General features: G+C 51.5%; 1 protein-coding gene and 1 long non-coding RNA gene across 3 annotated transcripts; both read left to right on the plus strand.

The window, feature by feature from the left end:
• Positions 1-30,930: 30,930 nt before the first annotated feature.
• NUP210 (nucleoporin 210) lies at positions 30,931-121,042 on the plus strand. 2 transcript variants are annotated; one of them, XR_014823869.1, is made up of 40 exons: positions 30,931-31,172; positions 45,533-45,669; positions 47,692-47,823; positions 53,818-53,914; positions 55,571-55,721; positions 56,830-56,962; positions 62,502-62,660; positions 63,196-63,264; positions 64,731-64,837; positions 65,824-65,964; positions 66,839-66,976; positions 67,889-68,044; positions 69,666-69,864; positions 74,488-74,633; positions 78,465-78,686; positions 80,526-80,699; positions 84,122-84,314; positions 84,798-84,904; positions 86,416-86,520; positions 86,608-86,709; positions 93,694-93,822; positions 95,013-95,140; positions 95,240-95,375; positions 96,736-96,781; positions 96,945-97,124; positions 99,443-99,523; positions 100,418-100,549; positions 101,757-101,915; positions 104,448-104,539; positions 106,142-106,316; positions 107,943-108,118; positions 109,970-110,190; positions 111,349-111,485; positions 113,866-113,989; positions 114,874-115,020; positions 116,436-116,686; positions 117,552-117,768; positions 119,360-119,455; positions 119,538-119,621; positions 119,736-121,042. XR_014823869.1 is itself a non-coding variant. In XM_021069388.2 (40 exons), exons 1-40 carry the CDS (start codon positions 31,000-31,002, stop codon positions 119,837-119,839), a joined length of 5,673 nt encoding a protein of 1,890 aa, XP_020925047.2. In that variant the 5' UTR covers positions 30,931-30,999; the 3' UTR covers positions 119,840-121,042. The 2 variants fall into 2 exon arrangements, 1 of the variants encoding a protein (XP_020925047.2); XM_021069388.2 differs by having other exon boundaries at positions 96,719-96,781.
• On the plus strand, positions 31,376-37,622 carry LOC146397444 (uncharacterized). The gene is made up of 2 exons (XR_014823877.1): positions 31,376-34,843; positions 35,208-37,622. It is a non-coding gene; the product is annotated as an uncharacterized LOC146397444 (long non-coding RNA).
• Positions 121,043-141,634: the final 20,592 nt, after the last annotated feature.

Here is a 141,634-nt window from a genome sequence, read left to right on the forward strand (position 1 = left end):
AAAGTCATACCTGGGATTAATTCCAGAAAGAGCCAGAATAATTCCTTGGAAAAACTGGGCTTTCGAATTCTTGTTTGGGAAGGGATTCTGACTAATACCAGGGGATCAAATTAATCAATTTTAGCGGAATATTTCCCATCTTTCCTTTGGGCCTTGATGTGCCTCTGCTACTAGGGACAGCAGACTGGAATCCCAACTTTCCAGAAGCCTAGACTGGAAGGGTGGGTGTCAGTGGAATTGCCTGCCAGCACTCCTTTTGTTAAAAGGACCCATCTCAGCCACCCAGAGTATGGGAGAAAATATTTGCAAATTATGTATTGGTAAGAGATTCCTATCTAGAATGTACAAAGAACTCTTACAACCCAACAGCACAAAAACAACCCTATTCAAAATTGGGCAAAGGGAATTCCCATTGTGGCTCAGCGGCAGGGCTCACCATAGCCAAGTGGTGGAAGTCATTCAAATGTGCAATGATGGGTGAATGGATAGATAAAATGTGGCCCCATCCATGCAATGGAAAGTTAATCAACCGTAAAATGGAAGGAAATTCTGACTTATGCTACAACATGGACGAAACTTGAAGTCATTGTAATTAAGTGAAATAAACCAGACACAAAAGGGCCAATAATGAATGATCCCACCTGTATGGAGATAGTAGTGATGGTTGCATAGCAATGTAAATATTCTCTCTTTTTTTTTTATTTTTAGGGTTGCACCCACCACATATGGAAGTTCCCAGGCTAGGGGTCAAATCAGAGCTACAGCTGCCAGACACAGCCACAGCCACAGACACTGCCACACCTTACTGAGTGAGGCCAGGGGTCGAACCTGCATCCTCATGGATACTCGTCAGATTTGTTCCCGCTGCACCACAAAGGGAACTTCTGTAAATATTCTTAATATCACCAAGTTGTATACTTTAAAATGGTTACAATGATAATTCTTTTTTTTTTTTTTTTTTTTTTTTTACGCCATTGCTTCGTTGCTGTAGTCACTGCTACGGGGTCACTCTGGACACCAGTCCAGTCCAGTCTCGCTTTCTGCCTCACTGGTTCTCTCCTGGTCCAGACATCTGAGCAGCTCTGTAAAGACAAGTCTGCGGGTGGCACCAAGGGCAGAAAGTGGGCACACAGAGGTCACTCCTGCTAGTTGTGATGGGCACTGTGCTGACGTGTGGTCACTTTGTCCTGTAGGTGTCCAGTTACAGGAGCTTAGGGTCTGGGTTTTGTTTGGAAGTAAGAGAAGTTGCTTTTTAGAAGTTGTGTTATACTTCTTTGTCTAGATAAACTCAAAAAGTCACTTTAGGAGTTCCCATTGTGGCTCAGTAGGTTAAGAACCCAATAGTACCAGTGAGGATGTGGGTTCGATCCCTGGCCTCACTCAGGGGGTTAAGGATCTGGCTTTGCCCCGAGCTGTGGTTTAGGTCACAGACACAGCTTAGATCTAGTGTTGCTGTGGCTGTGTCGTAGGCTGGCAGCTACAGCTCTGATTTGACCCCTAGCCTGGGAACCTCCATGTACTGGGGGTTCGGCCCTAAAAAGATCAAAGACAAAAAAAATTAAAAAAAAAAATCATTTTACAGCAAACTGTTGTTACTTAGAGAAGAATTATAAGTGGCTCCTTTTGTTTTACCTAAGTTAGTTCACTTAACTAAGCTACTGCCTTAGTTTCCCTCCAAAGCAACTGCGGAGGGCACCCAGTGCCATGGGAGGGAGCGGATGACAATGGGCTCTGCTCGCTGTCAAAGCAGGTGACTGGGGAAGAGTTGAGAAATTTGCACTGGGACCGCATTACCTCCTGGGCACAAAGTAATAAAATCCCAGCCTGTTCTCATTTGGGATTCCACTAGAGTAAACCTGTCTGACGTCTGACAGAAGGGGTGCTCCTGACTGAAGGCCCCCTCAATGGTGTACACGCAGAGCCACCAGCAGAGAAGTCATCTCCTCCGGGGCACACTGGGGCTCCATGCCAGGCCTAGCTGCGTGGGGGAGGGCAGCGGGTATTGTAGCAAAACTAGGGACCCCAGCATGAGGGGCACAGTGTGGGGACAATGGCTGAACTCGAGACAATGAGCCCAAGCCTCAAACAGTGGGGGGAAGCTCTGTGGCCAGAACCGGTTCTCCATAGGAAGATCAAAGAGCTGGGATAGGGGTGACCCCAGATCATCCCCTGCGATAGGCTGGGTCCACTTCTCCTTTCAAGAGTTCCTTTGGGAGTTCCCGCTGTGGCACAATGGGATTGGCAGCTTCTCTGGAGCATTGAGGTGCAGGTTTGATTCCAGCCCCACACAGTGGGTTAAGGATCCATTGTCCACAACTGGGGTTCGGATCTGATCCCTGGCCCCATGGCCAAAAAAGGGGAAAGCAAAAGAGTTCCTTTGAATTGCTGGACTAATTCCTCAAAGTTTTCCAAAAATTCAGGAAGAGAAACAACTTACCTAGTAAGTGCACACTCAGGTCTGTTTTAATGTGAAAACTTAAGAGGTAAAATTTACTTGTATTCCCAAGTTGCTAAATAAAGCACAAAGTTACCCTTAATGTTGTGGTTAGATTGTCTATTCAATGGATTTTCCCTCTCTAGTCACACTTCCTACCTGAGGCTTCTTTTTTACTTTCCTGGTTTGCTTCTAGGTCTGCAGCTGTGACTGCAAAATCACAGGCTTGATTACAGGGATGAGGCTTAATTACCTCCCACTTAAAATGGAAAGGGGAAACTAGGCCAGGTGCATCTAAGATAATCCATTCCAATCTGTTTCCCAGCCTCAGCATCCAGCCAGGCCCTCCACGAGGATCGCTTCGTCAATACTTCTGAATTCCTTCTAATCAGGGACCAGTGTCCCAGGAAGCCTTGGTTGTGCTGAAACTTTGGACAGGGCTGGGGGTGGGAACCAGGGCGCTTAAGGCTCCATCAGTGGACCCTGGGATTGCTTTCCACCTTTTGGCTTTTGTAAACAGTGCTGTGAACATGAGCATACAAGTAGCTCTTCAAGACACTATTTTCAGTTGTTTTCTGTATATACCTACAAGTGAAATTGCTGGATCGTGTGTTAACTCTATGTTTAACTTTTTTTTTTTCCAGCCGCACCTGCAACATGCAAAACTTCCCAGGACAGGGATCGAGCCCCTGCCACAGCAGTGACAATGCTGCTGCAGTGACGATGCCAGATGCTTAACCCACTGCACCACAAGAGGACTCCCTATGTTGAACCTCTTGAGGAACCTCTCACTCTGCTGTCCTCAGCAGCTGTACCATTTTACATTCCCACCAACACCCACACATGTTCTCATGTCTCCACATTCTGGCCAACCTTTGTTGCTTTCTGTCGTTTTGATTGCAGCCATGGGTGTGAGGTGGTACCCTGCTATGGTTTTGATGTGTATTTCTCGAACATCCCTGCCTTTTGCAGGGTGACCCAGCAGATCTTCCCACCCAAAGGCAGAGTCTGGGGTTTACACCTTGCTTTGGTTGCTGCAAGGCCACTGGAGGGAGGCAGTGCTAGCAGCAAAAAGCCTTGGCCCAAGGACACCCCAGCCCCACCCCAGCTTCCCCTCTCTCATTGGAAGGTGCCATGTGAACAAGCCCAGGCTGCTCTGCTGGAGCATGACAGACACCCGGCCAGTGACTCCTATCACCCCAGCCAACAGCCAGCCAGCTGCCAGGCACATATTAGAGGCCATATTATATCTGCCAGCCTGGCTGAGCTGCCTGTGGACTGCAGCTTGGATCCATGCCAGGCCTGGTGCAGATCAGAAGCTCCCTACTGACCCCCACAATCAGAGGCAATAGTGACTGTTTTTTGAACCAGGAAGTTTGGGGATGGCTAGTGATCAAACAGCTGCTCGCCAGCACCCAGACCCTACTCCTGCCTAAGGGTTTCACCCCACAACGTGCCATGGACACCTCTGTTCCAGGCAGAGCAGGTGAAAATTCTCCCCTAATTCCTGGAAGAAAGCAGACCAACTCTTATCTGGCATCCAGGACACAGCTGTAGAATGACTCTCTTAGAAACCCAATCTTTTTTCCTCCAGTTTTACTGCAGCATTGATAAGTTTCAGGTCTGATTTACATGTATTGTGACATGATCACCAAAACCAATATGTTTAGCTAACATCCATCATCTCATACAAATACAAGAAAGAATTTCCCTGTGACCTATAGCATGGTACAGATACAACAAAAAGAGGAGTTCCCTGGTGGCTCAATGGGTTAAGAATCAGGCATTGTCACACCTGTGGTTTGGGTTTAATTCCTGGCCTGGTAACTTTCACATGCTATGAGTGCAGTCAAAAAGAAAAAAAAAAAAGGAAATGGATAAAAAATTTTCCTTATAATAAGAACCTTTAGGATTTACTCTTGTAATACCTTTCCTATATACCACACAGCCCTGGTGACTGCAGTAGTCATGCCATGTGTCACATCCTAGTACCTATCTATCTTATAACTGGAAGTTTGTACCTTTATCACCTTCCTCCAATTTCACCCCCCCCCCAACCTGTGGTACCCACAATCTCATCTCTTCTTCTATAAGTTTTGTTTTGTTTTGTTTTGTTGTAGATTTTGTTTTGTTGTAGATATGTGGATATAAGTGAGATCATATGGTATTTGTCTTTCTCTGATTATTTCACTTAGCACAACACCCTCGAGGTCCATCCATGTTGTCCATCCAAATGGCAGGATTTCCTCTATGTCATTACATTATTCATCTTTTTTATGGATGAATAATTAAATATCTCACATCTTTATCCATGCATCCATTAATGGACACAGGTGGCTTCCATATCTTGGTTATTGCAAATAATGCTGCTATGAATGTGGGGGTGCAGGTATATTTTCAAGTCAGTGTTTTGCTTTCCTTTGGACATGTTTGCAGAAGTGGAGTTACTGGATCACAGTTCCGTTTTTATTTTTTTTTAATCTCCACGCTGTTTTTCATAGTGGCTGTAGCAGTTTACACTCCCACCAGCACACAAGTGTCCCCTTTTCTCCACATCCTCTACAGTGCGTCTTTTTTTTTTTTTTTTTTTTTTTTTTTTTTGTCTTTTTGCCTTTTCTAGGGCCACTCCTGCGGCATATGGAGGTTTCCAGGCTAGGGGTCGAATCGGAGCTGTAGCCGCCGGCCTACACCAGAGCTGTAGCAACGCAGGATCCAAGCCACGTCTGCGACCTACACCACAGCTTACAGCAATGCCAGATCCTTAACCCACTGGGCAAGGCCAGGGATTGAACCCACAACCTCATGGTTCTTAGTCGGATTCATTAACCACTGAGCCACGACAGGAACTCCATACAGTGCTTCTTGTTTCTTTTTGACAATGGTCATTCTGACAGGTATGAGGTATATCTCCCTGGGCTTTTGATTTGCACTTCCCTCATGACTAGTAATGTTAAGCATTTTTCATATACCTGTTGGCCATTCGTATATTTTCTTTGGAAAAATATCTATTCAGGCCCTTTGCCTATTTTATTTTATTTTATTTTTTTATTTTTTTATTTTTTGTCTTTTTGTCTTTTTTGTTGTTGTTGCTATTTCTTGGGCCGCTCCCGCGGCATATGGAGGTTCCCAGGCTAGGGGTCAAATCGGAGCTGCAGCCACCGGCCTACGCCAGAGCCACAGCAACGTGGGATCCGAGCCGTGTCTGCAACCTACACCACAGCTCCCGGCAACGCTGGATCCTTAACCCACTGAGCAAGGGCAGGGACCGAACCCGCAACCTCATGGTTCCTAGTCGGATTCGTTAACCACTGAGCCACGACGGGAACTCCTGCCTATTTTATTTTATTCTACTCATATATTTAGGCCACACCTTTGGCATGTGGAAGTTCCCAGGTTAGGGATCGAACCTGTGCCACAACAGTGACCCCAGCCACTGCAGTGACAACACTGATTGTTATCTCACTGCGCCACAAGAGAATTCCCCCTTTGCCCCTTTTTAAATTCAATTATTTGGGCTTGGCTTTTTTTTTTTTTTTTTTTTTTTTGGTATTGAGTTGTGAGTTCTTTATATATTTTGGTATTGAGTGTGAGTTCTTTATAAATTAACTCCTTATATATATGGTGATTGTTTCTTTTGCTGTGCAGAGGCTTTTTAGTTTGATCTCGCTTCCCCGTGTTTTATTGTTTTATTTCGTTGGGGATTGGAGGCTGAAGGCTTAAGCAGGTCAGACATGTGTTTAGGCAGGACCCCCTCCCCCGCCCCGGGGCCCACCTGTTTGCTGGATTTAACAGGGTCGCTCCATCTCGCCCCACCCCTTCATCATCTTCCCGATGGACCAGGTCTTGGCCCTGATCATCCCTCACAGGCTCTTGGCAGGCTCTGCCAAGCACCCACTCATGCCACTTCCCCCACCAGCCTGAAGGCTCTGGGAGGGTTCCCAGCAGCCAGAAAAGACCTTGACCAGGCAGCACAGTGACAGAAAGTATAACCCTTGCCAGACTTCAGGGTTCAGTGCCTTCACCTGCCTTCCCACCTTGTATACCTTGGACAAACTGTTGGTCCATCTGTTCTGCATTTGTGTTTTCTCACTGGTGAAGTGGGACCAGTTCCAGCAGCTGCTTCGTCAGGACCAGGTGTTGAGGGGGTCCAGTGGTGACCACTTACAGGAAAGTTAGCTGGAGCACACCGGGCGTCCATGTGCGTTTAACTGATTCACTATTACAATAAAGTGTGAAATGTGAAAAGCTGTATTTTAATTTAGGTATAATACTAAGGTTTTAAGTACAGACACTTGTACAGTGGGGACCCGCCCCTGCCCCCACATCCCTTCAGAGATGGGTGATTTTCAGTTCACTCCCCTTCCCACTAGAGGCCGCCACTGCTCTAACTTCTAACTATGGAATCATTGCTGTTCTTGAACTTCACTCCAGTGGATGCCTGGTTTTTGTGTTTGGCTTCACTCACTTAATCTTATGCCCACAGGCTTTGTTTGCATCTTCATGCTTGGCGGTAGTTTGTCCTGCTTTCCCGATGACTGGTATCCACTTTGTGAATACACCACCGTTTCTTCATGCACCCTCCTTGTTGGGGGGCAGTTAGGTTCCTTCCAGCGTGGAGCTGTGACGAGCATGGCTCCTATGAACATTTGTGTTTAAGGATTTTGTGTGGACATATCACTTTCCTTGGGTAGACACTTCGCTGGAATTTCTGGAGCATAAAGTTTAGTTGCATAAGAAACCACCAAACAGCCCTCGGAAGCCACTGTACCAGCCACATATGGGAGTTCCCATTGATCCCCAGCCTTGGGAACATCTGGGATTGTCATTCTCTCTTGTCACAGCTCTTCCAGTGGGTGGGAAGTGATGTCTCATTGTGGTGTTACCTTGTCTTTCTCTGATGACTCATGATGGTGGGCACTTTTTCATGTACTTATTGGCCATTGTGTATGTTTTATGAAATAGCTGTTCATTTTTACCTACTTCTTTTTATTGGACTTTAGTATTTATTGCCCTTTTAGTATTACTTTGTCAAACTGTTTCTTGTAGTCTGGAAATTCTGAAAACCTTTCCCTTGTCAGATATAAGTATTCTGCATAATTTCTCTCAGTTCATGTCTTACTGAATTTTTTTTCACTTTTAGAAACAGCTTTGGGGGAGTTCCTATTGTGGCTCAGTGGGTTATGAACCCATCTAGTATCCATGAGTTTGCAGGTTTGATACCTGGCCTTGCTCTGTGGATTAAGGATCTGGCATTGCTGCAAGGTGCTGTGTAGGTCACTGATGCGGCTCAGATCTCTGGTGTTGCTGTGGCTGTGGTGTAGGTTGACAGCTACAGCTCTGATTAGACCCCTATTCTGGAAACTTCCATATGCCACAAGTTCAGCCCTAGAAAAACAAAGAAAGACCCCACAGCTTTGGGGTGTAGTTGACGTACTATAAACTGCACATATTTAAAGGGTATAATTTAATAAACTTTGACATACATACACCATGAAGATAATCCAGTACATCACAATCAAGGGACTCAAAGTTTCCTGGTGCACCTTTGTGATTCCTGCCCACCCCACCCGCAACCCCTGGCGGTCTCCTGTCACACCCCCTCAGGCAGCAGCTGAGCGGCCTCCTGTTACTGCAGTTTGAGTTTGCATTGTCTAGATTTCTATATGCACTTGGAATCATTCAGTGTTACTCCTTTTGTTTAGCTTCTTTCACTCAGCACAGTTATTTTTAAATTCAGCTGTGTTTCAGTAGGCATCAACACCTGATTCACAGCCTGTCCTTGTATGGAGAGACTGTAGTTTGTTTATCCACCCCTCTGCTGATGGATGTTTGGGTTGTTTTCAATTTTGGACTAAAGCAACCAAAGCCACCATGAACATTCATATTCAAGCCTTTGTGAGATATATGCTTTCATTCCTGGGTAAATACCTAGCAGTGGGATTGCCAGCTCATAGAGTGGTATATGTTTAACTTTTTAACAAATTGCCAAGCTGATTTCCAAAGTTGGAAAAAAGTGATTGTAGGATTTTACATTCCCACCAGTGGAGGATGAGGATTCCAATTCCAGCACATCCTCCTCAGCATTTGCTTTGATCTGCTTTTTTCCTTCTAGCCATTCTAATAGGTATGTAAGGTAATTCATTGTGTTTTAATTTGCATTTCTTTTCTTTTCTTTTTTGTCTTTTCACCTTTTCTAGGGCCAGAGCCACAGCAATGCGGGATCCGAGCCGCATCTGCAACCTACACCACAGCTCACAGCAACGCCGGATCCTTAACCCACTGATCGAGGCCAGGGATCGAACTTGCATCCTCATAGTTCCTAGTCGGATTTGTTAACCACTGAACCACGACGGGAACTCCTGCATTTCTTTAATGACTAAAGATGCCGCGTATTTCTTCCTCTACTTGTTTGTCATCCTTATCTCTTTGGTGGAGTGTTTACGCAAATCTGCCATGTGCGTTTTTTTATTGGATTGTTTGTTTTCATATTTAGTTTTGAGTTCTCTCTTATTCTGAGTGCAAGCCCCTTATCAGATAAATGATTTGCAAATATTTTCTGAGTCTGTGGCTTGCTTTTTTTTTTTTTTCTCTTACCAGTGTCTTCAAATAGCAGAAATTTAAAATTTTGAAGAAATCTAGTTGATCCATTTTTTCTTGTATGGTTTTGCTAAGTAGAAATCTCTGCCTAGATAGATTTGGAGTAGAAAATGTTATTAATGAAATGACTGAATTCAGTAGTTTAATGTTTAAGAAAAATGTATTTTTAAATGCAATCTCCTTTCATTACTGATAAATATCCATTTGGTAGCACATGAATATTTTGATCTGAAATTAGCTTTTATAAAATTCCACATTGTAAGTCAAAATCTCTGGGACTTCCTTGATAAATCACTTTCATCTCTGGAAAATCAATACCTGCTTGCAATTCCTAGTGGGTGGCTGCTCAATTTACCAACTCCAAATATATGAGTCCAAGATCATAACTTTGTCCTTTATTTTGTATTTCCCACCAGTGCCCCTAGTGCTATTATTAGTAATAAAGTAGTTTTAAACAGAAAAAGAAAAAAAAAAAAAGAAATCTCTGCCTGCCCCTAGGTCCCAAAGGTATTCACTTGTGTTTTCTTCTAGATTTATAGTTCCAGCTAGGCAATCTCTCAAAAAAAATTTTTTTAATGTTTTTATGCACCATTAACTAAAAAGCATACATTTCCCATTTGAATTACTTTATCATCTTTTCAAGATTTCAGTTGGCTGTGCATGTGAAGGTCTATTTCTGACTCTGTTTTGTTCCATAAATCTTCTTAAACACTTTTTAATTTCATGATTCACAGTAAAGTAAGCTTTTATGGTATTGACATAAGAGTAAAGCCAGAAGTTCCCCGGTAGCTGGTGGGCTATAGATTCAACGTTGTTGCTGCTGTGGCGTGGGTTTGATCCCTGGCCCAGGAAATTCTGCATGCCTTAGGCACCCCCCCCCCAAAGTGTAAGTCCTCCAAATTTGTTCTTTTTCAGAATCATTTTGGCTCTTCTTTTCATACAAAGTTTAGGATCCACTTATCAATTTCTACTAAACAGACTGCCGGTTTTTTTCCTTGGATTCGAGTTATAATTATAGGTGAATTAGGGGACAACGGACATCTTACAATTTTTTTAATTTGTTAATCCTCCAATCCATGAACATAGTGCATCTGTCCACTTATTTAAATCTTTTACAATTCTCTTTACATTGTTTTATAGTTTTCAGTGTAGAGATCATACATTTATTTCATTAAACTCATTTCTAAATATTTGATGTTGGAGTTCTCTTGTGCACAGTTGGTTAAGGGTCCAGTATTGTTACTTCGTAGCTCAGGTCACTGCTGTGGTATGATTTCATTCCCTGGTTCAGAAACTTCTGCATGCCACACACACAGCCAAAAAAAATTAAAAAAAATTGATGGTTTCGATGGTACTATAAATAATGTTACATCACCCACCCCAATTTCTTATTGCTAGTATATGTGAACACAAGTTTTGTATACCGATCTTATATCCTGTATAAAGGAGCAAAATTTGCCAACGCAAAATCTATCTCTTTGGCATGCAAATTATTTCAAGTTGAAAATAATCAAAGCTGCAAAAACTCTGGAAGAAATTTTGACATGCTCCCTAACTGCCTAAAAGAATGTAGATGGAAGAGTTCCCAGTGTGGCACAGTGGAAACTAATCAGACAAGTATCCCTGAGGACCAGGGTTCAATCCCTGGCTTCGCTCAGTGGGTTAAGGATCCAGTATTGCCGTGAGCTGTGGTGTATCGGTCACAGGTGTGGCTCAGATCTGGCGTTGCTGTGGTTGTGGCTGTGGCCGGCAGCTGTGGCTCTGATTTGACCCCTAGCCTGGAAACCTCCATATGCCGCAGGTGTGGCCCTAAAAAGCAAAAAAAAAAAAAAAAAAAAAAAAAAGGATGGAAGTTCTGCTCTAGGAAGTGGGCTGTCACCACAGATAACTCTGGACAATAGGAACGAGGCATGTACACAGGGAGGAACCCAGCAGAGTCTGTGGGTTAAAGTTCTTCCCTGTGTCTCTGCCTGGCCTAGTAATCACTTGTTTACCAAGTATTTACTTGTCCGTCTTTCTGTGAATTGCCCTCCCCCGCCTTTGAGGTCCTAAACCACCCCTCCCCCAACATCCTCTTTGTCTTTAGCTGAAGAGGGTGTTTAAGGTGAAGGCTTCAGCCATTTTATTGAGTTACTCCGTTTTCCTGGATCTCTCTCATGTATCATGTTATTAAACTTTTGTTTGGCTTTCTCCTGCTCATCTGTCTCATGTCAATTTAATGCTTAGGTCAGCCAGAAGGACCTAGAGAGGCAGAGGAAAATTTCTTTCTCCCCAACCACTGTTTAATTCACTTACTAGTTTTTGTATTTTGTTTTTGTTTTTTAAGATTCTTTGGGTTTTCTATAGACAGGATCGGGCTGCCTGCAAATAGAAACAGCTTTAGTTTCTCCAATATGTGTTCTTTTTTCTTTTCTTTTTCCCTCACCTTGCTACATTGGCTAGAACTTCCAATATCACCTTGTATAGAGGTTAGACACCCTTGATTTGCTGCTGTTGTGAAGGAATGCTTTCCATGTTTCACTATTAAGCAGGTTGTTAACTTTGCATTTCAGAGGTGCACTTTATTTGTAGTCTTCCTACTTTATTGAAAACTGTCGTCAATAGTGGTTGCTACATGTTCTCAAATGCTTTTCTGTCTTTTTAAAAAAATCATTAAACTGTTTTTTTGTTTTTGTTTTTGCTTTTGGTCTTTTTAGGGCCACACCCACAGCATATGGAGGTTCCCAGGCTAGGGGTTGAATCAGAGCTGTAGATGCTGGCCTACACCACAGCCACAGCAATGTTATATCCAAGCTGTGTCTTCGACCTACACCACAACTCACAGCCACACCGAATCCTTAACCCATTGAATGAGGCTGGGGATCAAACCTACGTCCTCACGGATGCTGGTCAGATTCGTTTCTGCTGAGCCATGATGGGAACTTACTTTTCTGTCTTAAGGAGATGGTCATGTGATCTTACCCTTTTATATCCTTAATATTATGATAATGCTAATTAAGCTTTGAGCTTATTCCTCAGATAACCCCTCCTTGGTCTCAATGTATTATATTTTTATATATCCCTGGATTCTCTTTTCTAATACTTTATGAACAGGTATTTTGTTTAAGAGGGGTGTTGATCTGTAATTTCCTCTGCTTGTTACCTCTTTCTCAGAGTTTGGTATGAGGGTTATGTTGGCCCATGAAAAAGAGTAGGGAAACACCTTTACCTCCTCTGTGTTCTGGAGGAGTTGGTATAAATTAGTATTACTTTTTCCGGAAAAGTTTGCTAGAATGTCCCCAGAGAAGCCATCTTAGCCTGGATTTTCCTTCGTGAAGAAGTTTTGTATTATGAATTTAATTTTTTTAACAGTCAAAGGAGCATTCAGAGTATTTATTTCCTTTTGTGTCTGTTTCAGTAAGTTGTGATTTTCAAGGAATTTGTTAGTTTCATCTAGGTTGTCAAATTTATTAGCATAAAGTTGTTCATAATATTGAATATTTTAACACCTCCTTTCAGCAGACAAAAAAGTAAATGAAATATCAGTAAGGATATAGAATATTTAAACAGCATTATCAACAAACTGTCCTAGTTGATGTTTATAGACTATTACACTGAACCCTTTCAGAATACAGTCTTTACAAGTAGTCACGAAATATTCACTGCATATGATTCATATGCTTACTATAAAATAACTCTAAAAAATCGTATTAAATTAGATATTAATAAGTATAAGCTTTTTTCCATATCCATTAGGATGGATGCCCTTTTTTTTTTTTTTTTTTTGTCTTTTTGCTATTTCTTGGGCCGCTCCTGCGGCATATGGAGGTTCCTAGGCTAGGGGTCGAATCGGAGCTGTAGCCACCAGCCTACGCCAGAGCCACAGCAACTCGGGATCCGAGCCGCGTCTGCAACCTACACCACAGCTCACGGCAACACCGGATCATTAACCCCCTGAGCAAAGGCAGGGACCGAACCCGCAACCTCATGGTTCCTTGTTGGATTCGTTAACCACTGCGCCACGATGGGAACTCCCCATTTTTTTTTTTTTTTTTTTTTGGCTATACCTGCAGCATGTGAAAGTTCCCAGGCAAGGGATCAAACCTAGGCCACAGTAGTGACCCCAGCCACTGCAGTGACAGTGCTGGGTCCTTAACCCACTGAACCACAAGGGAACTCCACAGAATGGATACTTTTTTTTTTTTTTTTGGCTTTTTACGGCTGCACCTGAGGCATATGGAGGTTCCCAGGCTAGGGGTCTAATTGCAGCTACAGCTGCTGGCCTACACCATCACAACAGCAATGCTCTGAATACCGAGTGTTGCCAAGGATGTAGAGAAATTGGAACCCATGTGCTCTGTTGGTGGGAATGTAAAATGGTGCAGCTGTTGTGATGGTTCCTCAAAAAATTAAACATGGAATCACCATGTGATCCAACAGTTTCATTTCTGGGTATACACCTAAATCATGAAAGCAGGGCCTCAAAGAGATATTTTTACACCTATGTGCACAGTAGTACTATTCACAATAGCCAAAAGGTGGAAGCAACCTGGGCATCCAGGAATAGATGATGGATAAACCAAGTGTAGTCTCTACAGGCAAACAATATTGTTCAGCCTCAAAAAGCATAGATATTCTTGAAGTTCTCTTGTGGAGCAGCAGGTTAAGGATCCAGTGTCGTCACTGCAAAGGCTTGGGCAGCTCCTGTGGCATGAGTTCAATCCCTGGCCCAGGAACATCCATGTGCTCAGGGTGCAGCCAAAAAAAAGAAAAAAAAACATAGAAGTTCTGATGCCTGCTGCCACCCGGATGAACCTTGAGGACACTGTGCTCAGTGAAATGAGCCAGTGACAAAAAGACGATTATTGTATAATTCCATCTAAATGAGGTCCCTAGAACCATCAAATTCATAGAGACAGGAAGTGGAAAACTGGGTGCAGGGGCTAGGGAGGAAAGAATGAGAAGTTAGTGTTTAAAGGGGACAGAGTTTCTGTTGGGCAAGATGGAAGTTGCTGGGGATGGATGGTGGTGGTGGTTGCACAATGTGAGTGTGCTTAATCCCACTGACCTGAACACTTAAAGATGCTTAAGAAGATAAAATTTGTTATGTGTACTTACCACAATTAAAAATAAGGAGTTCCCTGGTGGCTCTGTGGGTTAAGGATCTTGCATTGCTATAGCTCAGGTTCTGTCCCTCGCCCAGGAACTTGTACAAGCCACAGGTGTGGCCAAAAATATTAAATTAAAAAGCTATCCACAAAATTTCAAAAATATTTGAAAAGCAGGGTTCCATTGTGGAGCAGCAGAAACAAATCCAACTAGGAACCATGAGGTTGTGGGTTCGATCCCCGGCCTCACTCAGTGGGTTAAGGATCTGGCGTTGCCATGAGCTATAGTGTAGGTTGAAGGCATGGCTCAGATCCCACGTTGCTGTGGCTGTGGCTGCAAGTGTGGCCCTAAAAAGAAAAAAAAAGAATATATATATATGAAACACAAACCCCCTACTTTGTTTTTTTTTTTAAAACAAGTGGCCGCACCTGCAGCATATGGAAGTTCCCAGGCCAGGGGTCGAGCCACAGCCACTGTAAAAGCAACGCCGAGTAGTTACGTTGTGAGCCACACAGGAAGTCCAAACCCCCCACTTTGAAATGAGCAATGAATTAAAAGCAAAGTAATAAGGGAAGTTTGAAAATATTTTGAACTAAATGAGAACGAAAACTCTCCTGATTCATGGGAAGCCTGGAAATTGGTGCTTGGAGGAAATTAGCAGCTTTGTTTTCATTTTGTTTTGTTTTTTCCCTTTTTTAGGTCTGCACCCATGGCATAGGGAAGTTCCCAGGCTAGGGGTCGAATCAGAGCTGCAGCTGAGGCCTACACCACAGCCACAGCAACATGAGATCCAAGCTGTATCTGTGATTTACACCACAGGTCATGGCAACACTGGATTCTTAATCCATGGATCGAGGCCAGGGATTGAACTCGCATCCTCATAGATACTAGTCGGGTTCTTAACCCACTGAGCCACAGTGGAAACTCTAGAAATTAGTAGATTTTATGATGGTTCATTTGTGTGTGTCAAATAGTATTCTGGGTGTGTCTGTGAGGGTGTCTGTGGACAAGATGAATGTTTGAATCAGTAGACTTGCCCTCCCTGGTGCGGTCCAGTCAACTGAAGACCTGGAGTTCCCTGGTGGTGCAGCAGATTAAGGATCCAGTATTGTCATTGCAGTGGCCTGGGTTGCTGTTCTGGTGCAAGTTCAATCGCTGGCCCAGGAACTTTCACGTGCTGCAGGTACAGCAAAGAGAGAGAGACCTGAATAGAACAAACAGGCTGAGTTGGAGGGAGCTGTCTGCCTGAGTGCTGACCTGAGACTGGGATCCTCTCTTGCTCTTGGATTGGACCTTACATCAGTTCTCCTTGTTCACAGGCCTTTGAACTTGGACTGATTCACAGCCTTGGCTCTCCTGGGCCTTTGGCCTGCAGACCACAGATGCTGGGATTTGCAAGCCCCCTAACCGTGTGAGTCATTCCTCATGCCAAAGCTCTTGATATGGCCGAGCACATGTACACACATGCCGGTCCTATTGGTTCTGTTTCTCTAAAGAGCCCTGACTAATACAACCCTAAACAGTTGTGTCAGAAAAGAATAAAGGTGTGTAATGAGCTCTCTCAGGACAGGAAGGAAGCTGAGGTTACTTGGTCAGCAGTCAAAGGGCCAGGACTTGCACAGATGGCAGGCCGGGAGCCTGGGCTTTGCACTAAGCTAAGCTGTGTCCTGGCCCCTCCTCCTAGTGGGTGGGAGTCCGGCTCCAAGAGGACAAACAGTGAGGAGAGGGCAGTGGTCAGGCTGACCCTGAGTGGTGCTCCTGAGGGAGGATTTAGGCCAGTGGATAGAGAGAAGCAGTGAGACAGCAGATTCTGGATTGACGTGGGCAGAAGGAGTGAGCAGCTGGCTTCTATGGTGATGACCCCTTCACCCCAGAGGTGTCCAGGGACAAAGTCAGACCACAGCTGTTCCCCCCCCCCACACACAAGACGTACCCGTTCTGTTTAAGGGACCTTGTTCAAGAAGCTCTCATGTTCTGCCTAATCTTTCATGTTTCTTTAAAAACTGATTATTATTCACAAATTTCTGGTCATTGGTCTAAAGATCACGAAGATATTTTAAACAGGAACGTGATCCATTTTCCTGTCTGAAAAGATATAATTACTATATATGAAACAGATAATAATGTCGTACTGTAGAGCACAGGGAACTATATTCAATATCTTGTAATAAACTATAATGGAAAAGAATCTGAAAAAGAGTATATATATGTGTGTGTGTGTGTGTGTGTGTATATATATATATATATATATATATATATATATATATATATATACACATATGTATACATACATAAAACTGAAACACTTGGTTATATACCTGAAACTGTAAATCAACTATAATTCAATAACAAATAACAGTATGGAGTTCCCATTGTGGCTCAGTAGTAACGAACCCAACTAGTATCCATGAGGATGCGGGTTCATTACCTGGCCTCACTCAGTGGGTTAAGGATCTGGTGTTCCCATGAGCTGTGATGTAGGCTGGCAGCTGTAGCTCCAATTCGACCCCTAGCCCGGGAAGTTCCATTTGCCGCAGGTGCAGCCATAAAAAGACACACATACACAAGTAATAATAATAATAAAATAACAATAGATAAATAAGTACCATCAGATAAAAAAATAAATACATAATTAAACCATCAAACAAAACACTCTTGTCCTCTGCGTATGGAGAGAGGGTTCTAACCTCACCTTGACTCCAGCCCCCCAGTACAGGAACATGCACTGGGGCCAAGTTCTGGGTGAGGTGTTTCTGAATCACCAGCAAATTACTCTACTCTGGTCTCAGTGTCCTTGTCTGTAAGATAGGAATGATAATAAAAGTGCATTTTCTTAGTCCCTTGAAAACACTTTCCCAGTTGCTCTGTCTTGTGCTTTAATTTGCAGTGAGATTAGAAAAATCACAGATGTACCTGTGATTAAATGCTGAGGTGCACACGGGGTGAACACACAGGCAACCATCTCGTACCTCCCACCTCAGGGATCAGAGATTGACATTGGGAACCACAGAACCCTTCACAGCAGCTCCCGGACCAGCTTTTTAATTTTTGTGAATGACTAAGATCCTTGTGTCTGTGTGTCCCTGAGATGACCTGAGCAAAATCAAACTGAGATTAATTAGTGTTGAAGAGACAACACAGATGGGTCCAGTTCCTGTTTTCATGGACGTCTCACACTCAAAATGAGAATGAAAACAGGAAAAGAATTCTGATTTAGAAAATATGTCATTGGAAATATCCTTAGCCATGGCCTGGATGTCAGGAGAACTGGGTTTTAATTCTTATTCTGCCATCCAAGTGGTCTTGTGACCTTTTAGATGTCACTTGCCTCGCTCAGTTTCCAGGTCTGTAAAATGAGGTTGGTTTTATTTACCTACTGTGGAAACAATAGAAAATGTCTGGATTGGTCTCTGCCCCCAGTCCCTGGCACAGAACACATATGAAGTTCCAGGTTCAGGGATTGAATTGGAGCTGCAGCTGCAACTCGAGCCGCTGCAGTTGTATCTTAACCCACTGTGCCACAGCAGGAACTCCCTTTTTTAATTTTCTAAGTGATAAAAGTACTAGGAGCATTTTTTGTTCTAATATTTGGTCCTTGATCCCAGATCCTTACAAAGAGCTTATAAATCCCTTGGACTTTCCTAGGTGATAGGAGTGTGTTTTGTTCTCATGAGGGGATGCTTGGTGGGCTCCTGGATGGCTTAAGGATGTAGGCTGGTCACCAGAAAGCTGAGACGCTTGGAACTTTCAGTCCCACTCCCTAACCTCTAGGAAGGGAGACGGGCTGGAAATTGAGTTAATGGTCAATCATGCCTACATAAAAATCCCCCAAACACTGCGACACAGGGAAGCACTCTTGTTTCCCAACCTCGAAGCTCTCCAAACCTCCTCCTTTTGGGTTTCCTTGGCGGCCTCATTGCACAGCTGATTGATTATATCACCGGCCATTGGTGATTGATTCTACCTCCGGGGAGAGGGACAGCAATTTCCACCCCTCCGTCCATCGTTGGTTCCCCTGGCAACCAGCCCCATCCTGGGATGCTTTCCCAAGTCATCTCATCAGCATAAACCCAGTCATGGTCTAAGGGGGCTTGTCATGAATCACAAAACGTTCCTTTCACATTTAAGGCTCTGCAGTTGAGGACTAGAGACCAAGGGTTTGGGGATCTGTGAACCAGGAGCTGTGCACAAAGACCAATTGTACATGAAAAGTATATATTTGTTTATCTGAATGACCAAACATGTATATTTCTCATATACTGTAAACATCTTGAGGCATCATTTTACCCACCTCTGTGTTCCCAATTCATCTACTGGAGGGATGGTATTGTGTGCCACAGCTCTCGATAAATATCCACTGAATGAATAAGCAATCCACTGACTTTGCATTATTTTCATTTTCTTTTTTTTTTTCATATATGAATATGAATTTTTAAAAAAACTTACTGTATATTTCTTTTTTTTTTTAATTTTCCCACTGTACAGCAAGGGGGTCAGGTTATCCTTACATGTATACATTACAATTACAGTTTTCCCCCACCCTTTGTTCTGTTGCAACATGAGTATCTAGACATAGTTCTCAATGCTATTCAGCAGGATCTCCTTGTAAATCTATTCTAAGTTGTGTCTGATAAGCCCAAGCTCCCGATCCCTCCCACTCCCTCCCCCTCCCATCAGGCAGCCACAAGTCTCTTCTCCAAGTCCATGATTTTCTTTTCTGAGGAGATGTTCGTTTGTGCTGGATATTAGATTCCAGTTATAAGTGATATCATATGGTATTTGTCTTTGTCTTTCTGGCTCATTTCACTCAGGATGAGATTCTCTAGTTCCATCCATGTTGCTGCAAATGGCATTATGTCATCCTTTTTTATGGCTGAGTAGTATTCCATTGTTATTTTCATTTTCTTGTTAAAATGTGCTGTCTGCACCAACAGGTATCTAAAGCTAAACTTTCATATAGTTATAAGAGCTCAAAATGATTTTCTTGATGTGGGATTTCTTCCAAACTACTGGACTTATGTAAAATGAGACAAAATACCCAGAGCACTGCTACTATAAAGTTTCACTAAAAGTTAACACAAGTATCAAATAATATTTGGAAAATTTAAGACAAAAAGTAAAGATGCAGACGCTGACCACCCTAACACAAAAATCATTAGTATTTTGGCATATTCTCCTTTTCAGTGAGTTCTGTTTCCATTGACTTTTTAGAATTTACTCTTAGGTTTTTAGAATTTATTAGATGTTTAGAATTTAAGGAGCTATAGAAAAAGACATAACAATAAAAAAGTACCTATTGTCCCCAAACTCAGAATCAACATTCACATTATACTTTCTTTGACTTTTTAAAGTAAAGAGATGCACTATTATAAAGTTGGCTCTAATCACTTGGGTGACTTGCATGTGAATTCCTGCCATACAAACACTAAATAAATATACTCTCTTTATTTTTATTATTATTATTATTATTTGCTTTTTAGGGCTACACCTGAGGCATATGGAAATTCCCAGGCTAGAGGTTGAATTGGAGCTGCAGCAGCCAGCCTACACCATAGCCATAGCAATGTGGGATCCAAGCCACATCTGTGACCTACACCAGAGCTCATGGCAATGTGAGAGACTTAACCCAATGAGTGAGGCCAGGGATTGAACCCACATCCTCATAGATACTAGTTGGGTTTGTTTCCACTGAGCCACAACAGGAACTCTAACACTAAATGCATTCTATTAGCCCTGTCCCTGCCCTTCCCTGCTTTCTGCTCTATCACATGGGGCTAGAAGCTTCCAAACTATCTGCCTGACTCCCTTTCCTGCTGGATGTGCGGAGACACTAGTGGGAGATTGTAAGATGGGAGAAAGAAACTTTCTGTGCTCTGCATCATCTCTGGCACGTTGGAGGAACTTTCAGCAGAGGTAGGAGCAGGAGCTTATGCTCCTGAGTTCATGGTCAGGGACAGGGTCTCTGGCAGGTCCGCAATACTTGGGAGCTCCTGGCTGGTCCAAGAGGAGACGCAGCCTCCTGGTGTCTGAATTCTATTTCCTTTTTCCTCCCATTCATCCCCTTCAACACATGTGAAAACACTTATTTGCATGAAATAACTTTCTGCTCAAAATAGCTAGAATGACTTCTATCTTCCTGACCCACATGGACACATGCAGTATTGCTGACTGGCATATTCCTAAAATTTACACAAATAGCACAAAACTGGACAGAACATTGTGCATTTCCTTTTTTATTAATTTTTTTTCTTTTTTCACCTCCCCACAGCATATGGAGTTCCTTGGCCAGGGATGAGATCTGAGCTGCAGTTTCCACCTACACCACAGCTGTGGCAATGCCAGATCCTTAACCCACTGTGCCAGGACGGGGATCAAACCTGCATCCCAGGAGTTCCCGTCATAGCTCAGTGGTTAACGAATCCGACTAGGAACCATGAGGTTTTAGGTTTGATCCCTGGGCTCACTCAGTGGGTCAAGGATCCAGCGTTGCCGTGAGCTGTGGTGTAGGTTGCAGACTTGGCTTGGATCCCAAGTTGCTGTGGCTGTGGCTGTGGCCGGCAACTACAGCTCTGATTAGACCTCTAGCTTGGGAACCTCCATATGCCACGGGTGTGGCCCTAGAAAAGACAAAAAAAAAAACAAAACAAAAACCAAAAAACACCTGCATCCCAGTGCTCCAGAGACATGCTGATCCATTGTGCCGTGGCTGATCCTTTTTTTTTTTTTTTTTTTTTTTTTTTTTTTGTCTTTTTGCTATTTCTTTGGGCTGCTCCCGTGGCATGTGGAGGTTCCCAGGCTAGGGGTCCAATCGGAGCTGTAGCCACCAGCCTACGCCAGAGCCACAGCAACTCGGGATCCAAGCCGCATCTGCGACCTATGCCACAGCTCATGGCAATGCCGGATCGTTAACCCACTGAGCAATGGCAGGGACCGAACCCGAAACCTCATGGTTCCTAGTTGGATTCGTTAACCACTGTGCCATGACGGGAACTCCTTTTTTTTTTTTTAATTTAAATTAATTATAAATTATACAGATACAGAAAAGTGTTCATTTTCACGAAAGGTTGTAAAATGAACACTGAGGGGGGACCGGCTCTCTGGTTAAGATAAAGAACATTCCTGACATCAGAAATCCCCAGTATTCCCTGATGACGTGGCTGCTTCTCCCAACACTGTGATTTGGTGACCTAACGGTGACAGTCTGTAGGTCTGGATCCTCCTTTTTAGCTGTTGTATAGAGTTTCATCCCACAATGATACCATAGTTTACCATCCATTCTCTCACTTCTTTATGTCTCCTTGTATACATGTGAGATTTTCTCACAGCCAGCATGTCAGACTGTGGGTCATAACCTATTAGAGGGTTGAGAAATCAACATAAGGGGTTTCAACTAAACTTTAATCAAGATAGATTTTGTATATCGTAAAACCCATGGATTTAAAATTCAGGGTTTTGTGCTGTTTCACAGAGTTGTGCAACCATTGTCCCTCTCTAATTTTAAAACATTCTAATAGCCCCCAAAACAAACCTTAGGACCACTATCATTGCTCCCCATTCCTGCTCTTCACCCCCCACCCCCAGTGCCAAGCTACTACCGATCTATTTTTCTGCTTCTATGGATTCTGGGCATTTATTTCACATAAATGGAATCATACAATATGTGGTATTTTGTGATAGGCTTCTTTCACTCAGCACAATGCTTTCAAGGTGTACCCATGTTGTAGCATGTGTCAGCACTTCCTTTTTTTGTCAAATCATATTCCATTGTATGGATCGATCACACTTGTTTGTCCACTCATCAGCTGATGGACAGTTGGGTTTTTCCCAGTTTTTGGTTATTGTGAATAAGTTTATGAACATTTGCATACGAATGTTTGTGGAGAGGTATGGTTCCATTTCTTGGGGGATATATATGGACGAGCAGATTTGTTGGATCATAGGGCAGCTCGATGTTTAACTTTTGCGGAGCTACCAGACTGTTGTCCAAAGCACCTGCACCATTTTACATCCTCATCAGCACTGTGTGAGGGTCCTGTGGGAGCCCACTTAGACCTCCAGGGTTGATATGAAGATTATTTTACACCAGAGACATTTGGGATTCACAGCTGCAGAAAGAGACTTTTTAGAACTTCCTTTATTTTATTAAAGATGGAAAGTTGTAGAAGTGAGACTGCCATAAATATCTTCTCTAGGAGATTTTTACTGGCCAGAAAGAAGAGAACAAGATCCCCTTGTATCTGCTTAAAACCTAAACTCTGTTGAGAGTCTTTCCTAAATACCCAAAGCCTAAGTCTTATTGTCGCCTTAATTCCTCACAAATGTGTTCTTGGTCTAAAAAATGTAAAATCTGCTCTCTTTGGCCATTTCTATGGGACTTCCATGCGCAGGAGTTGAAATTTGTTTCTTTTTCTTCTGTTAATGTATCTTGTGTCGATTTCATTAGGAACTCAAGGGCTGGGGGCAGGGTGGGGTGGGGTAGAGGGGAAATTCCCCTCCAGACTCTGCCTTTCTCAATCCTGGCAAGAAGAATCCAGCCCCTGGCAACTGTAGGGGATGAAAAATTCTCTACCCTTCTAGGTTCTTTTGGCTGTCTGTTAATTAAATTGATGCATGACAGATGAACAGGAGAAAAACAAATTTATTTCCATACTTATGGAAGCGTCACACAGACATGAGGGTTTCCAGGGCAGATGGGCAGCTGAGGCTGTGTGCCCTCTGAGCTCAGGAGAAGGCTCTGGGACTCCCAGGGAGAAAGCTGGGAAGAACGAATGTCTGTCATACCTGCAGGACGATGGTTGAGGAGGCAACTTGGACCACCAGGTCCTGTCGACCCTCCTCCCCTCCCCCATTCACCAGGCCAACTCACATTCCGTGCTTATCTCTGAAGGCTGCTCTCTAAATTCTTATAGGCAGCTATGGGGGAAGGTAAACAGCTCTTCCTGAGTCTTTGGACCCTGAGGATCTTCAGCTCAATATAATCCACATGCCAGAATGGCACATTTTGGGGTGGCATCCTCTGCCCCTCATCACAGCCACCATCTGACTCCCTGCTCTATGAATCTAATCTCTCAGGCCCTCAAATAGGTGGATTCTTATGCTCTTTGTCCTTTTCTGTCTGGCTAATTTCACTGAGCACAACATCCTCAAGTTTCATCTGTGTCCTCTATTATGTCATGTGTCAGTACTTCCTTCTTCATCTTCTTTTTTTTTTTTGTCTTTTTAGGGCTGCACCTGAGGCATATGGAAGTTCCAGCAATGCCAGATTAGATCCAGCTGTGTCTGCAACCTACGCCCCAGCTCATAGCAAGGCTGGATCCTTAACCCACTGAGTGAGGCCAGGGATCAAACCCGCATCCTCATGGATACTAGTTGGGTTTGCTACCACTGAGCCACAATGGGAACTCCCAGTACTTCCTTCTTTAAGGCTGAATGACATTCTGTTGTATGGATGGACCACATTTTGCTTATCCATTCATCTGCTGATGGACACTTGGGTAGCTTCCATCTTCTGGCTGTAGTTAAAAGAGCTGCTTTGAACCTGGGTGTGCAAATCTGTCTTTGAGACTCTGCTTTCATTTGTTGGAGTATCATAAGTGGAATTGCTGGACCATCTGATAATTACATATTTATTTTTTTGAGGAATCTCCATACTCTTTTCCATAATGGCTGTACCATTACATTCCCACCAAAAAAAAAAAAGTGTTCTAATTTCTGCACATTTTCATCAACATGTTATCAGGTTTTTCTTTTTTTTCTTTTTGTCTTTTTTAGGGCTGCACCCTCAGCATATGGAGGTTCCCAGGCTAGGGGGTCCAATCAGAACTATAGCTGCCAGCCTACACCACAGTCACAGCACAGGATCCAAGCCATGTCTGTGACCTACACCACAGCCCCATGGCACACCGGATCCCTAACCCATTGAGCGAGGCCAGGGATCAAACCCACATCCTCATGGATGCTATTTGGGTTCATTAACCACTGAGCCATGACAGGAACACCAGGTTTTTCTTTTTTAAATAGTAGCCATCATCATGGGTATGAAGTGACTCATACCTGTCACCTCATACTTTTGGCATACTTGTTGGCCATTTGTGTATCTTCTTTGGAGAAATGTCTATTCAATTCCTTTGTCCATTATGTTGTTGTAGAGTTGTAGGAGTTCTTTCTATATTCTGAATATTAGCCCCTTATCAGATATGCCACCTGCAAATGTTTTCTTGAATCCCATAGATGGCCTTCTAATTCTATTGATGTATCCTTTGAGGCAAAGACATTTTAAAGCTTTTGTTTTGTTTTGTTTCATGGCATGTGAAAGTTCCCAGGCCAGGGATCAAAACCTCACCACAGCAGTGACAATGTCAGATCCTCAAGTGCTAGGCCTCCAGGGAACTCCAAATTTATTTTTTACTTTTGTTGCCTGTGCACTGTTGAATTTTAATAACATACAAGTGTTAAAATAACACACTTTTAAAATACATGCTCTAATACACAATGTATTATACATGGGTGTTAATTCTGAAAACACCTATTTACAAGGTCTGTCCACCCAAACATATGGATTTAGCTCATGTGTTTGTTTCTAGGGTAAGTCTGTAACTTTTGAAATCCTGTGAATTTGCTTCAGACACAGTTCTTGTCTCCAAATCCCACAGCTGTATACACTTCTGTGCCTAAATAGTAGACTTGAAATCATCAATGATGGCACCATGATTGTAAAGACAAAGAAAACAATTTGAGTTATTCCTATTCAGCTATCTTACACGCCTACTTACGATTCTTACTTGGCTTAAATTTTAGAACAGTGAAAGAGTAATGTTTTTGTTTGGCTAAGTAACTCTTACCTTATACTTGGACATTTTTTTCTGAATTTTCATATTAGGTTAGAAACAAATTTCTTTTTTTTTTTTTTTTTGTCTTTTTGCTATTTCTTGGGCCGTCCCTGCGGCATATAGAGGTTCCCAGGCTAGGGGTCGAATCGGAGCTGTAGCCACCGGCCTACGCCAGAGCCACAGCAACTCGGGATCCAAGCCGCGTCTGTAACCTATACCACAGCTCACGGCAACGCCGGATCGTCAACCCACTGAGCAAGGGCAGGGATCGAACCCGCAACCTCATGGTTCCTAGTCGGATTCGTTAACCACTGCGCCACAATGGGAACTCCCAAATTTCTTTTTTATCTCTATTCTTCTTTATTAAATGGACCAGTACACTCTCAAGTTCTTTATTATTGCAACAGACCAATATGTAAATATAAATTTTTAAAAAATACATTAATGCAATTAATATTATTAATCCATTAGTCTTCCATTTTTGGCTGTAATTATTTTTTAATTAAAAACTTGTTTTGCTGGCTTCCTTGTGCATACAAAGCTTAAGTTTTAAAAAGTTGTTTTTTGGGCATTCCTCGTAGCTCAACGGAAACAAATCTGACCAGGAACAATGAAATTTCAGGTTCAATCCCGGGCCTCGATCAGTGGGTTAAGGATCTGGCATTGCTGAGAGCTGTGGTTTAGGTCACAGATGTGGCTTGGATCTCTCATTGCTGTGGCTGTGGTGTAGGCCAGCAGCTGTAGCTCCAATTAGAACCTCCACATGCCATGGGTGCGGCCCTGAAAAGAAAAAAAAAAGTTATTTTTTCCCAGCCATTCTTAGGTTGCATTTATTTTATTTATTTTTTAATTTTTTGGTCTTTTCTAGGGCCGCACCCGTGGCATATGGAGGTTCCCAGGCTAGGGGTCTAATCAGAGCTGTAGCCACCAGCCTACACCACAGCCACAGCAAGGTGGGATTGGAGCTGTCTGCGACCTACACCACAGCTCACGGCAACCCTGGATCCCCAACCCACTGAGCGAGGCCAGGGATTGAACCCACAACCTCATGGTTCCTTGTCAGATTCGTTAACCACTGAGTCATGACAGAAACTCCCTTATGTTGCATTTAAGGTTTATTATGGAAAATAATTTTATCTTATAAGGAGTATTTTTTATTTATTTTTATTTTTAAATTTTTTTTATTTTTATTTTTTGTCTTTTTGCTATTTCTTGGGCCGCTCCCACGGCATATGGAGTTTCCCAGGCTAGGGATCTAATCAGAGCTGTAGCTGCCAGCCTATGCCAGAGCCACAGCAACTTGGGATCCTAGCCGCGTCTGCAACCTACACCACAGCTCACGGCAACGCCGGATCCTTAACCCACTGAGCAAGGGCAGGGATCGAACCCGCAACCTCATGGTTCCTAGTCGGATTCGTTAACCACTGCGCCACGACGGGAACTCCAGGAGTATTTTTTAAAGAGTCTTCTACCCCCGCCCCCAGGGGGTTCGGTGTGTTAGGAGTGCTCCTTCAGGTATGGAATACTCAGGTGTATCCAGACTGGGGAAGAGGGTCTGGGAGGCAGAAGGGAGAGGGACAAACAGGAAGGGCCTGAGGACCGTGGCAAGGAGTCTGGAGTCTTCTTTTCTGGGGAGGGTCGGGGGTGGGGGTAGGGGTCACTGTTCCTACGGCAGGCAGAAATTCCCAGGTCAGATATCGAATCCACGTCACAGCAACAACAAACAACGCTGAATTCTCCACCTGATAGGCCACCAGGGAACTTCCCGGACTCTTCTGTCAACAGCACCTGGGAGGCTCTGGAGGGCTGGCCAGGCAGCCATGTGCTGTGATCTGTGCAGGCTACTCTGGCACCAATGTGAGCTGCCTGGTAGGCGGGCCCATTCTGGGAAGCAGGGAGCAGTGATAGGGATGGAGTAGGCACAGGTAGTTGTAAAAGTTCGAATAAAGGACCATATTTAGAGGGGGAAACTTAGGGGACATTGGGAGACCATCCATAAGTTAATAAATTCCTCAAGAAAACCACCAGCTCAAGGCAGACTTGCTTCATTAGTGGAGCCTTGAGAATTGCCATTGGGTGGAGGTTGGGATGAGGCCTGCATTCATATTCAGACCAAGGGCAGGAGGAGTTTGAGGACCACCCTTCTGGGGATTTGAATACACACCTTACTGGACACTAAGGAGGAATTACTACTCCCAGAAAGGAAGAGGCAGGCTTTTCCAACCCTGACTCCCCTTGGAGGATAAAACTGTAGCCCACCAATCCTCAGGGCAGAGCTTCTGTGCCTGCCTGCTTGCATCTCTCACAAGCGTTCTATCTTAATAAATCTATTTTATCTCTCACTGAATTCCTTCTGCGCGGAGATATGAAGAACCTGAACCTCAGTAAGTCCAGACACAGGGTGAGTGATTCGAATGTAAAACCGTGGGTTTAAGTTGCAATCTGGGTTTAGGCCAGGTTCGAGTCCCAGAACGTGGGTTCAAGTCCCAATCTGTGTTCTGACTAGGTTCAGGCCGTTATTGCTGTCAGTTTCAGCAGAACATACCTGCCTCCATTGTCAGTGGCCTGGCGATGTCTGTGCACTTCCTGTGTTTCCCTCAAGGGGTGACAGTGTCAGGCTAAGATGGCTGGGACAATACATGGGCTAGATCTTCTGAGGGGCCTGATGATGTAAAGCTCCAACTGACTTACTCTGCAGCCACTGGCCCATATCGATGCCTTTAGGGACAAAGGGAGTGGGCGCTGAGGATGAGAGGTTTAGAGCCCCCAGGGGGCAGGGGATGGGGGCAGTGAGCATTCACTCACCCTGGCAGAGACCAACATTGGGCTAGCATGAGAAAACCATCTGGAATGAGAGTTAATGTACAAATAGAAACTAGATCTTGTGGGCAGTCTGCATATCTGGGCTTTGATAAAAAGCAGCAATATCTGTAATTACGTGGCACCATTATCTTACACAGGATGGAGTTTTGGAAAGCATTTTGCAAAGGCTGAAGCTGCTCCAATGCTCTTACTCTTTCTATTATTTTTTATTTCCCCAAAAGTTGCATTTTCCAGCTCAGAGATTGTGCTGAAGGCCCACGTTGGGTACCTCATTCCTCAGTCCCCAGGGATCATGACCAGAAGGCGGCTGCAGATTCACACATCAGGGAACTATGCAGCTGCGCTAGGTCTGCAAGTGTTTAGGATGGGGGCAGGTGTGTCATGAAGATGCCCTAAGGAAAACTTTTACTCTAAGAGAAAGGGCAACACAGACAATGCCAGGATTGAAAGTGAGCAGGAGAGGGGGACCTATGGATTAAAAGCTCATTTCAACCCATTGCAATGGGTGAATCTTACCTGGACCCTATTTCTGAAGACACAAACTGCAGGGGGGAAAAAAGCTATGACATTTATGAGTCAGTTGGGGGTTCGAACTCTGGATATCTTACGGCTGAGGAATTATTACTCTTTTTTTGTGTGTGATAATAGTATTGTGGTTATAGTGTACATATAAGGTCCTTATCTTTTAGAGGTACACACACTGAGATGCAGAGGAAATGATAGGATGTCTTGGATTTTTTTAAATGATGGTGGGGGCTGGGACGGGGCTGGCTGTAGAAGGAGAGGGACTGGCCTTGGACTGTGGTCACAGGACTGGATGGTCATGCCTGGGGCTTCATTAGACTATTCTATCAACTACTGCGAATGAGCTTCTTCATTGTAAAATTTAAAAAATACACTTGTTAAAAAAAAAAAAAGGTAGATAGGTTCTAACATGATAACAAGCCACTGGGAAAGAGTTCTTTACCTTGAAAAGTCTCTCTCAACCCTCATTTGCTCACCAAGAAAGGCCCAGACTGTCCTATGCTTTGTCCTCTCCCACCAAACTGTGAGAGCAGCTTTGGGCTCTGAGCCTTTGGCAGGAAACAGTGTCTCCTTGTAACCTAAGGGCATCCCTTTGTTTCATTGTATTTATTTTATGGCTACTTCTATTCTGGCAACTGATTGTGGTTTTCTATTTACAGAAGTGACAAAGTTTCCTTCTTAAATATATGTCAACACTTTGATTTAAAGAGAAATAGGAAATAACAGTACAAGTGGTACTCAGATACTGTAAGGTTTTTCAGGGTGGTAGGAAATAACAAGGTTGGAAGACATTGATAGTCGTTTTCCTGTTTCTGTTATCAGATAGACAAATCTGGGGTTCCTCCCATTCCAGAGGGTCTCTGCCTGGGGCAGCATGGTCTGCTTGGGCCATCACCTTCTATCTCCCTGAATCTCAGATAAAGAACTTGATACCCAGAGAAGGGGCCCAAAGGCAGAGAGTGAAAACAGAACTCACAGAGAAGGCAGGTCCACTGCATAGACCATGGAGCCCAGACAGTGCCACTTACCAGGTTCATGGGCTCCTGAAAACAGGAGAGGGGGACAGGATTAAGGACAATATAAAGGGAAACAGCTCAAATGGGAAATTGTTCTATCTATCATTTTGTTTCCTCCAGTTGGTTGGTTGTTTTCTGCTGGGGAAATTTCCTGACTGCTTTAAATTAAGCATATAGGTGGTCAGCAAGCTGTGTCCACCCAGATTATTCTGTTAGGTCTGTTTGTATGTTTGCTTTTTTGTTTGTGTAATTAAACATTTTTTCTTTTCAGATAATCACAGGTTCACCTGCAGTTTTAAGAAATAATATAGAGAGCCCACTGGCCCTCTTCACAGTTCCTCCCAGTGGTGACTTCTTGCTGGATGGGATCCATAAGCCTAGTGACCCCTAGGGGCAGGCTCAGACCATCTGGGCCTCTCTGAAGCCCAATGAGGCCTCTATGCCCAGCCCAGGGGCCATTCCTCTAAGAAGCCTTTCCCAGCCTGGTTGAAATTCAGCTTCTCCCTCCCTGGCTGCAATTCAGGGCACACTTCCTGGACCCTTCAGAGGGGCTGGGCCTGTGTGCACTTGCCCCGCCTTTTTCCTGACATCCCACTAGGATGGGCCCTCCCCTAAGCAGATTCACTTCACATCTTAAGGGCACTGGTGCTCAGGGTACCCGCTGAGCACATTCCCTCCTCTAACTCAACTGCGAAGAGCACAGCCAGCAGATTGAATTAAAGATCTAAGATTTGAGCCCGCAGAATTCAGTGGTTCAGAGTGGTTCTCTCTGTCTCTCTCTCTTGCTGGGTAGGGTGTGCTCTGGCAGTAGTTGTGCCCGAAATCTGCCCTTTGGGTAACCTCCACATGGCTTCCGGAAGACAGCGGGTGCAACGCAGAGAGCAAGGGCCTTGGGATCTGAGAGCCTCAGCATTGCGCTTCCTGGCTGAATGGTCTTCAGGCCACTTAGCCCTTCTCCTGGAGAAGTGGAGGGTCATTACGGCTCCAGGACAACGCTGGGAGGAGGAAGGGGAAGGGAGGACCCATAGGGTCCTCAGGGTTTTAGCAGGTTGCTTGCCCTCGCAGAACCGGGGCCCCTCTTCTGGAAAGTCTGGGCATTACAGATATCCTGGGGGCCTGTCCCTTTGGGAGTGGTCGGTTTTCCCCGACTGAACTCCAGGTTTCGGAAGCCTGGCTGACTTGTTCGGTGGGCCCTGGACAGGGCTAAATGAATGACTAGAATGAATGGCTGCGGGTGGCCGAGAGGCTCCAGATCGGCGTGCAGCACCGCCTGAGAGTTTGAAACCACGAATTCGAATGTGGAGGCCAGAAAAGAGTCCGGCACTTCCCGCGTGGTTAAAGGGTGCCCTGCGGACGAGCGCCCCATCCCTTCTCGTCCGCCCACCGTGGCTCGGGCGCGCGCCCCTTCGCACCCACACCCGCGTGGCCCCGGGCGCGCTCCCCAGCCCCTCCCCCCACCCCGCGGGGCCCGGGGTGGGGGTGGGGTCGCTGCGAGCCCGGCCCCCTCATTTCCCGCGCTCGGCCCCTCCGGGTCCCAGGAAGTAGCCCGAGGCCTCGGCCCTCGCCCCGCCCCCTCCCTCCCGCGCTTATCACCTGCTGGCCCGGCGCGCGCGGGCGGGGACGGAGGGCTCGCGGGGAGCGCGCGGGCGGCCGGGTGCCGGGTCGCGGGAGGTGAAGCTCGGCGAGGATGGCGGCGCGAGCCCGGGGGCTGTGGCCGCTGCTGCTCGTGCTCTCGGGGCTGCTGGCGCTGGGCCCCAGCGTGCCGGCGGCCAAGCTCAACATCCCCAAGGTGCTGCTGCCCTTCACGCGGGCCACGCGCGTGAACTTCACGCTGGAGGCCTCGGAGGGCTGCTACCGCTGGTGAGGCGCGGCCCGGCGCGGGGCGGGGGCGGGAGGCGGGCCTCGGGCGTGGGCGGCTAGCCGGGCATGCTGCAGGTGCGCGGGCACGGTGAAGAGGCCGCGGCCCCGAGCGACTCCGGCGGGGCCCGCGGCGCGCGGCCTAGTGGCCCGGCGGCCGCCCCCACCAGGCCCGCGCGGCAGGTGCGCCGACGCGCGCTCCCGGGCGCCGGGTTGGCTGCCGGCCGGCCGCCGGCCCGGCGGCTGGTCGCGCGTGACCCGGCGGCGTGCGCTCAGGTCGCCGCCGCCACTGCGCATGGCGCCTCCCCGGCCTCTGCATGTTCCGGCGGGAGGGAGGTTGTGGAGAGTTGGCGGGTGGGTGTGCGGACCGGGGCCTAGCGGTGGCTGGACTTGGTATAGGGGGCAGAGGGGAGGGCGCGGAGGAAGGCCGTGTTCGGGCCTGGGGCTTCGGGAGGGACCTTATGCTCGAGGGAGAGGGTCGCGCCAGAGCCGCCCGGCCGGGGCTGCGCGTCCACGTGGTCTCACTACTGTCTAGGCAGGGAGAGGTGGTCAGGGCTCTGCAGAACCTGGTCTGGGGACGCAGCTTTCTGGAGTTTGGTGACAGCGACTCATCCTTGGCGCCGGACTGGTCGTGGGAATTGGCTTGTGGCGAAATGGAGAAGGTGTGTGTGGGAGTTGAATCCTGGCGTTCCGCCTCTTTGGAAGGAACGTCAACCTTTGATGAAAGATTTCTCAAAGGAAGCCCGAGGTTTTTACAGATGAGAGAGGCAAGGGAATGGTTTGTGATTCAGCCCAAGTTGCCTAGAGAGCAGGGCCGGTCTAGATCCCTAACCTCATGGGGGAACTCGGGAGTTCTCCACCCATCTCGGAGGATGTGATCTGGGAACCCCAGGAACTAAGGAAACCAGAGGTCCTCCACGTTCCCCACCCTCCAAGGTAGCCGGGCAGGGTGATGTGCCGTCCTTCATACCAAGAGGAAAGGGCCTAAAGTGGCCTCCAGGCTTCCATCCCGGTAGGCTCACTCCTAGCAGGGCAGACGACGGCCTGGGTGTCATGAGGCCCTACCCTACCTCACAGGCCACCTTGCTTGAGATGGAAAGGAGGGTCCCCGTGCCCCTACCCGCGTGCCACACTCTTGCTTGTTTCAAGGCTAGTCCCTGTTTAACAAGGTGTGCTTACATCAGCAAGATGAATTGCATTGTCTGTTGGGATAGTAGTCTGTGCACATCCGCAAGCCTGGTGGTGCCCAGAGCTGACAGCCTTCTTTCATACTTGCATTGCTAGTACCTATTTGTTTTCTGATCATGAGCCTCCTGAAATAAGGACAGTCCATGTCAGCCAGATGCTTTGGGTTTAGTGCCTTGTGCACCTGGAGGGTCCTATTTCTGGCTTGATATCACAAGCTGATCTCCTCTTTAAGTTTTCTGTATCCATGTACTGGGTCCTGTCTGGTCCATACTTTGCAGGGGATGGATGTGCTCATTCTCTGGTGGACATTATCTATTTTCTTGATATGGGGGCAAGAAAAAGGAAGCTGGCTATTAAAAACAGCTGGCTTCAATTGTATCCTTTGGATGGATTTGTATGCTACTTCCTCTAAGATTCTGTAGTGGTATTTTCTTTTTTTTCCTAACCGCATTTTCTTTTCTCAAAAGAGCTGATGGATGTTAATTTACTTGTATAGATTCTTAGGAGGAAGGGAAAAAAAAATTTCAATCTCTGATGCATCAGAGGAGTGCTCAGTACCTTATAATTTGTCTTGAATCAGATCCATGGTTTTCATTGCAAATGTGTGACTGCTTCTCTTAAGTGTCTCTCCAAGGTGTTTAGTGGTTGTGATTTCCCCCCTTAACTTCACAGGAAAATCTTTTGTCGATCAAGCATCGAAAATATTTTCTTTATTTTTAGCATGCTCTTCCTAGTTCAGTTCCTGCATTTTTTAGTTTTTGAAGAGTCTCTGGAGGTTTGAAGAGTGGGCTTGCAGACAAGCCCTGGCTCCACACTCATGGACACCTGGGAGGAAAATAGCCTCTTCACCCAAGCAGTTCATTGTTGAGTCTGTGAGTAGGAGAACAGAGAAAATTAAAACCCTCCTGGACCTTGGAGAATTCTTGCTCATCCTTTGAATTTATAGCCACACTCTCATTTATTGGAATCACTGTGTGCCTGAGCCAGTGGCTTTAGGTTTACTTTTCCTGTTTCTTGATTTTATAGCATCAACTAATCAGGCAGTTTTAAGGCCCTGAGCCCCAGAAAGGGAAGTGCTCGAGTTGAGCAAGAACCCTGGGAGGGGGCGTGCCCCCTGTCCTCCTCCTTTCAGGGACTTGCAGCCTCCCTTCCATCACACCCAGCATCGCTGGTTAGGGGACACGTTCCTGATTCTTTTTTGATATTTTGTGTTATTGAAAGTAGTCCAAAGTATGTTTTTAGCTTCTTTTTAAGGTATCCTTTTCACACGGAATGACACAATAGAGAAAGTTGGAAAAAGGGAAGGGAGAAACAGAGAAGTAGACCTTAATCCTTTGTAACCCAGTCACCCTTTTGTTTTCCTTTCGGTCACTTATTTTTCCCCTCAGAGCTCAAATTTGGTGTTCAGGCCACTGGGGAACCCCTTCTCTGCCATCACCAGTGACCGTTAAAGCCCAACTGTTTTCCTATGCTGCTTCATGATCTTAGGTTTTCAGTGTCTGAGCACTGTTATCAGCTTTGGTTGAGGCCCAGGGTGTTGTGGATTCTGCAGGGGGCTGCCCTGCCCTGGAGAGAGTCAGACAGGCCTTGCCTTATGGAGAGGGTGGTCTGCTGGGAGGTGAGAAAGGAGAGGAGAGGGAGCAAGGATGTGGTCACAGAGAAAGTCCAGCCCTGGGCTGATTCTGCTGGTTGGCCTTCCCTGGTTCAAGTCCGAGACCCAGCTTTTGAATTTTTTCCCCCATTGTCACTCAGCCACTGGCTAGCCCCCTGTTGATGGAGTGGGGTGGGGGGGGGCGGCAAATGCAACCCCCCAGCCTCTGGGTGAAGCACCCCTGTTGGCCAAGGGTGTTTGCCTGAATAAAGTTATAGGTGTAAACTTTGAGCTGCAACCCCAGCTGGGGTGGGGGTGGGCAGACCTGCCTGGTGAAGAGCCTCTGGCAGGGCACAGGCAGCCAGAGCCCACTGTATTGAACTCTGCCCAGATGCCTCATACTGCTCTCCTGGGCCTGAAAATCTCCCCTGGGTACCCTGCAGCTGTCTGATACGTCAGCCAGGCTTGTTCTGAAGCCAGGGTGCCTGCTCTCACCATGAACTGGGTGCTTGTAGGGGTATAAGGGCCCTCCCTGCTGCCTGGGCCCCACATAGAGGGACTCCTCCATGGAGCAGGCCATGTGCTGGGCAGCTCAGGGCACCTTCGGAGAGTCAGTGGGCAGTGAGATCCCACAGTCCCTCTGTCCCTGCTGACACATAACTGCGGGAGACCTAAGGCCAAGAGTGTCCCAGGACCCCCTTCCTGACCCCAGCCAGGGAAGCTGGGAGAAGAGGTGAGGCGAAGGGTTTCCTCTGGGGCCTCTTTAAAGCCCTCTGCACCTGGCCCGGTGCGCTATCCAGCCCAGCTGCTTTCTGCTCAGAGCCTGCAGGGTAGAAGTGGGTGAGCGGGTCCTGGGCAGGGAAGGCAGTCGGAGCTGAGGGAGGCTGGAGAAGCAGTTCTTTTTTTTTTTTTTTTTTTTTTTTTTTTTTTTTTTTTTTTAAAGATTTTGTTTTTTTTTTTTTTTTTTGTCTTTTGTCTTTGTTGTTGTTGTGGTTGTTGTTATTGTTGCTATTTCTTGGGCCGCTCCCGCGGCATATGGAGGTTCCCAGGCTAGGGGTCTAATTGGAGCTGTAGCCACCGGCCTACGCCAGAGCCACAGCAACGCGGGATCCGAGCCATGTCTGCAACCTACACCACAGCTCACGGCAACGCCGGATCGTTAACCCACTGAGCAAGGGCAGGGACCGAACCCGCAACCTCATGGTTCCTAGTCGGATTCATTAACCACTGCGCCACGACGGGAACTCCTGGAGAAGCAGTTCTGAATGAAAATGAAAAGTTTGCGATGTGGGAGCACAACAAAAAGGGCTTCAGTGCAACCAGAGGCCTAGTGTTCTGCACCCCATTCATTTGGCCTGTCTGCCCCAAACCAGTTCTTCTGCCCCCCAGTCTAGAGCATCTGTCTTTGACAGCCCATTTGGGGGCTCCATGTGTCTTAACACAGCAGGATCAAACCTCTCCTTGCTTGGCCAGGGGCCTCAGGTCAGGTGGAGGTCCTATTTGGCATCATTTCTGGCAGTTAGAGGTTTGGACAGAGACACCAAAGCCCCTGCAGTGCTCACTGTGAAGGGCTGTCCTGCCAGTGCCTGGGGATAAGCCCTGACCTACAGGGATGTCACAGGCAAGGACTGGGGCTCACCACTAGGCGTGGAATATTTGTGACTTTTCCGATGAGCCAGCTCATGGGGCTTGGGGTGGTCAGCAGGCAGGGAAGGCCCTGCTTTCATGGAACTTGTAGTGGATTGTGGGAGTAAACGGTAAGCCACAATGAAATGCCTGCATTTCCTGTGATAGGATTCTGTGAAAGCAGCATGCTGTGATAAGGACTGCAGGGGGCGTGCCTTTTTGGAAAAGGTGACAGGAAGGAGGTAGCCTGGGCCTGGCTCTCCCCTCTGCACAGGCCTTGCATGGTTGGTGGGGCCTCGCCCCTGCCTACCCACCCCCTCCATCTGCAGAGGGAGGTGACAGGAAGTGTGTGTTGACTGAGTGGTTTTCTTTGCTTCCTTTGAGGGGGTGGGAGCGAGGTGGGGGGTAATGCTCTGGCCCTGGAGGAGGTTCCACCCCATGGGCCCTGCCTCTGCCCCCTGGGCTGGACCATAGGTGGGGGAGGGAGGCTGCATCTTCCTCTGCCCCACCCACCCCTTCTTCGCTCAGCTGTCACTTCTCCTTTTTCCTCTGTCACCTTCTGGCCTGACCCTCCAGGTCCTTGGGCTCCCCTGTTCCCATTTGAAAACAATGGGGAGCAACTCCCCCGAAGCAGTGCCTCCCAGAGCACAGACTGTGTGTCCACTGGAATTTCAAAATTCAGTCTGCCCATTAGAGACTTTTAGGATAAAAGGTCATCTCTGGGGCCCATATGTTGTTTACATTTTATTTTAAATGGTGGTAAAATGTACGTATTATAAAATTAACTACCATAAGCATTTGAAGTGTCTACTTCAGTGTCATTAAGTCGATTCACGCTGTCTTACAATCATCACCACTGTCTATCACATAATTTTTTCATCTTTCCAATAACCACTAACCCCTCTCCCCTCCCCCAGCCCCTAAACCCACATTCTGCTTTCCTTATGCTCTGTAATATCTGCCAGTTTCTGTTGCAGGCAACACTGTCCCCCTTACCCCCAGAATCTGGTAACACTGTTTCGATCCATGTTTGTTTTGTGGTTACCTTGGATGAGAGGTTTTCTAGTTACACTAGTGTTAGAAGCTTTCCTTTAAAAATACTTTTTCAATAAAGAAGAATCAATTTAAAAAGCAGAAGTAGAACCTCCATATGCCATGGGCACAGCCCTAAAGAGACGAAAAAGACAACAACAACAACAACAAATAAATAAAAAGCAAAAGTAAGAATAAGATACAAAGGTTACTTGGATATAACCCGTGGGGAAGGCCTGGTGGACATGCAAGTGTCTAGGCAGCTGTCCCAGTGGGAAGGTGGGACTGGTGGCCAGAGCTGCAAATCCGGAGATGGGGACTTTGAATATTGCAGGTGGGGGTGGAGGGAACCAAATAGCAGAACCAGTTTTTCTGCTAATTCCTTTGCATATTTTGCATGCTTTCCCCCCAACTCAATCCTAAAAGCAAAACAAAACACCTTTTCACCTGGAGCTTCCAAGCTGAGTAGTGGCAGAGCCCTATTCAAAACCAGGTGGCAGACTAGAGCCAGCTCAGACTGAGACACACAGAGGAATGTGGTAGCCCTGCACATTGCGGCTGCCTCACCCAGCTTCCTTCAGTAGGTTTAGGGAAGTCAGCGGCAGTTAAGAAGCAGCATTAAGGGTGCATGTGGGGCAGGGGGTGATGAAAGAGGAGATGAGCCATCTTTCGTGGCGGGGGGCAGGGGCGGGGGGGAGGCGGAGGTTAGGTTTGGCAGCCTGGACCTTGCTCTCCTATGGGCACCCCCGGGTAGGGGGAGGCTGCTGGCTCTGTTTTCAACAATCTGGGTGCATGGGGGGCAGTGTCTGGACCAGGGGTCTAGAGCCAGGCCTGGCTGAAGTGTTTTCCAGGACTGTAACCTTGGGCTGGTTACTTCATATCCAAGCAAGGGTTTCCTCATGTATCAGATGGGGGCTTCAATGGGATTGCGGGGAGGTGCATGGAATACTTGTGATGTGTTTTGTTCTGTGCCTGACACATAATAAGCACATAATAAATGACAGATTGTTGTTGTTTGTTTATGTGTCTTTATTTATTTCTTTATTTTTTAATTTTTTTTTTTTTTTGCTTTTTAGGACCGCACCCGTAACACATGGAAGTTCCCAGGCTAGGGGTTGAATCAGAACTACAGCTGCTGGCCTTCACCACAGCCACAGCAACATGGGATCCGAGCTGCATCTGCAACTTACACCACAGCTCACCCCAGCAATGCCTGATCCTTAACCCACGGAGCAGGGCCAGGATCAAACCTGTGTCCTCATGGATACTAGTTGGGTTTGTTACCATTGAGCCACAATGGGAGCTCCAGTTTATGTGTTTTTAAATATAGTACCAGTAGTTTGAATGAAATAAGGCAGCAAGTCTCGAAGGATTCAGTCAGCAGGTTTCACCTGTCCAGACTCTCCTGACACATGGACAGGGCCTTGGATCCACGGGTTGGGTGGTGCCCTGACAACAGGGCTGAGGTCAGGCTTCACACAGGGAAGGGGTGGACAGGTCAAGCATAAATGATCACAATCTAGAGGGACTCAGGATTTCTTCCTTTCTTTAAAAAGCACAGTTCTTGGAGTTCCCATTGTGGCACCGTGGAAACGAATCCGACTAGGAACCATGAGGTTTCGGGTTCAATCCCTGGCCTCGCTAAGTGGGTTAAGGATCCGGCATTGCTGTGAGCTGTGGTGTAGGTCGCAGACGCTGCTCAGAACTGGTGTTGTTGTGGCTGCGGTGTAGGCTGGTGGCTACAGCTCTGATTAGACCACTAGCCTGGGAACCTCCATATTTCGCAGGTGTGGCCCTAAAAAGACAAAAAATAAAATAAATAAAATAAAAAGCACAGTTCTGGAGTTCCCGTCATGGCTCAGTGGTTAACGAATCTGACTAGGAACCATGAGGTTGCGGGTTCGATCCCTGCCCTTGCTCAGTGGGTTAACGATCCGGCGTTGCCATGAGCTGTGGTGTAGGTCGCAGACGCGGCTCGGATCCCGCGTTGCTGTGGCTCTGGTGTAGGCCAGTGGCTACAGCTCCGATTGGACCCCTAGCCTGGGAATCTCCACATGCCGCAGGAGCGGCCTAAGAAATAGCAAAAAGACAAATAAATAAATAAATAAATAAAAAGCACAGTTCTTGTGGTCAGGATCTTGCCAAGCACCTCAAGGCCAGAAGCCCTTCCTCTGGACCCCTCCTCCTGGTCCCGAACTTGAGGGCTTACTGTGTGTGAGTCCCTGATTAGAACTTTATGTTTGTCATCTATCCGATCTACCCAGCCCTTTGTAGCAAGCACCATTTTTCTTCCCATTGAGCAGATAAGAAAACAGAGACCCGGGGGGGTGAAGTTGTTTGCTCAAGGTCGTACAGCCGGTGAGTGCCCAGTGACTTTGCCATCTTGGGCTGTCACCTTCCAGCAGACATGAGCCATGTCAAGACCTTGTCGCCCTCACCCGGTGTGCCAGGGGCCTGGGGAAGCCCTGAAGCCCCTCCTCTGGGCCTTGGGGCAGACAGGCAGAGTGCTGACTGCCAGTTGAGATGCAGGGAATAGCTAGCATGCATCCTTTCTGTGGGGTGGCAGTTCATTTAAATGGGACAGAGGGAGGTGTCACTGCTCTCTGCTGTTGTGTGTTCTGTATCCTGGGGAAAACACTCATGTGGTGGGAGGAGTCACACAGACCTGGCTGTGAGCACTGGCCCTGCCACTTACAGCTATGTGGCTTTGGGGAAGTTACTCAACCTCTTAGAGCCTGTTTGGTTTTCCAATGTAGGCCATATGTGTGTGTACCTACCCCCCATATATGTGTATATATAGATGGAGGGGGAGAGAAGTATATTACAAAGAATCGTGTCACGTGATCATGGAGGCTGGCAAGTCCTGAGATCTGCATCGTGAGTGGGCCAGCTGGAGACGCACAGGCTGGCAGGCTCAAGACCCAGGATGCAGTGATGTTTCAGTTCAGGTTTGAAGGCTGTCAGGCAGGAGGGACTCTCACTGGCAGATGGGGCAGCCTTTTTGTTCTATTCAGGCCTCAGCTGATTGTGTGAGGCCCAGCACATTGGGGGGCAGTCTGCTTTACTCAGTCTGCTGTTTTAAATACTGTCAAGCCCAAACACCCTCAGACACATGCAGAGTAACATTTGACCAAGTAGCTGGGCTCCTTGGCCCAGCCAGGTTGACACACAAAAATCAACCATTATGGAGTTCCTGCTGTGGCACAATGGGATTGGCAGTGTCTTGGGAGCACTGGGATGCAGGTTCAATCCCTGACCTGGCACAGTGGGTTAAGGATCCAGCATTGCCATAGCTGTGGCTTAGGTCAAAACTATGACTAGGATCTGATCCCTGGCCTGGGAACTCCCTGGCCAAAAAAGAATGATAACAAATTATTCATCACACTCGCCCAGCACCCTTCTGTCTTGTAGTTGTGGTCTCTGGGTCTTTCCATGTTTGCCAGGCATGAGGTGCTGCTGCCTGTCAGCCCCTCTTATCTCCTCCCTGCCCTCCATCTGGGTCTGCCTGATGTGGGCCTGTGGGGTGGATAACCATCATGTCTGTGAAGAGTGACCCATCCTCCCTCAGTGGAGAAGGTGATACTCCTCTTGCTGGATGCTGCAGCAGAAACCTTCCAGAACTGCACATGGAGGCCAGCTCCCCCCAACCCCCGCCCCCCGCCACCAGGAGAGCTGCCTCAGACCCTGGGCCAGTACTTGCAGTTTCAGAGCTGTGAGGTGCAGCCTCAGTGCTTCTGCAGGGCCAAGAAGTGGTTTGAAAAGTAGGAAATGTTGAGGTTGGGCTTGGGACACCTGTGTCCTGACTCTGGCCCTCAGAGTGGCCCTAAACCATCCCTTTCTTCCTTTTGAGCCTCAGTTTACTTACCTGTGAAATGAGGGCACAGCTGTCCTCTAAGTTACATCCAGTGTTAGAGGGAAGTCTTTTATTCAGAAGTTAGAGTAATACAGACAAGGCAGAGTATAGTGAATACCTGCATTCCCACCATCAAAATTAGCTGTTGTCGGAGTTCCCGTCGTGGCACAGTGGAAACGAATCCAACTAGGAACCACGAGGTTACAGGTTCAATCCCTGGCCTTGCTCAGTGGGTTACAGATCCGGCGTTGCCGTGAGCTGTGGTGTGGGTCACAGATGAGGCTCGGATCCTGCGTTGCTGGTGCTGTGGTGTAGGCGGGCAGCTGTAGCTCCAATTAGACCCCTAGCATGGGAACCTCTGTATGCCATGGATGCAGCTCTTAAAAAAAAAAAAAAAAAAGAATTAGCCGTTGTTAATGTGCTGTTTCCAACCTGGCTTTTTGGGGGTAAGAAATAAAAATTAAGGGTAAAGCTTCAGCCCCTTTGCTGCCCCGCCCAGTTCTCCCTGCCCCACCCTCCGCAGTCTCTATTCTGAGTTTGAGAAAGTATTTACTTTCCCATTATAATCCCTGACAAACACCTTCGGATGTGCTTTTTCACCCAGTGTTTTCTGAACTGTACCATGACAGGGACACCAGACACCGCCCAAGGGCAGGTGACTGCTGCTCTTAAAGGCACAGCCAAAGCACACAGGGCCTCAGAGTGTCCCAGATGGAGTCAGATGACTGAAAATAACCCTCTGCTGGTAATGGAAACACCACCCCAGACTGTCTTAAAGCCTTTGGAGACAGTTGCTATGAGCCCTCCCTATCAAGCGCGGGTCCTAGTGAGAGGGGTAGTGGGGGGAACGCCCCATGGTCTGCCCAGTCCTGGCCCTCAGCCTCATCTGCTGCCGCCCTCAGCACTTTAGCCTTTCTTCCGAAGCTTTCCAGTTTTCCCAGCTGCCCATGACGGTGGAGCCTGGCTCCCTTGCACGGTGCTTAACTGAGGTGAGCAGGTGCAGGCATCTAGGCCATGCTGGAGCAGAAGCCGTGTCCCCTCGGGGGGCCCCGTTTTCTGGCTGGATCTTGCTGCAGGCCCAGGGGCGTGGGTCCCAGGCTGCCGCCTTGGCTGCTCTGTCTTATCTTCACACTGCACTTAGTGCCCTTGCATCTGCCCTCAGTGTGAAGAGCAGCGACTTTCTTAAGAGCTGCTGAGAGCACTCAGGCCCTGGCAGCAATTAAAGTCACCCCAAGGAGGAGAACTGGGAGGGCTGCTTGCCCACCTGGCTGTCCACCTGCAGGCCCAACCCGTGGCCACTCACCGCATGGAACTCAGTGGCCGAGCTGCAGCTGGGGCAATGTGTCTGAAAGATGATGTTTGGGCTGCACTGGGCTAGGTAAATAAGTGGAATTAAAATTAGCTTCACCTGGTACTTTTCTGCAATGTGAACTTAAGGATGCCTCAAGTAGTTCCTGTTGTGGCTCAGTGGGTTAAGAACCTGACTAGTATCCATGAGGATGTGGGTTCAATCCCTGGCCTTGCTTAGTGGGTTAAGGATCTGGTGTTGCCATGGCTGTGGTGTAGGCCGGCAGCTGCAGCTCCAATTAGACCCCTAGCCCGGGAACCTCTGTATGCCTCTAGCCCTGGAAGTTCCATATGCTGCAGATGTGGCCATAAAAAGCAAAAAAAAAAAAAAAAAAAAAAAAAAAAAAAGTGTCTCAGCAGAGCACAGAGGGTTCTTAGGGCAGTGACAGTACTTGGGGTGACATTGATGGTGGACATGTGTCATTATACTTTTGTCCAAACCAGTGGAATGTGCAGCCCCAAGAGTGAGCCCTCGTGTGAACTGTGGACTCTGGTGGTGACAGTTCAGTGTGGGTTCATGAGTTGTGACAATGCACCATATGATGGGGGATATGGATACTTCATGTTGGGGTGGTAGAGGGTGTATGGGAACTCTCTGCCCTTTCCACTCAGTTTTGCTGAGAGCCTAAAACCGCTCTAAAAAATAAAGTCTTTTCATTACACTTGTTACTTTTTTTGGCCATGCCCTCGGCATGAGGAAATTCCCAGGCCAGGGTTTGAACCTACACCACAGCTGTACCAGAGCTGAGTCCTTAACATGCTGGGCTGGGAGGGAACTCCTCACCTGATACTTTTTAATAAGGCAGTTAGGAAATTTTATTTTATTTTTTTCGTCCTTGCCGCACCCAGGGAATCTGGCGGTTCCTAGTTTAGGGGTCCAATCAGAACTATAGCTGCCGGCCTCCACCACAGCCACAGCAACATGGGATCCAAGCTGTGTCTTTGACCTATATCACAGCCCACAGCAACGTTGGATCTTTAACCCACTGAGCGAGGCCAGGGATCGAACCCGAATCCTCATGGATGCTGGTCGGGTTCATTAATTGCTGGGCCACGAGGGGAACTCCTGCAATTAGGAAACTTTAAATGTCACCCACCATGTGTTTCTATCAGACAGGGCAGCTTAGGGCCATAACCTTGCAGCCCCAGAGGTGCCAAGTGAGGGGTGCTGTGCTTCCTGCCAGGATGCAAGGGCTACAGGTGTCTCGGGCAGCTCAAGGAAGGCCTGGGCATGGCAGGGGGACTTCAGGCTTCTCTGACTTGAACTAGGACAGTCTGCTCTTATCTGCATTGATTTCTTTATTGGGATTCTGTCCAAGATTAATTCACTGCCCTGAAGGAGTGAGAAAAGAGCTTGTCATCAGTGTTCTATTCTTGAGGAAACTGAGATTCAGTGGGGGTGGAATTTAGGGCCCAGACTGGGTGCTCAGGTCCCTGGCTCCCAGGGGCCACTGAACAAGACACTGTTTCTCAAAAGTAGAAGCAGGAAATGATGACGTGTCTTATTTTTTTAAGATGGTCTTTATTTTTAGGCAGTTTTAGATTTATTAAAAAATTGAGCCAAGTTACAGCAATTTCCACTATTGTACCCTACCTGCCCTGGCATTCCCCACCTTCAGCATCCCCCACCTCCGCAGATGGTGTATTTGTTAAAAAACAGTGAACCTACACCGACATATTGTTATCATCCAGGGTCCACACTATTCATAGTTGGTATCAGTCTTCCAATGTAGACACGTGTAATAAGTTGTAACATTGTTAGGGTATCATACAGCATAGTTTCAAAGCCCTAAAAATCCTTTGCTTGGCTTCACTCATCACTCCCCTGTCATTTAAACATTTTTTAAAAATTGGGAATGATTTTAGATTTATAGGAAGGTTGCAAAGATAATCCAGAGAGTTCCTTTATACCCTTCACTCAGCTTGCCCTCAAGTTGACATCCTTCAAAACCAGGAAGGTTGTGAAAAGGAAAAAATGAGCACTGGTACATGACTTACCTAAACCCGGGACCACTTGGATTGTCAGTTAATCCACCGAGCTTCCTTTTCTGTTCCTGTATCCAAGCCAGGGTCCTCTACCGTGTTCATCTCTTTAGTCTGATCTGTGTGTTTTCTATTTTTGCCCTCGTTTACATGTTGGCTCTGTTGTGTGTGTGCACGCGCGTGCACACATGGGGAGCTCTGACCCCCTTGGAAGTGACCAAGCTGTGACAGCTGCATGGCCGGGTGAGAGGTGCCCAGGGGGCTGCCTCACCTCCCTGTTTGGATGCCCGTTCCTGCCCTGTGTGGCCTCCTGTGGTCTCTGAAATGCTCTTTCCTTGAGGAGGGGCGGTCCCTCCGTTGGGGAACCACACGTGCATTTCCCTGGGGGCTTACATTTCTCTCCTCAGCCATGGGTGAGGTTTATTTCCAGGGTAGAGGTGTGTACCCTTGGGTTTGTGCCATCCCAGTGTCCTTGGTGAGCTGGCAGAGCCCGCTGTGCCTGCCTGGCCTTGGGGACAGTCAGCGTTGACTTGGAGATGTCTCTTTGGCTGTTTCACACCAACTGCTTTTTAGCACCAGGCCATTTTTACACGTTTTCTTCTGAATAACCCAGAACGTTAATGTTCTCGTGAGTTGAAAAGGGAGGGGGCGGCAGCCCTGCCTCCCTAGAGCCTGCCCCAGGCTGGACACTGGCTGAGTGCAGCCCTGGGAGCTTGGGTGCTCTCCTGGGGACCTCCCCACCCAGAACTCACTGATGTCAGCACCGCTTCTGCTCTGTCAAGTGGGCATCGGGTTAGATTGTTTACCAGCTCCATGGCCCAGGAGCTGGTCGTTGCCCTCGGATTAAGTCCTAAGCTCCTTACTGTGGCTTTCCAGTGCCTCCCCAACCACAGCACCCATCTCCTTGACCTCAGCACCCCATCTCCTTGGGTCCCAGGGCACAGATGACCCTACCTCTGTTCTTGGAGCCCACCGGTAGCTCCCCACCCAGGGCCCCCCGCAGCACCGATCTTTGTGTGGTGGTACCTGGAGTCTGCCCTGGGAGAGGTACTGTCTGCAGTGATGCTGGTGGCCTCTGCTCACCCAGCGCTTCAGGGCAGTGGCCGCTTTGTTGGTCCCCACTCATCCATCTCACTGTGCCAGGCGCTATTATCATCTTGTGTGTAGATGAGAAGCCGTGGCCCTGACCCACATGCCTCCTGTCACACCGTCCCTTGTCCCTTCGTCTGGTTATTCCAAGGCCGGGTCCCCTTGGGAAGTCATCTCATGGATGTGCAGATCCATCTGCCCTCCACCCACTTTCCCAATGACAGCTGTCCCTGTGCACTGGGCCACATGGCTGTTGTTGCTGTCCCGTTGGTGAGCTCTGGGCTTTGTCGAGCCTGTTGGGGACAGATGCTTAATGCCCACAGGCTGCCGTGTTCCAGGTCTGCCTAGCAGTCAGCAGGTACATGGCCTCTCCTCCCTGGAACCACAGGCAGGCTTCTCCCATCGTTATTTCCAGTTCTGTAGAATAGTCTTGGAAGTTACTGTTGATCATGGTGTTGTTTCCATGTCCAGGCTCCTGTTTGAAGTGCTGAACAGGGCTGTGTGCAAGGAGGGCCTGGGCCCGGCCGTCTCTGCTGGGCTTGAAGCTGATGGAGTCAGCCCCCTCCATCCTGCGTCTGGGGCAACTGTGCTTCTGATCCCAGCCCCGCCTCTCTGGGCGGCTCCAGAGAATAAATTCTTGTCCTCTCTCCACAGGTCATCGACCCGGCCGGAGGTGGCCGGCATCGAGCCGCTGGGCCTGGAGGAGCAGCAGTGCTCCCAGAAGGCAGTGGTGCAGGCCCGCCTGTCCCAGCCTGCCCGCCTGACCAGTATCATCTTCGCGGAGGACATCAGTAAGGGCCCTCTGGTCCCTGGCAGGGACAGGGTGGGGAATGAGGAACAGCCCACTGAGGCCTCGGGCCTGGGGCCTGCAGAGCCCATGGCCACGTCCATAGGAGGGGCCACCACACAAGCAGCGCAGCCTGGTTCCTCCTGCGAGCACCTCTTGCTGCTCCTCCATTGAGTGGAGGCTGGCTTTCATTTCCAAGTTATTACTTGTTACACAGACAACTCTTGACAGGCATTGCTTCAAAATAAAGAAAGTGATGCAGTCTTCCACTTGCCATATTTCATTGACCATATTATGTCATAAATGCTTAGAAAAACAATTGGTCTTCTATCATGATTTCCTGCTACCTCACATGATCTGAAAGATTTCCCATTTCGTTAAGAATTATTATTATTATTTTGGTCTTTTTGTCTTTTTAGGGCTGCACTCACAGCATATGGAGATTCCTGGGCTAGGGTCTAATCAGAGCTACAGCTGCCGGCCTATGCATGGGATCCGAGCTGTGTCTGTGACCTACATCTCAGCTCACGGAAACCTCAGATCCCTAATCCACTTAGCGAGGCCAGGGATTGAACCCACATCCTCATGGATGCTAGTAGGGTTCGCTAACCACTGAGCCATGACGGGAATTCCATTATAGAATTATTTTTAATGGCCAAATAATATTCTTTTTTTTTTTTTTTTTTTTTTGCTTTTTAGGGCCATGCCCACAGCATATGGAGGTTCCCAGGCTAGGGGTCCAATCAGAGCTACAGCTGCCAGCCTACCACAGCCACAGCAACACTAGATCTGAGCCGTGTCTGTGACCTACACCACAGAACTCATGGCAACACCAAATCCTTAACCCACTGAGCGAGGCCAGAGATTGAACCTGCAACCTCACGGTTCCTAGTCAGATATGTTTCCGCTGTGCCACGACAGGAACTCCCTGCATAATATTTTTAACAAGAGATCGTGCTATAAGCATTCCCTTATATTGGACATTCAGATTGTTTTCAAATGTTTGTTTCTATATAGGAAAATAAATACTTTTATATAGAGAACAATTTTGGGTTCTTTTAGGTTATTTCCTGCCAAAGAAAGATTTTCAGCTTGACTGCATATGAATTTTTTTTTCTTTCTTTTTGGCTATACCCACGGCATTTGGAAGTTCTCGGGCCAGGGATCCAATCTGAGCTGCAGCTGTGATGAACACCCTAGCTCCAGCAATGAGAACCGCTGTATTATACGCTCCTGAATAATTTTAAGGCTTTTGCTTAATGGGGCTGAATTGCTCTCACAAAGTTACGGGTATGTGGGGTTTTATGTGATGCTTGGAGAAAGGTCAGAATGAGTCTTTGTCACATGTGGTTATCATTATACTAGATGATTCTCCAGGTAATGCCATTTGTATATCTTGATGGAGCAAGTAAAAATCTGTGTGTGTGTGCACACACTCTTTTATGCTATATCACAGTTGATAGTTTTATAAGAAACAGTTTAGGAGTTCCCGTCATGGTGCAGCAGAAACAAAACTGACGAGGAACCAGGAGGTTGTGGGTTCGATCCCTGGCCTCGCTCAGTGGGTTAAGGATCCGGCATTGCTGTGAGCTGTGGTGTAGGCTGGCAGCCATAGCTCCAATTAGACTCCTAGCCTGGGAACCTCCATATGCCACTAGTGTGGCCCTAAAAAGCAAAAAAGAAATAAAGAAACAGTATAAACACACACACGCACCCTGGGTGTATTTCCTAATCTCAGTGCAGGGACCAGCCTTGAGAACAGTGCTGTCCTTTTGGAAGCTGACGCTTCTTGCCAGAGTCCTTGTCTTTTGGCTCAGTGGTTACACCCTGGGCAAATCCAGGGATTCCCGGAGGAGTGTTGCACATAGCTTTAGATGCTGGGGATGGGCCATGCGAGTGCCATGAAGCCTTGCTTTCTGGACATGTGCTGACTCCCAGACCGTGTGTGGCTCAGGCTGGGCTCCCCAGGGTTGAGGTGCTGGAGCTGGGGCCTGCCCTCCTACTGACCCCGTCCCTCCCCCTCTAGCCACTGGCCAGGTCCTGCGCTGCGACGCCATCGTTGACCTCATCCATGGCATCCAGATCGTCTCTACCACCCGTGAGCTCTACCTGGAGGACTCGCCACTGGAACTGAAGGTCCAGGCCCTGGACTCTGAAGGTCAGGCTGCCTGCTTGGCAGGCTCGCTTCCCTCCCCTGGGGGCTGCTCCAGCCAGGAGGGCCTCGTGGAAGAGGTCTGGACTACCTCTGAGTGGATGTCAGGCCCCGGTGGCAGCCAGGCCAAGGCCACTTTTGTGTGCACTGGCTTGGCCACACATGGGGCCTGGAGGCCGTGCTTGTGCAGGGGGCTCACTGGGAAGAGCACGTCTTTGGGAAGCCAACGGGGTGTCTGGGCACCATGGGAGCTGGGAGGCCTCACTGGGTCACTGTGCTGAGACAGCAGAAGTCCGAGGGCTGGGGTTGGCTTCTGGCCCAGAATATGTGTGTGTGTGTGTGTACATGGAGTGGGGGCACCATCCTTTACTTCCTAACAGAGCAGCGTCTGCCCTGGGCTGGGGGGTCTTCTTGGAAGGTCTGTTTAGCAGGTGGGCACACTGCTTTGACTGTAGCCTGACCTCTCGGTGGAAGAACAGAGGGAAGATGTGGAGGTTAAGGTTCTGTGGAAGAAGGTGGGTTAGACAAGAGACATCTTTCAGATGAAGGTTCTCCCCAAGCTCTGAGCTAATGGGAGCTTACTGCTAGAGTTTTGCACTGTTCTTGGAACCAAAGTTTCACGTTCGAGGCCATACTGTGCTAGGCACTGTCTGAGCACCTCACACGTCCTGACGCATTTCATGTGCAGGTGGGGAATACACACACACACACACACAGATACACACATACACTCAGATAACATACACACATGTGCAGATATACATACATGAATACACACATACATGCACATAGATACACGCACACACAGATACACACTCAGATATATACCTAGACACATACATGCATATGCGCAGGTACACACAGACACACAGATATACACACACACAGACACACGCTTGGTACACAGCAGAGCCAGACCTGAGCTCCAGGCTAGGTCACGTCCCAGAGTTCACTATTGGCCAGACATCTGCATATGTTTTCTGCAATGGGCAGGGTCCTCACTGTTTTAGGTGTTGCTGGCCAGACTGTCTCTCTGGCAGCTACTCAGCTGTGTCAGTGTGGCTCTAAGCAGTTGCCTCAAGAGTGGGCGTGGCTGTGTCCTCACAAAACTTTATTCCCAGGGACTGGTGCGGCACTAGGTTTGGCCCAGGGGCCACAGTTTGCCAGCCCTGCTCTTGATCACTCTGTTCTATTCACTGTCTTGGGTCACTTTTTAAAAAGTTTTATTTTTATTGAGATTTGTATGCCATGAAATTCACCTTTCTAAAGCGTACGCATCAGTGGTGTTGTTGTTTTTTCTTTTTTTGGCTGCCCCTCGACGTATGGAGTCCCCAGGCCAGGGATCAGATCCGAGCCACAGTTGTGACCTGTGCTGCAGCTTGCAGCAATGCTGGATCCTTAACCCACTGTGTGGGGCTGGGGATTGAACCTGTGTCCTAGTGTTCCAGACACTGCTGATCCATTACACCATGATGGAAACCCCTCAGTGGTTTTTTTTTTTTTTTTTAGAGCCGCATCCATGGCATATGGAGGTTCCCAGATTAGGGGTCCAATCAGCTACAGCTGCCAGCCTACACCACAGCCACAGCAACATCAGATCCAAGCTGCGTCTGTCACCTACACCACAGCTCACGGCAACGCCAGATCCTTAACTCACTGATCGAGGCCAGGGATCGAACCCTCAACTCATAATTCCTAGTTGTATTTGTTTATGCTGTGCCACGGCAGGAACTCCTGTTCAGACTTGTCTGTGCTGGGCATTTGTATATGTGGAATAATACAACATGCGACTTTCTGTATCTGCCATCTTTCACTGGACACATGCTGTAGCCTCTGTCAGTGCTCCATTCCTTTTTGTGGCCAAATGATCTTCCACTGTAGGGCTGGGCCACATTTGTTTATCCACCCATCCACTGATGGACCACTGGGTTGCTTCCAGCTTTTGGCTGTTGTGCATAGTGCTGCTGTGAACATGGGTTCGAGTCTCTGTGTGACACAGGCTTTCACTTTCTTTGAGTCTACACCCAGAGGTGGAGTTGCTAGGTCAAATGGGGACTCTATATGTACCTTTTTTTTTTTTTTTTTTAACGGCTGTACCCAGGGCATATGAAAGTTCCCAGGCTAGGGGTCCTGTCAGAGCTACAACTGCCAGCTTACACCACCGCTGCAGCAATGCAGGATCCGAGCCACATCTGTGACCTAAACCACAGCTCACAGCAACGCCAGATCCTTAACAGTGAGCGAGGCCAGGGACTGATCCTGCATCCTCATGGATGCTAATCGGGTTCATAACCCGCTGAGCCATGATAGGAAGGCCACACTATATGTACCTTTTTTGAGGAGCAGCCAGCGTGTGTTTCTATAGCTGCTGTACCATTTTCACATCCCCACCATTGAGGCACGAGGGTTCCCGTTTCCCCATATCCTCGCCAACACCTGTTACCGTCTGTCATTTTTGTTATTGTTCAGTCATTTTCGGTCACATTCATTTTCCTTGGCCTGCGTCCTTTTCCCTCGGGCAGTTGGTGGACGTGTCAGGAGCAGGAAGGTGGCTGCCCTGGCATTCCTGTGCGGAACAGGTGCCCAGCGACCCTCGGGGATGACCCTTCCCACCCTTAGGTCTCGGTGGCACATGTGACCATTTGCAGGGTGGAAGCCAGGCTCACCTGCACACACTGGCCTTTCAGGAAGAGCCCTGATCGAGGGCCCTCCCTTTGTAGCTCCAGGTGGCTCACTCCCCGGCCAGAAGTGCTTAGACTAATACCTTAGAAATTCCTGCTTTCTCTGTCCCAAGCCTGTGTCAGTCTCTTCTGTAAAGATGAACTTGACCTTTGTAACCTTGGACGACCCTGTCGTCTCAGGAGATGTACCTTATCTAGGTTATTGGCTGTTTGTCAGAGTCCCTGCTTGTGGCTCAGCAAACCTCATTAGGTGCCCTGCATGCTTGGCACTCTCTGCCCAGTACAAGTGCAGTCTTCTACCCTGTGAGCGTGGATGGTAATAACACATTAGCGCATTGTGCAGACAAGGGTGCCGAAGCCCAGAGAGCTCCAGCCTCTCACCCAGGGTCACACAGCTTGTGGGCGGCAGAGCATGGGCTGGAAGTCGGGGCGGCTGCTGTCTGAGTCCATTGCCTGAGCTCTTGTCCCCAAGGCCACACTAACTCTCTCCCGCTTCTGTGATTTCCTGGGCAGGGGGGTCTGCTCAAGGGGCTGGGCTGTACTGTTTTGATCTGAGGTCGTCAGTGGGGTGCCTGCTTGAGTTCATGTTGTCAGAGTCCTTCCGATCCCATGGGACCTCACGCAACCCTCGGTGGGCTCTGGTCTCTCAGGTGTCCCTCCTCCCTGTCCTGATGCCAGGTCTTGGTCAGGGCACCTTTCAGACCCTCCCGTTCTTTGCTTTCAGAAGCTTGGCCTTCTGGGCAGCCCTTCACATAGTCTCCTCCAGGGTGCTCCCCACTGGCCTGAGGTGACGTTTGTCCCCTGCTCCTGAAATCCCTCAGTGGTCCACTGGCCCTGCCTCGAGGTGCGGGGCACTTTCTACTCTGCATTGTCATGCTCTGTGCTTGGGCAGAATTGGGATCACCTCGTTCTTTGCTTGATGCTGGACTTTGGGCCCAGTGGGCACCCAGTAAATATTTGTTAAGTTGAATTGCTTAATATTTTCCCACTGGCCTCCTGGGGCCAGGGCAGAGGTGCAGCCTCCGGAGGCTGGACCCTGGGTTTTCCTTGCTAATATGAGCACCTGGCACACAGTAGGTCTAACAGCTGCTTTTCCAATGGGTCGGGCAGCAGCTCCTGAAACCTAACTCTAACTCTCCCCCAAGTCTGCAAATTCCTGCTGAATGTATGGGTCTTGGAGTCTGTTGCTGGGAGGGGCTCCCACTCACCATCTGCTCTGAGAAGCTACAGTGAGGGGCTGCGTGCATCTCCTGTGGTTTTATTCTGTCACCCGGAAATCAGGGCCCCCTTCATGCAGGGCCTCACACTCCAAAGCACCCCACGCTTGGTTTAACACTTTGCTGCTGCTGTCTTAAAATTTTCATCACCTCATCTTTGGACTTAGGTCCCATGGGAGTCCTAGCACGTGCTGGGGATTTAGAGCCTCAGTGATTTGAGATCCTGCTTCCCTGCCACCTCCCTGCCTCCTGGGATGGGTTCTTGGCCACCCATGCCCTGTCCCCACACGTTCTGGGTCCTGCCTGGCTTCTCCTTCCCTGTCCTTGCCCCGTGACTATGGCCACCTTCCATCCCCAGTGGGGGCCTGTGATGGGTGCATGCACCCCAGGATGTGCTGGGGTGAAGCGTGGTGGTAGCCACCCCTGTCCCAGGGTACGTCTGGTCCAGAGGCTCCATTTGGCCAGAGGGAGCCTCTTATCCTAATCTGGCCTCCTAGCACATTCTGCGTGCAGGCTTCCAGAGGCTTAGTGTGGGGGCCAGCGGAGTGTGTGGGGGGGAGAGAGCTGCCTGACTCGGTTTTCCCAGATCCTGCTTCAGCTGGGGTGCACACGGTGTGTCAGTCCAGTGGCCAGCAGGAGGGGACCCCAGTAACTGGCAGGCCCTATTTGTAGGGCAGGTCCTCCAGGGGTCTCTAAGGGTCTGCACTCAGCCTGGAGCATCCCTACCCCCCCGTCTCTGGGGCTGCCTCTGTCTCCTTCCAGCTGTCTCACCTGACATGCCTTCTTCTGGAATTTCCTTGCCTTGGGAATGAGGGGCCCCCAGTTTTCCTTTGCATGGAGTCCTGCAAATCCTGCAGCTAGTTCTACATGTGCAGTTGCCCACGTAGGTGAAACTTCTGGAAGCCCAAGGATGCTTTCTGGTCTGGGCACGATGCCACGTTTGTCTCTCCCTTCACGTCTGAACAAGGCAGACGTGCAGAAGTTATGAGCTGGGGGCAGCAGCAAAGATCCCAAAACATAGCTACAATTGTAGCCCCTGAAATTTGTGAAAACAGGATTTCTTGTTGCCTTTCCCAGGTTTGGAGACCCAGGCAGGCCTCCCCTGGCCTCAGTCTCCTTGTCCTCAGAAGGCCATGGTGAACTGCTTTTGCCCCTGGGCTGGCCGGCACCCCTGGGCACCTCACTGGGGGCACTTTCTCTGTTTAATCTTCTCAACAACACTGAGCCCTGAAAGGTGGGGTTGGACAGGATCCCAGTCCTGCTGACTCTAAATGCCTTGCCCTTTGCCCTGTGAAAGAGTTTTTCTAGGCTTCATCTTGATGCTCTGTTTTGGGGGCTGGCCAGGCAGGGAAGATGATGGATAGCCGTGGAGTGGGTGTGGGGTGATAGAATGTGGCAAAATGCCTGGAGAGGCTGAGCCAGCAGCCCTCACCAGAGGGAAGAGGGACCAGGCAGCTGGATCTTTGGACTTTTGAACTTGAAGTTGGATTTGTATATTGCATTTCTTAATTTGAAACTATGGGGATCAGCTAAAAACTGTAAAATCAATATCTGGGTAAAAAGCAAACTGTAGTTCCTGGCAGATCAGGCCTTTGAGCCCCCAGTTTCCATCTCCTGCCCTGTTTCAGGGTGTGCACGTGGAACTGGGCATCACACTCGCCCCGAGAAGGTGTTAATGGAGGGTTTCAGACCCAGCCCGAGTCCTGTCACCTGCTGGGCTCTGCCTGTGCTGATATCTGGTCCAAGGCTTGCAGAGGGCCCGCCAGGGCTTCCTCTACCCTGGACCCCGGCTCCCAGCATCTTGGGGAAGAGACCAGGGTGGGCGTGTGAAACCAGACAGGGAGGTGGAAGGGGGCGTGAGGGACTCAGCCTCAGGAGGCCTGTCTAACCTGTAAAGGATTCACCCACATGAGGGGTGGTGGGTGCGCACAGACAGGAGGGCAGTGGGAAGGGTACAGCGGGCACCTGGGAGGCCCCTTGTGGTCACCTGACCCTGGTCCTTTCCACTTTGGTTCCCCTGCTTTGCAGGGGGTGGTGCAGAGTGCACGTCCCAGCCTGAGGCCCTGGGGAGTTAACCCCCCATCCCCGCTCTGCTCCCACAGGAAACACGTTCAGCACCCTGGCTGGGCTGGTCTTTGACTGGACGATCGTGAAGGACACAGAGGCCGACGGGTACTCAGACACCCACAATGCACTTCGGTAAGGAGTGCCTGCCTTTGAAGGGAGGCGGGCAGGGGTGGCACTGGGCTCCACGTGGGCCCAGGGCTTCCAGCACCATCCTCACCATCATCTTCTCTGCCAGCAAGGAGCCCAGCCGATTCCTGGGTGCCAGCTGACGTTCCCTGGGATGAAAAGCCTTTGGCTCGTGGTGTGCAGGCATCTTGCCACCTGTGCAGCCCACCAGGGGTCTTCCGCGGGACATTATCAAAGAAGCTGGGCTGCCCCGCTGTGGAAGAGAAGTCTCGTCCCAGAAAACGAGCTGTCACGGGTGGCGGTTGGGGGTGTGGGGGGTTTGGGGGGTGGTCCTGACCCCTCCCATTGGGGTGAGTTAATGGGGTGACCCTTGGGACTGGGAGAGCTTCTAGCTGTGACAGTCCTCCAGGCACAGGAGGCTGCCTTCCCCAGCACAGGGTGTATGTGTATATGTGTGTGTGTGTTGATGCCCTCATGCCCTGGCTGTGTGCAGGCTGGGATGCCCTCATGCCCACAGCTTTTCTGGGGGCTGTGCTGTCAGCTTCTACCTCCTGGGTGGGTTCTGGGATCTCTGGTGTCTCAGGAAGCCGGGAGTACAGGCTTCAGGTGAGAGACCTGGATTCTGGCCCTGGTCGTTATCATGTCCTGCCTGTGCCTGTCCTCAAGAACTGTCATCACCTCTGAGGGCGGTGGGGCGAGCAGGCGTGTTGATGAGGGTGAGAGCCTCTCTCTGGATATTTAGGGGATGTTGGAGCCTGCACCCTGCACACAGCCAGGCCTGTTTCCTGCTGTGACATCCCCCTGATTGTCCAGGCACCAGCATGTGAGCTGAATGCTGACCGCCAAGGTCTGTGCTGAGACGTGCTGGAACCAAGGGCCTGAGTTTTCATTAAATTCAGCATGTCACACCTTGTAAAACTGGGCATGGAAACAGATTACGGTGTGATATAGTGCCTGGCAGTTCTTAGGGAGAGTGAAAGCATATCCAGCTGATGGCTCTTGCTCAGGTGGGATGGGGGGCCTATTTGTGAATCGCGGGCTGCCAGAGAAGTACTGAATCTAAAGAGTCCCTCAAGCTGGCCGTGTTCACTGGCCTGTGCTCTGGTGAGGGCCCACCCCGAGTTCTCCCTCCCTTCTCCCCACAGCCCAACCCCAGGGAAGGTAGGATGTGATGTGATCCCCTATTCCTTGTGGGGTGGTCACTGAGCTGTTTGCTAGACGCCGAGCTGGCTAGGGAGGGGGCTGGACTAGCAGGTGCCCTGGGGAGCCCAGCTGGGCCTGAGATCCTGGGCCTGCTTGCAACTTCCACGAGCCTCACCTTTGGCATCTGTGAGACCAAAGCATTTCCACTAAGGGGTAGTCCTCAAATTTCAGTGCCTGCCTTATATCCTCATCACATTTGGATTTTTATAAATGCAGATCCCCAGGCTTCATGCAGACCCAGGGCTGGCCAGGGGCCAAGAATCTGCATGTTCCGCAGGGCTGTGGGCAGTTCTGGCAGCTCTGATATAGGAAGTTTTGGGGCCAGGTTTCTAAGCAGCACTGGTGGGGAGCATGACTTATTAATTTGGCATCTGGCAGCCCTCAGAGGAGCTGCACTGTGTGAATGCGTGTGGTTCCTGGGCTCCACGCATCAGGTCTGACCTCATGTTCCTTTTCCAGAATCCTGCCTTTCTTGGAGTCCACCTACATACCTCCTTCCTACATCTCCGAGATGGAGAAGGCGGCCAAGCAAGGGGATACCATCCTGGTGTCTGGGATGAAGACGGGGAGCTCCAAGCTCAAGGCACGCATCCAGGAGGCTGTCTACAAGGTGGGTATGCGGCGGGACGACTGGGCTCTGGGCAGATCTGGATTGACGGGTCCACTCACACATTTTGTAGTGGAGAGATGCCCTCCTACGGTGAGCATTTCTCTTTCATGCAGCGGGACCTCCAGAGTGTGATGCTGCATGTTTATCTGCTTGGCGTGAGCTCTGGCTTCAGGAGAGGTGGCCTAGTGAGAGGTGACCGGGGCTCCCCAGCTGTCTTCTGCAGTCACAAGCATTCTCTCCCTTGTCAGTTGCCAGGGAGGTCCTGGAGCAGTGGGTCTGGTGTTAATGACTAAGCTTGTTTTCAGCGAGCACCCTGTCCTGGTATAGGGGCACATCGAGCATTTGGGGCGCCCAGTGTCCCCCAGCCACCTTACCCTGTGCCTGTCTGAGCCCTGACACTGGTTGCCTGGTACCACATGTGGAGGGCTAGGGCTCCCACCCCCACGTCACCCAACCTCAGCAGCACCTGCTTCTCCATCAGACCCCCACTTTGGCAGAGGGCAGGACAGGACAGCGAGGAGTGGGTTTCGCCAAGGCTCTGGAAGGTACAGGCCCCTGTGGAGTGTGATGGTGGGGGGTGCCCTGGCCAGCACCCCCATGTCAGAATCCCTCAGGGAACACCCTGAGGGAGGTCTCGGTGGGGGTGGGTGTTGGGGTGGGACGTGGGCAGGGCAGGCCGAGCAGCAGGCGCTGAGGCTCACCTGCAGTGTGGGCCTCTCCTCTGTTTCACGTGTGCCTATGGGTTCCCCACCTCCTCAGCCTTTGGGACTTTTGTGGGTGGAGCCTCCAAGCCCTTGGCAGCTTCTCTACCCATCACTGTCACCCTGGCTCTGTGCTTTCCTTCCTGCTCACTTAGTATTATTTTAACTTGAGCAGCCCCCTACGTCTTGTACAGTGATGTGCTGGGTACAGTTGGGCCGTGACCCTGAGTGCCCGCCGGCCGTACCACAAGGCTTCCCTGGGCTTCAGGGTGTCCAGAGGTGGTTTTCACCCTAACTTCTCTGGGCCCTTGTGAATGGACTGAAAAGTTGTAAAGATCTTTTTGTTGCCCACCCTGACCCCCATGCCTGACTGCACTCACCTTTCCTTTTCTCTTCCTTATGCTCAGAACGTACCGCCCGCGGAGGTGAGGCTGCTGATTCTAGAGAACATCCTTCTGAACCCCGCTTACGACGTCTACCTCATGGTGGGGACATCCATCCGCTACAAGGTGCAGAAGATCAGGCAAGGGAAGATTGCAGGTGGGTCCCAGCTCAGCTCTGTGCTCGTGGCAAGGCTCCCCTTTTTATTGGGGGAAATCGGCATAACGTAAAGGTGACCATTTCAGCTCTTTTTAGGTACTGATTTTTAGTGATGTTGATTACATTTACATCGTTGTGCAACCACCGCCACCATCTGTCTCCAGAACTTTCTCATCTTCCTCAACTGAAACCCAGTCCCCATTAATCACTAACTCCCCCACCACCACCCACCACCCCGGCTCCTGGCCCCACCCTCTACTTTCTTTCCTACAAATCTGACTTCTCTCGGACCTCATAGAAGTGGAATCAGTTTGTCCTTTTGTATCTGGTTTCTTTCGCTGAGCACAGTGTCCTCAAGGTTTGCCCCATATTGCAGCAGGTGTCCCAGTGTCCTCCCTTTTTCAGGCTGAGTGATGTTCCAGTGTCTGAATAGACCACATTTTGTGCACTATGCATCAATGAGTTGGGTTGCTTCCACCTCGTGACCACTGTAAATAGTGCTCCCGTGAGCCTAGGTGTACATATATCTCTTTAAGGCCCTGCTTTCAATCCTTTTGGGTCTGCATCCCTTTGTTTTAAGAGTATCAGCAAGCTGTGAGCTTCACGTGGGACTGGGATTTCCTCGGTAGCCTTGGCAGCCACTGCTGCCACCCCTGGAGCTTGGTTTTTCTGTCGTGCTGAGGGCAGGTTGAGTTAATGGGTTTGGACTTGTTCTGGAAGCTCTGAAGTGCTGTGCATGCTGGAGTGTTCTCTATGGTGAGTGTTCTTTGTAGAGCAGCACCAGGCCTCCTGAGGGGCAGCAGCAGCAGCGTTTTATTTAGCTCAGGGTTTCATGGTCGGGAGCAGGGCAGCAAGGTTTCGAGTCGCCCTCAAGGCCAGAGGACTTGGATACAGGCCTAGGCAGGTGCCCCCAGGTCATAGGCCATTCCGCCTGTGATGCTGGACGTCAGCTTAAGAGTGTGAAGAGGAGTTGCTGTTGTGGCGCAGTGGTTAAGGAATCTGACTAGGAACCATGAGGTTGCGGGTTCGATCCCTGGTCTTGCTCAGTGGGTTAAGGACCCGGCGTTGCCATGAGTGTGGTGTAGGTTGCAGACGCAGCTCGGATCCTGCATTGCTGGGGCTCTGGCGTAGGCCGGTGTCTACAGCTCCGATTCAGCCCCTAGCCTGAGAAACTCCATATGCCGCGGGAGCGGCCCTCAAAAAGGCAAAAAGACCAAAAAAAAAAAAAAAAAAGTGTGAAGATGCCTCAGCCTCTGGGTGGCTTGGGGTTGCTCCATAGATGGGCTTGAGCTTCTGCAGGCAGTGGTTCTGGTCAGTCACTACGTGTGGCAGTGCTGTGTCTTGGGCAGGCCTCAGAAGGCCCCTTCTGCCTGGGGGCTCAGCTCTCCCACATGGGGTGTCCTGCTGCCGAGCAGCAGGAGGATCCCGAGCATCCTTTTTTACTGGGAGCAGTGTCCAGCTCTTCTGCACATGTCATCATGCAGGCGGGGTGTGTTCGAAGCCAAGCTGAGGGTCCTGTCCAGAGCCTGGCATGTAGCCCAGACTTTAGGGAAGCAGGTTCTAGAAGCACAGGGATGGATGGGTGGGGCTTTCCCAGACTCTTAAAGGGGACCCGGCTCCGAGGTGGAGCTCTCTGGACCCTGGCCCAGTGCCCTCGGGGGAGTGCAGTGGGTACAGTGGAAAGGCCAGCGGGTGCTCACAGGGGCTGCCAGGAAATGCCATCTCACACCTGAGCACCATCGCCAGGCACGTTCTGACCTGAGGATGGTCTGGAAACATCTGACTGTGATGAGTGTTTTCTAGGTGGGATGACCCAACAGCCCTGGGAGGTGGATCTCATGAATACCCCGTTTACAGATGAGAAAACTGAGGCACAGAACGCCCGACAGCACAGAGCTGACAGGTCCTTGGCCTTAATCACTCCTGTGGGATTAAGCAGTCCTGTGCCCCAAAGGAGCACAAGAACCACCTTCCATTTTCCCAGGGCAGCTTGGGGCCCCTTGGTGTAGGGGCTTATGAGGGTGGAGAGCTGTGCCCAGACTAGGGAGGTTAGGGGGGATTAATAGGGCCTAAGGGCTTACCCTAAATCAGTTTGGTGTCGCGGACCATAGGAACAGTGCACCCCAAGACAGGCAGAGAACTTTTGGGTTTGTCATTGACTGATGGAGAAGTCAAAGAATGGAGCACAGGAAAGGTACCCTGGACAGGAAATAGGGAAGCTGCCTCCCTGGCATCTGTAGGTACTGAGATGGAAAATTCCTCCAAAAATAAGCACACCTGTGTGGTGGATGGGTGGTATCAGTGCTGCGGGGCTGGAGTGGATTCCAGACAGATGCTTTGGGAGAACAGGTGGGAGGAGCCAGTGAAGATCCAGCATGAACAAGACTTCCAGGTGGACACTCACTGTCCATTTTTGTAGATGGGTTATTAAAAATTGGGATATAATTCATATCATGATCACTTTCAACAGGCCACTGGAGAGAAAAGTCAGGGGAGTGGTGTCTTTAACAAGGGGTGTGAATTTCCCAAGCCTGTCTTGCATGGCGTCCTAGAGGCAGTTCTTTTTTTTTTTTTTTTTTTTGTCTTTTTGCTATTTCTTTGGGCCACTCCCGCGGCATATGGAGGTTCCCAGGCTAGGGGTCCAATCAGAGCTGTAGCCACCGGCCTACGCCAGAGCCACAGCAACACAGGATCCAAGCTGCGTCTACAACCTACACCACAGCTCAAGGCAATGCCGGATCGTCAACCCACTGAGCAAGCGCAGGGACTGAACCTGCAACCTCATGGTTCCTAGTCGGATTCGTTAACCACTGCGCCTAGAGGCAGTTCTCAGAGTCACAGGTCAGCAGGCGGTTACCCCAAATTAGTTCTCCGGTTTCCCTTCAGTCTTTCTTCCTTCTTCTTTCCCTTTGTGCTTTTGCTTCCTGGCATTTGCCTTCCTTCCTTGGAGTGGTGGCTTGCTTTCTCACAAGCCCGTTGACGGCGCCCCTGCTGTGCTGCGGCCGCTGCTGGGGTACAGAGGTCAGGAGGTTTTCCAGTCCCTGCCCGCCTGGAGCTCACAGCCCAGTGGGTGGGGGAACTGTGGGTCTCGCAATGGCCCTGCAGACACCCCTGGGTGGGGCAGGTGAGGGTGGAGGGGAGCTTTACAGAGGGGCATCTGTGATGCCATGGGGCACGGTTCCTGGAGGGGGCACAGGCCTCTCCCCTCAGTCCTCAGCCCGCTTTGCTGGGGTTACAGACATGCCTGGCACAGAAACCAAATTACTAGAATGAGATGTGGGAAGAACACGCTGGCTGAGGAAGTTGGTGTCTGAAAAGCAGAGTGATGGGAGTGCTGGGGATTCCTGGGTTGAATTACCCTGAGGTTTACAAAACCAGCTGCAGGGATGGTGTTGGACAGAGGTTCCTGTGTCAGACTCAGGTGTCGAAGGACTAGGGACCCAGCGCAGCTCTGAGCCATGTCTTCTTGGAGCCAGTGCATGCAGGGCTGCCTGCTGGGCTGGGTCACAGGCTGGGGAGTAGTGGGCTCCTTGTCATCTGGCCTCAGACCCACCTCCCCAGGAGCTCCGTGGTCAGATGGTTCTGACAATCAGAGGTACATCTGGAGGGTCAGAGACTGAGTCTTTTAGAACTGAAGGGCGGCCATGGGGATGGCCCTTTAATCCTCACTCAGCAGGTGGTCCCAGGGCTGGTCTGGGACCCAGACTGAGCAGCCTCAGCTCTGTGGACTGACAGCAATCATTAACATGTTAATGATCCATAAAGCCTTCTGTATTCAGTGCCTCTTACAAGTAGTGAGTTCTGCAAAATGAGAGGTGATTCAGGAGATTAAGGTGATTAAGGAGCCATCAGATATGCCTCTGGTTTTCATTGTCTTAGGGTTTTGTGAATAGGGTTACATCTGTGTTGTGCAGGCTCTTTTGAGAGTCAGTGTATTTATTTCCCCAAAGGGCATTCTTTGTTCAGAGAACGTTCAGCAAGGGAGGAAGCCAGTGCGTGGTGCAGCAGCCGCAGGAATCCCTCGCTCTGGAACTGGAGCGTTACGCTATCATTTTACTGTGACGTGTATCCTCCATGCACCTGAGCACTGGGCACATCACATGCAAGGGTTTCAGCCCAGCTCTGCTGGGCTTCCCCGTCTACACAGGAAGTGGGCTTCCTTGAGTGGGCTTCCTGATTCCAGCATGCACGTGGCACGGGATCTCCTGCAGGCCTGTGCAAAAGAATTGTGCTGGGTGCTCCCACCAGGCCCCATCTGTTTGATTCAGCAGGTCTGGGAGGGGCCAGTTACTGGCAGTTTCCCAGGTCATGCTGATGGTCCAGGGACCTGGAGAACCCTCTGCTCCAGGTCAAATTCTTGAGGACCTAAAGGAACACACAACAGATACCCCCAGACAGGAAATAGGCAGGTTGCCTCCCTTTTAGCATTCCTGGGAGTTCCAAGGATGCTCTGGCTGAAACTCCTCCGGAATCCATGTCCTGGGCACTTCCCGTGGCAGTCCCTGCCTGGGCCCCAGGTGCGAGTGGGGGAAGCTGTCTATAGTCCTAGCATTCTGTCCATCCTTCATGCAACAGGGATGGGATAGGGCCACCCCCATAGGCCCAGTGACAGGGTCATTTGATAGGAAATCCTGCAGATTGGGGAGGGGGTATGTCCACACAGTTCTGCTCTGTTTCCTCTGAATCCCGGCTCTGCTTTGCACTGCTGCAGGGCCTGAGCAGTGGGAACTCTGGTCTTAGTTCCCACAGTTCCCTCATCTCTTGGGAGGGAGCATCATTGGTGCCTGTTTGAAGGGTTGCTGTTGGTAAAACAGGTGAAGTGCATCAGAAACACGTCGCACAGTCCTGCCACATCTTGGTTTCTCGTTTTAATTCTCAGTGCTGCTGGGCTTTAGGGAACAGGGTGCAGACAGATGCAGAGGCAGTGGGTTTGGAGAACCCATTATTCCCCAGGGGAAATGGTTTTCCATCCTACCCCAGACTGGGCAAGGTCTCTTCCTCAGTGGGACACAGAGCAGGGAAGCACCCATAGGTGGTAAGGACAGCAACAGAGAGGATTCTTTGCAGATTGTAGACCCAGCTCTCAAAATCCAATGGGAGGCCACAGACCAGTGCCTTTTTGGAAGCCCCCAGAGGATGCACAGGTCCAGGGAGCCCCACCTGGACCCCTCAGGATGGAAGTAGAGCTCACTTCTGTGGTGAGCAGAAAAAAGTCTGATGCTGGTATCCTGCCAACAGCTGGTGGTTTGAGTCAGAGGCTGTGCTTAATTTAAAAAGAAAAAAAAAAGCCGCTCATGGCATCCACAAAATAACTGATTTTGCCTCTGAAAATGCATGCAGAGTGGCAGCTTGTCCACAGGCATGGAAGATAATATTAAAATTGAAAATGTCGGGAAGAAATTAAGCAAAAAATAAAAAAATCAAGCAGCTGTACTGACAGCAGGGTCCAGGGTTGGAGGGAGGAAGGTGACACTGGCTTCTCACATTTCCTGCTTTTCTGTCTCTCCCCACCTCATTCCTCCTGTTTTTGGGCGGCCAGAGCTCTCAATGCCTTCCGACCAGTATGAGCTGCAGCTTCAGGACAACGTCTGGGGCCCTGAGGGAGACCCGGGCCGGCCCGTGGCCGTCTTGGCCCAGGACACGTCGACGGTCACGGCAGTGCAGCTGGGACAGAGCAGCCTGGTCCTCGGCCACAAGAATATCCTTTTCAGGCAACGTGCTGGCTTGTGTGCATCCTGCACAGGAGAGCAGCTCATTGGAATCCAATCACCATTCTCCCTGAAAGCTTAGTGAAGCTGAAAATAGCTCTCTTTTCCCTGAAGGTCTGAAAATCAGAAAGAACCAAAATAGCACCATGGCTGGGCGGAATCGCTCACCTCTGTGGGTGACTCACTGGAGAGGCTCCGAGGTGGGAGGCAGTGGCCCCATCCCCGCTTCCAGGACCTTCTCTGGTCTCAGCTGGGCAGCCTGGCCAAGGCTGTTTCCACACCAATGTGTGGATCATCCTGTTCCAGGCCTGTGCACGTGTCCCCCAGTGGTCTTTAGTGTCCCCTTGTGAGTGGAGGCAGTACCCTGTGGCCTGTGATTCTGCATGAGGGCTGTGCTCCACATGGCCTCAGGCATGGGCCTGCCTACCCCCTCTAGTACTGCAGTGATGTCACCCTCAGTGAGGCTGAGGGCTGCCAGCCAGGTCACCTGCTGCCTTGTGTTGCGCTCCTTAATGAAGATGTCAGGTATCCGCATGCAGGGAGCTTCCCGGTTACCCAACAGTACTGTCTACGTGGTTGAACCTGGATACCTGGGTGAGTGTGGGCATCCTGGGTCCTTTGTGATTATAGGAGTCCAAAAAGTAAAATCAAAGCAGCAGCCTCCCAGTAAATGCTTCGTTCTTGCCAGCTCTGCCAGCTGGGGGGCCTGGGCCACCAGCACACAGCCCGCCCTTTGGGGGGCTGCGCCCCCACCCTTGCCCTGTCCAGGCCTAGAACAGCAGAAGATAGATGGAGGTCAGGTGGGTGGCCAGCTCTGCAGGGAGAGAAACGAGACAAGGTGGGGGGAGGGCTTTGTCTCCTGGTTTTACACGGGGCCCTGCCCAGACCTGACCAAGGCTGTGGACGTTTGGTAGACGTCTCTGTGGGGAAGGTGGGGGAGGGGAGGCTTTAGGCTGATCGAGAAGGGCGAAGTCCACAGCCCTGGCAGACACAGAGCGGCACAGCCAGGGCCGGGAGCTTCTGGAGGAAGGACCTCTGGAAAGATGCCTGGACACACAAGTCACCTGGGCCACAGAAGCCAGACCTCCTTTGGTCTGAGCTGACTCACCTATTGAGGACACTGAGGTGGTTCAGGTGAGGGGGTTTGGCTGATGTCTGGCAGCCCCAGGTCCTCTTGTCAGCTGCCCTGTGAAGCTGCTGCTGGGTGGGACCCACAATGACAATGTAGTGTCCCTAAGCAGGTGGCCCCATGGCTCTCAGCTCCATCTACTCAGAGTCCTTGGTACCTTCCATCTGTCTGGCCTGTGCTGGGCACTGGGGTCTGGAGGAGGGAAGCAGGCTCGTGGTACTTAGTTTGTGGGGAGAGGCCAGTGCAAACACGAGGTGACAGGACAGTGGTAGAGTCAGCAAGGGAAGAGCTTCTGGGAGGTGGTATTTGAGAAGGGGTTTTCTCAGCCCCTCTTTTGTGGGGCTGTCATCCTGGCGATGATGTGGAGGTGAGAAGCACATGGCATCGCCAGGGTCAGCAAGCAGCTGGGTGACATGTATGGAAACAGAGCCAGAGGTCTGGGACGGCAGGGCCAGCTCATAGGGAGAGGGCTCAGAGTGTAGACCTACTATGGGTTCAGGGTGTAGACCTTCTGTGGGTTCAGAGTATAGACTCATGGTGAATTCAGGGTGTAGACCTACTGTTGATTCAGGATATAGACCTACTGTAGGTTCAGAGTGTAGACCTACTATAGATTCAATGTAGACCTCCTATGAGCTCAGAGTGTTGACTCACTATGGGGCAGAGCTAGACCCACTCTGAACAGGATCAGGTTCAAATGTCCTGGAGCAGTCACAGGGGCATGTGTCAAGCTTCATCCTGGGGCACCTGAGGGCTCAGAGCTGATGTGGGTTTTAGATCTCACCATCCTTGGTGGCTGGTCCTTTCCCCTGGATGAGTGCAAGTGAGTGCTGCAGGGCCCAGGGTACTGATGGTGCCTGGGCCCATCCTCTTCCTCGGCTGCAGGCCCCTATAGCCTCAGTGTGAGGTTTTGCACCTGCCTGTTTTGTAGGTTTCACTGTCCAGCCTGGTGGCAGGTGGGTGCTGGAGACTGGTCGCCTGTATGAAGTCACTGTCGAAGTGCTAGACAAATCTGGCAACAAGATCTACCTGTCGGACGTGAGTGCCCCTTGGGCCTGGGGGGTAGATTGGGTGCCTCTCGTGGAGCAGCTGCCTAATGAGCAGCCCTCGAAGCACAGACCTCTCCCTGACCCTGTGCAGGCAGACTGAGTTTGGGTGCTTCCTAGAGGCGCTGCTGGGTCTCCAGGAGAGAGTTGTAGGGTCCCTTGGGCATCCCAGGACCCTGGCAGCCTGTGAGTCTGCACCCCAGGCACTGGTCCCTTCAGGACTGGCATGGGGAGGGGAGGCAGGGCTCACGGAGGCGGTGATGGGGGAGGTGGCGCCTGCCAGCTGCCCTCCTATTCACTCATGAGCACAGGGTCCTCATGGCACTGAGAATCCCTGCTCTTCTGCCCTGCAGGGCAATGGGGCCAGGAGTCCCTGCACCCTGTCCAGACTGAGGCCCGGCTCAGGGGGCTCCCAGTCCTGGGAAGAGCATCCCACAAATGGGAGATAGAATGGAGTCCCTGCCATGTCTGGTCCTTTGTGAGAATTCTCAGGTTCATCAGAACATCCAAGACCTTCCTTGTGGGGGTCTCAGGCTTTAAGGAGGAGGCAAGGTTTCCCTAAGGCTCTTCACAGAAGTCACTGTTTTCCTTGTAGCACTGAACAGAGATACAGTCGATCACTATTTTGGGGGGAAATTAGCGCTAAGGATTTTTGATGTTCTTCTTTTGTATTTGGTGGTTTCCTCGTTGGGACTCAGGGTCCAAGCAAGCTGATGGTAGGCTTTGCGTTCCCCTGGGCACTGGGTCATTGGATGATGCAGGGAGGGTGGCCTGGGAGGGGTCAGGGGTCAGAGCAGTCAGAGCTCATTTCCAGGCCTTTGTGTGGCTTCTTTGCCAGCTTTTAGAGGCTGCCGAGCCTCACAGGCCCCTGGACTTGGCTTGGCTTCTGATTCAGAGTCACACTGCTTTTTTTCCAAGTTCTTACTGCCCTGTGTTGTCCCAGATGCTCACCTCTCACCTTCCTACCCTGCCTTCCAGAACATCCGCATCGAAACCACCCTTCCTGCAGAATTCTTCGAGGTGCTGGCTTCTTCCCAGAATGGGTCACACCATCATGTCAGGGCGACCAAGAAGGGACAGACAGCCATCGAGGCAGCCCTCACCTCCGTGGTGGACCAGGCAAGTTGGTACCACCTTTTCCACCCTGGGGCTGCTGTGGTAGAAATGTCCACCCAGGTTGGACATGAGCCCATGGGAGTCAGCGGCCACTGACTGCTGCTGTGGTGGGTACAGGGGGTCCCTCCTACTCTGGGCTCACAGTGGTTTCTGGGATGGGGTTTTCCACCTTCCCTGACCCTGTCCCTGTCCCTGTGCTGGTCCAGAGTCCCCCTTGCTCTGCCCTCTGCTGGCCACTGTAATGGTGAGCCAGCGCCCACCGGGACTAAGGCAGGAACTCCTCACTAGGGAACAGTGTTGGGCCCGTGTGTCCAGTGGTGCACTGACCAGGACCATCATGCATCTCTTTGGCTGTTTTGGCTGCTCAAATCCATCAGCGTTTTTCAATTTTCCCTCATATTTAAAAGGCCAGTCAGTTTCGGTGGGAGTAGATTTTGCTGATTGGGAGCGTGGCGTGGATGTTCTTACATTCCCACCCCATGCAAACCTCTCCCAGGCCTGCCTGAGGAAGAAATGCCCCGGGGACTAGGTGGCAGTTCCCACCACAGTTACCACTTTCACTCTGGGGGCTTCAGGCGAGTCACTTACATGCCCCACGCCTCAGTTTCCCTGTCGGTAAAGTGGGGATAAGCACGCACATCCTGTCAGGGGTGCCGTGAGGATGCAGTCAAGTAGCGTTTACTTGAGTGGCAGTTACAGAGCCACAAAAAGCCGTTCCCATGGAGATGGAGAAGGCCCCAGGGAACCTGGCAACTTCCTTCTTACTCCCCCACACTCGCAAAATCTGCCCTTGGTACCTGATCCCCAGGGAGGGTGGGGGCTGGTTGGGTGCTGACCTCATTGTCATGGTGGCATGTGGCACCCTCACCCCTCGCAGGATGGAGGGGTCCACACGCTACGAGTGCCCATGTGGAATCAGCAGGAGGTGGAAATCCACGTCCCCATCACCCTGTATCCCAGCATCTTGACGTTTCCATGGCAACCAAAGACAGGCGCCTATCAGTACACAATAAAGGTAACCATGAGACCCCCATCTGGGTGCATTCCTTTGGGTGTTTCCATGGGGTTGGGGCTTTTTGTCCATTCTGTTTCTGTCACTATTACCTTTTAGTGGCTGGAGAGAATTTTAAATCAGTGTCTTTTAAGCATTCAGTCTTTTCTGAGGTTTCTATCACAGCAATGTATTTTGGTAATTAGGGAAAAACCCTGACAAATAGGAAAGAAAACATGATAAAGAAAGCCTGGGACATGGATTTAACTGCCACACGTTTGTTTTTGTAAAAAACTATTTCTGAAAGCACGTAAGTATCTTTAAAGAAAAATTTGAAATTCGAGGGGAAGAGATCCCCCACGCTGCCCCATGTCACATGTTCTTGGTCTCCACTTGCCCACCTGGTGTTAGTTGTCAGGGTGTGGTGCCTGTGTGGCCCACCCAGTCCCATCAGTCCCTGTCACTGTCCCCCAGCAGCAGTTGTACACTGAGACCTGCTGCCCCTTCACTCAAGTGTGTCACCTTCCTGGCCCCTCTAGGGTTCTGGGGTGGTGGCCTCTGATCTGAGGCTGCTGGGCTGTCCTTTACTTCATGGCAGATGACTCAGATCTAGCAGGGGTCTGTACTGAGAGTGGGCAGGGAGGCCACGTCCTGCACCCAGCTCCATGGCGAGGGTCTTCCCACTCTAGCCTGAGTTTGGGAGGTGCTCCTGGGTCCTGGGGCCAACGTTGTGGGCACTGCATATGTACATATCTGCCACAAGGTCTGCAGAACTTGAGGACCAGAAAGGGACAGTGGGAGAGAGCGAAGGCAGAGGCAGCACTGGCCAGATGTTGGCTGATGCTACATTTCTCCACATGGTTGCATGATGCCAAGGGTATGGAAGAGAAAGGGACAGGTGGGCAGGTGGACTGACCTGATGCCTTCCCTCCCCAGGCCCATGGTGGGAGTGGAAACTTTACCTGGTCTTCCTCGAGCTCCATGGTGGCCACGGTCACCGTCAAGGGCGTGATGACCACTGGCAGTGACATTGGACTCAGTGTGATCCAGGCCCATGATGTGCAGAACCCACTACATTTCGGTGAGATGAAGGTGAGCACCAGCCTCAGGCTTACTTCAGAAACAGCATTTAGCCTTCAGTCTTGTACTTGGTGTTGGTGGCGGCCAGTGTGTTGGGTGTCGGGCCCAGCCCTGCCCTTGAGAAGCTTGTGGCCAGGTCAGGGAGGTGGCCTTGCCACCCAAAACCAGGCATGGGATGGGGCCAGAAGGGTTTCCAGAAGGGAGACCAGAGGACACAGAAGCACAAGAGACTCACGGGAGTCATTCCAGAAGATTCCCCATCCTGAAAGCTATGATTCTCCAGGTCCGAAGGGCCCCTGGGGGTGGGGCTGCAAATTTATTGTGAAAGGAGAGCTACAAACCTCACCAGGCTGGCTACTCCTTTCCTGACTTCTGTTCAGATCTGCATACGGGCCCTATACCTGGCGTTTGTCCCAAGTGACGTGGGACTAATGTACTAGCAAAGGCCAGAGGTGGGGTGGCCTCCTGCAGGTGAGCCTCCGCCAGCCCCACCTGGTGCCTCCTGACCCCAGCTCTCTCCTACCCTCCCAACCCTGAGCTCATCCCCTTCCATTACCTCATTTAGGACAGAAATCGAACCTCCATATATAGCGCATCCGATCCCAACCTGCTCTGACGCTGTTTGGGATGCTGACGGACAACTCGTTCTAGGCTTTTTATTTTGATCCCCACACACCTGCTGAAAGAGCAGTCTGCTTGGCTGTGAGGAGGCTTGTAACGCAGCGCACTCAGCTGCCGCCTAGTCATCAAGTATTTGGATAAATTGTGACCAGCTTGGCCTGCCCCTCCCTCAGCCATCTTCATCTCAGTAAATGTGACCTTGCACCTGGTAGCTCAGCCAAAGCCTGAGGACAGTTCCTCAGTGTGTGACAGTCAGAGCCTGGCTCCCAGGGCCAGTCTGCCTGGCTCCCATGCCACTGTGCTTCAGCTGGGCAATTTCTGAACCTCCTGTACCTGGTTCCTGACAGGTAAAAGGTTGGTGATAGAACCTTCTTACCAAGGAGGCTCAAAACAGAGCCTGGTGTTGGGGATTTGTTGGTGTAAGTCCTGGCTGTGGATGGTGCTGCTATACTTCTCACTCTGCACACTCACCTTCTTCTTTTTTTTGGTCTTTTTTAGGGCCACAGCTGCAGCACATGGAGGTTCCCAGACTAGGGGTCGAATCAGAGCTGTAGGGGCTGGCCTAAACCATAGCCACAGCAACACAGGATCTGAGTGGCGTCTGTGACCTACACCACAGCTCACGGCAAAGCCAGTTCCTTACCCACTGAGCAAGGCCAGGGATCCAACCTGTGTCCTCATGGATGCTAGTCAGATTGGTTTCCACAGAGCCACAACGAGAACTCCATACTTGCCTTCTTTATGTTCTTCTTCGAGCTGAGCTGGATGTGCCTCAGGACCTTTGCATAGACCGTCTCCTCTTCCCAGAGTGCTTTCCTCCAGACCTTCATCTGGCTGCCTCTGACATGGCCCCCAGATCTCAGCTCCTCTGTCACCTCCTCAGAGGCCTTCCCCGAAGGCTGTCCCCCAGCCCCCAGCATACCCCTCATGCCCCAGAGAGCAGGCTTCTCCCTGACACATGCTCAGTGTCCACACGCAGCAGCCCTTCTGACCATGCATGCCCCGCCCTCAGGTATATGTGATCGAGCCCAGCGGCATGGAGTTCGCCCCCTGCCCCGTGGAGGCCCGCGTGGGCCAGACCCTGGAGCTGCCCCTGAGGATCAGTGGCCTCATGCCTGGCGGGGCCGACGAGGTGGTCACCCTGAGTGACTGCTCCCACTTCGACTTGGCAGTTGAGGTGGAGAACCAGGGCGTGTTCCAGCCACTCCCGGGTAAGCCAGCGCCGTGAGCCTGGGCTCTCAGCGTGAACCACCCCAGGTTCCTAAATGGGGGCTTGGGCAGTCATAGGGTGAGCAGTGGCATTTGTTTGCTTGTCCACCATCAGCAATGGTTTGGATCTTACTACTGGGTGGCTGCCTTGTCACTTGGCTTTCTGAATCTGTTTTCACATCTCTAGAATGGGTGTCTTCCTAGAGTCAAATGTCACTGCGCTTGTTGCAGGGCTTGGAACGCAGTAGGTCCTCAGAATACACCATTCGTAGGAGGTATGAGTGACAGGATTGTAACAACTTTGTGCCTACATGGTCCTCCCCTCCAGGGCCATCAATGCCGGGCACCCCTTCAGGGCTGGGCAGTGATGTTGATGGCAGAGCTGCTTGTCACCCTGCCAGATGTGGTGTGTGCACTTGGTGCGTGGCCTCACCAGGCTTTATGTCTGCTGTGGGAGGAGGGACTGTGGTCAGTCCCCATGTCGGACAAAGGGACCAAAGCTGCATGGCTGCTCAAGGGCCCACAAGGGTCCAGGTGGGGTAGGATATAGAGCCAGCTGTGTCTGACCCTGACCCCAGGTCTTAGTCCCTGGGAAATGGGGCCTCCCTGGGGGGTGGGCCTGGAGAGTCCCCTCCAGGTGCAGATGACAAAAACCACAGGCTGATGATGGATGAGCCTCAGGCAGGGTCAGAGGAAACAGAGAAGAGCGTTCACAGGCACGGGTGCATGCACGGGGTGTGCACGGGTGTGTGCGTGCACGGTGACCTGGGGTGGAAGAACCTGTCAAATCCTTGGGGGAGCGTGGACCTCAGGATCCAGAGTGGGGGCCACCAGTGGTTTTTGAGCAGAGGAGTGACCACTTAGCCCTGGCAGAGTTTAGGAAGTTTGACGGGCAGAGGTGTCTGTAGGCTCGCCTGAGGGGCCAAGCAGCTTTCCATGCCACTGCTGTGGTTGTGGTCCCTCATGGACCTGTTTGAACATGAAGCTTCTTGGAGCATCACAGAACATCACCAAACATCATCAAGTTCACATCCTCCCCCAGAGGTGCTGCTGCAGCCCCACTGATCATCTAGGAGAAACCAGACTTTATGGTGGAAAACATCAGCCTGAAAAAGGGAAGCGCACTGATGGCAGGAGAAGAGCCGCTGCCTGCACCGCCCTCATGTGCCTCCTGGATGTGGCTGCAGCCAGGCGGCCCCAGGAGAGGACGGAATTCGACTTCCACAGTCCTGGGTCCCAGCACTCCGTTGGCTGGAACTCACAGCCGGACCCGCTCCATATCTGTGTGTTTCACTGTATGTAAATCTGCCCTTGAGAAGAAAACAGCCCTAAAGGAAAGTTGCCTGTAGGTAATCACGTGTGTACTAGAGCATCTAGGATGAAGTGTACCAAGACCTGCGGCTTCCTTTTGGATTCACCGAAGCATAAGATGGACTGATGGGTGGGAAAGGGCGTGCGTGGGTGTGGGCAGGTGTGCAGCAGAGAAACAGCCACATGTTAGCTGTAGGATCCCAGGGACAAAGAAAACTATAAAATGCCACCAGAATGGCTTTTTTAAATGTGGAAAATGCCAAGTATGGGCAGGACCTAACACAGTGCCTGGTAGCAGTGTGACTTGATGCAGCTGTTTAGGGAAAGATAGCTAATAAAAATGACCAAAGGGGAACAAAAGCTGAACATGAGCACTCCAAGGAGGTGAGGGCCAGAGGGGATATCCCTTCCTCCTGGGACTGACCCGACGGTCCCCCAGAGGAAATGCTGCACGAGCCCCAAGCAGCACAAGGCAGCCATCCTGGCTCCATACCACCAGCAGCCCAGAGGTTCATACACAGCTGCGTGGGCCTCTGTCTGGTCACATGCCCCATGAGCTGCAGAGCCACCAGCACAGAGCAGGTGGCCGCTATGTGAGGCCACTAAACTCTGGGCCTGAGTACCTAGCAGTGGTTACCAAATGGCCTGTGTACTGCATACCTGCACACTTTACACTGAAGCAGCTGCAAAGTCGGTGTGTCTCTGAACATGTGTGTGCATTTTTCCTTGTGTGTGTGTATCTGCACAACAGAAAAGAGACTCTAAAGAAATGTGAAGCGTGAACAGCGATCGTGTGAAGGGACTATGGGGGTTTCTGGGTGTCCTTCAGGGATCAGTCACATCACAGAGAAAAGTAGGGGCCCCCAAACCAGAGCAGCTGGGTGTGAGTTCCACCTCTGCTGCTTCCTAGCTGTGGCAACTTAGGTCAATGACTCAACCTCTCTGAGTCTTGGTTTTCATGTCTGTAAAGTGGGAATAACAAGACCCTCCTCCTAGGACTATTGCAGAATTCATAGGTGGAGTCCCTCGTGTGCAGTCAGTACTCAGCATTACCTGTCACTGCTTTCTCTGCCCAAGCTTTTCACCGTAAACCCACATGACTTTTATAATTAGACAATTTATATGTGCATTTTCAGGAACAGAGGAAAGGGCGCTAACTGCTTAGCTCTTTGCCTCTGTGGTAGGGATTTAGGTAACACTATTCATCAGACACACACTGTGCACCAAGTACTGTTATATATATTATGACCACCACTTTCCACATGAGGAAAATGCAAACCAGAGAGGGTAAGTCATTTTTTGGGTTTTTTTTTTTCTTTGGCTTTTTAGGGCCACGCTAGCGGCATATGGAGGTTCCCAGACTAGGGGTTGAATCGGAGCTGCAGCTGCCGCCCTACACCACAGCACCTGCAACGCAGGATTCAAGCCACATCTGACCTACACCAAAACTCATGGTAACGTGGGATCCTTAACCCACTGGGCGAGGCCAGGGATCGAACCTGCCACCTCGGGGTTACCAGTCAGATTTGTTTCTTCTGTGCCACAGTGGGAACTCCTGAGGGTAAGTGATTTGCCTGAGGACACAGCACCGCCTGTGGCTGGTAGAGCTAAGGTGCAGGGGAGCAGGCCCCCTGGGGCAGCCTGTGCATGGTCCATAGGACAGAGTGGGGTGAGATGAGTGGGGCACCACCTCTAACAGCCTGCTTGTCCACAGTGTTATCCAATGGGACACTTACTCTACAAGGACTTGAGAAAGCATCTTTATTTGTGTGTCCTTGGGACTCTCTCGGGATCTAAGAGGGACATAGCAGGTCTGGAGGGTTTACTTCTCTGACCAACATCCACGTCCCTGTTGTTCTGACATCCTTCGTGAAGTCTGAGTCCCACCCCCGTTTGGCTACAGGAGACGATTTTCTGCATTGCCTTGGAATGGCGAGTCCCCAGAAGCTGGTAGTGAAATTCACAGATACGTTATTTCTGTCTCCTGTGTTGGATAGAAAACTGACTGCAGCCTTATGCGGTCCAAGGACCTGAGCCTGGCTTAATGGGGAAGAGGTGGCCGGGGCCCCACCAGCCGAGGCCTGGAGCTCACAGAAGGACAGCCCTGTGAGCAGAGGGTCCTGCGTCAGAGCTGACGCTTCCAGGCCCTGACGGGGTGTTTCAGTGGAGACACAGAGCACTGTGCTTGGGGGCGTGGTCCTGGAAATGTCCTGTCATTTCTGTCCTATGTGTGCCCGACACCCCTGATCCATTCTGCCCAGATACCTGCTCTCCATTTCCTTCCTGGACAGGGAAAGGGGACCACCCCCCACTCCCGTGTGATAGTCAGGGAACTTGGCTGCACAGGAAGTGACCCTAAGCCTCCCTGGGGGACCACCCCCTCTCCTCTGACCCCTCCCCCCCAATAGGCTGCCTTGTGGGGCTTTGCTATTCTGTTGTGGACTCTTGGGCATCATTAACATAGGCCGAAGGACACCTGTTCCCCTCGGCCCCTCATGACCTTGGGGACCATGAGTGTGGGCAGGCAGTGCCCAGGGTCTGCACGTCTGTCCTGAGTGTGGCTCAGCCTTTTCCCTTCAGAACCACACATGGGGCTGTTGGGAGGTACTGGGACAGTTCGTCATTCTGTTCAGTTCTGGTGACTCCAAGTACCATGTCCCCGTGCTTCTCACACATCCTCCTGTGTGTGGACGATGCAGGACAGAGCTTCTGGGTGCAGCTTTCTGGAGCACCAAGTTCATGTCAAGGTTCTTCGTCAAGGTTTGGAAGAACCAAGTACTTGCGGGGAACCGTCCCCTCCCCCACACAGAAGAAGAGCAGTTGGGGGAGGTGCCCCTGGAGGCCCAAGGGCTGGACCCACAGCCAGGGCAGCATCTCCTCTCGTTCCCCAGGTGGTTCCAGGCTGTCCGCTGCTCACCAGGCTGCTGGATATGATGCTTTCTGAATTCCATGCAGAGAACACTCCCTGTTTCCACTGGGCCAAGTCCCCTTCCCCGGGTTTCCCTGTGTACACAGTGTGGCCTTCCTGCACTGCTCTCACCCAGAAGGGTCCACAGGAGATGGGGGGCAGTGTCAGGTGGTGTAGGTCATACTGTTTCTCAATCCCCATCCTGGATACAGGGTGTGTTCAGTCTGTGGGGGAAAATCATCGTGAATTGTCTGTGCTTTTTGGTATGAGAATTATGCTTAAAAATAGTGAAAAACATTCAATTTTGTTTCACGCCCAGAATGAAAGAGGGCTGTCAGCCTGTCCCCTCTTTGCTGGCAGAGGCAAGTTTCTGTTCCGTTCATGGCACCTGGTGGCTCTCTTGCAGGGAGGCTGCGGCCGGGGCCTGAGCACTGCAGTGGCGTCACCGTGAGGGCGGAGGCCCAAGGCCACACCACGCTCCTTGTGACCTACAAGCACGGCCACATCCACCTGAGCGCCCGCATCACCATTGCTGCCTACCTGCCCCTCAAGGTGAGCCCCCAGCCTCGCCCCTCCTTCCCTGCCCAAATTTCTCATTTGCTCTGGTGAGTCTGTGTTAAAACGTGTTCAGAATAGCTTTTGGAACAGCTCCCCCGTCCATGGGATTTTTGAGCTGAAATCAGGAAGTTGTAGAAGGAGCTGGGCCACCTTGATGACAAATGTGAGTGATAAAAGGGGCCTCCTGGTCCACTCCGGAGTTACCCGGCGGGGTCTCCACAGAACCCTGGGGGAGTAGCGGCCCCCGAGTGTGGTACAGATCCTGGACCAAGGCACATGGATCCCACCTAGGAACAGAGAGTGCCAGTGCTCAGGCCTCTTGACCAGACTTGCCCTCCTGTTGTGCAAACCAGGAAACAGCCCCCAAGAGGAGAAGGACTGGTCTGCGACTCGGGGCCCCTCCTCTCCCTCCTCCAGCATCTGTGCTTTGACACCCTGAGGAGCTGTACGATTTACGATTTACGAGCGTCCTTCATTAGCTGTGTTGATTGTTAACCTGTCTCTCTGGCACAGGATGCGGTGACACTTTTATGCCTGAATGAGAAGAGAATTACGCGGGAAGGTGATAATTGATCATGCTCCAGCTTTAATTATGAGAAATGCAGTGCTTTTGCATAGTCTTTCCTGTCGGGGTGGTGGTGAAAAAAAAAAAATCCTCCAACAAGGTTTACCATGTCCTGCTATGTCCGTAGCAGAGTTTTTCTGGTTGTGCAATGAGACACAGCTAAGCCCTGGGCACACCAGCTGGGTGGACTCAGACAGGTTGCCTGTCCTGCTGGATTCATGCTTTCCCTCTGTAACTTGGGGATGACAGTTGACGATAATGACAGTTAACAATGGTGGGGCCATTTATTTACTGAGCATTGGTAGGCCTGTGTTCTTGGCTTCTATTCACATTCCCTTGAATCTGTATGGTAACCCAGTGAGCTAGGGGTTCTCAGTGGATCCATTTTACAGGGTGGGGACACTGAGTCTTATAGAGGTTTAACCTACTTAAGGTCATGCAGCCGCATGACAGCTCCGTTCTAGTTGTGGGGGCAGAGAAGCAAATACATTTATGAACATACAGAAAGTGACAGCAAGTGGTGAGAAGGGTGGTCCATCTACAAAGGGCGGTAGCAGGTGATGGGAGGTCCTGCCTTGGACAGGGGATCCCAGAAGACTTCCCTGAGGAGGTTTGCGCTGGGTCCCCAGTGAAGCACAGGAGCAGGTCATGTGACTGTCTTGAGGAGGGAAGGGAGGTCCAGGGAGGAAGGGCCTAAGGCCCTGATCACATGCAGAAAAGGGCCCTTTTGATGGCTTCTCTGGTGGGCATGGAGCAAGACAGGGTCTGCAGATGGGCTCCCTCAGAATTGTGTGTGCATACACACCTGTGCACATCTGGACAAGGCAGGGTTCCTGGAGAGCTGGTAATGGGTAGCATATTCAGAAAAGTGTTCAAAGTGCAAAAAAAAAAAAAAAGTCTGTGACTGGGTCACCTTGCTGTGCAGTAGAAAATTGACAGAACACTGTAAACCATCTGTAATGGAAAAAAAAATAAAAATCATTAAAGAAACTTCAAAAAAAAAAATCAAAAGAACAGAATTCTCATTGACAAGTGATGCCCTTTCTTTGCTAAGGGTTTGGTGTAAGCATCCAACCAAGGGATCCTGAGCCCCACAGCAGATCATCCTCCTGCCCCCACCCACCTCCCTCCTCAAGGGTTCATGCCTCTCACAGCTGTCACTTGGTGAGATCCCCCTCCGTATTGAGGTGCCGCTTGCTGGGGCACTGCCCCAGGCCCAGGATTGCAGGGCAGGCTGAGTGGTTATCAGTCTGTACTTGTGAGGGCATCAGGCTATTCCAGTTGGGGAATTAGGATGCAGCCCCTTGGGGTGAGGGCACAGAGGATGCTGAGTGGAGAGTCAGGGGCTCTGGTGGGCAGGTCAGCAGAGATGACCATAGCAGCAGGCTGGCATACCCACTGGACCAAAATGGAGGAAGCAGAGGAGACTAGCACTGGCTGGGCGAGGGATGCTGTGGTTCACCCCAGGCTCATGACATCACAGAGGGTCTCTGCTGCAGAGGGTCTGAGATGGGACATTTTGCATGAGCAGCATGAGCACTTATGGCTTTAAGGGTCCAGGTAAGTAGGGCTCGGGGCAGAACTGTCAAGTACTCTGTCCCAGTGCTAAGCTGTCAAAGACTCACTCGATGTGTTCCTAGTAGCCTCCTTGTGCATAGCACACCAGCTCTTCTGAATCAGAAGTTGCCCTGCCTTTGTGGACTCTGGTCTGATGCAGTTAGGCACCTGCTTGTACCCAGCCGTGTGCACTGCAGACATTGCTAATTGTTTCTGGCTGCTTTTATGCCAAGTGCTTATTCAGACAGGACACTGCAGACATGGCTAATCAATCCTGTCTGTCTTTATTGCCAAGCGCTGATTCAGGCATAAGCACACATCCCACCCCCCTTTAGCTGATACCAGGCAGAGTTAGTGCTTTGAGCTTACAGGTGTTTGCACCTCTTGGCGTAGAAGATATTGGGAAGCAGAGGTTAAGGAATCAATTAATCCAAGAAGAGGGGCCGGGCGTGGGCTTGGTCTTCCCAGCACTGACGTCAACATTCTGTCACAGAATCACTTGTTTCCATCTCTTCTCAGTCTTAGGATTTGCTTTTTTAAACTTTATTCTGTGTATGTGTATGTTGTTTATATGGCTCCAAAGTTAAACCTACACTGAAAGTAGACCCAGAAGTCTCTCTTCATTCCCTTCCCTGCTTCTTATCAAGAACCATTTTGATTAATTTCTGATTTATTTTTTGTGTCTCTTTTTGCACCAACACTTCCATTTGCAAGAACGCTTCCATTTTCTTGGGCGCTGCCTGTTCCTCTCTCACTCCAAAGGTGGTGTGCTGTATATGCTGTTCTGCATGTTGCTTCTTTACTTGGAAAATAAAGGAAATATCCTGAAAGTCTCTCCACGTCCACATGGGAAGATCTTGGATTGATATTCCGTTGTGTGGACAGATCACAGTTTACCTAACCAGTCCCTCGTGGATGGGTATTTTCCCAAGCTTTTGCTCTTGAAAATAATCCTGCAATGCATAGCTCTGTGCCTCTGTTTTATATATGCGTGGACACATGTCTTCTAGTGTCCATTCCTAGAAGGACTATTGCTTGGACAAGGGATGAATCAGCCTGTAATTTTAGTAAGTATTACCAAATTCCCCTGCATTGGAGTTGCACCATTTTTCTGTCTTCCCAGCAGGATATGAGAACATATTTCTCAACTGTGCTGTATTGCATATTTGAAAATTCTCATCACAAGAGCAAAAAATTGTAACACTGCGTGGTGGTAGATGTTAACTAGACTTACTGTGGTGATCATTTTGCAGTACATACTAATATCAAATCATTATGTTGTACTAATGAAACCAATGTGTTATTTCTCAATTATATCTTAGAAAAACAAGTTAATTAATTTTGTAACAGAGTTTTCCCTCATACTCACCAGCAGTGTATATGCTCAATTTTGGCTTTTTGCTAAGTGGATGGCTGAGAAATAGGATCACAGGGTAGCTGTAATTTCCTCTTTTTAGAATATTTTTATTTTATCATATGGTTTTGTTTCTCATGAGGCTGAGATCACACTGCGGGTGCAGGAGGAGAGAGGCACGCCCTTTTAATGAGCCTGCAGGCCCATCAGGGAGACAGGCACCCAGATAGGTCATTTCCTGGCAGGACAGTGGGCACCAAGTAACATGAGAACCGGAGAGGGAGCCCCACCGCCCCAGCAGGCCCGCTCCTCCCAGCGACCCTGACTCTTCGTCTCTCTTCCCCTACAGGCTGTGGACCCCTCCGCTGTTGCCTTGGTGACCCTCGGTTCCTCAAAGGAGATGCTGTTCGAGGGGGGACCCAGGCCCTGGGTCTTGGAACCTTCTAAGTTCTTCCGCAATGTCACCTCTGAGGACAAGGAGAGCATCAGTCTGGCTCTCTTTGGGCCACCTGCCTCCCGGAATTACCAGCAGCACTGGATCCTGGTGACCTGCCAGGTCTTAGGCGAGCAGGTGAGGGGCTGGCCACCCCCAGACCCACTTTACCTAGAAAGAGGGGCAGAAGGTCAGGTTCATGAGTATCCTGCTGTGCCTCATAGCATTGTTTTACCTAATCCTCAAGGGGGCCGTGAGACACAGCGTCGGCTTTTGTACCCATTTCACAGACAGGCAGCCTTAGGATGGGGGTGGTGGGAGGACTGAGAGAGCAGCAGGTGGGTTGAGCGGGGTGCCTCAGTTAGGAGGCCCACAGAGCTGGCTGCTCCCAGCTCCCTTTCCACAGTGGGGTGACCTCCTCTGGCTGCAGGTGTCAAGTTGGGTGTGGGACAAGGTGGGGATGGCAGACAGGTGCCTCCAGAGTCACACAGGGGTGGTAAGTAAGGGAGATTGCAGGTCTAGGATGGGCAGATCTTTTTTTTGTGTGTTTCAGAATAAACTGAGAATCCCCAAATCTTTTTTTTAAATTCAAGTATAGTTGATTTACAATATTATATTAATTTCAGGTATCTAAAATATCTTTTTCTTTTTTTTTTTTTTTTTAATGCTGAAAAAAAAAAAAAGCCTGGTCGGACTAAGCACAGTATGTCTGTGACCTAGATCACTGCAGGACTGGTGTCGGCTGGTCCCCGGGCCCAGCAAACCCAGGCCCAGGGCTGCACACTTGCATAGCAGTAGGGGTGAAACCCTCCATTCTGGGGGTGCCAAGGCACAAAAAGCAAAGGGGCGGGGCCAGCACGAACCAAGAAGGATAGGAGGACGCCTTTTCTTGGTGGAAATGAAGACCTTGTGTGTTTATTTAATAATTAGTGCAAAGCACATCAGTTGATGTTAAACACAAGCCCGCCAGGGGCCCTTACGAAGCCGGCCACACTGAGACTGGCCTGATGTGAGCAGAAAATATGCACAGTGAGAAGCCCACTTTCCACTGGCTTTGTTTTTTTCTTAAAACAAGAATTAAAGAATAAGAAAAATAAGTACGTAATAATAATAATGCCACAAGAAGTAAACTTAGTCAAAAATCAAGTTAGGGATGTTTCTTATCCCTGACTTAGCTCAGTCAACTGTGTCCCTCCCACCCGAGCTGGAGGAGTTGGGCCCCCAGCGGGGTCCCCCCCTGGGCACCTCCTACCTGATGCTCTGTGATCACTTCCTGGGGTGTCAGGGGTTAGCAAGGAAACTGCCCTCTGTCCTACCCTGTGGTCAGGCAGGGTTAGGGGCTCCTGGGCCAGACCATTCTGTCCTACAGAGTGAGTGTCATTGAAGGGCCAGGCCCCCCAACCCCATGTGGGGCTACAAACTGTGCTGCTTGTACAGTGAGGCTGGACTGGGATTTCTGAGGTCCCAGCTCTGAGCACAGACAGACCTCCATCTCTGCAGCCTGGACCTCAGCTTCTCCACCCTCTGCTGTAGCACCTGCCCACTGCCCCACCCTCCATGCCCCTGGGCTGGCCCCGCCGCGGGCCTGGGTCCATGGAGTACCCTCTCCCACACCTGCACCTCTTTGGGATAGTCCTCAAGGCAGCATGGGTTCCTCATTCAACCCCCAAACTCATCGATTTGCTAGTCAGCCTTGGGGTTTTCACAGGCTCCTGTGAGGCCACAGGTGTCCCCCCGATCCCCTTACCCCAGGCCCAGGGCAGGCAGTCATTCCCTTCTGTTTGTAGAGGACTCCAGGGCCCTGTCAAAGTTCCCTTGCCTGTCCCAGGAGCCCTCTTTCCTGTGATCCTCCCTGGACCGTTCCAGCCCCTGGGATGGTGGGACACCACCATCCCTTTTCCACAGAAGGACTCGCCACTTCCCAGAGGCCCTCGGGACTCAAACGTGGGGTGTACGACAGCTACTTCTCTCTGCCAGGTCATCGCGCTCACGGTGGGGAACAAGCCCAGCATCACGAACCCCTTCCCTGCACTGGAGCCCGCCGTGGTGAAGTTCGTGTGTGCGCCACCCTCCAGGCTGACGCTCACACCCGTCTACGCCAGCCCCCAGCTGGACCTGTCATGCCCGCTGCTGCAGCAGAACAAGCAAGTGGTGAGTGGTCTTCATGGGGGGAAGGTAGGAGCATGCGTCCCCTCCCCACACTTGCCCTGCACATGGAGGGGGCACCTGGAAGGAGAGGGGGCTCCTGGAGTCATGGCAGCTGGTGACAGTGCTGGGCAAAAGTGGGCCTCCTGAACCCAGATTGAGCCACCTCTCTGCGTGGCACTTGACAGTTTGCAAAAATCTCATTCTTGTTCTCTGTGGCATGAGGGTGGTGGGCAGGGCTCTTGTGTGGGCAGGGCTTGTGTTCAGAGCAGAGGCTGCCAGGGAGGTGACCGGCCGCTGCCTGCTCCCCAGCCTGGAGGCCGTAGGCTGTTTTCAGTGTCACCATGGGGAGAGGGAAGGATGTCCCTGGGGAGATGACACCAAGTCCAGCCTCACCCCTGAGACCCTCGAGACCAGACGGACGTGGAGAATTTAGAGGCCTCAGATCAGGCTCAGGTGTGCACAAGCCCTGCTGGCCAGCTCCACTCCCGCCCCTCTCAGAGGGTGGCCAGGCTTTTTCCCCCTCTCCCTCCACATACATTTGCTGGACCCTCACTCCTGGTGCCAGGCACAGTTGGGTTCTGGAACATAGAGTACCCAGCAGGGCAAGGCTCCTGGCCTGGAGCTGACAGGAGGCCCCCAGCAGACACAATGGATGGACATTGGATGGACAGAGCAGGTGTGAGGCAGCAGAGGCCACTTCAGATGGAGTGGAGAGGCCTCTGAGGAGGGCATACCAGTCCAGGCCCATGGTCAGGGTGCCAGCCAAGAGGGGCCAAGCTAAGGGTGGGTAGAAGCAAGTGCAAAGGCCCCAGGGCCAGCCTGGGGTCTCTGCGAGCCTGTAGCCCCCACAGTGATCAGAATCATTGTGTGTGCCCTGTTCCATGTCCCTGGGGCCAGGCCCACAGACAGAAACCATGTCTGTCCAGCTCCAAGGTCAGGGGCCCCACTGCTTCTCTTCTCTCAGTCCCAGCCTGTGGTCAGGCTCAAAGTGTGTCCACCTGCGTCTGTCCGGCCGCCCCAGGTGCTTGTGTCTCTTGGAGCCACGTCTCTGATCCCTCCTCCTGCAGCTCAGTGTGGAGCCTCCAGGCAGCTGAGGGAACCTTCCTACAGCCTCTCCCACCCACTACTCTTGGGTCAAAACGCATCCCTTTGAAGCCCTGGGATGGCACTAGACTCCAGTGTCTGAGACTAGGAAACAATGTGGGAGTCTGGGCCACCTGTCCTGGGTGGTCTAGTTCAACTTTTCCTCCTGCTGCTCTGGGAATCTACAGTGAGCTTCACTGCTGCTCACCCAATAAGGCAGGTCTGGCGATCTGTTGGTTGTGACCTCAGGGTCAGCCCAGGGTTGTCACTTAGCAGAAAGATGGCAGCTCTGAATTGGCTCTCGTGTTGTAGGTCTTGCTGGAACATGGCATTACCTCGTGATCCATCAGCCCTGGGATTCCACAGCTGTGATCCAGTCAGGCACGGCCCGTGTGATTTAGGGTGTCCCTGGGGTCCTTGAGGAAGACATTTTCCTGCCATGCATCCTGGTGCAGCATCAATTTCCCTTCATACCTCTTCAGAGCCAGAGGCCACCCAGGATGTGTTTGCAGAGTAAATTACTGGCGAGGCCAGACAGGGCTGACCTGTTGGAGTGACAGAGTGGGACTGCACTCCAGCCTGACCCTGGTCCTCCGAGCTGGTCACCCAGCACGTAGCTCACTGCCAGGAGGTGATGAGCTGGGGCTGCACAGCTGGGGCTGGGAAGCCCGAGGGCTTTAAAATCAGGTGGCAGAGTTCCACCCCTGAGCCTGTGTGCCTTGAGCAAGTGACTTAGCATCCCTGAGCCTCAGCCTCCCCGTGTGTAAGTTGGGGATAGTGTTGATGCTGTGGATGGACCAGTGAACCTGCAAGCATGCTTGATGCAGTGTCCTGACCCTTGCAGGGAGCAGAACGGAAGGAAAGGGTGTTAGTTTTCCACCAGGCTGTGTCTAGGAGATGGAGTTGGACCTCTAGACTATGTGCCTTGTTGTCCCCGCCCACAGTCACAGCTCCCCATGGCATCCAGAGTATTTGTAAAACCCTTGGGGTCCCCAGGTGATTGTGTATTTAGAATTTGGGGCCTGCTTTGGTCTAGAATCCTTTGGGGTGAAGAGAGCTGGGAGGACGTGGGCAGGAACCCCCAGGGAGGGAGTTTGGTGACTGCCTCCAGTGGGCCAGGTGGGCTGGGTGGCAGGAACACCCACACTGCATGGACTAGCTTCTCTCTCAAGGCCACGTGAGCATCATGGGGGCTGGGGTTCCTACTTTGTCATCATCTTCCTTCCGAGGCATGGACGGTGAGGGCCACCAAGGAGAATGCAGGCAGCTGCTCTGTGTGGACAAAGACAGCTGCAGATCAGGCGCTGACCCTTAGAGCTTCTGCCCCTGAAACTCATGAGTCACTTGTCACATTTCACCAGCCAGAGGGGGTGGCGCTCTCACTCTAGACTGCAAGGGCCAGAGAAACACAGTCCTTCCTCCTGGACCTGGACACTGTTGAGCCCAGGGTCCCTGCCTGAGTGTTAGTGACACAAACCCAGCTCCTTAAAATGCTCTCATGTGGCCCTTATTTAACACAGAGCCCTAGGGGAGGCCTCCGTGTGATTCTTACCATACATGGAGGAACTCCAGAAAGCAGATACTTGCCTGGGCAGCGAGAGGCATAGTTGGGGTTTGAGGCCAGGATGTGGCCCCAGGCGTCCATTCACCTGGTGGGCAGAGGGGCGGACCAAGGTCTGGGGGGAGTGAGGAGCCGAGTTGCTCCAGGAGCAGAGGTGACGACAGAGCAGCAGGACCTGGGGTTTGGAGCAGAGTTCCCAATGCCTGCCTCTCAGCCACCGAGGACTCTGTTCCTTCCCTTCCCTGGGGCCCGTCCTCACCTGTCAGTGTGCAGACAGCTCCCCCATCACTTGGATAGTTAAGCCTGGGTGAGAATTCAGCTCTGAAAGGGCTTTGCCTTCTGAGTGGCTCTGGGACACTTTGGGGGTGTAATTGGCATTGCTGTTAGGCCACAGTTGGACATCCTGGAGAGGCAGAGGTGGGCTTGGGCAAGGTGGAGGTGGCGAGGATGTGGAGAGGTGAGGGCAGAGAGCAAGGAGAGCAGCTGGGCCTGGGTGGGAGGCCAAGGGCAGGTCCCCCAGTCCTGGCACTGCTGACATTTTGTGCCAGATCCTCCTTTCTTGGGAGACCATCCCATGTACTGCAGGGCATTCGGCAGCACCCCAGCCTCTGCCCACTAGATGCCACTTCACCCCCTGAAGTTGTGACAGCTAAAAATGCTCTCAGATGTCACCAAGGTCCCCACTGAGGACTGAGGCGGGAGGAAGAGGCCAGGTGGAGGCAGGGGTCACCTTGATGCCCGGCAGTAGCTGGCACTGGTCTGTGACTTTGGCTCCTTGCAGGTTCCAGTCTCCAGCCACCGCAACCCCCTGCTGGACCTGGCTGCCTATGACCAGCAGGGCCGCAGGTTTGACAACTTCAGCTCTCTGAGCATCCAGTGGGAGTCCTCCAGGCCATCGCTGGCCAGCGTTGAACTCGACTTACCCTTGCAGCTGGTGTCCCGGGATGATGGAAGTGGCCAGAAGAAGGGGCATGGTGAGCAGGGCAGCAGGCTCAGGCCCAGAGTAGGGGCATGGAGAACAGATGTGCAGGGGGCTTTGTGCAGGAGGCTTTTGTGCAGGACCCCCTCTGTGCAGGACAACTCTCCGGTAATCCTCATACATTGTTTCAGAGTTGGGGGAACAGGCTCAGGGAGTGTCGGGGGTGAGTCTCCATCTGCACCTTGCTTACAGTTCAGCCTCGCACGTAGATCCGGCTGCTCTGAGCTGTGCAGCCAGCCCAGGTCCCCGAGAGCCGGGAGCCGGGAGCCAGGGCTGTCCTCCATCTCCTCTAAGCTGCTCTCTGGAACCTTGCTCAGGGCCCGTTAACTCTTAGGGTGCACACAGTGTGAACAAACTCAGTCACCTATTTTCAGGGCTGAGAGAGAGTTAAAGCTACAGATGAGACAGGGAATGAGGGGCTGTGTTCCAGGCACCAATGGGGCCAAAATCCATTGTTGGTTTCTCTTCCTGCACGCAGGTTTGCAGGCCATTTCAGTTCATGAGGCCTCGGGCACCACTGCCATCTCTGCCACCGCAACTGGCTACCAGCAGTCCCACCTGGATGCAGCCGGAGTGAGACAGCCGGTACCAACCGGGCCCCTGGGTGGCGGGGAGTCCTCCTGCTTCTCCTGCCCGATGTCCTTGGGTCTGAATCCCCTGCCCAGGGCCACACCCCAATCACCGCTCTGCTCCCTGACTGGAGGTGTTGGGGGTCCCAGCCAAAAGGCAGGGGGGCTGCCCCTGATGGCTCTGCTCAGACCTCGGGGTTCCTCAGGCCTTGGGCCGCAGCTGTCCATACTGTCAGCCATGCCTTCTCCCCCTTTGTCTGACTTACATCCCCACCTGAATGTGCCCGGGTGGGTCAGGCTGCCATGCCTTGAGCCAGAGCCCCCACCACCGGGAATGTCATCCCCTTGTCCCCTCATCCCCTTGCTCCTTCATGTCTCTACCAGGAACTTCTGTCCTCTTAGTCCCAGCCTGAACCCTGCCCACAGAGCAGCTGCTTCTGCTGCGGGTCTCAGAGCCTCTTGCGCTGCCCCTCGGCCAGGCAGAGGCACTGCTAGCAGGGTGGCAAATGAGGACGTGTGTGTGGGAGTGGGAAAGACCCCCAGGAAGAGCTATGCCTGAACACCCGCCCACACAGGGGAGGGGCCGCAGCTCATGTCCTGAATGGGGTGGAGGCAGCAGTGACAGCTGGAACTGGGACTAAATGCCAGGTCGAGGGGCTTCGGTTGTCTCCTGGGTAGTGGAGAGCTGGGAGAAGGACGTGGATCTCGGGGAGCAGCCATGAGGCTGCCCGGAGGAGGTGGCCCTGAAGGAGCACAGCTGCTCAGGTGCCCCCTAACCCCTTACCCCCTGACATGTGGTGGCTGCATGGCCTCCCAACTGGGCCCCCTCAAGGTTCTGCACTCACTTTGACCTGCGAGCTTTTTTCTGTTGTTGCTTGTGCTCAACATCCTGGGGCCTGTGCTCACCTGGGAGACCCCCCTCCAGCCCCTCTCCCTTCCTCTTCGTTTCCCTTCATTGGCTTCACCCCCCACACTGTGCTTCATCTCTCAGCCATGCACTTACTTCCCCTTTTTAGTCCTTGCATTCGAGTAAACTTGTATCACCTGCCTGATGGCAGTTGTTGGGCCCCCTAGGCCCAGCCCAGTGCCATGTATGCAAATATGTGACTATGAGAGTGGGTCCAGCAGTGCCCTGGACTGACGTGGGGCAGGAGTAAGAGATGCACATGGGTGCATGCCCATGGGGGGACGCCTGTGCTTGCTCTCCCGAGAGCTGCTGTGAGGGCACCTCCAGTGCCACATCCTTGCTCCAGGGCTGTGGTGCCTTTGCTGTTGGCGCAGGCTCATCCTCTCGCACCCAGCACCGCAGCTGTCATTGGCTGTGTGTTCCCACTTTCCCACGGGGCCTGGTAGTGGGGGCAGGGAGCACCCACCTTGGCAGGACTACCGGAGGCATCCCAGGGGTGTGGCCTGACTGGACTTCAGGGGCTGGGGGCACTAGCCCTGTTCTGCCAGGGGGAGGCCTGTGGGCTGGCCTGGGGTGGCCCCCAGCCTCCTGGATCTGACAGTGCTGCCTTGCCGCTTCAGCATGACCCTCTCCTGCCTGTGTCAGCCTCTATCGAGCTTATCCTGGTGGAGGACGTGAGGGTGAGCCCAGAAGAGGTGACCATCTACAACCACCCGGGTGTGCAGGTACAGTTCCCTCCAGCCCCCCCAACACACACGGCCTGGACAGGACCCCAGGGACTCTTGCTTGACCTCTCCTGGCCCCTCCCACAGGTGGAGCTGCACATCCGAGAAGGCTCTGGCTACTTCTTCCTCAACACCAGCAGCGCAGACGTCATCAGGGTGGCCTACCAAGAGGCCAGGGGCGTCGCCATGGTGAGTGTGCTCCCCTTCGCCTTCCTGCTCATTGAATGGATGGACTGTTTCAGAAGCTGGCCCTTACTCGCATCGGGTATGACGAGCAGGGTCTTTAGATTTTCTGATTCCCTGAAACTCGCATCTCCCTTTGTGGTTTTGTCCATCTCCGCGCCTACTCACACACTTAAGTAGCTACGGGTGTCCTTTCATTTGGCTTTTCAGTTAAGAATAAATTCCTATTACGTAAGTGCCACTCTAATAATCATAAGGAAAATTGCTTTAGAAGACGGATCAGCTTTTCTGTTTCTCTGCGTCCCTTTCCCGACGTTCCCTCCCTGCGCCTGTGACTTGGAAGCCCTGAGCACTCTGCTCATTTCAGTGCTTTGATCCTAAGTGTTTCTCTCCGTGTCGCTCTGTAGTCTGGCTGAGTGTTTTCATGCACTCACTTGTACTCACCATTCTCCCCTTGTGGAACACTTGTGTTGTTTAGATATTATTTTTAAAAACAGCCTGATAGTTATAACAAAGCGCAAAGAGTGAAAGGAAACAGACACCAAGGTCCTAGGTGTCCGTGTCTCAGCACAGCGAGTTACACAATCCTGAAAACGGGAGTTCCCGTCGTGGCGCAGTGGTTAACGAATCCGACTAGGAACCATGAGGTTGCGGGTTCGGTCCCTGCCCTGCTCAGTGGGTTAACGATCCGGCGTTGCCATGAGCTGTGGTGTAGGTTGCAGACGCGGCTTGGATCTCGCGTTGCTGTGGCTCTGGCGTAGGCTGGAGACTACAGCTCCGATTGGACCCCTAGCCTGGGAACTTCCATATGCCGCGGGAGCGGCCCAAGAAATAGCAAAACAAACAAAACAAAACAAAACAAACAAACAAACAAAAAAAAAACACAATCCTGAAAACAGAGCTTTCTTTCAAAGGAAGCTCTGACAGCGGAATGTGTCAGTCCACTGCCGTTGAGTCCCCGTGTCAGGCAGCCAAGGATCAAAAGACCTCTGCACCCATATAGTGCCCTTACATCACAGCTCTGCCATGGCCTCTGGACCGCTCAGAGCCTGAGGCCTGCTTTCCCCTGGTTGAGGCTGGTTGCCAAGTGTTTGCGGGGTTTTAAAGTCGTCCCAGCACCAAATGAGACTTTCTCTCTGAGAGGCCTGGGCTGACTCAGTGCTTGGCTCATGGTGGGGATTCAGGTGGTGCAGCACAGGAGGCCGGGGTCAGGCCTTACCTGCCCGCGAGCTGTCCTGACATCCATGCAGGCCAGCCCTCGCCGGCTGGCAACAGCATAAAATGCATCTTCCAGGGAAGGCTGAGGTCAGAATTAGCCTTCACAGAGGCCTGGTCCCCACATCTCCTTTCAGAAGTGCACCCAGGCACCTTGGCCGGGGTTGTGCAGTAAGTTCATGTCCTCACTGGGAATCAGGGGAATGTCACCTCACTTTCTGCAGGGCTTTCAGCCATAACTCCTCGCAGATCCCTTTCTCTGACTATTTGCATCCACTGATGGTCTTGACTTAGGGGTCACAACATCAGTTGCCTCTGAATGGGGGGCAGATATAAAGTCAATAAGTCCAATGAGCAGGTGCGAGGAACGTATGAAAAGCTGTGCTACATGGCACCTGGATCTCAGCTTCAGAGTCAGAGGGTACTAGGGCATGGTGGGGACTGGGGTAAACTAGGGTTCAGAGACAGGGTCTAAGGGACAGCTGCTACCACCTCTCACCAACTTTGGTTATTTTTAATAGCAGCTTTATTGAGCTGTAATTCACATACCAGACGATTCATTCAAAGTGCATAATTCATTGTCTTTTAGTATATTAATAGATATACACAACCATCACCAAAGTCAGTTTGAGAGTGTTTTTATTACCTCAAAAAAAGCAACACTTTAGTAATCACCTCCCTATTCTTACACACACACACACACACACACACACACACACACACACACACACATTCAAAAAGGTATTGGATTTTGTCAAATGCTTTTTCTGTGTCTCTTGAAATAATCATGGATTTTGTTGTTGTTGTTTTTTTTTTAATTCTATTGTTATGATTACATTAATTGACTTTCAGATATTAAACTAACCTTGCATTCTGGGATAAATGCTACCTGATATATAATTCTTTTTACATGTACCTGGATATAGTTTGCTGGTATTTCCTTGTGTTTATATCCATAAGAGTTATTGCTCTGTGGTTTTCTTTTCTGTGGTTTCTTTGTCTGGCTTGGGTATCACGGTACAGTCAGCCTCATGGAATGACTTGGGAGTGTTTCCTCTTCTAACTTCTGGAAGAGTTTGTGTAGTATAGGTAACCATGACTCTTGGAATGTTTGGTGGAATTAATCAGTCAAGCCATCTGGTGACAGGCTTTTCTTGTGGGTAGTTTTTGATATGAATTCAATCTTTTCACCTCTCACAGGACTATTCAGGTTGTCTGTTTCTCTTTGAGTCAGTTTTGGTAGCATGTGTCTTTCTGGGATGATCCAGTTCTTTCGTTCTTTTGTTTTTCTAACATTTTCTTACCTTCCTCCAGTGAGTGACCTTGGTCGTTAGCTGTCTTGTGGAGAAGATGCTTTCTCACACACAGTGCAGCCCTGTGAAGGATGAGGAAACACGTCATGGTGTTACTGTTTTTCTCAGAGTCACAGTTGAAGGTGTCAGTACCTCTTGGGTTTATTGCCATAAATCAGAGCAGGAAAAAGCCATCTCTTGGCAGCTGTGAACAAATGTGTGTTGTTAGAAGGACCTTGGGCACAGCTAGATGCTTGAGATCATAAGATGCTCTCCCCCAGCATTTTTATTTCTTTTATAAAAGAAAGAATTCCCCACCCATTCCTTTTCCTTGTGAGTGTTCACCTTCAAATCCTTCACATTTAAGGGAAAACCTCAAATTGTGAATAATTCCAAGTGCTCGCTTTGCTTTAGTTCTGGAGATGAAAAATAGCTCCCCTGTTATGTAGGAGAGGGAAGTTCCAGGTGCCAACAAAACCTGGGCACCCTTTTATTCACATTTACCTTGGACCACACATTTTGAATAAGTCCTGAGGGTAGACCTGCAGCCTGAGAGAGACCCTACCTCCAAGAACAAGAGCTTCTAAGTCTGTGATGGATTAGGCTGCCACCGTAGGTAGTGAGCTCCCTGTCTCTGAAGGCATTCAAACAGAAGTTGAGATGCTTTTCTAGCCTCAAGATGGGATTCAGCATCAGAGTCAAGTTTCTCCAGACCTAGGAACCCCTGCTCAGTCCTACAGTGTCCTACAGTTACAGTACCTGTCAGTAGCAGACTCTAGGATTGTCCCTAACAAGGCAAGCATCATATCTCCAGTTTACAGATGGTCCCAAAGAGCCCTAGCAGTTCTTTGTCCAGGTTGTGGACTGGCCATTGCCTGCATGTCTCCTCCTCCATGGCTCTTGTTGAGTGGGGCTGAGTGCCCCATGGCAGACACGACCCCAGGACAAGTTTGCACTGAATGTGGGACATGGCAGGCCCCGCAGGCTTGCTTTTGCCCAGAATGTATCCTAGAGGTGCCTTGGCCACTGAGGTCTCTGCGTCCCCTCCCCTCGCCTGTGGCTCCAGGTGGAATTGCCTCTGCCTCTTCAGTTGTGTGCAGGAGGGATTTTTCAGGAAGTGTTGACAGCCGGTGACAGGTCCTAGCAGCTTCTCTCAAAGGGCTATTTCTGAAGGATGTTTACACATTTCTTTGGCATTTTCCAGCTGCTAATTAGGAGCATTCTCATTTCCCTTAATCACAGAGACAAGGAAGTCCACGATGGTTCTCCAGTTAGCTCAGAGAAAATGTTTCTGTCTTTCTTATCGATGCCCATTCAGCTGCAAAAATGGCTCCTGGGTTTTTGTGTGTGTTGGCTTCAGAGCATCTGGAAAGGAGCCTGGGGGTCAGGCATGTCATAGGTCTGATTCTCCTATCCAGGGTGCCCAGGGCTGTGTGGGGCCAGGCTGGTTCTGCTCACACAGCCCCAGACCTCTGCAAGGCTCCTCTCTTTCCTTTTTGGCTGGCTGACCCATGGAGTGTTTACCTGACTTAAACTCAGGGTTTCTTTCTTCTCACTGGTTCTTTACATTTCAAAACAAGTCCTCCAGGCAGAAGCCATGTGATTATAAGAGCTGGGGAAGGAGCCTACTGTGCACATTAATGCATCCACCCTGCAAAGATAGCTGCCTGTCCCGTGCTGGGCCTAGTCCAGGCTCTGCGGGTTCAGCCATGAGCCGTCGGGCAAGGCCTCTGCTCTGAGGAGCTGGCCCATCTCCTGGTTCTTGGATGGGTGGCTGGTCATGGTCACATTCACACAGGAAGTGGGTGGTCATTCCTCGAGATGGGCGTGAACTCAGCTGTGTCCACTTTTTCCCTGAGAATGACGGTGGAGAAAGGAACTGGTCCTAGCCTGGCCTGTGGGAAGCCTCTGGGCTGACTGGGACCTTGGATGGATTCTCATCTCAGTGCCTGTGATTTTGGTGTGATCCTAGACGTCCCCCACCTGGAGGATGTCCGCTGGGGGCATGGACCCCCACCTTCTCACCGTCTGGCCCCCGCCAGATGCTGACAAGGTATGCCCAGGAAGTGGAAGCTGATGGTGCTGGTGACATTCAGAAATACCTGCAGGGTCCTTCCTCTTCTACAAATGCCACCTGTCAAGGGACAAGTGTGAAGTGTGATGGGGCCCCAGGAATGAGGAGCTGTGATGATGTGGCGGCACCTCGGGGCCTGGTGGGCACAGGTGGACAGCACGAATGGAGCTGCTTCTGGCTCCATGCGCGGTGTCTTGATGAGCAGCAATATGTCCCCTGAGTCCAAAGAGAAGACATGACTTTCCCTTTGGCTCTCAGGGGACACTGCCACCATTTTGGAACCAGAATTCATTTTGAGTGTGGGTTTGCCCCCCTGCTCACGAGTTCCTTGTACATCTGTCAAGAAGCAAGTGGGTCTGGAACCCAGAGAAGCGGGAGGTGTGACTCATGCCCAGTAGGGTGTGATGCAGGTCCCCTGTGCCACCTGCTGGCTGGCATGTCCCCTTGCTTCCTCCAGAGCGGTTTGTCTCCAGAGTGGCTGGAGGGAGCTGACACGGCCCCTCTTCCAGTGGCCGCCTGGAGCTGTCGTCTGCTGTGCCATCCGGAAGGCAGCTTGATGTCCAGCTACTGGGAAATCAAGTGGAAGAGGAATTGATTTCCTCACAGTTATTTATGTCCTTGTTTAAAATGTGTGAAATGGTTATTCTGGAGGAGAGAAAAAGAAGAGAAAACCCCTCCTGCACCCCGTCCGGGTCTATCCCCAGTTTGCAGCAAACGCATAGTTTTTGTGTTGTGAAGGACGTGCAACTCCCGGCAGTGGTAATTTTTGTAGGAGGATCAGATTGGAGCTTGAAATCATGTTCTCAGAGAAAGCTCTCACTTGTCTCTGTGATTTTTAAGAGTTCTCTCTGGGGCACATTAATAAGCAGGTGACTGGTCCTTCATAAAACTGGAGACCTGGTGGCCCTGGCCCCTAGCTCTGGGCACATTTCATACCAGGCTGGTGCGGCCGTGACTCAAACTACACAGTCATCACTAGGAGTGCTAGCATGCTTCTCACTCTAGGATCTTTATTAAGTGATCTGAGTCATTGTGTGGAATGCCCTGGGCACCATACATCTTAGATGTACCCTTACCAGTGCCATTGGCAGGGCTCTCACCTTGGCCACCCTGCTAGCCCTCCCTTCCCCTGCCCAACAGTTCCTTTCTGGCTGCTGGTGGTATCTGGCCATGGAAAGTGGCTGAGTGTGGGATGAGCCTTAACTGGGTGCTCTGGCACTGTGTCCCTTCCCCCATGCTATCCTTTCAAGGCTGGGTTCCCACCCTGGATGGCCTGGTGTCCCCGTATGTCCATTGAAGGACTTAGACCAGAATCAGCACTTTCCAGATAGAGAGGGTACCTGCGGTGTGCAACCTTTTTTCCGAATGCCCAAATCCTGATGAAGCCAGGACTGTAGTTGAGTGAGCAGAAGTATAGGTCTCCTTCTGTTACCCCTCAACTCAGAGCCGTGAGCCCGGGCTCAGTCTACTTGACACAGGGGTGATGGGGTCGAGTCTGGGCCTGACTCTGGGCTCAGTCCCGAGGCTGCAAGAGGAAGGTCTCCCTCAAGACCGAGGGAAGAGTGCACCAGGGCGCGGCTGCACCAGGAGAAGTGAGCAGAGAGGTGAAGGTCCTGCCCCTCCAGATCAAGGGAAACTTTACTGAGAAGGGGTGCTTGAATGGGGCTGAGTGTGCTTGGGAGCCAGCAGGTGGACATGGAGGAGGAGCATAGATCTCCAAGGTGGGCTATGTGGGCTATATCTACCCCTCGTGAATATAAGACCACAAACCGCAGGCAGCATAGCTGGGGCCAGGCAGAGATGAGAGACAGCTGTGGGGCCCATCCACTAGGTTTGACTAACCTCCGTCTGCCCAGCCTCCCAGATCACCCAGTTGAGATGCGTGAGTAAGCGATACGACAAGTTATTGTGAGTCCGTCCATGGTGTGATCATGATTGTGATGCAGGTTGTCTAGGGAGAGAGAACCTTTTGAAGCTGGGATCCCTGGAAGGAGGTAGAGCGAGAAGAGGACTTAGAAAGGGGTCATTGCCATTGAAAGACTGGAGAAACAGGAGCTTGGATGAGTTCATTCACTCGGAACCTTTTGCAAGGGCTCTGCTTCAAACACAGCAGAGCTGGAGATGAATGCTGAGGTGAATGAGACTCAGAGAGCTCACCCTGAAGACACCATTGCCTCTGCCGGCCGACCCAGGTTCTGAGGTTCTGGAAGTTCAGACTGACTAGTGCCCCTCAGTGAGAGCGCCACCTGGAATGCAGCCGTCTCACACGCTGTCAGCGCTGGGCTTGCAGGTTCACAGGGTTAGGGTTTTCCCAGCCCTGGCCCTGGGGTCTCTGGGAGGTGGCGTCCTGTGGGCGATAGGTTGCTGCTGAGAGCGGCCCCGTAACCGCACTCACCTCTGGCCTTGCAGGTACACCCACTACTCCCGGGCACCACGACCATCATGATCCACGACTTGTGCCTCGCCTTCCCGGCCCCAGCAAAAGCTGCTGTTTACATCTCGGACATTCAGGAGCTGTACATCCGCGTAGTGGACAAGGTCAGTGTCAGCTCCCTGATGTGCAGAAGCTGGGAGACAGAGAGTCTGGGAGGTGTCTTCCTCAGGTCCTCCGCAGCTCACTGTGCAGCTTCACCCTGCGCTCTGGGTGTGGTGCAGAGCAGCCTCCAAGGCGTATGTCCTCATCTCAGCTGACACCAGTAAAACCTGGCTGTTAATCCCACTGTCCCCATGTTAGCCCCAGCTTGGGAACTCCTGTCCTCTGGCTGGTACAGGTCACTAACCAGCCCGGCACACACCTTGCTTAAAGTGAATTTTCTCCCCAGGATGTAGGTATTAGATTCTCAGGAATTTCAGTGGCAAATGAATAAAATGAACTAATGCCAAGTGCTTTTGCCAAATGAGTACATAATAGAGCTAGGCTTTTCTTTAATGTCAAGAGAGATTTTTATGACTCCTAATACCTGGAGTAACTGCAGCGAGGCTTACAAAGCATGCTGTCAGGGTCCTGTCTTCCTGGGGGGAGACAGTGGTTGCTGATTAAAGGGGGGCAGGGCATTCAAGCAGCTTAGGCAACTCAGAATTCAACGTTCTCTTAGCCGCAGATACTTCCACTGGTGTTTTGCTTTCAGACTTCCGTTCTTTCACGAAGCAGTTCCTAAAGTTCTCACTGTGCATATTCTCTGCGGCCAGCTGTGAACTGCTGCGTCGGTGAACACTTACCAAACCCCGACTGTATGCCTGTTGCTCTTCTAAGCTGTGGACTATCTCTCTCTAACTAGATTGTTAGTTCTTTATTGCAGCATAGTTGATTTACAGTGTGTTAGTTTCTGGTGTAGAACAAAGTGATTCAGTTATACATATATAATTATAGTCTTTTTCAGCTTCTTTCCCATTACACATTATTACAAGATACTGAATAGAGTTCCCTGTGCTACATAGTAAATCCTTGGTGTTTATATATTTTCTGTGTAGTTATGTGTATTTGTTAATCCTATACCCCTGATTGTTAGTGCTTTAAGAGTGGGATGTGCCATGTGTGCATCTAAGTATTGCAGAAGCCCCTTGGATACAGAAAGCACTTCACTGGTTTTCTTTCACTGATGGGCTGGAGGTCAGCCAGAGTCTGTGGGTCTGAGGCTGCTGATGCTTTTGCAGAGAGCCGTGGGTACCACAGGTGTTGGGCTGGTTATTCAGAAACCAGCCCTGAGTCTCTGTCCCCTGCCATGTAGGTGGAGATTGGGAAGATGGTCAAGGCATATGTCCGTGTCCTGGACTTTCACAAGAAGCCTTTCCTGGCCAAGTACTTGGCCTTCATGGACCTGAAGCTCCGGGCAGCCTCCCAGATAGTCACATTGGTGTGAGTCCTCTCTGGGGTCAGGGGTTGGAGGAGAGTATCTGGAGGCAGCACCAACGGGTCTGTCTTGGGGAGAAGTCCCAGCCCCTCCCTCTGTTCCAGGGCCCTTGACGAGGCCCCGGACGACTACACTGCCACGTTCCGAGTCCACGGCGTGGCCATTGGCCAGACCAGCCTCACTGCATCTGTGACCGATAAAGCCGGGCAGAGAATCAACTCAGCCCCACAGCAGATTGAGGTAAAGCTGTTCCTCTTCACGCATGGTGGGACCAGCCCAGCCCCGTTGCATGTCAGGGCGGGGGACATATGGCTTTCCCATGACAGGCTGGGAGTTTTGGGGGTGGCCCAGGAAGCCACCTGGAGAGGCCATGTTAAACTCTACCCTAGTATCCTCTGACTGAAAGAGGGTCTTCACTGGCTCCGGGGATCTTGGGGGGGCAGCAGGAGGGAGGGGCTGGGCTACTTTACTCTCTGGGACATAGGCTTATAGTGTGGCTCAAAGGACCTGTCAGATACCAGGGGGTGGCAGAACATTCCTTAAACCCTTGAAGGACTGGAAAGCAATGGCTGGGTAGGAGCTGCAGGTGATGTGGGCCTGTGTGTAGAAGCATGTGCTGATGGTCAGCGCCTTGGAAGTGGGGGCTCCTTGCTAGAGCTCCAGGGGCAGTTCCCAGATGAGGAAGCTCTGGGGACCCAGCTCTGTCTCAGCGTGTGACTCGTGCCTCCATGGCCTTGGGTTTTGACAGGAGCCCCACAGTCACCAGGGGCGATCCTGCTCTGGCCAAGAGGTCATGTCCTAGTTTATCCTTCAGGAGTAGCTCTAGACTGTTCCTGCTGCATCCGCTGCAGTCTCAGCCCCTGGGGATGGTGGACTTCATGTCAGGGGATGCAGGTTGTGCCTCTAGATGAAGTGCACCTTCTTCTCCTGGTGAGAGAAGGTCATTTCTGTCTATAAATTGCACAATCCTACGGAGACTAGTCCTTACGCACAGAGCGGCTCTTGGCCGGGTGGCACGTCTTCGGACGTGGGCACCGTGGAGGTACAGGAGGAGGACGCAGGGACATGGCTCTGCTGCAGACTTGGGGTGTCCTCATCCCTGCCCCCTGCTCCCTGCCTTCCTCATCCAGAAAGTGCTGAGGTCACTGAAGTAGAGAGCTCTTCTAAGGCAGTCTGTCATTAGAACCTGGAGACATTTTGTGAAAGAGGCAGCCTTCCAAGAGGAGACAGGAGATCTCAGAGGTGGTGGGTTGGACACTTTGACATGGGCCAGGATCTCGTGGAGGTGGATTAAAACACATTGCCGGATCCCACCTCTGACCACGGTGTGGGGCAGGCTGGGGAGCAGGTCTGTCTCCAACAGCAGGACACACCCCCGAGAACCCAGACCCGGGACCCAGCGGTGTGACAAGGTCTCAGAGAGGCGGAGTGGGCTTGCCCAGAGTCAGCTGGGACCCCAGGCCTTCGTCAGAGGGGTGATGTCCATGCACCATGTCCCTCGCCTGGAATTAATTGTGACTCTGCTCAGCTGTGTGAGCTTGGAGCACAACAATCCCCTTTCTCTCTTGTGTCTCCACACCCAGGTCTTTCCCCCGTTTAGGTTGATACCCAGGAAGGTGACGCTGATCATTGGGGCCACAATGCAGGTAGGAGCCATAGGCTGAGTCCCTGCCCCACGCCCACCCATGGCCACAGCTGGCCACGCCCCTGCCATGGGCTCCAGGAGATGAGGAGGAGTGTTCCAGGGTGTTGGCGCCCTTGCCTATGAGGGTGGGGTGTGGGCAGACCACCTGCTGCTTCTCCCAACAGATCACCTCCGAGGGCGGCCCCCAGCCTCAGTCCAACATCCTCTTCGCCGTCAGCAATGAGAGTGTTGCAGTGGTGACCGGCGCCGGGCTGGTGCGGGGGCTCGCCGTGGGCAATGGCACTGTGTCAGGGGTCGTGCAGGCCGTGGACGCTGAGACCGGCAAGCTTGTCATCGTGTCACAGGTAACTGCATGGGCTGCACTGAGGATAGGTGCCTTCTGAGTTCCCCGACACCAGCCCTCCTGTGATGGAGCGCTGCTCCTCAAGTGGCTGCCGGGGCTGGTCCACCATGACAGGAGGGCTTGGGCCCTGCTGCCGGGACCACCCCTCTCTGTGGGTCTTGCTCGTGCCCTCAGAGTCTGAAGGTCCTGCCTGTTGCCTCCCTCAGCCACCAGGGCCAGCCCTGCGTTCATACCCTGAGGTTGCCCTTCTCCAGGCTGAGGCCCCCACCCTAGGGACATCCCAGTGCAGAGTAACGGTGACCATGTCCACCCTACACGTGCCTCCTTGAGTCCTCGCATGCTCCACTCCGCCCAGGGTGCGGATGGTGGGCCCATGGGGTGATCCATGGCCACGGCCACCATGTGGCTATCCCCCGCCCTGGCCTAACATTGCTGACTTTAGAGCCCTTCCCCTTCAGTTCATTCATGGCAAGCAGGGCTTGGAGATGTTCTCTTAGAAGAGATGGGGTATTATGGCTCTGACACCCTGGATATCAGTATGTGGTTTTGGAGGCATGCGTTGGCTTGGCTGCCTTGAATACGGATAATTGGACACTGGTAGTATTTCAGTTGTGGATTTATATTTCCTGGAGAAAAAGAAAACCTGAGTCATCCGCTAGTATCTTTGCTCAGTTATAGGATGTGATCTCCTGAGGCTCCTTGCTGGAGCAGGGCCCATTTCCTAACCACTTCTCCAGGTCAGCAGAGTTTCCAGGGTCCGAGTCAGGGGAGCCCTCTCCAAGGAGGTCCTCAGCCTCACATTGGTGGCACTGACTGCAAGCAGGAGGAAAGGGCGTGTCTTTCAGTCTGATGGTTTCCTTCTTTCCCGGGACGAGCACATCTCTGGGCCTCTAGGCAGAGCGTGGGCAGGGCTCAGGGTGCCTGGATTCCACCCTGGGTCCTTGACCAGCGCTAACTTACTGGAGCACCTGCTTGGTGGTCAGGCCAGGCTGGAGCCCTGGCTCTAAGAAGGGTATTTTGTTCTGTGTGATGTGACTGGACAGGAAGTTTTCAGAGACCAGCCATCCCATTGCTCATCCAGGATTGGGCCCCTGAGAGTTGTCCTGGAGCGCTGCTGAGTTCGGAGCATTTGAACACACATACCAGGGAACGCCCGCTGTTCTGCCCTGGGGAAGGAGCCTGACTTTGATCCAACATTGAGTTCATTGATTTGCTCCTTTTCCCTCTCCAGAATTACAGACCAAGGAGACCCTGCTTTGCTTCTCTCTAAAGAAAGGGTTGCAGCCTCAGAAATGGAGCCATGTGGCTGAAATGGCAACTGGCTAGAAATTCGGCTCAAGGGACACAGCCACGCAGTCCCTCCTGGCCACTGCTTCCCTCCTGGCTGATCTTGCTGGGCTACCTCTTCCTGCCTCTCCCATCTGGCAGGCTGGGGGAGGGCCCAGGGCAGGCCCTGGCGCCCCTGGCAGTTGGAGAGGCAGCACCACCAGCTGCATCTGAAAGGTGTCTCCTGCCAAGCAGGCAGAGGCTCAGCTTGGGGCCCTGAGGTCCATGTGTCCACAGTTATGCGATGCTGGTCAGAAGCTCACAGTTCCATTTGTCCAGTCCAGGTCGCCCTGAAAATCGGCTCCCAAGGCCAGAGGGTAGTCCAGGACTGCCAGGAGGAGGCTGAGCAGTGAGACGGATGAAGGGAAGGAAGGGAACAGATGCTTACTTAGCACCTACTATGTGCCAGGGTTAGCGCAGATCACAAGGCACAGGAGGTGGGCTCACATGAGTTCATGTAAAGAGGGCTTGAGGGTTTTAGTAGCTTAGGTCCAGTATGAGTCAGCAGCACTACGAGGAAGCCAGTAAAGTTAGTCTTTGGCCAGATTAACAGGAGCATAGACTTCAGAATGAGGGAGGGTATAAGGTCTGTTCTAATCACACTCTACCTGGTTCCTATCTTTGTCCCTGTACCCTACTCAGTCAGAGACAGACTGGATTTGGGATTGGGACAGTTTGGAGACTTATCCTATGAGGGCATCCCAGCCTAGAGATGTACAATCCCTGGTCAGTGTCTCCAAGTCCCCAAAGTGCTGACCTAGAGCATCCGGATTGAACAGGTCTGTAGACTCAGAGGCCCGGGCTGGCTCTCCCTGGGGCAGGGGAGAGGCAGCAGCCAGGTCCACAGGGGAAGAGCCAGCCACAAAGCCAGGCCTCCTGGGAAGGAGTCACAAGTGCTTTCTCACGTAAACCTGAGCTGGCCTCTGCAGGAGCCCCCTTCCTTGGAGGGGCCCCTCTCTGCAGCCAGCCTGAGCCCTCAAGCCCTTTACCTAGGATCTCGTGGAGGTGGAGGTGCTGCGTCTTCAGGCGGTGAGGATCCGCGCCCCCATCACCCGCATGAGGACGGGGACCCAGGTGAGGCGGGAACCTCGTGCTCTCTGGGCGGCCTCTTGCCAGGTGTCAGGCTCTGAGTTCTGATTGAAGATGGGCTTGGAGCTGCTGCCAGGATGCTGTTCCCCGGATGTTGTTCCTCTGCTGGATCAGTCTCCACCCCCTCCTCCTGCTTAACCCTGTTTCCCTGCGGGGTCTTCACTTCCCTGTTCTCCTTCCCAGAGCACAGGCTCCCTGTCATTCTTATGCCTGTGATGCCTGCATCTGCATCATCTGTCACCTCCACACACCTAGGATAGCTCCTGGGCCCTCAAGGAGGGAATGCTCTGTGCACGTCCTCTCCTTAGTGCTTTCTGTGTGTTACTCCACCCAGTGTGCATAATAGCCCCTCCAGGGACTCGGGACCTCCGTGTCACTGTATCACGCGGCAGGCTTAGGGCTCCTGCCGAGGTCACCAGTTAGTACTCAAGGGACTGGGTGCTGACTCACAGCCTGGCAGAGTCCATCCCTGCCTTTTGCCACATCAGACTGTAGGAGACTGGATCCACCCATGCCCACCCCTCATGATCAGGGGCCCCTACCATCCTGGGAAAGAGGGGAGCAGACTCGCTGGGGAGCTGCAGGCCAGAGCTCTAGGGGGTCATTTCAGGGCTAGGGTCTCAGCCAAGGCCCCAGAGGGACTGGAGGGAGGGGCTGGCACTGTCTTCTGCTCTATCCTCTGCTGCTTCATCAGACCCCCCTCCCGCCCCCGACCTGTGCCGCGTTTGGCCTTGGTTAGGGCATGACCAGCTCCTGTTGTCCCTCAGAGATGGGGATGTACCGGCCAGTGGAGAGGCAGTCCAGGTGGTGGTGCCCCAGGCATCCAGGGGATCTCCGGCTGCAGGTCTCTGGTGGTCACAGGCCCACTTTTCCCCGCAGATGCCCGTCTATGTCACCGGGATCACCAACAACCAGAACCCTTTCTCCTTTGGCAATGCCGTACCGGGTCTGACCTTCCACTGGTCTGTCACCAAGCGCGATATCCTGGACATCCGGGGGCGGCACCACGAGGTACCCATCTCCCCTGAGCCCCACACCCTCCATCCCAGGTGGTATCAAGGTGGGAGGATTCTCCCCTCTTCTCTGCCCATGAGGTCTGCACCTCACACCCAGGCTTCCCGCCCCTTGAGGCTCACTGTCTCCTCCCAAATCTGCAACCACACTGTCCATCCCCCAGTGTACCCCCAACCTGCAGTCCTGCTGTGTCTAGGATCACGGCCTCCCAGCTCCCCTTCTCCTGGTTCCCCAGGGCAGGCTGCAAGCTTCTTTTAAGCATGTGCTCGTTGGCCCGCTGCAGCAGATGGGCTTAGAGGTCACTTGCCATTGGAAGGCAGCAAGAATGACAGCCGTAGGGAAGCCACAGAATGTCACAGGGTCTTGGTCGGGGTCCCCAGTCTGTTTTTTCTGACCACCTTTCTAAGATGACACCTGGCAGCACTGGGGTCTTCTCCAGGTTTTTCCCAGGGCCCAACTCACTTCTCCTTAGGCCTTCTCGGGGCGGGGGGGGGGCGGTCCCTGGCCCCTCCCTAGGTCTGATCTGGAGCCCATGCATGGAGTGACGTGCTTGGGATCACCCAGCCAGTGGGGTTGTGGGCCTGGGCATGGGCCATGGGGACTGGACTGCACACTACAACCCTGGACCTGAGTGTGCTTGGTTTAGGAGGTTTCTTGTGGGGATAACGCCCTGGGGAGGGGGTGGGACACAGGATGGCATCTCCTAGAGGCTGCCTGAAGCTCATCTGGTGCAGAATGAGTACCCCCCCTCACCCCACCCAGTGGGATCAGAATCTGCTCCCCAGTGCAGGGGTGGGGGTGGGGGGCTTCCCCAGACTGTTCCTGTGGTACCCTGGCATGTGACTTATTCACAGATATCCCATAACAGGGCCTCTGTGGGGAAACACCCAAACCTAGTGTCTTGGTAATTCGTACAGACTCCCGCATGGTTAAGGCTCGGACAAGTCCTGCGTGAGAATGCTAGCTGGTGTGGGTTAGCCCAGCATCTTCCATAGGTACCCGTGAAACACAGTGTGAGGTGCCCTGTGCTCATGCTGGGGGGACCTCAGGCTGTGGCTCCTGGGGTTAGCAGACCCTGACTTTGTCAAGAAGGCAGCAGTGTGAGAACAGACAGCTCAGAGTCAGGGGCTCCTGCCTGGCTCTGCCCTGTGGGGGAGTGGGGGCCAGCGGCTCTTCCTGAGGACATGTTTATTGTCTATCACAGGCGTCACTCCGGCTCCCATCCCAGTACAACTTTGCCATGAACGTGCATGGCCGGGCCAAAGGCCGCACGGGGCTGAGGGTAGTGGTCAAGGCTCTGGACCCCACAGCTGGGCAGCTGCTGGGCCTCGCCAAAGAACTCTCTGATGAGATCCAAATCCAGGTAAAGGCCAGGTGGACAGAAACCACCATTAGCGGGAGGGTAAAGCCAGCCCGGTGTCCCTGCTCCTCCAGGGGATGTGGCAAATGGGGCAGGGGTCTGGACTGGGGGGTTGAGGTGCTATGGGAGCCCAGAGATGGGGTGACCCAGGGCTTCACAGAGGGGTGGGTTCAGCGGCCAGGTGGGTGGACAGTGTGGCGCATGCAAAGGCCTGAAGGTCTGAAACAGTTTGATATGCTCCCGGAATAGCAGATGGTTCTGAGCTTGGAGTCAAGTGCCTTCTGGGAGGAAGAGGCTGGAATGTCAACTGAGCTGGGCATTCATCTAATTGTCTATATATTTTGCAAGCGCTCTGGGGCACTAACGGGTAGCCGCACTGTCCCCATGTCCTGGCTGGCTCCTGTGAAGCCTGTAGTCCTGGGGGTGAAGCCCCTACAGGACCCAGTGAATGGACAGGAGGGTCCTGAGATACCAAGGGTGCCACCCATCATTCACAGATGGAGGCAGCCTGCTCAGAGCCCCACGAGGGCACACTGGGCAGGACTGGAACCCAGCCACCCTGTCCCCCCAAGGGCTTGATGCCCACCTCTACCTCCCTACTCCTCCCGGACCCTCTGTAAAAGCAAGGAGGGGACAAGTTGCCTCTGAAGAGTATTTTTAGCTTCAGAGACGCAATTCTGCTCATCTGGGACTCTGTAATGTCAGATCCTGCTAAATTGCAAAGAAAAACTGAGAGTAGCCCCTGAATATCATGAGAAAAGAAGCAGGTTCAAGCCCTTCCTCAGGAAGACACTAACCACTTCTAAGTACACGCCCCACTTTGGGTCAAGAAGCAGATTTCAAAGAGAGAAACGCCCGTCTGCCAGCCCCCTTACCCCTGCCTGCAGGGGGGCGCGCGCGCATACAAACACGCAAATGGCACGCAAATACACAGACATATACACACAGGGACATACATACACAGATGTGCACACACACACAGACATGTAGACATGGACAAATACATGTTCTTCCCAGCTAAATACAAAATTAAGAAATTTCTGATACCTCTCATAGAATTAAAGTCAGGGCTTCCTAATTCTGTGCCCTCAAGTTGTGTCACTTACCATCTCTGTGCCTCGGTTTCCCTGGCTGACAGCGGATGGGTTTTGAGTGCAATCAGAAATTTAGAGACCCCGGATCCAGCCTGCAGAGGTGTTTTATTTCTCTCACTTGTTGCTTTGAAACAATTTGTATTGGCACCAACATTTAGGAATAGGAGGGTTCTGTCTGAAAGTCTGGTGTGCTGCTGGTCCCATGGGCACAGTGTGACACCCCATGGCCACACCTGCAGGAGGAGGGAAGCAGCCATGCCCCCCACTTTCACAGCCCCCCAGAGTCTCCCTAGCCCTGAGGCTATTCACATGGCATGGGTACTGGTGCTTTCCTGCCAGTCACACTGACAGGAGAGGGAGAGCCCTTTGTACCCCCATCTCAGGAGGGACCACGGAGGTACATACCTTGGAACAGAGGGAGGGGACCTGTCTCTGAGTGTGTATTTCCTGCGCAGTGCATGCATCTGAGTGGAAATCAGGGAGACAGCTTCACTGCGGATGCCGCTTGCCTGGTGGAAGGATTCCCCTGACCCTAGCACCCGGTCCAGCCCACAAAGGCCAGGCCCAGGGCATGATTAGGAAGCACTACCACTCTGTGGTGTCACACCCATCCCCCAGCGCTGAGAGACAAGTGTGGCGAAGATGATTTCTCTTAGACCCTTTTTACAGAGGAGGAAGTTGAACTTGAGTACATGGTCAGAGCACAGCGGTGCTGGGATGGAGGGAAGTCAGGCTGGTTTCCTTCTGGAAAATCACCCATCAGTTCAGATTTTAGCCACAGGCCCTTAGCAGTGGCCAGCTGGTCTGGTCAAATCAAAACCTAGGGCGGGGACAGGGGCCACCCAAAGCTGTGCTTGGCCTCCAGGCTGGATGCCAAGTCTGTCCACAGCCCTGAGGGTCCTTGCGGAAGGGACTTAGAAGGATGGTGAGTGCTTCAGGCTGTGTACAGAGAGCGGTCCGGGGTCCCAGGGAAGGTCAGCCTCTGTGGCACCATCAGCGTCCATCTGCCATCATCAGGTTTCTCGGCTGCTAGCCTGAGGTCAGCAGGTGCCCTGGTTTTGTGCTGATCTTGTCAGGGCCTGGCCAGAGAGAGGGCACGAGGCTTGGGTTGGGGAGTGACACAGGGTGGCCCTGGGATGGTCACATGAGGAGAGCACGTCTCGCTGAAAGAAGGGGAATTTAGAGCTCTCTTCAGACTCAGTCCCAGCAGGAGCCACCTAGCAGGACCTGGACCCTCACCCTGTGCGCCACCTTCCACACCTACTCTGGGAGCTTGGGGGTGGGGGGCAGGGGCAGGCCCTCGCCCACGCACACCTGCTGCTTCTGCTCCTCACGCCCTTGGCCTCTTAAAGTCAGCCCTTGCAGTCCCATCCCCAGTTCCTGCCACTGGGAGATGCTGGCAGACACTGGACGCTGGAAGAAAACTCGCCCTCTGTTCCAGGTGTTTGAAAAGCTGCGGCTGCTGAACCCTGAAATAGAAGCAGAGCACGTGTTGATGTCGCCCAACTCATTTATAAAGCTCCAGACAAACAGGTGCGTGACTCAGTGAGGCCTCAGCCAGGTTGCCAAGCGGCGATCACACCCTAAGGCTCGTTCATCAAGTTGTCAGGAGCCATAGGGACTCCAGGGGAGCTGTGCCTCCTTCCGTGTGGTGCTAGGAACAGGGGTGGCCTCTCCCTCCTCCTTGTCCTGGAGGATGTCCCTGCATCATCTCCCCGAGGGTCCCACTTCTCCCTGTAGCCCAGTGCCTTTAACGCTTCTCATGGAAATCTGACACTTCACAGAGGGAAAGTGCCAGTGTGGAGGTGTCCAAGTTTTCAAAGGCCCCTGTGTCTTTAAGACTTACTGCTCAACGTGTAGTCTTGGAGCTGGGGCACCACCTGGGGGCATGTTTGGGAAGAGGGGGTGCATATGACCTGGGGTGGGGGTGAAAATGCAGATCTCATCTGGGCCCCTCCCAGTTCAGGGGTAGGGGGGATGCACATGAACCCTGAGAAGCAGGTTTTGAAGCCTGTCTGCAAACCTGACTTGCCTGGCACTCTAAGGCGATGGTTTGGGTAGCAATGCCTGTCACGTGAACTGCAAATGCAAGGGCAGGCACTGCAAGGACCCTTGGAAAAACACATGTGTACATGCAGTGGGCACGTAGCCCAAAGTGTCACCACCCGGCTCCAAGCCAGGCTCTGGAACAGAGGTGGATGCCAGCCGTGCCCTTGAGGAGCCTGATGGAGAGGAGGGGGTGTAGCATGAGAAGGGCTATAATGAGATGAAGTATCGTGATGAAGTCACACCCCAGAGAAGGGCCCTCCATGTGAGGGTCGGTGGCAGGGCAGGGGCATGCCCCTGATGGACATGCTGGAGGTGGGTCTCACAGGATGCATAGAAGTTTGGCAGGTGCAGAGGAGGGGATCGATGAGGGGGGGAAATTTGGAGCAGAAGCAGTGACATTTGCTTAAAGACATCAGCAGAGGGTCTGTGGGGCTGCAGCGTAGAGAGAGGGTGGGGGGGTTGGGCCTGGGAGGCTTTTCTTTCCTTTCTTTCTTTATAACATCAATGAATATGTAAAAGAGCACAAAATACTGCATAATTTGTCATCTATGCAGTGCATCTTATCAGTAGTTTTCCAAACCATATTCTTAGTAAGTGGCCCATTTTTTTCCATTACTGCCCTGGGAAATAGGACAGGGCAGGCCATTGCTCCCATCTCACAGGAGAGCAAACCAAGGCTGAGAGAGGGGCACTTGTGCCTAAAGGCGCTCTGTTTGCAGGCTGTGGGGACTGCCTTTGGGTTCCGTCCAGCCCAGAGCCCCATCCTCTTTCCACTGTGCATGGCTGCCTTATTGCAGCAAACAAAACAATTTTTTACAGCAAGTGTCTGTGCAGCTGATGGGACCCTCGGCTCTCACGCCCTCCCCTCCCATCTACCGGCCACGAAAGTGCTGCTCTCTCTGGAACTCTTGGTTTTTCAAATTAGGTTTCTCAAAAGCGACCTGATGACCTGGCCAGACTGCTGCATGTGGTCCCGATTCACAATGGGGCCAAGATAACAGCCTTTTCTTCTCATGGGGGGCAGCGGCACTCTGAATCTCAGTCCCCTCGCCCTCTGTGAGCACAGGTCTGTTTTGTTCCCTGAAGGGATGGCGCTGCCTCTCTGAGCTACCGCATCCTGGACGGGCCTGAGAAGGTGCCCGTTGTGCACATTGACGAGAAGGGCTTCCTGGTGTCAGGGTCCTTAATTGGGACGTCCACAGTTGAAGTGACAGCCCAAGAGGCTTTTGGGGCCAACCAGACCATCATCGTGGCTGTCAAGGTAGGATCTGCCTTCTTTTTAGAGTAATAAAAGCACTAAAACCTTTGCAGGTATGCAGGTGAATTATACTCACCTTCTAGTCAAGAAATCATATGTAAGAATTTATTTAAGGACCCAGGTAAGAAGCGACAGCATCTTCTGGCTGTCAGAGCCAAAGATCCCCAGAGAGGATTGATGGCAAGGACCTCATTTCTTTTTTTTCCTTTTTGTTTTTTCTGTCTTTTTAGGGCCATAACCTCAACACATGGAGGTTCCCAGGCTAGGGGTCCAATCGGAGCTGCAGCTGCCGGCTTACACCACAGCCACAGCAACACCAGATCTGAGCTGTGTCTGTGACCTACACCACAGCTCACGGCAATGCCGAATCCTTAACCCACTGAGTGAGGCCAGGGATCGAACCCACCACCTCATGGTTCCTAGTTGGATTTGTTTCCACTGCACCATGATGGGAACTCCAGGACCTTGTTTCTTAGATGGGGATACTGAGGCCAGAAAGGTCTGGGGTTTGCTGGGATTGGCACCCTGGTGTCCTGAGCAGCCAGCAGTGCCTGCTACCCAGCCAACCAAGAGTATTGCATATGTGTGCTGTCCTGACTCAGAAACCATTACACTGCAGCTGGCTCCTTAGAGAACAAGGTGACCCATCCTACAGGCAAGGAAACTGAGACTCGGTGGAAGTGAGTTGCTCAAGGTCATGCAGTGATTGAGGGCCAGGGTCTGGGTTGCAGCCCACATCGGCCTGGCCCAGGTTTGTGTCCCATGTGCTCCTGCCATGCTGGGCTCCTTAGTGACAAGACTTTACCCTTGGGCGTTCCTGGGTCGAGTCCTGGGGTTTATCCTGAACCAAATTTTCTTCACACATCTTATCACAGCCACTTTCTAATCCTCAGTGACAGACTACATGACCACTTTAATACTCAGATTTTGCTTGGGTTGTAGGCCTATTTCCTTATTAATGTCTTTTTGTTTCAAGGTGGGTGTCCAGCAGGGAACCCTCCACCCTAGTTTTTGAGTAAGCGATGGTGACTGACTACTCATCCTGTGCCAACAAACGTGTATTGAGCACCAGCTGTGTGCCGGTCACTCACCATTGATCTTTGTCAAAGAAACTGGGTCTTTTGGGGGCTGGCTTTTTGGCCAGGACAGATGTTACCTGGAGTCAGAGGACCAGGGCTACTCTCTAAGGAACTTGGGCTCCTGGGCTCCTGAAAGCCACCTGCCCTCCTAGTCCCATTCCCCTGTCCCAGGTGCCTCTGGGGGTACAGGGGCTCCAGGCAGTGCACCTCTGTGGCTGAGCAGGTATTGCTTCTCCTTTAAATGCCCAGAGAGCCAGGTCCTCTAAAAAGACTGAGCAGTCAAAGCCCATGGGATATTTTTGCAATGTGAATAATGATCTAATTTTTCACAGTCATGGATTTTGACTCTTGTGGGTCAGGTTTCCTCAGAGTGAGGCTGGCCACTGTGTGGGGAGGTGGGACAATGTCACAGGGCCAGGATGCTCACTCTTTCCACCACCCCCCCAACACCTCCTAGGATGGGGGCCAGCTGAGGCAGGCCCCTCAGGAGGGGGCTCTTCGGGGAGCCGTTCCTGGCACAGTCATCACCACACCTGCCCGCTGTCCCCAGGTGTCCCCTGTTTCCTACCTGAGGATCTCCATGGGCCCTGCCCTGCACACCCAGAACAAGGAGGCTCTGGCGGCCCTGCCCTTGGGAGTGACCGTGACTTTCACCGTCCACTTCCATGACAACTCAGGAGATGTCTTCCACGCTCACAATTCCGTCCTTAATTTTGCAACTAACAGGTAGGATATAGGTGCCCTCATTCCCTAGGAGAAGTCATGTCTCCACCGCTCCCAGATCCGCAGGCGACTAAGAGGGCAGCACTACTGAAAGAAGAGTTTGTTACCTATGGTTTCCCAGAGCAGGGATCCCTCCATACTAGCAGGGCCACAGAGGGCATGCCAGACTCAGCCAGGTGGCTGCAGTGAGGGAGACATGGCCAAGAGGTGTTTTTACCATGTGGCATGAAATAATTCAGCAGGGATGACCCCTAATAGTGAAACACAGAAACCTTCTGTGGTTGGAAGGTTTGTAGTAAGACTTTTGTGCAGCCTGGAAAGCTAGACTACAGGGAGATGCAGACCACTCTGGCTGCTGGCCTGGCCATGTGGTCAGTGGACGCAAAGCATCAGTCACACCCTCTCCAAAAGTTGGTCAAAAAAAGCTTCCAATGTGCAGGCACTGGCGAGGAGGGAGCCTGACCGTCTGCTGTGTGCATACCCTTCTACGTGCCGTCTGACTCCTCACTGTCACCCAATTGTAAAGGCCCAGAGAGGTCAAGCCACTTGTACAGGGCCGCACAGTCAGGAAGTGGGGTTTGAATACCTGGTCCCATCAGGTCCCAAGGGCAATTCTTTTTGGCTGACTCTTCTGAGATAAAACCGCAGCCTCAGGCCTAAAGTGAAGGTGGAAGAGCAAGGAAGAGAGTTATGGCCTCAGGCTGGACCTGCTGAGACATCTGAGTCTGCAAGCACAGTGGTTCTCAAAGTGTGGACCCCAGACCAGCATCACTACCACCACCTGGGAACCCTTATGAATGCACATTCACAGGCCCAACAATCTGTTTTAACAAGGCCTTCAGGTGACTCTAAAGGTTGAGAACCACTGTCCCAGGGGGTGTAGACCCTGCTAAGAGGAGGAGAGAGGAGCCTCAGACCAGGAGAGGGCTTGGGGGCGCCAGAAAGGCCTCCTGGGGGTGGAATTTTGCATCTGGGTGTTGGAGACCCTTGCACCTTGGGCCTCCCCAGGCCTGCAGCAGGTGGACACTGGTGTGGGCACAGCAGAAGAGCAGAGTTTGGGGTTGGGCCTGGTTCAAGCCTGGCTCTTCCCTTTGTGATACCATGAGCTCGGGCAGGTCACCCCTCCAGGCCTCTGTCTGCAGGCCTGTCACCTGGGGAATGTGGCTCAATCCCCCAGGCCACCCACTGAAGCTGTGGTTATGAGGGCCTCTGGCAAACAGTGGCACTCTGTGCACACAGCAGGGGGTCTGCCACCCAGGTTGGAACAGAGCCTTGTCCCAGCTCCTTCTCATCCCTGCAGAAGCCACCCCCATGGCAGGAGCATCTGTCTCTAAGAGGCAGGTCAGGGCTCAGGCGTGGTGGAAGGAGGCCGCAAAGCAGAGACCCTGCCCCTCCCCCACCCAGCCCAGCCTGCCCTCTCCCCACAGGGGCTGCTCAGCGCCCTGCAGCTGCTGGCCAGGTTGTCAAGCCTGTGTCATGGGTATGTTATCTGCCTCAGTCAGCAAATGAGGAAGCAGGCAGGAGCCTTGTCATTTGTCCCAGTGACAGTGCAGGAGGCTTCCCCAGTGTCTTGGTTCCTTGCTCGGGGGGCTCGGAGCACTGGGCACCTCACCTTCCTCTGGGCCTTGGCCTCCCCTCGCGACATGGCCGTGGTGACCCAGCTGTCCTGGCTGGGCTGTGGGGTTGTCCTAGGTGATGGGTGAGTCCAGTTAGTGTGGCCTGCAGGTCCCCCACCTGGAGCAGTGGCATTTGGGCACAGGAAGTAGGACCATCGCCCAGCTGGGGACCTCCACTGGCTCTGCCCCTGGAGCCAGGACCCCCTCCTGAGACTGAGCCCATGTCTCCTGTGCACAGGGACGAGTTTGTGCAGATCGGGAAGGGTGCCACTAACAACACCTGTGTAGTCCGCACGGTCAGCGTGGGCCTAACTCTGCTCAGAGCCTGGGACTCAGAGCACGGAGGCCTCTCCGACTTCGTCCCACTGCCCGTCCTTCAGGCCATCTCCCCGGAGCTGTCTGGAGCGGTCGTGGTGGGGGATGTCCTCTGTCTGACCACAGTTCTGGTCAGCCCAGAAGGTAAGAGAAATTCTGGCCGAGGGAACCCTCTGGTTGGGAGGTGGCCTGGGGTGCTCAGCCCCATGGTGGCAGGTGGACATTCTAGAGCAGAAGTTGGAAAACCGCTGTCCCCAGGCCAGATCCAGCCTGCAGCCTCTTTGTAAATAGGATTTTTTTAGCAATCAGCCACACCCCTTCACCTTTGTGTCGTTAGTGGCCATTTTCATGCTGGATCTGCTGGGCTGAGTGGTGGCATCAGAGACCTCGAGGCTTACACAGCCCAAAATCTTTACAATCTGGCTTTTATAGAGAAGGTTGCCACCTCTGCTCTAGGAGTTTTCTGCCCTGTGGAAATGCCCTGCATCGACCGTGTTGTCCTCAGCAACCACAAGCCATGGAGCACCAGAAACGTAGCTGGTGTGGCTGGTGTGGCTGGTGCAGTTGAGGAGCTGTTTTGTCTTGATCAACTTCTTAGCCAGGGCTGCCATGTCAGGCATCTGGGAGGGAACCTGAGCTGAGCATAGCTGTGGGATTGGGGGTGGGGGTAGGGGGGAGCATTTCCCACACCACCCGTATATCCATGAGCCACGCATAGTTATTTACTTGATTATTTTTCAAATTGGCTTCCTTCTTTTAAACCTAATTAAACTCATTTTAAAAGGAAGTTAAATACTGCCTTAAAGAAAAGCAGATATAATTTGCTACAGATAGCACGTAGCTGTTGAATTCTTTTATTGTATTTATTATATAATGAAGCTGGCTTTTCACTAAGGACTACTGTCTAGTGACAGCTCTGAGCCTGCTACCTGCTTTGTTGTGCAAAAAGGATTGCTGAGCAGGGTGGGTGGTAGGGGTGGTGCTGTGAGGGAGGCCTGCAGTGGGCTGCCACTGGAGGGCCAGCACCCAGGTCATCCCAGGATGGGAAATGACTGAGATTCCCAGTAGGGAGGTATCGGGCAGGGGCCGAGGTCTAGTCTTGGCAGGGCTGTGGCTATGCAGAGAGCAGGTGCCCTGGGAGCTATGGGTGGCACCAGATGGCTGTGGCCAGGAGCAGGAAGGGAGGGGCAGTGAAGTGTGGGGATGGGGCTGCAAAGATGCCACCCAGGTGCCCCAGGTGAGATGGGGCTGGCTGGAGTGTCAGGCTGGGAAAGATGGGTCACATGCAGTTTCCTCTCCCAGGTGTCCCTGGAATCTGGAGCTCTTCTGCCAGCAGCATCCTCCACGTCGACCCTAAGACAGGCGTGGCCATGGCCCGGGAGGCAGGATCCGTGACCATTTACTACGAGGTCGCCGGGCACCTGAGAACCTACAAGGAGGTGGGGCTTTGGGACACATGTGGCCAACACTCTGGAGTGAAACCCTTGGCTTTTGATACAGAATGATTCCCTTTTCTTTAAGAAAGAAGCCCCAGCATCTTGGGAGGCAGTCACACAGGGGAGTCACATGCCTGCCTGGGGGCAGGCTCCCCCCAACCCTTCACAGTGTGTGAGGAGGAAGGCCACCTCCTGGGGTGGTCCCAGCACCCATGCACTTCTGCTCTTGGCCTAGCCCCAGGACAGGAGTGCCCGCTGTGGGCACCCCGGGGAGTGGTGGACGTGGGCGGCCCCACAGAGCCACTTGGCATCACCAGCAAAGTTAAACTCCCCCTGCAAGTCACCTTTTGAGTCCTTCTGGAGGCGAACAAAACCGCTCTCTCTGTTTACCTCCAGTGGAGAATGAATCAATGAACAGAGTCTGGCTGCGTTCCACGGTCTCATTTTCAGAGCCAGCGTGTTCTCTATGGAATCCATCAGTTTAACCTAATAGCCTGCGTGTTTAGTGCTGAGGCTCTGGAGTTGGGGCAAGCCTAGTGCACGTAGAGGCATCTTGTGCCTAATTAAGTACCCCGGCACCCCCAACTGAAGAAGCCCTGGGGAGTGGTCAGGCAGGGCCTGCAGGGGGATGCTGGCAGAGGAGGGCATGGCACAGCAGAGATGTGCGGGGTTCGAGAGCTGAGCCCTGGGGCTGGCATCTAGGGTCTCAGGGAGCAGAGGCTGGCTGTGCAATCAGATCACGACATGCATTCAAGGCTGATTAATTCTCAGTGGAATGGCTAAGCTCTGGGGCCAGGATGCCTGGGTTCAAATCCCAGCTGGGCCACTGAGGGGCTGTGTGACCTTGGGTGAGCTGTTTAACCTTTCTGTGCCTGGGTTTTATAACCTATAAAATGGAGATAATGTTGTGTAGCTTAAACAAGGTATGAACATGTGAGAAGTACTTAGACAGGTGCTCAGCACATAGCATAGGAGGTGTTAGCCGCTTCTGCTCCTGTTCAGGTAGGAGGTTGAAACTTATGCCAGATGCAGTAGGGAGTCATCAGATGTTTTTTGTTTTTGGGGTTTTTTTTTTTAAAGCAAAGAGTGATATAAATCAGAAGTATATTTGGAAAAGTCAATCGACTGCTGCCTAGCTGAACCTAAGTGCCTGGGGCGGGGGAGGGGCTGCAGGGTAGCAGCTGGGAGACAAAACTGGGCTCTGAGTGGGCAGAATCTCCCTGAGGAGATTCAGGAGGGAGGGTCTTCAGAGCTTGGCCACTGCTTGGAAGCGGGGCTTGAAGAAAAGGGAGGACTTATGGCTGTGTCTGTGGGTCTGGCTTGCGCTACGAGGGGGAGAATGGCCCTTTGCAGAGAGGGGGTCCCAGAAGCAAGGGCCAGTGGGGGGCGGTGGCTGATGGTGAGTTTGAGATGGTTATTTATTGCTCCTCCAGGTGGGGCTGGGGGGTGACGCAGCTGGGCGGGCATGTCTGGAGCTCCAGGGCTGAAAGCTGTTGGAGAGAGGGGGTCTGCAGCACAGACCTGGTTCTTTAGCCCTGGGAGTGGCAGGAGCAACCAGGGCCGACCACAGCAAGGGGGGCATGGGGTCAAGGCCCTGGGTCCTCCCAGGGGTGGGAAAGGAGGGCGTGGAGGAGCCTGCAGAGTGAAAGTCGTGGGGGCGGGGGGAAGACAGATGATGGGAAGGACCAGGGCAGGGGCACAAGTGCCCACTGTCATTCTGGAGAGTGATGGGACCGGCCCCCCAGCCTGCCAGCGGTTCTCTGTCAGCCATGGCCCAGGGAGCTGCCAGGGCTTGGGGAGGAGTGAGACTCCATCCCTGCTCCTGAGGGGCTCACGTGCTGTTGAAGACCTGGTCCCTGCCCAGAGCCAAGGACGGCCTTGCGGCTGGAGGTGGCAGCCTGGAGCTGGACCAGCAGGGCGGAAGGAGCGCCCAGCTTAGGCCAGCTCATCCTGCCTGGTAGGTGGGAGGGCTGAGCAGGGAGGAACCTGGGAAGACGAGCGGGGCCTCCAGCACTGTGAGTGTGTATTATTGTCGGGCTGGTTTATTTTGAATAAATGACAGTAAGGTAAAATAGATCCTTCTCTTTTTGTTGAAAGATTAATTAGCCTTATTGATGTACAGAAAAAGGATCATAACTGTCAGGGCAGCCAAGTCTGAGGCCGCCTCCGGCCACTGCCTGAGTTCAGGCCTACTGTTCGCCCTGCTCTGCTGCTGGGAAGAGCAGCTGGGTGTGTGGGGTGGGTGTTCTGGCCAGCCTGGGGTCTAGCCCAGCCCTGCCGTAGCCAAGCAAGTCATACAGACCTGGGATCTTGCCACCTGAACTTGGGAAAGGCAGCACCCACATCCCAGGCACGGGGCCTTCAAGCTTGGCTTCCTCCCCAGATAGTGGTCAGCACCCCACAGAGGATTGTGGCCCAATACGTCCGCCCTGTCCAGACTGGCTTCCAGGAGGGCGAGGCCTCCAAAGTGATGATCACCGTGGGAGAGCGGAGCTCTAACCTGAGAGGTATGGTCAGGGGTCAGATGGCCTGGGTGGCCCAGACCAGGCTGGGAGCGGGGCAGGCAGCTCAGGCTCTTCTGATGGGTTTTGTCTACTCTTCCTACTCCCCCTCTGGAGACAGCATTCAGCCCTACCTGGCCTGCCCCTGCCAGCGCTTTAGACACTTGAGTCTCCAGGAGCAGAAGCTGAAAGAGCCCGGTCCACAAACTGCACTGCCAGACCTAGGGCCCCCGAGTAAAGAAAGCCACTGACCACCACACACCCAGAAAATAATGGCTTAGCAGGCCTGGCCACCAATTCTAATTTTCGTAATTACCTCTCCCAAGTCATGCATAGAACATTCGACTTCCTCCCCTGCCCATCACGGCCCAGGACAGCAGCTGCCAGAAATGAAGCCATCAATACAGGCTGTTTTTAAAAAGCTACTTAACTGCTGGAATCAAACACACTGTTCCTGTCCTGCTGCAGCTTCATGCCCTGTGGTCCCCTCTCTGCCCGCTCCAGGGCTGCAGACAGTACTGTGCAGCTGCCAGAACGATGCTTAGGGTATTAGTGGGGACCTGGTGCCCTCCTGATGTCCAGGAGTAAATGGCCCATTGCCCTTGCTGACAGAACAGACGCCCTGTGTTAGTGGGCCTGACCCATCTGCCATGCTGCTGGACACGGCTTGGGAACAAAGGCTGAAATCGCCTCTGATTCCGAAGGGCCCCTCCCCGTAAAATTCATCCTCAGCTTTATAACTTCGACACCATCAAAAAGCTTTGGGAGGGATGCGAGCTCAGGTCCGGTTGGCCAGGCAGCCTCCATGGTGGCCGGCTTGTGTCCTTGTGTTGGGGCACTGCAGGCAGGGCAGGGCCCGGCCCACAGGCATCTCCTCTCTCTGTTTCTAGGTGAGTGCTCACCAGCGCAGGTGGGAGGCATTGCGGCCCTGCACCCAGAATCCCTTCTCAGCTGCCAGCTGCAGTTCGAGCAGGATGTCTTCGACTTCCCAGCACGCGAGGTTTTCACTGCTGAACCAGAGTTTGACGCTGCTCTGGGTGAGTCTGCAGGGTTTGGGCATTAACACAGACCTTCACAGAGGGCTTGTCTTCCGTGCATGTGGCTCAGGATGGCCGTCTGTCCAGAGGGGCTATGTCTGTCAGGAGCCCTGCCCAGGGACTAAGGTCATCACCCTAGTCTCGGGTTCACTGTGGTCGCCAGGAGGGGTTGGCATTTGGATGCCCAGTCCTGCTGCCTCCTCAGCAGCCCCCTATGCCTGGCAGAAAGGACGGGATTCTGAGTGGGAGAGCCTGGTCCCAGGCCTTTCATACCCTTCCCAGCTCAGGCCTGCAGGTGACATGGGCAGGACAGAGCCCTGCTCTGCCTGCCTACAGGGCTCTGAGAGGAATGAAGGGTTCGTGTTTTGTCAGGAGTCAAGGGCCATGCAGTGTGCGGGGGATGGAACTGCTCCATGAACCCGGGAACTGGAGGCAGGCACTGCAGGTGGCCAAGTGGAGTGGCCTGAGTGTCACCAGCTCGCAGAACGCTGTGAGCTCTCAGGACAATCCCTGTGACATGCTTATTTAGTGCAGGGTTCAGCTCATGCTCACACCACGTCCTAATGGGATGGCCAGCATCATGCTGGCGTCATGAGCATGACAGTGGATGTGCAATTGGCATGTTGTCTCGTTCTTTGTTTAGAAGGTGCAGCCCCGCCTTCACCGGGAGCCCAGCCTGCACTCCCGCTGCAAGGAGAAGCCTTCCCTCTGCTTATCCTTACCAGACAGGATGTGCATCCTGAGGGCAGCTGCAGGTGGCCTGAGCTTGGGGCTCATGCAGAGTGGGCACAGGTGGTCCCAGGCTCTGTGTATTCACCTGAATGGTCCCACTTGGCAAAGGAAGCCATCTCACCTAGGGGCCCCTGGCTGGCAGGACATGGCATCTTGGTTCCTGGCTTGCGGAGCTTTCCAAGGCTCTGCTCAATAGTGTTCATTGAGCTCATGTACCTTCTGTGGGTCAGTGGAGGACCTCGAGTAGTTCCAACCCAGAACTTCCTGCCATGCCCAGGGCCATTAGTGTACCAGGGGTCAGCCTTGCTCGCTGTGCAGCCAGCACAGGGTTGTGGCACCTGTTCACCACTTCCTCACCCTGATTGTGAGACAGCCTGGCTGGACCCTGAGATGCTGAGCTGGACCAGGCGTTCCTGCCCTGGAAACATTAGTGGAGCCGGAATCTGGGGAATGGAGGATTCTGAGACGGTGGGGCAGGGGGTGCTGGTCACAGAAAGCTTGTCCCAGGTGGGTCAAGTGCATTGAAAAGAGACAACCCAGGAGGCTCTTGGAAGAGGAGGAGGTGATGCTCACCTGGGCTGTGTAGGATGTGTAGGAGTCCTGCCATTAGAAAGGCAGAGAGAAGGAACAGCATCAGGGCCGGGGGTGGGGCAGCAGGCAGATCAAGGCCCTTGTCTCTGCAGGCCGGTACCTGTGCTCTATCACGATGCTCAGGCTGACAGACAAGCAACTGAAGCACCTGAACATGAGGAGGACGGCACTGCTGGTCACCGCCTCCATCCTGGGCAGCCCCTCCTCCGGAGAGCAGATTGGGGCTGAGGTCCCCTTCAGCCCAGGGCTCTATGCTGACCAAGCTGAAATCCTTTTGAGCAACCACTTCACCAGCTCCGAGGTCAAGGTCTTTGGTGCCATGGAGGTTTTGGAGAACCTGGAGGTGAGTGGTGTCCACGCAGGAGCCAAGGGGTCAGGGAGGACCAGGTGGAGGTGGAGGTCCTGGAGCACCTCTCTTTAAAATTAAAACCTTTAAAAAGGTTCAAAACCTTCCCCCTTCCTTGTTTCCATAGCACTGCAGCTGTGTGTCAGCCTCTGAAATGGAGTGAATGCTCATGATCGCTCTTGATCTTCCTCAGCAGGAAGTGCGGTGTGGGGGCAGCACTTAGCACAGAGCACCTGCCCAGCGGACATGTCACGTGTCCCCGAATGAACTCAGTGCAGGGAGGCACGTGGACCTGGGGCAGAAAGGGCAGCTCAAACCCCAGCCTAGTACTGATTTTGCATAACCCAGGACAGTTGCAGTCTCATCTCTGGGCCCAGGCCTCCGTCCACTGTGTGGAGGGAGCCTGACGTCCCAATCCTGAGGCTTGGCAGGGTGACTGAGAAGGGCTCACCAGCGGCTCCGCCAGCTCCTCTGGTCTCCCTGCGGCAAACGTGGCTGACCGTCCTCAGAGCAAGACAGGGACGAGTTGGCTGTTGGTGGCCCAGGGTCTGCCTGGCCCCAGGCTTGACTGCTTCCTTGGGAAGCCAGTGTTTGGGGATCACTGGCATCCATGTAGCATTTTTTAAGGAGTTCTTAATTAGAAATCCTCGATATTGATTTGTCCTTCCCTTAAAAGCACCCCAGTATAGACAGTGTGTTTCTCTGCCTTTGCATGTAACACACTGACACTTAGAAGTGCCCAAACCTCATGACCAGCCTAGGAAGCAGCACCTAGCAGGGTCCCCACCCTCCTGTGAGTCCTGGGTGGGGTGGGGGGGCAGCAGGCTGTCAGTGCCTCCTCCAGCCCTGACGTCTCTCCCAGGTGAAATCGGGGTCCCCTGCAGTGCTGGCCTTCGTGAAGGAGAAGTCTCTGGGGCTGCCCAGCTTCATCACCTACACAGTTGGTGTCTCGGACCCCGCAGCTGGCAGCCAGGGGCCTCTGTCCACCGCCCTGACCTTCTCCAGCCCCACCACTAACCAGGCCATCACCATCCCAGTCACTGTGGCCTTCGTGATGGATCGCCGGGGGCCGGGTCCTCGTGAGTCACGGGATGATGCCTCTGGGAGGGACCTGGTGGGAGGAAGGGGCGGAGTGGTCCATCTGGGAGTGGAAACCAGGGAGTCTGAGGGCTGGAGGGGCAGAAATGCTAACATCCCTGAGTGAGTCACCATCCCCAGGCGTGCAGGCATTGTCCCCCTGTCTATGCTTATATGGCAGCCAGAGGGGGTCCTGTTAAATGTAACCAGTTGCACCCCTCCTCCACTCAACACTCTGCCGTGGCCCTCCCCTCCCTTGGGGGGCAAAGCCAAATCCCTCCAATGTCCCCAAAGGCCCTTGGATCCCCTTGCAGACTCTGTTCTAGCCACATTGGCCTCCTTCCTCGTTTCGGCACGTAGAGCAAGCTGTTCCCTCTGCCTGGGATGCTGTTCCCCAGAGAGCCCCTAACCAATACCCCACCTCCACCAAACCTTCCCCCAACGTTGCCTTCTCATAACATGGGAAATTCAAGCCTCCCTCGCCTGCACTCCTGCCTCTTCCTCTCTCCGTAGCACTATTGCCGACTATCAGCCTGTGTCGTAATTAATATGAGTGATTATTAGGATTGCTGCTGCTCTTGCCAACTGTGTTCGGTAGGTGAGGACAGTGCTTAGAACAGGGCTCACCTCACACACAGTAGGTGCTTTATTGTGAACACAAGCCTGTATTCTGCAGTCATATCTTTGCATCTGCTGTGTGCCTGACCCTGTGTGAAGCAGATTCATGAGAGGCCCCCCACCCCCCACCCCGAAAGAGGGCACAGATTACAAGCACACTGAGGACGGGTCTGAAGATGTGGCTGAGGAAGTGGGGGTCACATCGGGGTGATTTGGCCTCTGTTGGGTGGAGGGGACCATTCACGGGGGCTGCTTCCACTGGGTCTGGGGGAGGGTGTGGTCACAAGGACCGTGAGGTGTGTGCAGGTGAGAGGCGGGGCTCTGAGGGGCCATGAGGACCCTGGGCCTCCGGAGCACAGGGAGGTGAGTGGCCGGGGTTGGTTGGGAGTGGGCTCAAGTGGAACCAGTGTCAGAGTGCCAGAGGGGGCCACCACCTCCTTCCTGCTAGCAAGCATGCATCCTGACTCAGCACAGCCTGGCGAGGCTGGGGGAGGTGGAAGAGGAAGCAGGGGGCCTGGCCGTCCCCGAGGTGGGGGCTCCAAGGGGAGCAGCCCCAGGCAGAGGACCCTGGGCTCCCTCAGTGCAGGACCTCAGTTCCTACAGCAGTGGGGTCCCCATCTCCACTTTGACCCTCGACCTCCCTTTTCATGGTTCTAACTCACCGTGGCATTTTTAGCACTGCCCTGGCTTTTGGGGGCAGTCCTGGCCTCCAGAGGCCCCCCAAACAGGCCCCTTCCTTCCTTCCTTCTTTCTTGGGAAGAAGCCAAGACTCCCTGCCAAGCGGAGGGGGGTTCAGGAGGAGAGCATTCCTGCCATGGACACGGGTCCTGGGCCAAATGGGGTGGGTTCAAGCGGCCGGGATGAAGGAGGTGAAGCCATGGTGACCAGGCCTCTCACCCGGGCCCCTCACCCTCTGACCACACGCTGGAGAGGGCTCCACGGCGGTCTCGGTAACTGTCTTTCCACGGACTGCAGACGGCGCTGGCCTCTTCCAGCACTTCCTGGACTCCTACCAAGTCATGTTCTTCACACTCTTCGCCCTGCTGGCCGGGACTGCGGTCATGATCATAGGTGAGGCAGCCATGCCTTGTCCCCCCGCCCCCAGCTTCCTCCCCAACCCCAGCCCCCATCTCACCATCTTTCCGTCCTGCAGCCTACCACACGGTATGCACGCCCCGGGAGCCTGCAGCGCCACCGGCCCTCTCCCCACAAGCCAGCCCTCGGCACAGCCCCCACTGTGAGTGGCCGCCCAGCAGAGGGGTCCTGGGGGTGGACCCCACGTCTCAGAAGGCCTGGCCCTGCACAAATGCCCCCTTAGCTCCGCTGTTCACTGCATCTCTTTCCACCGTAGATTTTGCTGCCTCGCCATCACCAACGCCTTTCAACGCACTGCCTCCTGTACGCCGAGCCAGCCCCCCATCGGGGCTGTGGAGCCCCTCGTACCCCTCCCACTAGCAGCGTGGCTGAGCCCCGATGCCTCTCCCCACCAAGGGGGCTAGGCCAGCTGGGTCTAACCTGGAGCGAGCCCCAGCTCCCAGCCGCCTTCCCTTCTTCATCCTGTAGACTCAGTTCAGGCTCCGCTCGCTAGCTGATTCCTATATGTAGGGGTTAACGTTTGTTGTTTGGGGGGTTGGTTTTGTTTTTTTTTATTTTGCTTCAAAATCTTGCAAAGGCAAAGACCTTGGCTCATTCCTTTACTTAACTGTCTGGGGTTTCTGGGCAATGCACGCTTGGGCTTTTATTTTCTTGGAGTGTCTAGAATCCCTCCCTCTCAGGGCTTGGCACAGCGAGGAGCTCTGCAGAGAACTCATCGTAGATGCCATGACAGCAGTGGTCTCAGGGAAAGGACTTTGTCACGACATTTTTACTTGTGTGTGTTCTTTTCCTTGGAAACTTGGCTTTCCTCCAACCTGGCTCCTGCTGGGACATGAAGGCAGCGAGCAGACACGAGTGTCCAGCTGCCCCATCGCTGCACAGGGGCCCTCAGGACCGCGGCCAGGCATCCAGCTCAGCCTTGAGGCACCTGAGACGTCTCTGGAGTTGGGAGCCGGGCCTCCCACCCCGCTTGGGCCATGGCGAACAGGCAGCTGTCCCGTGGCATTTTGTTTCCAGCTATGGACTTGCCCTCGGCCCTGGGGGAACGGTCTGTGGGGCCCAGCTCGTCCTCCCTGTCCCAGCTCCACTATCAGCTCGGGGACGTCCTTGGCCTGGGGACAGGGCCCTTCCTTGTGCTCCTTTGTCCCGAGAAGCTGCCTCATCCCTCCCAGGTGCAGAGAGCCCGTGCTAGCTGTCCCTCCTTCTGTACAAAGCACCAGCAGATCTGAGCCTCTGCTGCCTGTGGGACAGAAACCAGGCAGCTTCCAGGCATTGGAAGGAGGCAGGACTTGGAAAATACCCTCCTTCCCAGCCCCTTGTCCATGCAGCAGCTGAGCCCTCCCCAGACCCACGGACCCTATTGTAGGGACTCCGCCTTGACCTTGAGCCGCCCGTGTGAACTCACCCCTGTCCTTTGGGGCTGGGTCATGCAGTTTACGTTTTTAAAGCTGGAGACAGGAAGAATTGTGCCTTGTGTAATACTTGAGCTCACACTGACAACTTGGATGTAAATAGGTGCATTTCTACTTGATTTATTTAATAAAGCTCTATATAGTTTCTTAAGATGAGTGTGATTATTGCCAGAATCACATCTGTCCTGCCCAGAACTGACCCAGGTCTAGGGACATTGCTTCTCATCGTGTGGGCTTGGGGAGCAGCTCGTCCTGCTGGCCTCCCTTCTCTGGCTGGACACCCAGGCCTCCCTCCAAGGGACTGGCAGGTGGCCGTGGTGTCTGCCCACAAGACAGTGAGATGGAGAGATAGCAGGTGGGCTGGAGGAGGGAGGTCCCCCAGCCCAGACCTCTGTTGCCATTCCCCATGCTGTGTGGCCATCATCAGCCCCACTGCACCTCCCTGGCTGGGACCTCTTTGAGGGTGAGAACAGGCCTGGTTCTAGTATGTCTCCAAGAGCTCATGTACCAGAAGACCTAGAAGCATCTGGCTGATGTATGCTCAGCACGGGGCCCACCTGGCACACAATGAGCACTCAAAACACGTCTGTCTGCATTGCCCTCAGGCAGCCCCCCTCAGCAACACAAGAGGACTTCCAGGAGCCGGACATCACAGCATAAGCAGATGTGGCAGGATCCAGCAGAAGAGGAGCAGGGACAAGCTCTCTCCCTGTCTCTTTCCAAGGTCCAAGGACTTCTTTCCCAGGAGGCTCCTCAGCAGACAGCTCCCACCTTACCCGTGGCTGGAGTTGGTTCTCATGGCCATTCCTAGCCCATGGAGGTGACAATGCCCACATACATTAATCCTTCAGGGTCACCTGGGTGTCAGGATGTCAACCCCTTCAGCTTCTTTCACATGAAAATGGAAGGTTTGAGCATCTGCTCAGTTGGTTCTCTGGTGCCCTGATGACTGCTCCCTTCCCTTACCCATCTCAGATACTCTGGGGCCTGAGAGGGCTGGAGAGGTACCCAGGGGTACAGGTGAGAGGTCTGGGCTTTCTTGTCCCCAGATGTCACCATCATCTTCAAGCATGTGCTGCTGGAAACAGCCAGACTGGCCAGGGGCGAGGGCGTTGACAAAGCCCAGTGACACGCAGCCGCTCAGCTTGCTGTTCCCAAACTAACCAAGCAACTTTCACTCTTTAAAGGGTGCCAAAAAATGCTTTTAGCACCATTTAGCGCTAAAAATACAGTATTGCACATAGATTTTTTTTTTCCTCCAGAATTCCTAAGTTTGGCTAAAAAATAACTCTGTGTGTCTCTCCCTGTTTCTCTGTGCCTGTTTTGGGGGTTGAAGGGGCCATACATCTCAAAATCTGATACACCAGCCATGAGACACCCCAGCACCTGGGCATCCAGGTGGGTGGGAAAGGTATGCAGCTTAGACGGGAAGGGGCCGGGGGCAGGCCCACCATCTGGGGAGAGAGGGGAATCAGGATCCCTTTGCACCATCCTGACCTCTGGCTCCTCCGCCACCCCCGAGCAGCTCCAGGGGAAGACTGAAGGACTGCATGTTTCTCTAGCCCCCAGCCTTCTTATCAGTGGACCCTCTTCCCAGGGCCTCCCCCGAAGCTGCATTGCCCCCACAGAGGCTGGCCGTGGTCATGTGACTTGCTTTGGCCAACAGAATGTGGGTGGAAGTGACCTTGTGTCAGTCCAGAGCCTGGGTTTAAAAAGGCCTTGTCAGTGTCCACTCACCCTTCCTGCATTTCTGCCATTGACAGAATAAATAAGGACTAACTGACCTGCACATCCATGACCATGAGAGTAAATGATGGCTGTTACAAACCACTGACTTTGGGGACTATTTGTTAGGCAGTGTTATTACAGGTGTAGGCGACTGAAACAAAGTGTGGCGTGCATTCCATTCCAGCTGAACCCTGGTTTCTGCCACATCACCAAGTCTGATTGATGTGTCTGTGGCCTTGCATGGCCCCTTCTTTCAGCCTGTTCTGTTCTGGGTCCTGCCCAGATCTGCCCCTTCAGCCCATCCTGCTGGAAGGGGCTTCTTGATGGCCCTGGCAGAGGCTGGAAGGGTACCCAGTGCTCAGAGCCCAGGCCAGGCACTCAGGCAGCAGCCTCGGAGAATGACGCTGGGCCTTTGTGGCCTGAGTTCTGGTTTCCTCTACCTTGGGAGGAGGCCTCACCCTCTATGTGTCCCTCACAGTGGGGACCACACAGGGAAGAAGGCCCTCAGGATGGTTTGTTAAATGAATACAAGAATGGAGTTCCCGTTGTGGCTCAGTGGTTGACAAATCAGACTAGGAACCATGAGGTTGCAGGTTCGATCCCTGGCCTTGCTTAGTGAGTTAAGGATTGTCGTGAGCTGTGGTGTAGGTTGCAGATGTGGCTTGGATCCCATGTTGTTGTGGCTCTGGTGTAGGCCGGCGGCTATGGCTCTGATTGGATCCCTAGCCTGGGAACCTCCATATGCTGCAGGAGTGGCCCAAGAAATGGCAAAAAGACAAAAAAAAAAAAAAAAAAAAAAGAAAACAAGAATGAGTCCCATGAAGGAATCAGGGAAGGTGGGTTTCCTGGGGCTCTTGTTCTCTGGGAACCCTGAGCTTCAGGCCCGGGGACAGGGGTGGGTTTAGGCGGGGAGGAGCCAGGCAGGGGGAGGCAGGTGGCCACTGAACACCATTTCACCCCAAGTGCCCCTCCCCCCAGCACCCTCCAAGCCATCTGGAGCGGCTGCACCCACGCCCCTCAGAGCAGCTGAGCTCCAGCCTGTCTCAGGTCGCTTTATTTTTCTTAAGAAAAATTCAATATGGGGAAGTACAAGGAATGATAGGAGAAGCCCCCCACCCACACCTTCCATTGGGTGTGGGCAGCTGTGAGCACATCTGCTGGGCTCTGGCTGTGGTGGTACAGTGGTATTGTAACAAAACAAGCAGACAAGTGAAAAAACTACAAATAGGACTTGATCTCTCCCCCTTCCTTGTCAGAGGCAACTACTTTTAGAGATTTGCAGCACATCCTTCCAAAACAATATTATTGTTAATAAGAATCAGTAAATAAGACATGATGGTTTTGTCCACTTTTTTATAATTTTACGTAGTAACGGGTGGTCCTTTGTCACATTCAGCACCTTGCTTTTCTCCCTTAGGTGTCAAGTGCTAGCCTAGCACACAGCTGCATTTCTATTTAATTCTTTGCTCCCGTCATAGAATTTTTGCTGTACTGACCAGCACTGCAGTGAACAGCCCTGTCCGAGCTTCCGTGGGCCTAGCAGCCAAAGTGGCCAGAGGTAGACACCAAGGGAAAGAGCTGGGGCCGAGGGCAGGCCCATTGCCAATGTGATCGGATGCTGCTGAATTCATTTCCAAAGCACTGTTCCAATCGTCACACCCACCAGCCGGCTGTGAGAGATTCTGTTCCTCCTGTCCTTGCCAACACATGATACTGTCATCCATGTGTATTTATTTTTGCTGGTTTGGTAAGTGCAAACAGCATTTTATAAATTTGCTTCAAATGCTTTGATTACTCACAAGAAAGAGCTTTTGTTTGTTTACTGGCCATTCATATTTTCCTTCTGAATTGGGGGTCCTCCACCCAAATGTTTCCCTTTTCTTTCCTTCTTTCTTTGTCACCCCTATAAAATACCTATCATACACTCACTTTTGCCTTCAGTGTATCACTTGGCTACTGCCGTGTAACAAACTACCCACCCCAATCTCAGGGGCTTAACTCAGCCGACATGAATCACTGCTCAGGGGTTTGGCCTCAGCTGGCAGCAGTTCTGCCCAGGCATCTCTCATCCTCTCAAAGCCCCAGTGGCCCGGGTGACACATGTTCTGCTCCTAGTCACAGCCAGGAGTGAGAGCAGGTGGGAGCACACACAGCCCCCTGAGGGCTGGCCTGGGACAGCTGCGCAGCCACAGGCTCTCCAGTCTCTCAGACAAAACAAGACATGAGTCTGAATCTAGAAAGAAGGCTCTGGAAGAGACTCCACCTTTGCTGGGAGCAGCTGCAAAGCCACAGGTGTGAAAGGAGGTTTCAAAAGTCAAGGTCATTCTTGTAAAGCAATCATGGGTGGTCTTTTTTCTTATTGATCCATGGTGGCTCTTTATTTAAGATATATGTTGATATTTTATATATTGATATTTTACTTCCAAAAGAAATATTTGAAATCCGTGAATCCAGTTCTGCTCCTTCATGGTACAGATGGGAAAACTGAGGTCCAGAGATGAGAAGGGACTAGCAGGGGCCACCTGAGTAGCACACCAAGCCCTCACTCTTCTGCTGATAAAGATCCCCTGCCCAGAGCAGTGACATAGGTAATGAGGACATGTCAATACCTGTGGTTAATTCTCCAGAAGCCTGTTTAGATCCACAATTTTTCTTTCTTTCTTTCTTTCTTTCTTTCTTTCTTTTTCTCTCTCTCTTTCTTTCTTTCTCTCTCTCTCTCTCTTTTTTTTTTTTTTGCTGTGCCCTTGACATATGAAAGTTCCCAGGCCAAGGATTGAAACCATGCCACAGCAGCAACCTAAGCTGCCGCGGTGACAACCAGATCCTTACTTGCATCACCAGGGAACTCCCAAGATCCACAATTCCAATCTCACAAAAAGTGAGCAATCTCAGTTAAAGAGAGAGAAAGGAAGAAAAGAAAGTGCAAGGACCGTGGGTTTGGTGATCGTCTACCATTGTGTTAAGTTTTATGTTGTATGTAATTAGCAAATTAACTTCTGGAGGGAATTTCATTAGCAGACTCATCAGGTGAGCACTTGCATAGGGGGAGTGTTTACTGAAAGCAAATAAAGACCATTATTTGATCTAGGAGAAAGAAATCCTGTTTTGCCATTTTTCCTTGCTCCCTGTGCTAAGGCATCATGGCCCTGGGGCGTGCCCCCTGTGTCCCCACTGCCCCGTCCTTCTGCATAGAGCAGGTAAGTCAGGAGGCCAAGGACAGAGGTAGATCCTTTGCCTCTGCCACTTCCCAGACAGGGGACGTTGACCATGAGCATGTCCTATCACCTCTCTGCAAAGTGGTAATTATCACATGACCTCCACCGTTGGTTTGCTGTGTGGATTTATGAGCTGCTGTATTAAAAACCTCTGGTATGGTTGTGAGCAAACACTTGGTGCTCAATAAATGTGAACTTTTCTACTCTTTTCTCCCTGGAGAAGGGAGGCAGCCGTCCTTACTCTTGGGGGTCCAGGATATATTCCTTGGGAGTCCCTATCACCGCCCACTAGGCCAACTAAAGCAAATCAGTCATCAAATCCAGGCTCACAAATGAGAATATGATGGGCCAGACAGGTGGTCCCAAGTGTAAGGGGCTGGAGGTGGACACAGGCCATCTGAATGCAAGGCCTCCAGCTGCCAGGCAGGAACCAAGCCCAGTGGAACCCATTCTTCTAGCTTTGGGGGGATAAAACCTTCCACTTTATAAATAATAAAATTAAAATTCAAGTTTAAAAACATTAAAAAAAAAAAAAGTGTGGGCCCAAGAAACCTGCCCTAAGGCCACTGGGTTCCAATCTCTGAATTTCTTCATAAATAGTAACATTCTGGCACGTGTGTCTATGCACCCCCACCTCTGGCCCTGACAGACATTGCTAATCGCTCCTAGCACTCTTTGCTGCCCAGGCAGGACTCTGCCTTAGGATTCTCTACAGTCCAGCATTCTGGGAAGCCTCAGCCAGTCAGCTGGTATCATGCCCCCAATCTACTCCAAGCCTCTTGTTTTAGAGACAGGAAAGGACTGGGTTTATTTCACTCATAACCAAAGTTGTGGAGACACTGACTTCTCTGGCAACTTGCCCAGGATGGACAGACAGATTAGAAGATGGACAGATTAGATGGACAGACAGAAGGAGTGGTTAAAAGATGCTGTAACTCTACAATGTCTATTTTTTTCCCTTCCAAAGCGTATGTTTGGGACTGAAGCATCTTAAAGGTAGAAAAAGCTGGCAAATGCTGCAGCCCCAGCTACCTGCCCCAACTGCCCCCAGGGTCCAGGGGTGGCCTGTGAGGGATTGGTGGGCAGAGGGAGGATGTTTACGTGTATAAGTGTAGCCACTCTGTCAAGGTTTCAGGATCCACAAAAATGACCTTCCCCATCCGTGGGAATGGATGCACGTGGTGTAAATCAGAGGAAAAGGATCAAGGGCTGTTTCTTGGGCACCTGAGTTGCAGGCAGATTCATGTCAGCTGCCAAGTCAGTAGTGTTGTTGCCTAAGCCAGCAGGGGTGAGTTGCTGTAATCGCCTCCAAGAGAGGTTGGCATCCTTTCGCCACGCCCTGCCTCCCCAGGAGCTGGCAGGTGCGGGCAGAACAGTGAGTCAGACGGGGCTTGCCTCTGGAGGTGCTGAGGGAGCTGAGACTCCCAACACCTTTGTGGGTGGAAGGAGCTGCAGCCTCAGGAGAGGGATCTTGGGGGGTGTTGGAGGAGGCTCCCAGGAGGAGGGGGCATCAGAACCATCTCAGTGGAGGGGCCAGTTTGAAACTTCCAGGCTTCTGTGGGGGCAGTACTCAGAGGCGGGGAGGAACTGTTGGTGGCCTGGGTTCGAATTCTCTCCCACTTGGAGGAGAGTTATGACACATTGTTCTGGGGACAACAAGCTCTCAGCTCCCAAGCTAGGGGCTGTGGGAAGTGCTGCTTTGGGACAACTGGGGGTCGGTACATTCAAAGCAGCTTTCCCATCTCTCCCAGTCCTGGACCATGCCCCTGTCAACCCATGAGGCTGGGTTGTCCTCCTCAGGACACCCAGCGAGAGGTCAGCAAAGGTCACGCTTCCCCATCTAACCAGACTCTTCTCTAGGTTTCTCATATTTCAAAATACGAAATGCATAAGACCCATTCGGTGAAATGTGTAACTTCTGATTCTAGGTAGATTACTTAATTTGATTAAGTTCTATTATGTGAAGTCCTGTCATAAACGTCTAATTATGGTCCACTTCATTGTTTCAGCCTGTAAAATGTTTAATATGTTCTGCTTCCTATTAATAAAAGTATCCCTTTAAACAGAGGATTGAAAACTACAGATGTCAACGTAGAAAGGATGGCGGGGGGGCGGGGAATAGCGTTTTACCAAAGTTCTGCAAGGGAATAATCGAGAAGTTGTGAAACCTCTCCTGTGGGGATAGGGAGCCGTGCAGGGGGCCTGCATGGACTGTGAGGGTTGGAGTCGGGCCGGGGTTATTCTAGCGGCAAGTGTGAGTTGAATCCCCTCGGTGGTAGCCGACAGCATGACTGCCCTGTCCAGGGAAAGGTGCCAGGCTGTATTTGGGGCAAATAGCCCTCCACCTGGCCTCTGCCCCTTTGACCTTTTACCAGGCTCTGCCCCCACCCCCACCTCTTGTCCCCCATCCCCCACCCCACATCTGGCTTCTGCTTCTGTTCTGGCCATCCAGCCAATCTCCTCCCCTCCATGGGGCTCGTCATCGTCCCCCTCAGTTCTGACCAGGTGCCCAGGCTCCCAAAGGCCCGGGGGGGGGGAGCAGACCCAATGCGAGCCCAGTCCTTGGGGAGCCCAGCTGCCACCCCCCGTGGCTTCCCTGTTCTTGGCAGGAGCGAGGCTGAACCTTGGAGCCATAGCTGAGCCAGCTGGGCAGGCAGTCAGCCCATTGAACCAGCTTGCACGTGAGGCTCAGATGGGCAGCTCCCGCCTTTCTGCCTGATGGGGAACATCTGAGACAGGTGGGAGTTAGGCCTAAGGAGACCACAGACCATGATGTTCGGTCAGAGGAGGGCTCCTAATGCTACTCCACTCCAGTCCCGGCTCACCCTGCCTGCCTCATTGCCTCCTACACCCCGCATTCACTGGAGCCAGGGATGCTCTCCGCAGCCCCTGTGGCTGCAGCGGTCTGCCCTTTGGCTTGTCTCTTCCCCCTCTTTCCCCTGCCTGCCTCCTCCCTCGGGGCACAGATCTCACCTCCTCAGCAATTTCTCTTCTTCCTCTCCTCCTCCCTCTCCTCCTTCTCCCTGTAACACCCTACAGCCTAACTACTCAAACTCTGGTCTTCAGGTCAACAGCGTGGACATCAGAGAGCTGCTTAGAAATGCAGGCCCAGGCCCCACCGCAGACCTGCAGGATTAGGACCTGCATTTCAACAAGACCCCCCCCTGGTGACTTGTATGCCCTTTTCTAATTACAGAGTAATCGGAGTTAATTGAAGTAGAAAACAGATGAGAAAAGAAACATCACCTATAGCCACTCTGCTGATTGCTAACTCTGCTTTCAATTTGCTGTTCTTTCTTCCCGAGGCTTTTTTTTTTTTTTTTTTTTATCCAATCATCTCTTGTATTCATGGGGAATTAGGACCATGAGATACCAAAGTCCCGGCTGGCTGTACACACACACACACACACCACACACACACACACACACACGGCATTGGTTTTCTTATTGAGATGTCAATGTGCCTGTGTTCTCCATGCATGTAGATATAGCAAGGGCATCCTCTCATGCCAGTAAGAACTGCACTGTATCCATTAGTTAGCTGTTTAGACCTCCAGCCAGCCAAACACCTGCAGTGTCAGGCTCTGTGCTAGGCTCTGGGTTTACGTGAGAGAACAAAATAGGCCAATGCCTGCCTTTGTGGCGTTTTCAGTCTACATGGGGGAAAAGGTAAACCAAGAAACACACCAGCACAGGGACCATTGCAAATACAAGGGTTCCTGCAAGCCCTGTGTTGCTGGGGGATTTGTCCTGGGCAGGGCAGTGATGCCTGGGTTGGCTTATCTAAGGGACGAGAAGGAAGTGTGATGAGGACAGACAGAACCATGTGTGCAATGGCTATGTGGACAGGCAGCATGGAGCCGCCCATGTCAGCAGAGGCCAGCTCCCTGGAAGAGATGGGTCACTAATCCCGTCCCCAGTGGGTGGCCTTCAGCTTGTGTCCAGTGTGCCAGTGTTGTAGCCACACTGACGTGAACATCCTTGCCATACAACTCTGCCCACAGCTCTGCTCGTCTCCCTAGGGTGGCTTCCTTGATAGGGGCATGCGCTTTTCTCTGGGTGGGTCGTGAGAGTGGTGGAGCCAAAATCCTAACCCAGGTTTAATCTCTGATACCATCCACCCTGACTCTGTGGCATCCCTGCCCCACTGGGGTCCATTCCACTCAGCCTGGCACAGCCCAGGATGGGGACCAAAGTCCTTTTGAGGACAGAAAGGACAAATGTAGTTGAAGCTCCCTGCTGATGAGAGGGATGGGTCTCACAACCGTGAACTTTGCTCAACCTCTCAGCCCAGCCTGCACTGGGTGCTGGGCCCAAGGAGGCTTCCAACCCCTCCCTGCACTCCCAGGACTCATGTCCAATGGGCAGACCAGGGCCAGAGGGGGAGCTGTGCCCAGGGAGCTCGGAAGAGGCCCAGCCCAGTGTAGGAGAGAGGATGGTCAGGAAGGGCTGCCTGGAGGAGGAGACCCTTGTGAAGTCTTGGTGGAATAGTGAACAGTTTTTCTGGTGGACATGAGAAAGAAGGAAAGGTCCAAGAAGAGGGAATGGCACTTGCAAAGACAACCAGGGAGAGGACAAGGAGTTGTGTGTGTATGTTGGGTGGACAGTGACCATAGCAGGGAGGGGTGCAGCAAAGGTGAGGGGAGGGTGGAGGTTGAGTGGCTGGGGCAGGGCTTCTGTTTATATTTAAATGAACTAAAGGAGGTGCTGGACCAGGTCACTGTTTTCTATGTGCAGGCTCTGAAAACAGAAGGCCTGGCTTCAAATTCTGACTGTATTTCTCATGTGCTGTGTGACCATGGGCAAGTTGATGAACCTCTCTGTGCCTCAGTTTCCTTATGGGGAAATGGAGGCAATACTGGTGCTTCATCAATGAGGCTGATGTGAGATTCAATGAGTTAATGGAAAGTACTGGGAAGAGTTCCTGGCTTGTAAAGGGCCAGCTGGAGACCAAGGCCAGGTCACCCACTGCTCTGATCCTCTGCTTCCTCCACTACAGTGTGGGCAGAAGAAACGTCTGCAGGGTGCTTGTAACTATTCAACAACATCCGCCAGACATGCATGTGCCTGGGCCTCTGCCCGGCAGACTCAGCTTCTCTCATGGAGCTGATGCTGCAGTGGGGGAGACAGAAGGGAACAGAAACAGCTAGCACGGTTTTGGAGGTGGTGCCAAGTGCCACAAGAAACGTAAAACAAGCTGGTAGAGGGAGAGTGATGATGGAGGGGATGCTGCTTTAGTTGTTTAGTGGTCCAAAGACTTTTCTGCAGCGACACTTGAGTGTAGATGTCAGAGCCAAGGGGTCAGCAAAGATGGGGCAGGAGGAGCATTCCAGGCCAAGGGAACAGCATGTACAAAGGCTCTGAGGTGGGAGTGCCACAGATCTGACTGTGGAACAGCACGGGGGCAATGTGGCTGGGGAAGGGTTGTGATTTTAGCAAACAAAAATATAGGGCAGCCATTAAAATGGCTGAAATTAGAACTTTAGATAAAGAGCAAAATTTTTTTTTTTTTTAGTATGAGAATATTCCAAATGTTGCATGGATCATACTTGTACTAAAAAGCTGGAGTTCCCATTGTGGCGCAGTGGAAACGCATCCGACTAGGAACCATGAGGTTGCAGATTCGATCCCTGGCCTCGCTCAGTGGATTAAGGATCCAGCATTGCCATAAGCTGTGGTGTAGGTCACAGATGCAGCTCAGATCCTGCATTGCTGTAGCTGTGGTATAGGCTGGCAGCTGTAGCTCCAATTCGACCCCTAGCCTGGGAACCTCCATATGCTGCAGGTGTGGCCCTAAAAGGCAATAAATAAATAATAAATAAAAAGTCAAGTAGGAGTTCCCATTGTGGCTAAGTGGGTTAAGAACCCGACTAGTACCCATGAGGAGGCAGGTTTGATCCCTGGCCTCACTCAGTGGGTTAAGAATCCGGCATTGCCCTGAGTTGTGGTATAGGTTGCAGATAGGGCTGGGATCTGGTATTGCTGTGGCTGTGCTGTAGGCCAGCAGCTGCAACTCCGATTCAAACCCTAGCCTGGGAATTTCCATATGCCACGGGTGAGGCCCTTTAACAAAAAACAAAAAACAAAATCCTGTATTGTTTACCTGAAATTCCGATTTAACTGGGAACATCTGTTTTGTCTGGCAGTCTTAGGCCGGATGGGGCTTGGGGGAAGGGTCAGCACCTGGCAGAGGCTTGGCCAGCCCAGGAGGCCACTGGACTTCACTGTAAGGGTCATGGTTGACAGGGTCAAGGCCTCCAGCCTGGTCCAGGTGCTGAGCAGGTGGGCCTTTTAGCTTAATGGGGAGAGTGTCTGTCAGGAACCCCAGAACAAGTGGTTCGAGTCACCCACATCATGGAGAATTCTCCAAAAGATGACTCAGCCCAAGTACCAGACAGGAGAGCCGGGGCTGCGTCACACTCCTGGAGGAGAAAACATCCCTTATAGAAACGCGGGGGGGAGGGGGGAGCGGTGGAGGTAGTACGGGGGATGTTAAAATTAGAACAACCCTGTTCTCCTAATTAAAGATGCAGTCAGAGCCACACAAATCTGTAATGGGCTTCCTTGCAGACTTCTGGAAGAGGGAGGCTGGGGTCAGCAGCATAAATATTCATGAGCAGCCAGGCAAGGGTCCTGGGGGATGCAGGCCTGCCTGCTTCCAGCGGAGGCACAGCCAGGAAGTCTGGGTGCTCATCCCTGCTCTGCCACCCACGAAGAGGTCTGTGACTGCTGGCCAGCCCTGCTTCCTCAGGCCTACGTTTCCCCATGTGGAGGAGGGACCTGCCCTGGGGGTAGTGGTAGATGGGGAATCAAGTTCCAGACAGGATCTCAGAGGCAGACGGTGACCCTGTGCCCCCCTCTGCAGAATCAGGCCCTTCACACTGGCCTCACAGACTCCATGCTTGTTGAATGACTGAAAGAAAGAGAGAAGGAAGGAAGGAGGGCTCTTTGGCAATAGCTCCATCTTTGTGGCAGGGCTATGTTAAGCCTCCCACCAGGCCCTGTTTGGCCATATCCATACTGCGTCACAAACACATTAAGAGGTACCCACATGCCTCATTAAATAGAATTTACGGTGCTGAGTTGAGATGCAATTGACTAGTTGATGAATGTTATGTTCCATGGATATTTAATCAAACGTTTATTCATTTTGACACATCCGTCTGAGTGTCTTTTTCCTCCCTCCCCCACTCCCCTCTCAAACACATTCATGGGCCCGGCACATGCTACCTCAGGCTCTCGTCTGTAAAAGGGGAAGGTCGGATGAGATGACCCCACTGGGCCTGGTCTTCCCAGGGGGATGGTTGTTAGAGCTCCCCCCACCCCTCCACCACAACTGCCCAGACAGCGGAGTGACAATAACTACAAGGCTCTCATAGGAGGGTGCTGTGCTGGGTGGTTGACATGGAAACCCATGGCCTCTGCCATCAGTGGTAGATGTTCTAATTCCCATTCTACAGATGAAAAGGCAGAGGCTGTGAGGGTTAGGGCCGACCAGTGGGGTCCTGATGCACCTGTGGCGAAGTCTCCAGGGTTGTTTGGGGGGTGTGGACAGAAGTGCATTAACCATCATGGGGTGAGAGGCAGAGGGTTCATTTCCCTTCGATCCTGATCCCAGGAAGGACTGGGAAGAACAGGCCCCACACTCACAGTGTAGAAGGACAGCAATTTCTAAGTATAAATAATTTTTTTTTCATTCTATTTTATTTTATGGATTACCTTGCAATTATGGCAAGTGATAACAAAGTTTTATTTATTTATTTATTTGTCTTTTGTCTTTTTAGGGTTGCACCCACAGCATATGGAGGTTCCCAGGCTAGGGGTCGAATCAGAGCTACAGCTGCTGGCCACAGCCACAGCCACAACCACACGGGATCCAAGCCGCATCTGCAACCTACACCACAGCTCATGGCAATGCGGATCCCCACTGAGCAGGGCCAGGGATCAAACCTGAGTCCTCATGAATACTAGTCAGGTTCGTTAACCACTGAGCCACACGGGAACTCCTCATTTTGTTCTTGGTGAAAGGTTCTTGTCTCTCTCTCTTTTTTTTTTTTTTTTTGTCTTTTGTTGTTGTTGCCATTTCTTGGGCCGCTCCCTCGGCATATGGAGGTTCCCAGGCTAGGGGTTGAATCGGAGCTGCAGCCACCGGCCTACGCCAGAGCTACAGCAACGCAGGATCCAAGCCGCATCTGCAACCTACACCACAGCTCACGGCAACGCCGGATCGTTAACCCACTGAGCAAGGGCAGGGACCGAACCCGCAACCTCATGGTTCCTAGTCGGATTCGTTAACCACTGTGCCACGACGGGAACTCCCGGTTCTTGTCTCTTGATAGAAGGAATTCACAAACGAGACAGGCAGATGCAGAAAGTAAAGCAAGGATTTAGTTAATTGAGAATATGCCCCCCGGGGGGGGGGGGCGGGGAGCAACATGTTAGCAGCGGCCCTGCGTGTCATTGGCAGATGGTTCTGAGGGGCATGCAAATGAATGGGCAGAACACTCATTGGAAGGAGGGGTTTGGGGTTCATATTCCCTGATTTTCATTCCCGATGCACCTTCCCATAGGTGTCCGTACTTAGCCTTGATTGAAAGTATTTTGGCGTCCCTCCATCGTGGGAACTTCTTATCTGCAAGGCTAATTTTACCGTAATGAGAGCATAATGAGCAACAGGTAAATTCAGAGGCTGGAGATTCCCGCCTTTTCTTACCTTTCTTTGTCTGCCTCTAGGACACTTACCACCAAAATGTGTGGTTTCTTGCCAGTCTGGAAGTTTCTGCTTTTCTTTGTCTCCCCAGACCCCTGCTGTTTACAAAACGTGTGGTTTCCTGCCTCCTGGCCCATGTCCTGCTTTTTCTGCTTACACCCAACTATCTGTCTGCTGCAAATTTAAAATTAGGAGTTCCCATCGTGGTGCAGTAGAAATGAATCTGACTGGAACCATGAGGGTGTGTGTTCGATCCCTGGCCTCGCTCAGTGGGTTAAAGTATTCAGCATTGCCGTGAGCTGTGGTGTAGGTCACAGATGTGGCTGGGATCTGGCATTGCTATGGCTGTGGTGTAGACTGGTGGCTACAGCTCCGATTTGCCCCCTAGCCCAGGAACCTCCATATGCCATAGGTATGGCCCTAAAGAGACAAAAAAACCAAAAAAAAAAAAAAACAAAAACAAAAGAAAAAACTTTTAAACTAGAACTATTTCTGTTAAAAAGGTAAAGATAAAAATTAAATATGTGTTTAGTGTATACCCAGTGATGGCAAAATTCATGAAAGCAGCATTTGAATGACCAAATTCAGGATTGTGATAGGCTGCTATTAACATGCTCTGTGTCCTCAGACAAATCACTCCCCCTCTCTGAGCCTCCCCATTTGTCAAAAGGATTGTCAGCCCAGATAAGTTCTAGTGCTGACCATCTGAAGACTCCCTTTTCTGATTGTCTTCCCCTTCTTCGAAGGGCAGATCACTGTCTTCCATTTTTGTCTGGCAGGCAGTAGACCGAGAGCACTTAGAACAGGCCTGAGTCCTGATATTATGTTCTGTGCACACAGGCTCCAGGAGCCTGGCCCTGAGGACGAGAAACCAGGTTCCAGTCCCCTGGGGGATTGTGTGCAGCTGCTGTAAGAGTCACTGAAAGCAGCCATATTGTAGAACCAGTGAAGGGCCAGTTTCCTGTTCCTAAAAAGTGGGACACCTGAGGAGTTCCCATCATGGTGCAATGGTTAACAAATCCGACTAGGAACCATGAGGTTGCAGGTTCGATCCCTGGCCTTGCTCAGTGTGTTAAGGATCTGGTGTTGCCGTGAGCTGTGGTGCAGTTTGCATATGTGGCTTGGATCCTGTGTTGCTGTGGCTGCCGTGTAGACCAGCAGCTATAGCTCCAATTAGACCCCCAGCCTGGGAACCTCCATATGCCTCGGGTGTGGCCCTATAAAGACAAAAGACAAAAAAAAAAAAAAAAAAAAAAAGACAGGTGAGGTGGGTTGGAGGTGGCTGGCAGGAACTGCAACCACCACTGAGCTTTTTTTTTTTTTTTTTGACCATGGCATATGGAAATTCTCAGGCTAGGGGTTGAATTGGAGCTGCAGCTGCCAACCTATGCCACAGCCACAGCCAGGCAGGATCTGAGCTGCGAATGCAAACTTAACCACTGAGTTGGGCCAGGGATCAGCCCTGCATCCTCATGGATCCTAGTCATGTTCTTTATCACTAAGCCACATGGGAATTCCCTTAACTCTTTTTTTTTTTTTTCTTTTTGCCATTTCTAGGGCCACTCCCACAGCATATGGAGATTCCCAGGCTAGGGGTCTAATCAGAGCTGTAGCTGCTGGCCTATGCTAGAGCCACAGCAACTCGGGATCCGAGCCGCGTCTGCAACCTATACCACAGCTCACGGCATCGCTGAATCCTCAACCCACTGAGTAAGGCCAGGGATCGAACCCCCAACCTCATGGTTCCTAGTCGGATTTGTTAACCACTGAGCCACGATGGGAACTCCAAGGGAATTCCCTTAACTCTTGTAAACTTGTGCTGCTGGGAATCCTGAAGTGCCTTTGGAGAGTCTCTGCCTTTTGATAAGGCAGTGGAAGACATTAATCTTTATTGTACTATTTAACTCTTTGGGTTTCCTTGGCCATCTTATTTTAATTAATCATAATTTCATTGTGTTTAATTTTTAAATTGATCAAATTATCCTTGTTCTATTTTTCCCCCTCTACTGCTTTGAAAATTATGCTTTCAGTCTCTATTTTTATAGTGGCAACTTTTATACTTTTAACACACATAGTTAGTTTTCTAATAATGTTTACTGTTTAATGGTGTCTATATTCTAACTTGGTCTTTGTGAATGCTGATAAGTCCCTGTGGCAGGGACCCGGGAGTCTGAGACAGGTAGGATGAGGCTGTGTGCTCTTAGCCTGTGCCAGGCACTTCCTACATGTTGCCATGCATGATTCAATCTATCCTTAGAACAGGCAGGACAGAAGGCTCCATTTACAGATGAGTTAAGTGGGGCTCAAGAGCCAAAGACAGCGAGTGGCTCAGGCTTATTAGCAAGTTGGTGGCCAAACAGGAGTTCTAAGTCCTGGCTCTTTCCACCATTTTTTTTGCCTGTCTGTCCATCTGTCTGTATTTTTTATATTCCTTTTCTAATATTTCATTGTTAGCATACAGAATTGCAACTGATTTCTGAACATTAATCTTGTGTCCTGCTATTTTGATGAATTCATTCATCAGTTCAAGTAATTTTTGTGTGGCATCCTTAGGATTTTCTGCATATAGGATCATGTCATCTGCATAGAGTGACAATTTTACCTCTTCTTTTCCAATTTGGATACTTTTTATGTCTTTTATTTATCTGATTGCTGTGGCTAGGACTTCCAAAACTATATTGAGTAAAAGTGGGGAGAGTGGGCATCCTTGTCTTCCAGATTTAGCAGGAAGTCTTTCAGCTTTCCTCTGTTGAATATTGTATTTGCTGTGCATTTGTCATAAATGGCTTTTATTATGTTAAGGTATGTTCCCACTATTCCCACTTTGGTAAGAGTTTTTATCATGAATGGATGTTGGATTTTGTCAGATGCTTTTTCTGCATGTATTGAGAAGATCATGTGGTTTTTGTGTCCATCTATCTGTACTGTTCCCCACTACCACCCCTTGTCTGTACTTCCTCAACAAAGGGCCAGGTAAGCTGGAGCATGGGGAGGGGTGAGACCAAGGTAGGGGTGAGCATGTGCTGGGGGAGAGCCCCCCGTTGTCACCTGGCCTCTGCTTCCTGCCAGTGAGGGTTCAGCGTGCCTAGGAGCATGGCAGAGTCCTGGGTATGTGCCTTCTTGCCCTCAGGCTCTGGGGAGGACACCTGTGCTGATCCTCTCAGTTGCTCATTCAGCAGATACTTCCTGAGCCCTTCCTGGTGGCAGTTCCTGGGACTGGAGGGTCAGGGATCAATGGGACTCAGTCCTGGTCCTCAGAATCTCACTGAGGTGAGAGGAAGATGTGCAGAGAGAATAGAACACCTCACGTTTCAAGGTTATTTGTTCCCTTTCAGTGTGCTTATTATTACGGCTGTATTTTGAAAAGTAATACATATGTATGGAAAACAAATCCAAACTTTACAAAAGCCTACCAAGGTAGTTTTCTTTCCACCCCTAGATTATTGTTATTTTATAAAAGGTAAAATATACAGGAGGAGGTATAAAAATCCAGAGGTACCCACCTTTAGCATTATTTGGAGTGTATCCTTCTGAAAATTGTCTGTACACATTCAAGCACAAAATCCTGCATGTTTTTTTCACATTTTCACTGCCAGGAGCAGCCCACGCTGACCATCTTGTGCCTGACTTTCATCACTTCCTTTATCCTGAAGGTCACCCTTGTCAGTCCATAGAGACCACACATGGCTGAGGCTGCAGATTTTCCACAGAATGGAATTTCCATGATTCCTTGGAGCTAGAGAGTGGGTTTATTGTGGAATAAATTCCTAACTCAGAATTGTTGGGTAGAAAGGTATGTGTGTTTCAAACCTGGAAGACAGTTCGATTCCCCACTTATCTTTTGAGGAGTACATGCCATTGTCACCCCAGCCATGACTGACAGTTAGTGCTTATTTTCCCACAGTCCCACCAAACTGAAGGCCATCTTTTAAAAACAATAGGAGGAAAAGCCCCTGGAGCTAAAAGTAGCTCCAATATGGGCTGGAGGAGCCAGGGAGGGCTCCTGGAGGGAGGTGCCACTTGGAGTGGGTTTGAAGGACGCATAGGAGTTTGTCAGTGTGGGGAAGGAGTATCTAGAAGAAGGAACAACATGTACAAAAGTGCAGAGATGTGGGAACACATGGTGCGTCCAAGGCAAAAAAGGGCAGAGAGGGGTGGAGTGGAGGAGGGGACGCAGATGCCCAGGAGTGAGGGGCTGTGTGGTGTGTCTTCATACCTTTCTCCTCTGTACCTTCTCTGCAGGGTATGAAATTAGCCTTCACCTCAGGGTGAGGCTTTGTGGAAAAATCTACAAACCTTTGGAAGTGGGGCAGGGTAGGGAGAAGCAACACAGAGCTTGGCATTCAAGGTCAAGATCCACTGCCACCCACCCCCGCCCACCATGAGTGGCCTTGGGCAAGTCCTTCCTCTTTGGCTTCAGCTTCTTCATTTGTAGGGTATGCCTGACAATCCACAGCCCGGTCTGCGGGAGGGACCCCTGCCACTATCCACCTGTGACACTTGCAGCCAGGAAGGGCCAGTCCCAGGAGAACCCTTAATTAGATTCTTGTATGAAATCACCTGCCCTTAAAATGCTGGCAGCTGGTATGTGCTTTTTCTGAAGCATTCCCCATCTTGAGCTGGAGCAGCAGGCTGCCTTGGCTGCACCTTCACCCTGGAGACTCTTGGTATATAATACCTAGGAGCAGAATATGATACAAATGCTTAAATGTTCGAGGAATTGCCAGATTATTTTCCAAAGTAGCTGTACCCTCTTCCACTCCTACTCTCAACGTATGAGGGTGCACTTTCCCTGTGTCCTTGCCAACACTTATTATTGTCTGTATTTTAAATTTTAGTTAACCTAGTGGGTGTGAAGTGATATCTCATATTGGTTTGGGTTTGCATTTCCTTGATCACCAATGATGTTAACCATCTTTTCCTGTGTTTCTTATATTTTTTCAGAAACGTTTATTCAGATCCTTTGCCCTTTTTACAATGGGTTGTTTTTTAAAGTAATGAGTCGTAAAATTCTTTATATATTCTAGAAACAAAGTTCTCATCAAATGTACAATTCACAAACATTTTCCCCTGAGGGCTGTCATTTCAGTTTCTTGATTGATGTCCTTTGAAGCACAGAAGTTTTTAAATTTCATTGATGTCCCATTTATCTAGTTTTACTTTTGTTCCTTATGGTTTTGGTGTCACATATAAGTAGTTTTGATTTTAATTTGCATTTCGCTAATGACTAATGATGTTGAACATATTTTTGTGTGCTTATTTCCCATTTTGTATACCTTCTTAGGTGAAATATCTGTTCACATCTCTTGTCCTCTTTTAATTGGGTTATTTGTCTTGTTATTAAATTGTAAGTGTTCTTTATACACTCTACATACAAGTCTTTTGTTGAATGTACATTTTGCATACTGTGGCTTGTCTTTTCCTTATCTTTACAGTATCTTTTGAAGAGCAAGTTGTTTTTTTTTTTCAATCATGATGAAGTCCAATTTTTTCTTTCTTTTTTTTTTTTTTTTTTTTGCCTTTCAGGGTCTCATCTGCGGCATATGGATGTCCCGGGCTAGGGGTCTAATCGGAGCTACAGCTGCCGGCCACAGCCACAGCAATGCCAGATCCTTAACCTACTGCACAAGGCCAGGGATCAAACCTAAGTCCTCATGGATACTACCCAGATTTTTTAACCACTGAGCCATGACGGAAGCTCCTCAGGTCTATGTTCTATTCCAAGTTAATTGTTGTAGATATTATGAGATCCATATTGAAGTTCATTCTTCTACATGTGCACATCAAATTGTGCCAGCAAGATTGTTGAAAGACTATGTTTCCCCATAAGGCTGCTTGGTATCTTTGTTAAAATCAATTGGGAGTTCCCTGGTTGCCTTGTGGTTAAGGACTCAATATTGTTACTACTGTGGTTCAGGTTTGATCCCTGGTCTGGGAACTTCCACATGCTGTGGGCGTGGCAAAAAACCCCCAATTGTTCAAGTATATGTGGGTCTATTTCTGACCTCTCTTCTCTTGACTTTTTGGTCAAGATTTACACCAGTAGTGCTTGTTTTGATGACTCTTGTTTTATAAGTCCTGAAGTCACACAGTGTCCTCCAACTTTGTTCTTTTCTTTAGCAGTTTGAGTGGGGCAATTTTTGTTTGATGGGATTTCCCTGCATGCTGTATCCCAGGCCCTCGCCTGCTGAATACCAGTGTGCCAACCATCACTGCGATGATCAGATATGCCCCTTACCATATTTACAAAAGCCCTGATTGGGTGCAGTACCCTCCCCCCCCCCACCAAGAGAATCTATTCCTTAAAGGAACAAATATAAGATTAGCAGCAGCAGCACTAGGTGATAGAGGAAAATGGAGCAAACCCTTTTCAGCTTCTGAGGAAATTGATTTTTCACCCAGAATTCTATACCCAGCAAAACTGTCAATTAAGTGTGAGGGCCAAATAAATCATTTCAGACACATAAGGACTCACTGACCTCCCTACAGGCTGTCTCTGGGAGAATTGCTAAAGGATGTACCCAGCAAAATAGAAAATGAATCTAAGAAAGAGAATACACGGGATCCAAGAAAGCGTGGACCTGATCCAGAAATGCAATGCCAAGAAATCTCCAATGATAGCTGTGTAGCAGGCCAAGGAGGCGGCCAGGCCAAATTACAACCATGAGTCAGAGAGCCCACAGAGGAAGGTTTCTAAGAAGAAAAACGACTGTTCCACAACGAATGGTAACATTAAAAAGATAAATGGTCTTACTGAGAAGCTGAGTGGGGATAATAATAATAAAATTTAATAGATGATTATAATATGCCTCCCCTTCCTCTGTCTCTTCAAAAGTTTTTGTTACTTTTACTTTCTTTCGTGGGCATAGCTACATCTTTTTTCTTGCAGTTCAATTTAAACTCCTTGGCTTTGTATTTATGTGGTAATAGTATTGGAAAAGCCTATTACTGGTTTGTCAGGTTTAGAATCTCTCTTTAGACAAAGCGTGGAGACTTTGTCTAGAGTTCCAGGACAGCATATAAACCCTGTAAATCACCACCAGGTCTGAGTAGTGGGCAGGGTAGGGAGAAGAGAGGAAGGAGGTCTGTT

Source organism: Sus scrofa, chromosome 13 (genome assembly GCF_054392235.1).
Source record: "Sus scrofa isolate SSC_HxYL_T2T_F1_AM1 chromosome 13, Sscrofa_HxYL_maternal_Yorkshire_Landrace_v2.0, whole genome shotgun sequence".
NCBI classification, from domain to species: Eukaryota; Metazoa; Chordata; class Mammalia; order Artiodactyla; family Suidae; genus Sus; species Sus scrofa.

Coding starts and splice junctions, on each gene's coding strand:
- NUP210 (XM_021069388.2), top strand. CDS start 31,000: ATGGCGGCGCGAGCCCGGGGGCTGTGGCCGCTGCTGCTCGTGCTCTCG. Junction 64,838..65,823: donor ACAAGATCTACCTGTCGGAC/GTGAGTGCCCCT, acceptor CCTGCCTTCCAG/AACATCCGCATCGAAACCAC. Junction 86,521..86,607: donor ACAACCACCCGGGTGTGCAG/GTACAGTTCCCT, acceptor CCCCTCCCACAG/GTGGAGCTGCACATCCGAGA.